The sequence below is a fragment of the Pongo pygmaeus genome, chromosome 11 (genome assembly GCF_028885625.2).
Source record: "Pongo pygmaeus isolate AG05252 chromosome 11, NHGRI_mPonPyg2-v2.0_pri, whole genome shotgun sequence".
In the NCBI taxonomy this organism is placed as follows: Eukaryota; Metazoa; Chordata; class Mammalia; order Primates; family Hominidae; genus Pongo; species Pongo pygmaeus.
In genome coordinates, this window is record NC_072384.2 from 111,288,251 (window position 1) to 111,432,429 (window position 144,179).

Below are 144,179 nucleotides of genomic sequence, written 5' to 3' on the forward strand. Positions count from 1 at the left end.
TAGGGTTTCTCCGGGGTCACCTTGGCCAAGAGGAGGTCTGTTTACCTGATGGGGGCTTAGGATTTTATTTTTAGTTTATAATAGAAAAGGCAACATTGATTCAAATGGTCAGTGCATCATTCATCTTTCAAATGAAAATTTCACAGTTATTCTTTCTGTTTAAAGTAGAGAACCTATGAGCACATATCTCTAGAGATACAAGAAGCAAGAATTAAAGCTAACCAACTTGGAGAGTTTAAATACAAATCTGCACAAGGCAGTGGGCTGAGTCCAATGAATTGTTGAGAACTCCCTCCACATTTCTTTACTCATTAACTCTAGAATGACATGGAGACTACTGGACTACTAAGGGTATAGTGATATGTACATTTTAATTACTTTAATAAACAGAAGAACTGAGTCAATTGATCTGTACATTCAATAGAAACCTTAAAGCATAGACTTTGACTGTTTAATGAACTTCAGTTGCTAAAAGTAAGTTATGTTTATTAAAACCTCAGAATCTATACTCAAACAACTAAGAGCCACTTGAGGTAATACTTCTTTGTGACTAATTTTTTATATGTGTTATGAGTAAAATATGGGAATGACTTGATTAAAATATTTTGGGGCATTACTTCTCAACAATAATTATTGGAACTTAAGTCCTCTTCCTTCATTAAAATAATTAGTGCCTCTCAGTTAATGTTAAAGTGCTTGGGTCTCCAACTATTTTGTTATGTAACAGGATTTCCCTGTCATATAATGAGGATCAGTTTTAGTCAAAGTTTTCCATAATGATTTGTGTAAATAAGAGATATAGTCTCTATTTAAATAATGTCTTTTCCTCCTAATATCATAGTATACAGCTTTATAAGTAATATATTTACAAATATTATTTCTTGTAGTTAGACATTACCTAGAATAGCCACAGATTTATAGAAACGATGATACCACTCCTTCGCTTCTCATGCACATTGGAAAAATAGAAGTGTCTTACATTGTTGTTATTAATGTTGTGAGCAGAATATTGGTTCAGAAATGATAAACATTGGTTTGTATTATTCTTTAGTGTTTTAGCATTAGAATTTTGATTCTCTAATTTCTTATATAAAATGTGCATTCCCAAAATAAATCTTTTGTATCAAGAAACTGTAACAATCAAGGATTTCAGTTCTGTTTTCAATGACTCATGTATGTGTATTATTTAAATGTAAACTACCATTTTTATGAATGAGTGGTCATCCTGTATGTTTGTAATTCAAGAAACAGATATTGATTGTTGTCCTTCATTCCTTGTGTTTCAGACTTCCACAGTGTTACTCTGGGTGAGTAAATCTCTACTCACTACACAGTTCTATCACTGCTCTGTGGTTCATTTTATATGACCAGGTTGTGTAGACTGAGCAAGTGTAGGACTGATAACACATGTACTTAGGTTTTTGTTTGTTTTCATTTGAACAAATGTCTTTATATTTTAAAAATAATTCCACTAAGTTTTTAGTATATAGTGTATATAGTGTGGTCAAGGATTTCAAATGCATTTGGTGTGGAAAATAAAACTGGACAACTTTAGTATGCATAAGCTGGCTGGCTCCAGGAGAAAGCAACCCTGAAATGTATTCCACACACTGAAAGGATTTTAAAGGACTTTGGCTTCTTTCAGCATCACAAAGCTTTTCTTCTTGTCTTGAGCAGTTTGACTTGAGTCTATAAGCTTTATGTCAAACAAACTGGAACAAAATTTTGTATATCTGAAGAAAAGCATCTTTTATTCCAAATGTTACATATAGTATTCCTAATTCTTCACCACTGCAGTCTCCTCCTTTATTCCCAATGCACCTGCCTTCTCTCTTTATAACTATGATAAGGTTTCCAGGTAGACCACTCACTGTTGCTTCTCCTCTCTTTCAGGAATTCTTTATGCTAGCCAAATTGAGAATAACTTGTTGGTCTCAGAAAATGCCAGATATTTTTCCCTTTCTGCATTCTGTTTTTCCTTCTTTGTCCTACCTGAAAATGCACAAATTCAAGAGAGAGAGAAAAAAAATGGCTATGTAGATTAGCAATGCAAACACAATTTCTCAGATAACTTCAACAAGCTCAATGTTTAATGTCAGTAATGTCAACAGAATAAACTTTTAAATGCCTTAAGTATTTCAGAAGTTTTCATTTTTAAATGAACAAATACTGGGTCTAAGTATAATGTACTAATCTGTATCCATTAAACCAAAACACCTGTAAAATAATGAAGGTTTATTTTTCTTCTCACAATGCCAGAGTAACAGTTCTACATTTAACAAACAACTGTTAAGTTCTAACATAATTTTAGTAATTTAAAAGTACTCAATGGCTAATCTGAATTTCACTTTACTATTAATATCAAGGTTCATTCAATTTTCTTTATTAGATAATAAGCTCTATGCAGGTAACTTTCCACAGAGTTTAACATAATTGACATACAAAAATTTAATTAATTTAGTTTAGTTGAAGGCAATTCCTTTTTGTTTTACATAGTATGAGATTGGTGCAAAAATAATTGCAGTTTTTGAAATAGCAAAAACTGCAATTACTTTTGCACCAACCTAATAGTATAGACAGGAAAAAAATAAGGTAAAAAAGAAAAATAAGCATGTTTTAAATCATTACAATAATCATTTTCCTTTTTTTTTTTTCTGAGAAGCATAAGAGCCTGGAATCTATTATCACCCAACCCAAAAATAGAAGTTTAAAGGTGAGAGTTGAGAGGAGTTAAGTTGCCCTGAAGCCTCACTCTGTGTTTAGCACAGGCTCCTGCTCTGATGGTTTGCTAGCATGCAGGCCCTAACTTATGCCTGTGGCTGCCTTGCTTGTAATATGCACATTCCGTTTCATAATCAGATGGATTTTTCAGGTCCTGCATGTGGAGAAAATGACTCCATTTCTCATGTGGTCTACATTTCTTGTGCCTTATAGTACTCACTTGAGGCATGCAATAATCATCCAGAGTGTGTAGCTGAATGAGGACATCAGCTGTGTTTTAGATCTATAAATACCAGAGAACAACCTCTCTCATACATTTGAAGCTCAGTGTGGCAAGTTGAATTCAGAATAGCCTCACAAATCATAGCATTTATTTCCAAAATGGAAGATGAAACGAATCCAATATTCATTCCCAAAGATTTGGTGATACTTATTCTGATTTTTCTTGAATGTATTTGGATATAACAACAAATAATTTTCTATGTGTTAGTTTATCTCTGAAAAGCTTTTAACATGACAAAGGTTAATTTTTTTGGGGCTACTTCTTGAAAAGTGTTGGTTATGGATATTTAAGATATTTATTTTTGGAGAAGACTCAATGTGATACACAGATGGGAACATTTAATAATCAATTTAGGTGTGTTACTAGAATTAATTGTAATACATCTTTATGTTAATGGTAATAATGGCATTTTACATGTAAAAGTATAACAATTGGTCCCAGAATCCCACTTTTATATTGTTGAATAAAATGTTCTAATATGTTCCTAATTTAGATACCACATCTGAATTTATTTCTCCCCTACATGTTCCTGAGATTTTTATAAAAATAAATCTCTTAGTTTTTTTTAGGCTTTGCATGTTTATTTTAATTACTTACTTTCTAATCTATTTGCTATACTTTTGTTCCTTTAACCATTAATTAAACATATCAACTCTTTTCAATTTCTAAAACACAGTACCTGATACATCCCCTTCTGTTTCACTAATCACACAGTAAAGGAATTCACCTGATTTTCTCTGCAAAACAATACCAAGAGCTGAGGCTTGATGTATTGTTTTGTTCTGCTCTGTTGTCTAATAATATGATAAACTTCTTTCAGTCTTGAGATAAGATGGAAGAAAAATGAAAGCTCTGGAAACACGGCAACACTGGGGAATATAAAAAGCAACATCAGAATTGGGATTTTGAGACACAACTGAGAAAGCTTGAATCTATTTACTATGAATTGCTCAAAGGAAATACAAAAACACTGTGGGAAATATGTATATCACTGTATATTGAACACATTTTCTAAGTTTGAAGAACTTGACAGGTTACGCCCATATTCTTTTCTTTTCAGGAGCAACAGGGTTTTCTATTGTTATTGTAACATAAACATCCTGTCTTTCTTTTCCTGATTTTTATCTCTTCAATTGGTGCAATCCAGATGAAATAATTAGAAATACTGAGGAAAGGGACTCTTTGCCCATCAATCAACACCTTTAGCGAACACCTTAAAACCTCACTGCCTTGTAGAGACAACATTCTCTACCTCAAGAAGGTGCCATCTAGTTATTTCACAGAAAACTTTAATCATGTTTGCATTTTCTACGTAGAATGATCAAAATTAGTGGACTGGGTTTGTGTATCAAAGTAATTAAATTTTCATTGTAATCTTTGTACTTTAAAAAATCTTATTTCCTTTCTTCCTTATAGCTTATCAAAATCTTACTTTTATTCCCCTTTATTCCATTTTCATTACTCCGGGACACCCACCATTTGAAGTCCATTTTTCGAACTCTGTGTTATCCACTTACAGATCTCTCTTCCTATCATCTGCTTCTTAAACATTCTTTCACTTTTCTCACAGCCAAAAATTTCTCAAGAAAATAATAAAATGAAGATGATTTTGCCACAACAAAATGAATATGGTTTGATATCAGGTAAGTCAATTTTGTTGCCCACATGATTATTTCAACTTTTTTCTACACTCCTAAAAATGTCTGTACAAAGATGAATAAGACATATTACCTTCACTCAAGGACCTCTTAATATGTTAGGTGAGATAGATGTATCTTTGTAGAATTATAATAGAGTCAAGTAAAGGTCAAAAGAGGAATCCATAATTAAGAAAAGAGAGACTATTCTGAGTATGTACTTATCTACTAGAGTTTTATAGGATAATTTGAGAAGAATGGGAAAAGGCCTTTGCACATAGGAAAGACTTTGGGCCCCTTTTCGCTCTCTTCTTCCTCTGCATTTTATCTTATACCTCTCTGACTTCTCTAAGACAAAGGGTGGTAAATTATACCCACAGGCTAAATCGGGCCTATCAACTTTTTTTTTCAAATGAAGCTTTATTGGAACACAGCTTTGCTTATGCTCTAGGAAAGTGTCAAAATAATGCTGCTCAACTTTTTCCCTTGTATCTTCAATCTGCATTGATTTAATGCCATATATAAATATTACTTTTGATGGACATTTAGTTTCCTGTCTTTTAACATTACAGTTAGTGTTTTCTCCATTCCAACAAAATTATCCTTGATCTTGATGTAATTGTAAAGCTGTGGTCTTTCCTCCACAGTATTAACAAGTATTAACAACTGAAATACTTCTGAAATTCCAACTGCTTTATAGGAGATCAATTGTGAAGAGATAACGAAATCAACAGAATCAAATCAAGAGATGATGCAGATATTGGAACTATCACAGTTTTGGACCCATATTCAATGAACAATTGGAAATGTAGGTAAGTTTAAAGAAAAACTATCACTTGCAATATTATAAAACACATGACAATTAAGAATAAATCTGACTAAACATGCAAGATGTTTAAGATAAAAAAGACAAAATATTGATGAGAGCAATTAAAGACAATTAACAATGGAAAGATATACTGTGCTAATGTATCTGAAAATTCAGTATTGTTAGGATGACATTTCTTCTTGAACTGCTTATAGATTCAATTTAATTTCTATCCAAACACTAGCATGCTTTTTAAATGAGTATTGGCAAATTAATTACAATATTAATATACAAATGCAGAAAACTTAAAATAGCAAAATGAACTATGAGAAAGGAAGTGAGAAGGCTTACAGTACTACTATAAATCTACAGTAATCATATTGGCATAAAGATAGACATATGGAACAACAGATAAGAATAAAGATGCCATATACAGAAACACACATACAAACACACACACACACACACACTCATCAGTCACTAGATTTTCAACAAATTTGCCATGATACTTCAGTGGAGAAATAATATTCTTTTCAACAAATGGTATTTGAACAATTGGACATTGCTGTACAAATAATATATTTTAAAAAACTCAATTTTTAATGTACTCAATTGTACATTATATACAAAAGTTAACCTGGATCCTATAACTAAATCTAAGAACTAAAATTATAAAATTTATCAAGGAGAAAATACAGGAGAAAATTGATAGGACCTTGGATTAGGCATAGATTTTATAAATAGGTCATATCAATGCAAATTATTTTCAAAAGTTTGATAAATCCAATTTTTTAGAGTTAAAAACCTCTATTCTTCAAAAACTTTGTTAAGAGTTGAAAACGCAAGCCATAACTGGGGAAATATTTGTAAAACATACACCTGGTAAAAATACTTATATCCATAATATATCATAGAACTCTTGCAACTCAATAACAAAAATGTATAAAATAATTAAAGACACTTAACCAAAGAACATATATGTATTAGTCCGTTCTCACATTCTATAAAGAACTACCTGAGACTGGGTAATTTCTAAAGAAAAGAGATTTAATTGGCTCATGGTTCCACAGGCTGTATAGGAAACATGGCTGGGGAGGCCTCAGGAAATTTACAATCATGGCAGAAAGCAAGGGGAAGCAGGCACATCCTACATGGCTGGAGCAGGAGTAAGAGAGCAAAGGGAGAGGTGCTACACACTTTTAAACAACCAGATCTTGTGGGAACTCACTATCACAAGAACAGCAAGGGGGAAATCTGTCCCTATGATCTAGTCACCTCCCACTAGACCCCTTCTCCAACAATGAGGATTACAATTCAACTTGAGATTTGAGCAGAGACACAAATCCAAACCATATCAATATACATTAAGCAAAAAAGCACATAAAAAGATAGAGTCAACATCATTTGTCATTAGGGAAGCGCAAATTAAAACCACAATGAAATACTACTACTTACCACTAGAATGGCTAAAATGTTAAAGTACAACACCAAGTACTGAGAGGGTGTAAAGTAACTTAACTCATATATTACTGGTGGGAATTCACAATGACATGAGTTCCCAGCTTTGGAAAAGAGTTTCGCAGTTTCTTAGAACATTACACTTACTTCCCGTATATCCCAGCAGTCCCACTCCTGTATATTTACCTAACAGAAATAAAAATGTATATCTATTCAAAGTTCTACACACTAATATTTGTAAACATTTTTATTGATAATAGCCTCAAACTGGAATCAACAAAATACCCATTAATAAGCTGGATACAGATATATCATTCAATTTTACTAAGCAATGAAAAATACGAATACATGTGACAACATGAATGAATTACAAGAGCATTTTACTGAGCGCAAGAATCCAGATGTAAAAAGATATATATTATTTGATTCGATTTGTATGACTTTATGACAAAGGCAAAATTCTAGCATCAAAAATTTGATTGGTGATTGATAGGAATTGGAATATCGGGAAAGAGATTGACTATTAGCGAGCATGAGGAAAATTTTTGAGATGATGAAACTTTTATATCTTGATGGTGGTGGTGGTGATGTGAATGTGTATACATTTTCCAAGATCATTAAACTGTATATTTAAAAGGGTGAACTTTATTCTACATAAATTATATCTTAATAATCCTGACTTAAAAACAAAATATTAATCTCTTTTTCATACATCAAAACTGTACTTCCAGTTGACTAAAGACCATATCCACCTGGATGTACTACCAGGTGGCACGCATTGCCATACTGAATGCCAAGCACATCTGTGTCTAGGTTTTGTCTTGATTTTTCTGATAAAATGAGTATTTTTACTCTCACCCAGACTAGAAACTTTTGAGTTAATTTTGATTCCTCTATTTTCTTCACATTCAGTAAACTTCCAATTATTTCAAGGCCTAATTCTTCTAAGTCTTTTGCATCCACTTCCACTTTCCATTTCTTTTTGCCTCATTTTCATCCTAGGCATCACTGAGTTTTCTCTTTCCTGTCAAAACTGCTTTTTATCTAATGTCTGAGTCTCCACCTGTCCCCATTCTAACCACACATTTTTGCTAGATTAATAATCTCAAGCAAACACTATAGGTAGTGTCATGGTTCTGCCATTTATTAGATATTTTATGTTGAGAAATTTAATTTCTTTTAGCTTTCACTTTCAAAAAAATGTGTTCATCTATTCAGTTAACAACTATTTATTAAACACCTACCGATTGCCAATCCCTGTTCTAGGTACTGCAGTAATGAGACTAAATCTCTGCTTTTGCAGAACTTATTTTCCAGTGGGCAAAGGCAAATATAAAACAAGTAGAAAATAAGCACAATAATTTTAGATGTTTATAAGTTCTCTGAAAACAACAGAGTATAAAGATATAACATGTTTAGGTAGTTTGGAAAATTATACTCGAGTCAATGACTTTAGATTCAGTGATCAAGGAGGGCCTTCTGACATTTTTAGTGGGATCCAAATAATGTGAAGAAGCTTATCCTGAGCAAATCTAGGGACAATAATTCAAGGAGAAAGAACAGTGAGTGCAAATGTCTTGAGGTTGGAAGATGTTTGATAAGAAGAAGAAAGGCCAGTGTGAATAGAGAGTAATGAGTGGAGCCAGACATGGGATGGTGGAAATGATCTCAGAGAATTATCTATCTGCAGGTCACCCATGGCCTTATGGAACATTACAAGGTGTTTGAAATTTCTACAGGCAGTAGAGAAAAAATGAAGGATTTTAAGCAAGGCACTCAATGAATCTGAGATATATATAATTTTTTTTTTTTTTTGAGATGGAGTCTTGCTCTGCACCCAGGCTGGAGTGCAGTGGCGAGATCTCGGCTCACTGGAAACTATGCCTCCCAGGTTCACGCCATTCTCCTGCCTCAGCCTCCAGAGTAGCTGGGACTATAGGTGCCCACCACCATGCGCAGCTAATTTTTTGTATTTTTGGTAGAGAAGGGTTTCACTGTGTTAGCCAGGATGGTCTCGATCTCCTGACCTCGTGGTCTGCCCACCTCGGCCTCCCAAAGTAGTGGGATTACAGGCATGAGCCACCGCACCTGGCCAAATCAGATTTATATTTATAAAAATAAGCCTTATGATAGAAAATAGATTAAAAGAAGGAAGGGAAAATGCCGAGATACTGGCTAGACATTATTCCAGTAGTCTACATAAAAAATAATGGGTAGGGCTAGAATGATAGTGGTGGGCATACTGGGATATGAATGGATTTTACTAGGTTTTGAGGTTGATCCATCAGGATTTGCTTACATACTATACAAAGGCAAGGGGAAAAAAAAAAGGAACCACATATTATTTCTAGGTTGTTGACCTAAACAGCTGGGTTGATAGTGACATAATTCACTTAACTGAAAAAAATCTCAAGAAAAATACATTTCAGGGGGAATTTAAGAGTGTTCTAAATATATTAATACTGAGGTGCCTATGGGATATTCAGATAGGTTCCTGATCAGGAATATATGCTAAGCATAAAGATTGACATAGAATTCTAGAGTTCAAGAGGGTGGTTAGGACTAGTGACATAAATTTGGAGTAATCAGAAAATATAATATACGGTATTAGAAATTTATGGGCATGGGAGATACTACATGGGCAGATAACAGAATGCTATGCAGAATTGAGCCCTTGGGCATTCAAAATGTAGATCTTGGGAAGGCAAGACAGCAAAAGGGATTGGGAGAATGGCGAGGGAACTTGAATATTACTAAAAGTGTGGTATTAGAGATGCCAAAAGAAGAGTTTTAAAAAGGAGGAGTAATCAACTTGGTTAAATATTACCAAGATAATAATTAAGATGAGGAAAAGAAAAGGCAATTGAGCTGGATGATTTTTATAATATGACAAAAGTAAGTTCGGTAGAAAGTGGTACAGAAGCTAAGTAATTTGCCTAGATATAATTAAAACGTTATTGGTACTATGAAAATCAAAAATAGATGGTGAAACCATCCTGAGAATGGCATCGTATAGGAAAATATTCTTTAAAATCCCAGTGGATTAGCTTTTGACTAATAGGTCTTCTAGGATAGTTTTAAGTAAAAGCAAGTATAACAAAGAGTTTTGGATATTATATTTGGGAGTCTTCTTTATCTGAACGGGAATTAAGAGCAGAATGATAAGAGTTTTAGAAAGAAACAGAGGGTGACAAAAGCAAAAGAGTTACACTGGCATTAGTGGCGAGGTTAATAAAAAAAATCCCAAATATGCCATATTAAGGCAGAAATTACATTACCATTGTCAAAAGAAAAATTATGACAAGTTTATTTATAGATCTCATCAACTTTTATTCACAATTCATGAATTGGAGCAGTCTCAATTCTCCGAAATAGAATGGGAGTTCCCACTGAGCAATAGCAGAACAGTGAGTTTTATAAAGTGTGGGCCAGAAAACAGAACAATAGAGAAAAAGAAGAAGCTGATTGATTTATATTTAGTAACTTCAGGTTACTTTTTTTTTTTGTAAGGGTTAAAGCAGAGGGAATGTCCTTATTGTGTTGATTTGGGTAGACTGAAATTTTTTGTTTTTAGGAAAAACTAGCCTTTTTCAGGATCTATCCACTTCTTTAAAGCTTCATTTTGATTGTATGACATTTAACATGAGTGACTCAGTTTTGGTTGGTCTGATCTATTGGGACCTAGTGCAAGAGGTCAGTCGAAAACAACGGTCTCACATAATGTTTGTTTAACACTATAAATCTGTGAATTATTTGTGCAGTTATGATAATACCATGCACAGAAATCATACAATTGCATTCCCTTTATTAATGGAGATACAGAGAGGAGTGAAAGCAGTTGGTATCCTAAAATACTGAGATTACGCTTAGAAATGATCCAAGTTTATAAGTACATTTCATGTTGAAGTAGGCAAATTACGTAGCTGAAAATTCTCATTAAAGGATTTCATGGGCCAGGTTAAAACCTGTACTATTTAAAACGGTATTGAAAGGAATTTCAACGCAAGACTCATCTATTTCTATTTGCTCTGTGCTAACTTTGAAATGACATTTATGTAATCTTTACTTGTATGCAAATTTATGTTAATGACATAACTGATGCTTGGAATCTAAATTGATGTGGAGTGAAAGCAAAGTACTGCAATTAAAGCTTTGTGAATATTGGCCTTTCTGAAAAGAATCTTGAAATATCAATGGAATTCAGTTGTACATACAACGTGTCGGGTCTGCGTGGATTGAGCATGTAGGGATTTCATTATATATTCCTTTGCCAGCATCAAGCTTGTAATAGATGTGAGAATAGAGGGGTTTCTCTACAAATAGACTTTAAAAAGAATAATGGGTAGACTGTCCATTACTAAGATTAAGTATTTGAAGTCTTCAAAACATTTCTACTATTTTCTTTTTAGGTAGGTGGCTAGAAAATAATATACTAATCTGGTTTTTTATTAACAGTACACTTACTTTGACTTCTAATAGCCTGTTCATAGAATTAACTTTAAGGCTAAAGGAAAATGAGCTTCAAGAACGTTTATTCTATAGAAACTGCAATTAATATTCTTTGTGCTTTATCCAGTATAATGAAATTGATAATTCCCTTTAGGGAGTCAGCCAGTTGGGAAATTGATGGAATTTTTAAGAATATATTAATTTAGAAGATCCTGTATTATAGCTGAATCTAGACTAATTGTATCCCTAAGTAAATGATAGGTTTGGTCCCTTACCTCTGTTTGTTTTCTTTGTGAATATTTTCCTTAATGTACTTACACTTTTCACAACCGCATGTCACAGCTAGTATCTACTTAATTAAACCTTTATATTTCATTGCAGTAGATGTATTGTACCTATAGTAATAGGTTTTCATCACATACAGGGTGACCTGCCTGCACAATTGAGTTGCTGTCAATTCCTAGCATGGTGAGCACGTGCCTATCTCTGCTCTATTCCTATGTGTAACAGGCTGCTTCCTCATTTTTTTAATTCCTAGGTTGCATAGATCTCTGCTCAGCAAACAAATACATATTCCATCATCTATATTCACTTATTGTCTGCTTTTCTAACATGAATCCCAAGTGGATGAATGTTTCTATATGCTTTTGTGTTGAAAAGTCAATTGTTAGTAGGGTCTTCTTTTGCCGTACTTGTTATCTTCAACTATCACTTATATGTAAGCTGTTTATTGTGGCAATCATTTCCACTGAAAAACTAACCTATTCTACTGATAATTCTATGAATGTGAATAGACAAACAGATGCTGGGTTACACATATTTGTACAGAACTTTCCTAATGCACTATCTTACTATTACCAGTATTTTATAAAACACATGCACACAAAGAACAACTACAAAACCGACTTTCAGGAAAGGTTGTATTAAACTAACTCTCCTATTCAAAAGCAATTATATACTCAACTATATATATATATCTGTATTATATATATGTAGTGTGCACATGCAAGCACACACACACACACACACACACAGAATTATTCGCAAGCACTGAAGAGTGACCAAAAGCAGGCAGAAACAGAGGGGGGATTCAGTCCTTGAAAAAAAAAATAACACTGAGTGAAAGCCACATGGATATGACATGCTCTAATTAGAATACAGAAAGCTGCTGTTTTATCACCTGAGGAGTCAGTGGTTGGAGCATGGGGTTGAAAAGCAGCTGAAGATTGAAAGGTGATGTCTTTGAAGTGAGGACGCTGCATAAAAGGGAGCCTTCAAATCTGCATGCGACACCCCTCAAATCTTTGGCCGACCTCTAATCTATGAATGAATGGGACACATTCCAAGTAGTCCAGGGGAAAACATTAGTTAATTGAACTAAAGTACTGAGCAGAAATTTAGCAGCTGCTTCCTGGAGGGGAAAGAAAGACTTATTCAGTTAGAGAGACTCTAGGACTAAGGAAAAAAATTAAAATAGATCAGTCTTTACAAACATAAAACCAAGCCTTCACATATTAAGAGATCCATTAGTAATGTAATTGGCTGACAGAATAAAACTCAATAAATTATTAGAGGGAAATGACAAATCCAGACTATCTACAAGATATTCAAGGTATTATGCCCAATTACAAGATTTGTTAATATACCCAAAAAAAGTGTTAGTAGAACAGAATGACAGATTATCTCAATATTAGAATTATCAGGCAAGGACATTAAAATAACTCCAATAAATATATAATAAAATATGTATGAAAAAGATGTTTTAAGAGATGGAGAATTGAAAGACATATATGAAAACTACTAAAAAGAACTATATGGGAAGTCAACAATTGGGAAAAATTAGTACATTTAATTTAAAAAATGATTGAAGCATATAATATTTTATAACAATACAAAGATCAACTCATTAGGAATAATTACCAAATATGTACATAGTTAATAACAACCTATCAAAATATATGAAACAAAACTTAACAGAATAAAGAGAACAATTTTTTTAAAGTGCAGGATTTTTGTACCTTTCTCTCTGTACTTGATGGAACAAGTAAGCAAATGCCAGGCAAACTATAACTATATAGGAGATTTAAATAGCAACATCAATTTGGCCAAATTGACATTAATAAATCACTAAAATATACCTCGTTTTTAAGTGTACGTAGAACAAACACCATAATAGACCATATATTGGGCTAAAAAATAAGTCAGATTTTAAAATAATAAAATCGTTTAGAGCATGTTCTCTAACACAATTAGAAACTAATATAATAACATTTATAACTAATGTTAAAAACTAATATAATAACATTTCTAGAATATCTTGCACAGTTTTAGAATTTATGCAACACAATTCTAAATAATGGATAAGTCAAAGAAAAAAAATCAAAAGAAAAATTAGAAAAAGGTTTTTACCTGAATGATAATAAAAATTTGTGCAGCATATCAAAATTTGTCTTGGAAACTTCTTAACCACAAACACCATAAACATTGTACAAGAAACTAGAAAACATTTCTAAGAAAAAATTTAGAAGACAGGTAGATTGAGAGATATACTGTCTTCAAGAATTGGAAGACTAGGCTGGGCATGGTGGCTCACATCCAGCACTTTGGGAGGCCGAGGCAGGCGGATTACCTGAGGTCAGGAGTTCAAGACCAGCCTGACCAACATGGCAAAACCCTGTCTCTACTAAAAAATACAAAAATTAGCCAGGTGTGGTGGCAGGCGCCTGTAATCCCAGCTACTCTGGAGGCTGAGGCAGGGAGAATTGCTTGAAGCCAGGAGGCAGAAGTTGCAGTGAGCTGAGATCACACCACTGCACTCCAGCCTAGGTGACACAGTCAGACTCTGTCTCAGAAAAAAAAAAAAAAAAGGAATTGGAAATTAAATATTGTTAAGATATAAATTTTTCCAAAATTGTTCTCAGATTCAATACCCTTCTAACAAAAATCTCAGTAAACTTTTTTGTAAAATTTGATGATCTCATTTAAAAATGTGCATGGAAATATAAATGACTTCTTAGAGTCAAAATAATTTTGAAAAACAACAAAGTTGGTGGACTTATACTCCCTGATTACTATGGCAATCCAGAAAGCAGTTTTTAGATAAGGATAGGCAAATAAATCAGTAGAACAGAAAAAAACCTACCTGATGGCCTAGCTATTTCATTCCTAGATATTTACCTAAGAGAAGAAAAACATATGTCCACCGAGAATTGTGTATTAGTTCATTTTCACACTGCTATAAAGAAATGCCTGAGACTGGGTAATTTATAAAGGAAAGAGGTTTAATTGACTCATAGTTCTGCAGGCTTAACAGGAAGCATGGCTAGGAGGCCTCAGGAAACTTACAATCGTGGCAGAAGGTAAAAGGGAAGCAGGCACCTTTTTCACAAGGCAGCAGGAGAGAGAGGAAGAGAGCACAAGGTGGGAAGAGCTCCACACTTACCAAACAACTAGATCTCATAAGACTTACTCACTATCATGAGAACAGCATGAGGGAAACCACCCCCATATTTTAATCACCTCCAACCAGGTCCCTCCCTTGACACATGAGGATTACAATTTGGATTACAATTCGAGATGAGACACAACCAAACCATATCAACTTGACAAAAATATTTGTAGCAGTTTTAATTCATAATAGCCAAAACCTCAAAATATCTCAAATGTGCATCAACAAGACAGTGGATAAACTAATGCTGGTATATTCACTCAATTGAATTCTCCCTAGCAAAAGAAAAGGCATAAAATACTGAGGCATGCAACAACGTGGATGGGTTTCAAAACACTGAACAAAAGAAGCCATAGGCAAAAGTACATACAATATAGATTCATTTATACCAAAGCCTAGAAGAGATAATATAAATGAGGACAATGAGTGCAAAGAAGGAATGTATTGACTAGCAAGTAGTGGTTGAAAAGTTTCTGAGGTAACAGAAATATTTCATGTCTTGATTTGAGTGGTGATATATAAATATATAAAATGTCCCAAACACACAAACTATGTACTAAAAATCTGTGCACTTTCAATCTTTCAAGATGTTAGGGAAACATAATTCTTGTGAATTAAAATAAAATTTATTGAGCTAAAGATTATTAATGTGAATACATAACTTTAGTCTCTAGTAGAAAGAAACTAAAAAAAATGTTATATTCTTATTTATTCTATATTGGAGAATTAATTTTGTGAATTTCACAATTTAAAGTTCAGTTAAATTACATCGGGCTATCTTCAGATGTGCTTTCTGTTTTTTCTTTTATTTTCTCAAGAATTGAAGAGTAGCAAAAATGGAGAAGAAAAATGAGGATATTTTTTATTCCCCTCAAACGAAAGATTTAATAGAAGTGTCAGTACTGTTTCTATATTCATTGGACTTTTTAGTGTATTCCAGCCACCTTTCCAATTCCCAAAATCAGAATACCTGAGTTCGATGACTATTTTTTCCAAAGAAACTGCAGAAAGTCATACTGCCCATGTGCACAGCAAGTTCGAAGTGCCAAAAAATCAACACCTTCTCCCAGAAATTCTATTCAAATAGCTTTTGAGAATTGGTAAATAAATATTGCAACTCCTTTGCCCGGTGAGTGTGAAGGGTCTGAGGCATGTGTTTTGCACCATTTCCCAGAATTTCCCTGTGGGATTAAGGTTAATTCATCCTGGGTGCTATCTGGCTTATTTATTGGCTGCTTCCACATTACACCTCATGTTGCATTTTCAGGGATCACCTTCAATAAACATTTTTGGTGGCTCCTACAGAGAATGTGCTCGCAGAATGAGGCAACCTTCCTCTGCTATCTTCGCATGTATTTTGGAAACAATTTTAAAACAACTGACAAGTTAAACCGAGATATACAACATATACAGGGAAATTGAATTTGAGTGATTCTTTGCAATGTTTTTGAATACAGGAGTTAATATCTGTACATGGTGTATTGTCATATTGGTATTATTATTGATCTTGAATAGTTTTCCACAATTCTGAGGTCATGCTTCTCAAGAAGCATTTGAGGCTAAGGAATTTACTATGATAATTATATGTCATTTACTGAATCTGAAGAACTGTTTATCAGAAAGCCCAACTCCAAGACTAGGATGGTTTGTATGCATTTGTGTCAATAATAGTGTCTCCTAAAGTAAGGTAAAAATAAAGTCAAAAGACTCTTCTCAGGGCTGAGTTTCTTAGAGATACACATACAAACCTTTTTCTCATTATCCCATTCTTGGCATGTCAACAGAAGCAGTGTTTTTTCATTTATCTTAGTAGTCATCAAGACACATAGTAATTTACTTGTGGTGGTATACTCTTTTCCCTGCTATTTGTTTTCATGGTGAAAATACATATGGTTTGGCTATGTACTTAATAGCACAAATGTTTATCAATATTGCAGAAAATCTGTCACACTAAATTTTCAGAAGGATTTATGTCAACATGAACATACACACTTATATGTACTAGCTTTTTAAAATTCTAAAACAGAAATAGGTTGATATGATTTTAACGTCAAATAAAATCTTAATTGTATGTAGACTAATCAAAAGTGTGAAAGTTACCTAAAGATCTTTTAGTTACAGGGCTATTCTAAAATCTGAAATCCTCTTTTTGGTAAAATTGTTGCACCAAATTATTTTTTCAAATTTTAAAAATATGAGATGCCAGTTTCTAGTATTATCTTTTCACAGTTGCTAACTGATACTTCAAGTTTATATCAATGTTTTTATTTGAGGGTACTCTATCTTCTCTTAACTTCTGGTTTAAGCTTTTTTGACTGTGGGGTTGTTCTGAGATCTTTATTGCTAAACTCATGTACTAACTAACCCACATGTAGATAAAATATGTTCATGTTTATAAGGTCAACTGTCTTAACTCCTTTATGAAAAGTGTTTGGAGTATATAACTACATTAAACTTATTTTAAAGAATAAAAATACTGAACAACTGTACACACTTTTAATGTTCATGATTTAAAATATTTTAATTAGATGTTATCTGTCTTTCTCACACCCACTCCCTGCCCCTACTGATGGTTAGTGTGTGTCTAATTTCTTTAAACAGTGTTTAATATTGAATGTGTTGTGTTTTTTAAGTCACTGCCAGATTTGGAACTACATCTGTGGCCTATTCCTTTCTAGTTCTGCCCAGCTTTGCCGCTGATATTATCAATAGTGTTGTATATAAAAGCTGAATGCCATTATGATTTAGAGACCAATCCTCTGGCATTGTGCCAAATAAGTCTAATTTGGGATCTGGGGAATGATAGACAAGAAAATTACAACTAGAAGAAATGTACATCGAATTCTAATTGAAAGCATGAGGCTTTGGGTGTTTTATTTTTTTATTTTGCATTTTGTTGTTGTTTGGGGAATTTTAAAAACCTGGAGTTCTGTTACAAAAAAGCCACAAAACAGGTGCAAAATGGTATATTTTATTCATTTTCAGGAATAACAGCATAAAATCTTTATTGATATAATTGTGAGACTTCACTGAAAATTATGATTTTTAATAACTACATCTGTTATCTTTAAGCAAACCAAATCTATTTGGCAATTATTGGTGGAGTAACTAAAAACATTAAGAAATAATTTGCTATTTCTCTTCTTGCAACTTCTCTCTAAGTTTGAATTCATTCGCTTTTAGAGATTCAATTCTTACCCCTCAGTGAAAACCTTAAAATAATTGGATATCTTGTGTTACTCAAATTTAACATGCCCAAGGTCAAGTTCAACAAAGAAAGTATTTCACTGGTAATACATTTAGTAAATGCTACATGTTTATCCCTCTTGATTCAGATTTACTGCCCCTTCTTTGTTTCGAATTTTGTGTTGATGGCTATTTTTTCCAGTTTTCATAGAAAAGTTTGGAGTTATCTCATTTCACATACACTTATAAGAAGCATGTTTATAATTTCTTACTCTCAGTTCCCGTATTTAGTATTTCTACAGGGTTTGTTGCTTGTTCTTGTGAAATGCACTAGGATTTACTCATCATCTTATCCCACGCTTCTGTTTGTAGCTAAATCTTATTCTAACTTCCATTTATTCTTGCTGAGTTACTGTCTTTCTGAACTGACTCCAATCTCTCTCCCTTTCTACTCACCCTGGACTCTGCTTATCTTTCTAGAACTGCCCCCAACTCTTCATCCCTCAGGAATTTGCAATGCCTCCTTTTCACTTGTCTCCTAAAACAAGTCTCCTTCAGTAAGTTTTCAAATCCCCTCATAACTATCCACAGACTACCTAACCCCAGTGCATATTTCAATGGAGACTTCATTGGTTTTCTTATCTCCCAACATCCAGGGCTATTCATAGTGACACACAGGCTTGACTCAGGCCTTAGTTTTTTGAAACAATGCAGTATTTAGGCATTTATTTTAAAAGACACTAGAGCAATTCATTAAGGTTCTAATTGCTAGGTGATCCCTAACCTTGTTTTCAGGATGATAATTTGATGACAACTTGTTGATAAAAATTGGTCCCCAACATGTGCCTCCACTTCATTAAACTTGTCTATGAAATTGTGAAGAATCAATGTTTTATATACAATATTATATACAGGTTTCATCTACTATATAGGATAGTGTCTACCTTCTATCTGCTTGTGAAACTTAGGCAGAGAAAGTGCAAGGGTAGCCTGTTGTCATTGCTACTATTGTTCAATATTTTTATATAACTAGAATGTTTCTGGTTTTATTTATAGCAGAATGTGCCCTACTGTACAATGCAATAATTTGTTATTGAGATAGAAATCTTGAGGTGTCTCTTAGAAGTACCACCTTCTGATTTGGTGCCAAAGTATGACAGACAACCAGTCCTATGCATTGTTTGAGAATGTAAGTGAGATCACACCAATTACCAAGATTATAACTGGTTTTCCTTGATATTCCTTGGGCTCTCCATTTGTTCAGCATGTCTTTCAGAGACACATACACCAAGTTTAAAAAATGTTGCCATAAATTATTCATTTCCTTAAGCAATAATATGTTTTATTCACTGTGTCAGATGTGTTGTGGAAGAATAATTACTCTATTTTGTGATTTTATAAAGCATATTTTCTATATTATTATTAAATATCTGATTACTTGAGATAAACCAGCCACCCTCTTTTTTTCAGTATTTGGCAAGAAAGGAAGAAGAATGAAATTATTTGTGTTATGGAGCACAGTTTATTAGATAATCCCTGCGATGTAAAATATTGTTTCCCAGATATCAACAAAATGGTATTCTTTTTCCTATTTGGCATTACCTTGAATAGTTAAATGTAAATAAATAAAGAAAAATTTAAAAATGTAAAATGTGCATATTTTATGCTATTTCCAACATTAACACTCAGAATTGCACATCTCATCTAATTATTCTAAATGCTTATGAAGAATTTTGAATTATTTTCTCTATATTATCTCTTATGAATCCTATAAGGAGGAAAGATGAGTTGTAAGATTATCAAGACATCAGCATAAACTATTAACGGACAATACAATGGTTAGTCACTTGATATATAATTTTACATAAAATTACATTTTATGGTTCTTTCAGACCATTTCTAATACTATATAAATATGCACACACTTGCAACATATACATTTTCTGTTAATTTATTTTGCCTTGAGAGTATTACCCATGTCTTTATGGGTATCCATTTAGAATAAGACTTAACTAATACTACCAGGGCCTTACAAAGTGAGGGATATAATTGGACATTTAGATGATAAACATCTAGAGACCAATTTTATATTAGTAACGCATAGCTTAGTTCAATATATTCATTCCTATATGTATGCTATTGATTTAGTATCCCTTTTTTTGGTTTACAATTTTCTGATCTCAACATATTTTCTTTTTTAAAACAAATAAGACCGAACCAAGCTAGCAGCTTGTATCATGTGAGTAATTTAAACACAGAGACCCAATAGCAACATTTAAAACCTGGGAACTCTAGTCCATGTTATAGCATTCTCAAATCTTTAATGGTTACAAATATGCCCAGAATAAAGATGGTGTATTTTCTGTACCATATTTGAATCAATTTTTCAATCTACAACTTAAAATAATAGCAATTTGTTTTAGAACTCTTGTGTGGACTAATGTGTGTAATGCTGAACTGAGAGTTCCCAAGAGGTCCTTGGGGAGAAAAACAAAGTTCTCCTTTTTAAAAACAGGCATTCAAAATTCTCCATATGCGTGTAATAATAGATAACATCTGGTATTCTGAATGTTAACGTTGGGAGCAACTTTCAAAATCTACAAATTTTATATTTTTTTCATTTTCTGCATTTCTTTATATTTATTCCTTTAGGATGAAGAGCCGTGCAAATGTCTGCTTCCCCCAGCTGAGTGGTTGTAGGGAGGTGACCGAAGTACACTGAATTAAGTATAAGGCTCATTTTGTTAATTCCATTCCTTTGTGAATTCATGGAGGATTGCCCTGACTCACTAGAGTGGGTCTTGTTTTGTGCCCAAAAAGCATTAACACCCTGTGCAGTCATAATTTTTCATTCATAGAGACCCAGTCATGCAAAATAATCATAATTTCTTTACAGCCTCCTCTTTGGGTATCTCTATTTATCTGGATTTCAGAAAGTAGGTTACCTTGTTAGGGAGTGGTTTTCCTGCCTGACTGAAGAAATCTATTTACCTGGCCTTGGCCCAGTGTCCCTCTGTTTCCATTGTCACATTTAATAGGCTCTTCTAGCAGGGCCTTACGATTTCACAATCTATAAGCCATTAGCTAAAGCTATACCAAACCTATGAGAATCAATTCCAGCATATGTGGGATTTCGGTTTTATTGCCCAAGAGTCAATAATAAATATTATCCCTCAACATGCCAGGAGTGCACAGGTGTCTAACTTCTTTGACTTTCCAGCTGGATTATTTTGAAGTATTTACTCTCTTCCTGCAAACCCCCAAGCTCTTACAAGGCAGCAGTAAACCATTTTTAAGACATGATCTTGTTGATTTGTTTAGAATGATTCAGCTGAATTTTCTGTTTGCTTTGGGCTTTGAATTAATTTTTTTTTCACTCTTGCTGAGGGAATGTGCTAATGTATCTTCCTTCTCACATTGGGAAAAACAATAGATATATAAAATAATGTTTGGTCTGCAGTAACTCTATTTTCCATTGTAGTTGAAAAGGTTAGTTCCAAAGTAGGAAAACAGGAAGATTCCTGGATATAGGAGCACCAGCAGAATTAGCATTATATAGGGCCACTGTAGCATGATCTTCATAATACTTCATTCCTGGCCAGTCTTTTCTATAGTAACCTAAACCCCAAAGAGAGAAAGGTTTCCCATTTGAGGTAACAGCCAGTTCTTGGGCTAAGCCAATTATTTTTATTTCCTTTATTGGTCTTGAAATATGTCAATTGCCCCAAATTCAAGTAATACCTAAATGTAAATGTATTTCTAAATAAATAGAAATGATTTTGGGTATATTATTTTGCCTATCCTATATGTGATCTCCCCTCTGGAACGGTGGAAAATAGTAATATGTTTTGCATTATTTTTAGAACTGAGTCAAAGACAGTGGCAGTTTCTAAAATTCCATCTTCATCCTGTTGTTTCCTAGACCTCTTGCAGTTTGGTAGGGCTATGTGTTTAGTCCTGAGCAGTGTCTTAGTGGCAGAAATGACATCTGTTGCATGGTGACCATATAGTTCTCTCTCTTCTCTTGTTCCTGAAAACAAGGAGACCGTGTGTTGGGATGGCGGAGCCACCAAATAACGCAATCTGAATTCCTGAATCACAGTGTGGAAGGTAGTTATGTCAGAAAGTAGCTCAGGTCTATAATGATCTTTGCATGTGTGAAAAGCAAACTTTTATAGTATTAAACCCTGATAGTGTGGTGTTTATTTGTTACCAACACATCGCATACCTATCGCCAATATGTATGAGCACTTGATAATTTGTCAAGACTGTTTGCAAACATTGTTTAATTCACTTCCTGAGAACCACTGAACTGATAAGGAATTTGAGGCTCAGGGAAGGGCTTACTTGTCCCAGATCAAACTCGTAGTAAATGATAGTGACAGGTGTTATAATGTAGATCTTCCTTCACATAGTTCATGATACAATATATTGTATCTATTACCTTTTTCTCAAAATGAAACCCGCCTTGGCCACATACAACATCTTGATCTAAAAAAAAATGACATTGAATCATCATAGAGTCTAATTTTCCTTCTTAAGAACGGTGACACTTAAGTTTCTGTAATCAGAAAAGAATTCCTTCTGTATATAAATTTATCTTTCAGTGTTTAGAATTTTAAGCATATGTAAACAAAACTTTGGTAGATATTACCACAGAGAATTATGCTTTGTCTTAAAGACATGAAAGCATCTGAAAGTATTATGAGAATTACAACATATTTTCAAAGCGAATTGTTTGTGTAGGAAGCAACATTGAGAAATCTATGAAAGCAAATATTTCAGTAGGTTATTTTCCCCAAAATTTCATTGCTTGTAGTAAAAACACCTACCTCATAACAAGTGATACTGTAATCAAGGTTCTCAGTTTTCTATACAGTATTTATTGAATTAAAATGAAGAGGGAATTGGTGAAAATTAATGCAGGGTAATGAGTCCCTACTTTTTTTTTTTTTTTTTTGAGACAGATCTTTGCTCCTGTTGCCCAGGCTGGAGTGCAATGGCACGATCTCAGCTCACTGCAACCTCCGCCTCCGGTGTTCAAGGGATTCTCCCATGTTAGCCTCCTGAGTAGCTGGGATTACAGGCACATGCCACCATGCCAGGCTAATTTTTGTATTTTTAGTAGAGACGGGGTTTCATCATATTGGTCAGGTTGGTCTCAAACTCTTGACTTCAGGTGATCCTCCCACCTCCGCCTCCCAAAGTGCTGGGATTACAGGCATGAGCCACTGTGCCCGGCTGAGTCCCTACCTTTTAAATGGTCTATATTTTTCTCATGTCTGCAATGTGTATTCTATGGTGTTTTTGTTTAACCAGGCTTTATTTCTGAACCTCATTGTTACTTTTGCTGTTACAACCTTCTCAATAGTTATTTATTTCATTTGTACCTGCTAACTAGCTTAAAACAGCATGCTAGAAAGACACCTGAAAACCACTCAGAAGCAGGATCCAAAGAAACAAGTAGATAGTTTATATTAAAGTTAAAATAGCCTCCTATTTCCTCAAATTTGTATCAAAAGCCTACATCTCATTATAAAAAAATTAAGGGGGAAGAAAAAAGTTGAAGAGGTTAATTTTTTTGCATGGCTAAAGAAAAATCTTTATCCTGTGCTCAAAAAATTAACAACTAATATAGTTACATAGGTTATGAATATATTCTTTTATTAAAACATAGTTAAAATATGCTTATGTTTATGTACAATAAAGTTCTATGAAAAATCCTAGTTATAGAAAATAGCTACAAATAAGGACTTAGTCCTATAAAAATAAAGCAAAACATGATAGGAATGCTAGAATCATAAATATTAAGAAGTGAGCCCTGAAGTTCTTATTTCAAGAAGAATGTGCTAGAAGAGATAGCTCTGTGATACATTTGTGGTTTTATTTTATAAAATTCGAAAATACTCTTGATACTCCGAAAGTGTACATATACATATATTTATATATTTCTTATAAATATCTTCTGTATGGGATGCTCAAGACTAAATAATTTTTAAAATTTTTTCTAGTTTGCAAATGTGCATGTGAGCACACCCATATAAATCCCCATGCTACTTTAACCTTACTTATTTTTTGGCACTTATACTTTAACTGTATATCAAAATCCTTATCTCAAAGAGACAAAAAAGCAACTTGAGTTTGGAATAACCTTTTCTGCATTAGAATTGCCTGCTCTCTTTGTAGCAGTGTGGAGGAGTTGCTTGGCTAAGCAGTAAAAGTAGTTCTGGGGTCAGCTACCATAAAAATCCAGAATGGTTTTTCTTGGCAAGGTATTTTCAAGGTATTTGTGTCATGCTCAGATTGATTATTCAAAGTTGGTTTGACTTGACATTCTTCAGGTATTAGAGAACCAAGATTGTTCCAACCAGCCTTTCTCTATTTCTTTACTTACTCATCTTTCTCTTTCTCTCTCTTTCATCTTCTTTTCAAAGAGAAAGATGCTATGTCATAGAATTTTGTCATGAACTCATCTTAAGCTGTTTGTTATTGACTCACTGTAGCCAAACACGACCTAAATAATTATGGATTAAGGTGTTCATAATATGATTTAAATTATGAGTGAAAAAAATGCATTATGCATATTTTGTCAATGAGCTTTTTCTATGTTCATTTATAAGATTATTTGCTTTGGTGTTCTGGACATCTCTCAATAAATGTCATGTATTACTGTGAATATTAAGTGGTTCCACCTCGCCTCACTGAAATACACCACATTGTACAAATTTATACTTGACCTTGAAACAATGAACTTTCTCTTTAGAAAATTTATTTAAGACAGTGGAAAACTACAACACTGGTAACAAAACATAAACTGAATAAGAATATTATCAGCACTGAATATTGTTAATAATGTCTAATTTTGAAAATAAAAAAACCTCTCACAGTTCAGTAAACTAAATTTAAGTAATCCACAAAGTAAATCACCACAAAGTAAAAACAAAAATAGAATAAACACCAAGTTTGTTTCCAAATGCATCATTATAACTTCCAACAAGGAAGGAAAGTAGACTGATGAATCACGTAGGTGTGCTAAAGAGCATTCAATGCCGTACATGTGGTCTAAATGTTTTGAAGTGGTCCCTTAGAAGAGTAGAATTTTAAAGCTTTTATTATGATGAAACACTTAATGCACATAAATCAGTATACATAACATGTGCAATTAGAAAAAAAAAAAACGTACTAAAATGAACACCTATGTGCCCACTGCCTGGTTTACAGAGTAGAATGGTATCACACGGTTATCTGTGTTCTACTTTTTGATTTCATTACTCTCCCTCCCAGGAGTTTCATATTTCCTATCTTTGTCTTTGTCATGATCTTCATTGTCATTACGGTTTTGCTAAAATTGTGTAGAATATTGACACTCTATCCTTTACTTTTACATTTTTAGTTTTGTATATAAATGGTACTATAATTTGTGTATTCTTTAACTTGTTTTCCTTACTCATTTTTATGTTTCTGACTTTCATCCAGGCTATTTCTTATAACAATAGTTTTGCTATTTTCATTGCATATGCCTCATTTTAGTTGTGTATTTATGCATGTATCTCATTTTATTATTTCATTCTTTTGCTAATTGATATTTGAATGGATATAAAAATGATGCCATGAACATGTGTGTGGTTTGCTGTCGGGGTCTTACTTTTGAGTGTAAACAAGAATCCTAGAGTATGTTCTATGTGATGCCAAAGTGCCTAATTGATGGTGTTAATTTATACTTTCATTGGCCATTTGTGAGAAATCTTGCTGTTCCATATTCTCTTCAATATTTAGGATTGTCAAACATTTTCATTCTTGTCTTTCTTGTGTATATAAAATAGCATCTGACTGTGGTTTTAGTCTGTTTGCATTTCTCTGGTTAGTTATGAGTTTGAGCACCTTGTATGTTATTAGTGATTTGAGCTTCTATGAAATATTTACTTATCTTTTTGTTCATTTTCTATAGAGCTATCATGGTTTTTACTGATTCAAGATGTGAAGGTTTTCTAGTTATACATGTTATAGATATTCATTCTCTCAGTTTGTGACTTGTGTTTGTACTCTCTTCATAGTAATTTTTAGTAAAGAGAAGAGGTTTCTTCTTTATGATTTGTGCTTTTTACATCATGCTTAAGAAAATCCCTCCTATATTTTTCTAAACATTCTTCCAAAGTTTTAAAAGACTTGTTTTTTACATTTAAGTATTTAATATACCTGGAATCAATGTTCATGCTTAGTGTGAAATATGGATGCATTTTTGCTTCCTAAGAGGGAAGCCAATATGCTTTAGTATCTTTTATTAGCTATCATTTCTTCTGTGACTGTTTCATTCATTATACTTGCTGTTTCTGAGTTCTCTGTTCTCTTCGAGAGTGTCCAGTTATCCAGGCCTGCACAAATATGACACCAACTTAATTATTTAGCTTTATGATAAGATTTGTTAGCTGTTTTAACCACACTCTTCACAGTACTTCTCTTCTTCAAACAGCTTTGTCTCTGTTTGGCCCTTTGATATTTTATATATTTAGAAGCAGCTTGCCAAAGTCCACAAAAACTCCTGTTGAAATTTTGATTGAAATTACAATGAATCTTTAGAAAAACCTGGAGAAAAATGACCTTTGAGTTTTTCTCTCAGGAACAAAGTGTGTCTATTTATTTATTCATGTCTTCTCTAAATCTTTCATAAAATTTATAATTCATATCAATAAAGATCTTTCCCATCTTTTGTAGATACATTTCAAAGTACCTAATATTTTGGTTGTTGTTGTAAATGGAATCTCCAATTATTGTTTGTTTACTTAACTTTTTACTATACTATCCAGGACATCTAGTTCAATATTAGAAAGAAACAGTGATAGTGACAGAATGGTTAGATATAATCTTATTGTTGACCAGGTATGGAGGAAAAGCCTTGCAAATCAATGGAAATGATAGTTATCTCAACAACTTCATCTAAAACAAAGGTACTCCTGGCAAATACGTTTTCCATTGGCTTTCCATCATATCTAAAATGTCATCATTTAGAGATCCTTTGAGGATCAGCTAAGATTAAATTGTACTAAGAAGTATGAGAAATGTAACTGTTTAAGCACCCTGCTGGTGATTTACACCTGAACAATGATTAGATAATATCAGACAATAAGAAAAGAGGGTTAATTTTGATGGAAAAAAAAGTAAATCTCCTTTCTGAGTCATACGGGAGAAAAACACCCAGGTAACAATTCCTCTTATGTTATCACCTGGGTGACTCAGGATGGAGAATTTTTTTCTTCTACAGATCTGGAAGATGTAACTAATAGATATTTGCAAGAACTGCATCTTCCAAGCTGCTTAGCCAATGGCACCGCACAATCTGTCTTTTAAGGAGGTTTTCTTTGAGCAATGGAAACAAATATTTGCCTGAATTTTGCTTTGAAAGATATGTCAACAAAACCTCTAGAATTACCAGAGAAATGTACAGGGTGAAATAATGTATGTATCTGAATACAAGAGGTAGTGGCGGCCTGGCAACTACAGATATGTACATATAACCTTTGGGTTTCCACTAAACATGCTGCTCCTTCTTCACCCATTAGCATTCTGTGCTATAGTTTATAATAATGACTTTTTCTTGTAATTTATTGATCAACTGGAATGCAATTTATTGATTGGGTGGAATATAAATGTGGGTGTGTGTGTGTATAAGACATCAATACTTTTAAATTGTGTCTTACATATATGTTGAATATCTATGCTTTTTATACAAATGTGAGCACCTAACAATAGTAAAGTTATCACTGCTAATTTTCAGGATAGGAATCTTGCAGCTAATGGCTTACTTTATCAGGTAAGATATATGAGTAAAAATAAGATGATAAATAGACTGAGGTTATGATGAGTGGAGGTTAGGGCACCCATATTTCAGTTTCATATTAGGAGTTATTGATAATAAAATTGGGAGTCAAGTTTGCAAATTATTTTTCTGTTAACACCCAATCCAACTACCACTAGAGGGGCAAAAGAGTCTCTTAATGAGAAAAATGATTGCCTAGGTAATACCAAGTATAAGTAATACGGATGCCCGTTTCACTGATAATTGTTATTTCACATTAGTTGTTCTAGTGTGGAAAGCACATAGTCTTACAGTACAAAACGGTTAAACAATGAACTTCTAAGATGACTTGTCAGACCATAGAAGACAGGAGAGTCCTCAGAGCTTTATGTCACCTAGGACATATTTGTGAATATGAAAATATTCTTCCACCTTCCCGCCAGCTCACCACAAAGCAAAATTTGCAAGAAAATCAGGTCGCTTCAGAAATCCACCACAAGCTGCCAAAGCTTACAATTTCTCTCTCTCCTAATGATTTCTGGAGGTAAGAGGCTAGAGAGATTAAGAGAGCAAATTATTTTCTAGTACTTGATTTTTTTTTCATTTTGTTATAATGACAGCAAATTGCATAACAGAACTTTTCAAATGAATAAAAAATATTTTGGGGGAAGAGCTCTGCCACAGAATAACTGAGTATTATGAACAGATTATTTCGCAATGCATTTGTTCTCTTCATGAATCATATTAATAGGCCAGGGTTTTCTGTGAACCTTGGGTGCATAAAACATCAGTAAAAAGAAAGCACATCACTAGTGCTGATCTGAGGAGATGATAGGAAGATGAGTGTGCTTGACTCCATACTGACTGGTTTTCTTTAAATCTTTCTGACTCTGCAATAATTTGGAATATGATGTTAAATGATGAAGAACAAATAACTGATATTATTGGAGTAGTTCGCACTGTACCAGGCGTATGTACATCATTTAACTAATTTGACCCTCTCACCCACCCTTTGAGGTAGGTGATATTTAATTTATTTCACAGGCGAAGACAGTTTGGTCCTCCTTAGATGGTAATTTGGTATAATGAGAATGGCAGAATTGAGAGAAAAACTTGAGTCTTCTGATTCCAAGATGACTGCTCTTTACATTGGGGGTTATTTATCTGGTTGACAATAAAATTTAAATTTTAGATCACAGAGAGAATATATATATATATATATACACACACACACACACGTGTGTGTGTGTGTGTGTGTGTGTGTGTGTGTGTGATTTCAGCCCCATATTAGGAATTATTGAGTCTGAAATTGAGAGGCAAGTTTACAAATTAGTTTTCTGTAATACCCAACCCATCCTATAGAGATAGTTGAATGATGACTTAAATATTTGGCCACATCTTGCACGCATAGCAAAAATCCTTCTAATTCTAACATTTCCTCTTCATATTTATTTAGGACACAAGCTGTTAGAGTATTAAAAAATAGTATGTCTTCCAGAGCATAAAGTACAGGGTCCAGGATGAAGAATTCCATTTCTGTCTTCCTGACAGAATGTTTGCTTAAGTGGGAACACGGGATACATCTATACTGCTAGACTCTTTGAGAGAAAATGTGGGCAATTTTGCAATCAAGGGCATTTTCCTGTCACTGCCCCATATAGTCTGTTGATGAATGGATTTCTAATCAACAGCATTGTTCCATTTGAGCACAAGTTAGTAAGTCTAGAAAATTCCATAAAACCAATTTTAACTGTGTTATGCTTAGCATCAAACATATCCGGTGGCCTGGAAGCAGGTTAAAAGTATGCTAAAGTTGTAATATGGCTGTTTTTAAATTTACTTGAGGGTAAGATTCTCTGATTACCCTTCAATAAGATCTCATATCTCTTGAACATTTTCAATGGCTTTGACAAATGAAATTTACACTAGAGTAGCTTTGGAGGATCCCATTTGCCACCAGAGGGAATTTTCAGAGGTTTGAAAAATTTGCTATGACCAATGAAACTATAAGCTTATTGACAGTCCTAATAAAATTGAGCAACTTTGTCGGATCTCCTTCCATGCCTTTCTGTATCTCAACAACTATTTATTGAGTGCCAACAATGTAGCAGTCACTGTTATAGATACTAGGGATAAAAATACCATTGAACAAAACAGATAAAGTTCATGCCTCAAGGTACTTCCAATTCATATGAGGCAAAAAGATGCTGACAAAATAAATACACACTGTTTATATTAAGTGATAAGTATTGTAAAGAATAAGGCAGGGAAAGGAATGGAAAGTCGTGGAGAGGACAGTGTTTTCTGTATGTAGGCAGAGATCTTTGCCCTGGTAAGGAAAAAGAGAAGGGACCTGAATAAATTAAGGAAGAAGCCATGAAGCAATAGTGGAATAAAGCATTCTGAGAAGAGGGAAGAACAGTGAAAATGCTATGTTTGTGAGTTGCTTTTTGTGTGTGTTTCTTAAGTGTGGCTGAGAACAGAGTGGGAATTGTTGGAAATGGGGTTAGAGAGGCAGGCAGCTCAGGGCCATGCAGGCTATGGAGGGACTTTGCAGATTCCCCTGAGTAAGATGAGAAGGAAGAGCCATTAAATGGATGACCTTAACTGCTTTGTGGGGCTTAGAATGCATAGAGCCAAGAGAAAAATCAGGCAGACCAGGCTAATGGGTAAATTCCAACTTGCCAATACCTGGGAGGTAGGTCTACCCTAAGTGGAGAGCAGGTGTTCAGCTTCCGGTTTCCTGCTGCCACTTCTGAGAAAAGCCAATTTCAAAACTCCTTCTCCTTTGTCTTCCCTTCCTGAACACCCATTTTAAGTGCAGGAGTGGCAGAGAGGGGATACTAAGGTCTGAGTATATCTATAGCTGGTGCTCAAACATCTCTGCTTGTTCTTTAGCAGGGGCAACCAAACATTTCTGTATCCTGAGCTCCACCTCTCTTCCTTAAAATTTGCTGTTTTGGGCACTGGCATAGAGGGTTATAGTATAAAGCCACAATGACAATGGAAGGTTACAGGACAAAGCCAGAATGACATATAGAATCATCCAGATGTAAGTCCAAGTAGAAGACTGAGAAATGCACTATTTGATAATCTGAAGGAACTGTCTATGGCTTTTTTTCCCCTTAAATCATGAAACTTCTATTAGTGCTTCAAAATCTTTACAAAATATTCAACTTAGTATCTCTTTGGGCTACCAACATTCTGACAAATTAGTAGAATATAGGCAAATTCACTCCATTGTCATCATATTCCCATTTATAGTGATTTTTAAAATGTTTTCCTTTCTGGGTGTAACCATAGAAAGACTTTCAGACACAGCTATTTTGAAACTGTAAATTACAGTATAATTTTAATTTCAAAACTATTTATCGAGTACCAGTGTACAGTACTGAGACCTTCTTTATAATGTTATTTTTAAAACCTACATATTTTAAAGGGGATGCTGTCTAACTTTAATCATTTCTCCATTTAATGTTTTTTGTTGTTGCTCAAAAGAGATATATGTATCTGTGATTTTTCTTGTGTATTAACAGTTTCAGTGAGGATCAAAGTGACCTAAGTACAGTCTACCATAAAGGAAGTTTTTGTCAGCAAGGACAAAATGTTTTAGTCACTGATACATAGCGACTTTTCAGCTTAAATACGATGCATATTGATTAATACTTTTGACATTTATTTTCATTGTTAAGGTGTTTGTTTTCAGAAAGCAGCATGTGTATTCACTAATGGTCATTTTGATAGCTAAGATATTATTTTGAAACTTTTATGATAATTTCATGTTTAACTTTGAATGTGGCTAACTACTTTATATGAGTTTTTTTAAAGCATAAAGAATACATTTAAAAATTATAGACCAGAATCACAGAGAGTATTTATCAGCAGACATTGAAGGCGAAATAGATTAAATAATATTACTAAAATATGAAAAACTAAGAACTTTTTTTTCATTTAAAATATGCATAATTAGAAAGTGGTAATAATCATACCTAAAAGGAATTCCATATCCAAAGTGGGGAATCTATAATTTTCTGTACATCAAAGAAGAGATGTGCCAGGTAAATGTGGTTCCACCAGAGTTTTATGCTGTCCAAAAATAGATTAAAATTGGTTTCATTTTATCTTCTCAAAGATTCAGAAAACCTTATGACTAAAATAGTATACAACATAAGAAGTTATTAACTTGGAATTAATATGAACTGAGAAATCTTTTCCAACTCCCACAAGTCTAGATTAGTTGTCTTTCCTTATCTTATCATAGCATGGAGAACTTAATAATTATTATAGCACTTATCCTATTGTATTATAATTTCTTTTTACTTGCCTGTCTTCCATGTTAGACTGTAAGCCACTCAATGACAGAAACTATATCCTGTTCAACTTTGTATTCCAACACTTATCACAATGCCTATTACATAATAGGTTAAATATTTATTGGTATGATTATTCTGTGTGTGACTTTAAATTGGGGGTACATAATCTTGGTCTACCATTTACTCCAGCCATGAATGAGCCAGCTAGCTTTGTGCAGCTGTGTCTCTGCAGAACCTTCTATCTCTTTATTTTTTATTTATTATTATTATTTTTTGAGACAAAGTTTCCCTCTGTCACCCAGGCTGGAGTGCAATGGCATGATCTCGGCTCACTGCAACCTCCACCTCGAGGGGTCAAGTGATTCTCCTGCCTCAGCCTCCTGAGTAGCTAGATTACCGGTGCCCACCACCACACCTGGCTAATTTTTGTCACTTTAGTAGAGACAGGGTTTCACCATGTTGGACAGGCTGGTCTTGAACTCCTGACTTCAGGTGATCTGCCCCCTTCAGCCTCCCAAAATGCTGGGATTACAGGTGTGAACCACTGCTCCCGGCCCCCTCTGTCTATCTGTCTTCCCCAGAGCTTTGCAGACATTGCAGTGGAGATGCCTGAGAGACTATGCCTAACAAACACCCATGTGCAGCCCAGAAATGTTAGGCATTACTTTCCCCTAAGGCAATCACTGACAATGAAACACTAGCATTAGTGGATAAACATTCCCCTCTTTGGTTCCTTAGGTGAACAAGTCTGCAGCACATTTAATACATTTCCATGAAGGGTCCTGGTGGGGTGGTCAAGTTACCCACAGTGGAGATCAGCTGGAGAATCCAGCTGTCCATTGCTTTGCCCTTCTTCTCTGTTTCATCTTACCAGTCTCCCACTTAACTGCTGCCTGAAATCATTTCTCAAATAAAATGTCTTTACATACACCTTGTTTTAGTTTCTTTTTTCAGAGAGCATCTAATGCTAAGACACCATCTAATGAAACTAATGAAAGTTATATAAGTCATCTGAATATCTGTTTTACTGTTATGCAAAATAACAGATGAAGAAAATAGACCTAACAGCAACAAAATAGCACCCACCATTTACCTGGGTAGGGACAATATTCTAAGCTTACAAGAGTGAAATTTTATGCCACATCAAAAGTCCTCTCTCAAGATTAACTTGGTACCTTTCTTTCTCTTTCTATATATTTATTCAGAGAAATAACTCCCAGACTGAACAGGTAGGAGGAAGAGGAGGAAAAAAAAGAGGGCATTTTCAATTATCTTCCCCTAAGACTAACATTTTCAACACAAGGTAGATCAGACAAATAGGACCACAGTATATGCCACAGGAGGCTTATCTTGCACATGCTACTCTGCTACCCTTTCTGAACAAATTTTGCAATCAGCATATGACTCTAGTTTATTTTATGGGTAACATAAGTCATCTTTGTAAATTGGCAGATAAACCTTTATTAGTGGTTTATTTCAATTTGCTTATATTTGGTATTTTTGCCCGTACATTTAGAGTAAATATTAAACCACAGTTTTCCCTTTGTTTTATTAGACTTTGGAAATATGATCATAGTAGATTTATAGAATACAAGTATAATTTTTTAACATATTTTTATTCAATGTTTTAGAGCAAATTATGTAATATTGGCCTAAGCGTGCATAAACAGTTAAAATATAGTTTACCAAACTAGAGCTATTTGGAGTTAATGCTATTAAAACTTTTAACTTTTTAAATAGTTATTAGTATATGCAAACCCTTGTCTTCATGCCTTACTACCCTGTAACATTGGGCAAGTTACTCTGTGCTTCAATATTTTCAACTATAAAATGAGGACGGATGATAGTTCTTACCATATAAGGCTGTTGTGATGATTCGGTGAGTTAAGATATGTAAATATTAAAATATAAGTACTTACAACAGTGCTGGGACATAGTAAGCACAAAATAAATTCTAGTTACAGACTTCAGAGAGAACATCACAATAGCTTAGGTACAGATAATCTTTGTATTGTTGGTAAATGAACTACTCAAAAAAGTTCACTGAAACACCCGATGCAAACTGCAAACCAGGAAAATCTGTCAGCTTGACACTGCCTGCCCTCACTCCATTGGAAGATGCTTCAGACTCGAATATAGAAATATTCCCCACTGGCTGCTTTTTAGACTAACAAAAACAAAAACAAACAAAAATAAACTGAATTTGTAGTTTGTTCTAACCATCAACATTTGTTTTCCTTTTGTTTTATAGAAATACCACTTATAAAGTAACTGGCTGATCACGCCATACAGAGGCCTAACAGGTGGAAGCCAACCTGCAACATCATTTCCTGAACTGAGACATAACATTTAACTGTTTAACTGGAATGATCTCTTCTGGGGTCTGAGAAACTGGTTGAATGGCTTATGGGACAATCCACCAACTCAGTTTGTGGACTATAAAATTTCTTAGGGAAGTTTCAGACAGGAGAATGTTGATGTTCAGGACACACCACTTCGAAATAGGGCACCTCAGCATTTGGAAAACCAGCAGAAACAGGAAAGTCTGACTTTCCCCCATCCTTATTCCCTCAAGCAGGCCATAAAAGAATTATCTGATCTTCCTGTAAAGTGAGTCATAAGATGCTCATTCCAGAGGGGTCCTTCCTATACCTAGAGGAAAGAAGTGTCACAAGGGAACACAAAGAGTCTGAACAAACAGATCTTATTTATGTCCTCCCAGTTTATTACCTTTATACTATATCCTTTTGTCCTCCAATAATACCCTGCAAGACTGTGCATAAAAATGCAGTGTGCCCTGTTTGGGGAGGTCATTATTTCTGAAAGCTTCTGTGTCTTGTGAAACTGATTTTAAATAAATGTGTACATTTTTGTTTTGTTAATCTGTCTATTGTTTTAGGGTCCCAGCCATGAACCCAGCAATGGATGAGGCAATATATCACTCTTCTCCCACACAGTATTATATTTTCAGACTTGTAATAAAATTTATAACCTAACTAAATAGAAAAATGGGTGAATAAGTTATGGCCAGCTGCATGACAAATTATCATATATTCATGGGCAACGTGTTTTCAAGGAATTTGTAATAGGATGTCCCTTAAAAACACCATGCAATCATTGTTTTCTTTTTTATTTTTATGGGCAGCAGAAATAATTAATCAACTATGGTTTTAAAACTTCTTCTTGAGCAATGGGTCTTATGTTTCTTTACCCCTTCCAATAAATATAGGATACATTGTGAAGATGACAGAGGAGAATTTGCAACTACTGTTTAATGTTCCTTTGTTTAGAAATCTGCCTTGCTTATTATTGCCATTTTTATGTCTTTATAAGTAAATTGAGTTAAAACTGGTTCCCTTGTAGATCAATAACTTAAAAAAATCATAGATGTCACATGATGCACAATTTCTTCTGTAAGGAGGGTAATAAAGCTTGACTATTGGCGAGGTTGTCTTTGAAGGATCTTGTCTGTGGGCTGAAGAGGTTGTCTTACAGTTCTAGTGTTTGAAGAATGTTTGGATTATCAAAGAATTTCATCTCTGACAGAGTATGTTATATGTAATCAAAAGATTCAGAGTGCTTCTTATGTAATTTTACTGGTCTGTGTCTTTTGGTCACCGGAAACTTTCCTCTCAGTTATATTTAAAAAAGAAAATAAAAATTAAGCCACAATTCACCCCTGAAAGGAAGTAACAGCTAAATTTGACAGTGCCTAAATCAGGCATTTAATAGAAATATTATTATAAAAATATTAAGTGAGAAATGTGAGCTATACAACTCTATAGTGATAATATTCCAACTGTATATGTGTCTGTGCTTGTGAGAAAAGAAAACAGAAATTATGCCAAAACATTAACAGTGGTTTTCTATGGATATTAAGATTATAAATATATTTCTCTTCTTTTCCATTATATATTTCCAATTGCTCCGCTATAAACATTAATCACTTTTATTTAAAAAATAATTTGGTTAATCAATTTTAATTGACAAGAAAAAATTGTTTATATTTATGATACACAACATGTTTTAATATATCTATGCATTGTAGAATGGCTAAATCAAGGAATCTAACATACACATTACCTCACATATCATTTTTTGGTTTGAGATCACTTTAAATCTGTTCTCTTAGCAATTTTCAAATATATAATACGTTGTTAGTAACTGTAGTTACCATGACATACAATAAGTCTTTTGAACTTATTTTTTCTCTCTACTATTTTATGTCCTTTGACTAACATTTGCCCAATCTTCCTACCCCAAGCCTATGATAACCACCAGTTTACTCTGTTTTTATGAGTTTCACATTTTTATACTTCACATATAAGTGAGATTATGTGGTAATCATCTTTCTGTGCCTGGCTTATTTCATTTAACACAACATCCTCCGGGTTCATCCATGTTGCTGGAAATGACAAAATTTCCTTCTTTTTAAATGCTGAATAGTATTTCATTGGGTATATATACCACATATATATAAAATGGCATATTAAAATCCCAATATTGGAAAATGTACTAGGGATATATAAAAAAAAATGAAATGAACAAGTTGAAGAGATACATGCACTCCCATGTTCACTGCAAGATTATTCATAGTAACCAAGACATGGAACTAAATGAATTACTCATCAATAGTGGAAAAATAAAATGTGTACTACTTTTATAATGAAAAAATGTATATATTGTTTAGAAATTTATTTAGAACTCCCCCTTCCCTTGCTAGACCCATGTCTTTTTCTCTGTTAGCCTTGAGAACATGATAACTGCTATTCTGGTAGCCAACCAAGAGATTATGCAAATCAGGGCTTCTGTTGTCATGCAGGAGACTACAGCAGAAATAGCTGAAAAGTGCACACCTGGCTGTTCTTCCCCTCATCAGTTCCCTCAAAAGAGCACACACTTACACACTTCCTATGACATTTTCTAATGGTATTTCTACTGATGGTAGCCATAGAAGAGGAAAAAAAATAGGGTAAAGGTAGGCAAAAAAAAGTTTAAGATAAAGTTTTAAAACAAACTAAAAATCAGCTAGATTAAAATACTTTTTCTAATATTCATAGGCATGGAAATTGAGTTATTTTCTGGTTTGCTATAGCATTTTCTTCTCACTTTAGAGGTATATCTTTATAATCTGGATCACTCTTTCTAAATGTGAAGTTTCTACTTTCAATTCTTTTCATCTTTGGTCTGGTGTTCCTGGTTCTTTTTTCTTGCATAAACTTCCTTTGTACCCCCTTGTACCCTGAGTCCCTTTTGTCCACCACAGAAAACAGGGTGGGGGCCATATAATGTTAATAATATTGTTGGATCATTTTGTTACAAAATATAATGGTGGAGAATGATGCATTTTAGAGAAGGCAAGATGAAAAAATAAGAAACAGATCTTTGAAATAATCATATTAAGAAAGAATGGGTCGCTTGTTAGAAACAGTCAAGGATACATACAAACAGTGGAATAAATTATTTTACTATGTTGCTTGCTAAATGAACATCAAATAATCCTTTCTGGTCTCTGTTTTTACAGTACAAGCCCTTTTGGTTTAATTCATAAACTCATTTTTTCATCGTCCTGCTCTTCCTTTCTACACAATATAAAGTAAGGGAGGTCTTTGTGATAGGAGATTAATATTGAAGTGATACTTCCCTGCTTTGGTTCTAAGTATTGTATTCTTGTATTATTTTTCAGTTAGTTTTATAACTTCTAATTTCATTCTTATTATAAATGCAATACATATTTGGTGTATGAAACACAAATAAGAGGCAAAAATATAAAAATCACTTTTAATTTTTTTACCCAGGGATGATCACTTTTTACATTTAGAGATACATATAATGGAGGGATAAATGGATGAATCACAGTTAAAATAAAACCAAGGGTATTCCTCAAAGGAGGTGTGTAGCTGTTTAACAGTTTGGGGAAACACATTTTATGAATGTTCAATGGGGGCATTCTACTATACGGGAAGTAGCCAAAGTTAATAATATTCTTCCAGCACAGAGTACCTTCGACAGTCCTGTATGGCTTGAAAAAAAATCTGATAGTAGATGATAGTAGACTACGAGGAATTAAAGAAGGTGGTATCTTCTACCATATGAAAGCTGTGTATTTATGGAACAGCTGGATTCTTCTTTGGGCGAGCCTCAAACCCTTCAGGGCCACTAAGACTGCTTGGTGAGACTATGTCCCTAATCTAATGCTTTCCTAAAAGTGGTGACGTTGTAAGCTAGGGAGCTGATTGAATTTTGAATTAGGTTAGTTGTTTCAATTCATTCATTTTTCATTCATTCACTTATTCCAAAAATAAGGATTACGTGCCTAGAATACTCCAGCATGATTTTACGTGCTGTCATAGGCAGTGAAGAAAAAAGACTAGTTTCCTGCCTCATGAAGTTTACATCCTAGTGAGGAGAGAAAAACAATGCACAAATAAATATGCATTTCAGTCAATAAGTGCCAAGGAAAAATAAAGCAGAATGAGGGAGATGGATACAGGATACATCTTATAAGAGTGAATTAGAGACCTCCATACTCTTGTGGTGACTTTTGAGCAAAAAATAAAATACAGGACCTAGCGGTGTGATTTTGTGGAAGTATCCTTGGTAGAATAATAATAAGTGCAAAAGCCTGAGGCATTCTCAGCTGGAACAATGAGTGAAGGGGGTGTGCTAGGAAAAGGGCCATGTTCTGTAGGGTGCTGCAGGCATTCTAAAGACTGGCATTTAATAAGAGTGATTTAGGAAGGCATTAGAAGGTTCTGAGCAGAGTAATGATATACTGATTATGTTTTAAAAACATCATTTTGACTATTTAGCATATATATACTTGGTCCTATCTCTGATGTTGCATTCTGTCTAATAGCTCTAATGCTTATTCCTTTACCTCACAGTTTAATAATCCATGATTTATATTTTATTTAGTAAGACAAATTTTTCTTCATTAGTCTTTTAAAAAATTGTATTGTCTGGTTTCACACATTTTTTTCCAAGTAATATTTGGAAATACTTTTATCTCAACACCATTATTAGGATTTTGTTTGGAATTAAATTATATCTATAGATAAATTTTAGGGGTCTCTTTATAACACTATTGATTCTCATACAGACTATGCTAGTTCTGTGTTCTTACTCAAGAGTTATTTTAGCTTTCTTGGAAGAATTTTATTGTTTTTTCTATATATTTTCTCTAAATTTATTATTAAATTTAATGTTTACATGTATATTACTTCTGTGGAATGGTATCTTTTTATTACATTTTCTTAATTCATTCCGGTATATAGAAAAGCTAATACACACATGTGTATGTGTGTAGACAGATAATCGTAACTGACCTCCACATAACTTACTTATATATTATAAAATGTTTAATTGGATTTTCTTCTATTTTTAGACAATTCTTTTTCTGAGAATATGTATTTTAATTTTTTCCCAATATTTATACTGCTTCTTTCTTATTTTCCTTGTATTGCATTACCTAAAGTGTCCTGAGAATATTAATTACTTGTGGTGATAATGGTTATCATTTTCTTGTGTCTCATCATTTATGTAAATCCGTCTGATATTGAGATTGCACATTGATTTAATAACTAACTTCAATCAAATAGCAGTGACTGGTTTTGTGAAGTTCTGCACTGAGAATACTAAGGTTCAGTACTATTAGTACCATGATCAATTAACATTTCATGACATGGACTTAGAAGCAGATGGATTGTTACTAACCTAGAATTTAATATAATGCTCAATACTAATTTGAGGTGGTTTTCATCATGGAATGGCCATACATATATAGAAGTGTTTTGTTGTTGTTGTTTTTTGTTTTTTGTTTTTGAGACGGAGTCTCACTCTGTTGCCCAGGCTGGAGTGCAGTGGCACGATCTCGGCTCACTGCAAGCTCTGCTTCCTAGGTTCATGCCATTCTCCCGCCTCAGCCTCCCGAGTAGCTGGGACTACAGGCGCCTGCCACCACGCCCACCTAATTTTTTGTGTTTTTAGTAAAGACAGGTTTCACTGTGTTAGCCAGGATGGTCTTGATCTCCTGACCCCGTGATCCGCCCATCTCGCCCTCCCAAAGTGCTGGGACTACAGGCGTGAGCCCACCGCACCCGGCCCATATAGAAGACTATAAGATAGTCTTAACACCCACATTTCCATTCAGGCTAACAAATAGTCTCACACCCATACTCTCATTCAGGCTGAAGTTCTCATTTGTTTGTTCATTTGTAGATTTACGGAAATATGACACTAAAGAAGTAGCACCCTTCTATAAAGAGCTCCCAATTTAACCTGGGAGAATAGATTCTTCAAAATACTATTGAGCAAAAGCACATTGCTTTAAAGTTCCTCCAAAAAAAAAAAAAAATCTGAGATCTAGATTTAATTCTTTATCTATATTAAACCCAACTATTCTGACTCACAGATTGCAGCATTACAAGGTAATAATTCTTGCCATAATTCTGAGGCTATGACCCTCAAAGAAAGGTGGGGACAACACAAAACAACACAAAACAACACACATTCTTATAATTAGGATAGTAGTGCAAAGAGAGACATTTGAAACCCATGTCCTGGAAGTTTGGGCTTCAAAAAGTTTGCAGAGCCTTTTAGACTAGGGAAAGGGCAAAGATCACCAGTGGTAGCTTTTTTTTTCTTCTTCTTCTTCCTTTTTTTAAATTTTTATTATACTTTAAGTTCTGGGATACATGTGCAGAACATGGAAGTTTGTTATGTAGGTATACATGCGCCTTGGTGGTTTTCTGCACCCATCAAACTGTCATCTACATTAGGTATTTCTTCTATCGCTCCCATAGCCCCCCAATCCCCAACAGGCCCTGGCGTGTGACGTTCCCCTCCCGGTGTCTACATGTTCTCATTGTTCAACTCCCACTTATGAGTGAGAACATGTGGTGTTTGGTTTTCTATTCTTGTGTTAGTGTGCTGAGAATGATGGTTTCCAGCTTCATCCACGTCCCTGCAAAGGACATGAACTCATCCTTTTTATGGCTGCATTGTATTCCATGGTATATATGTGCCACATTTTCTTTATCCAGTCTATCATTGATGGGCATTTGGGTTGGTTCCAAGTCTTTGCTATTGTGAACGGTGCCACAATAAACATATTTGTGCATGTGTCTTTATAGTAGAATGATTTATAATTCTTTGCATATACACCCAGTAATAGGATTACTGGGTCAAATGGTATTTCTAGTTCTAGATACCTGAGGAATAGCCATACTGTTTTCCACAAGGGTTTAACTAATTTTCACTCCCACCAATAGTGTAAAAGTGTTCCTATTTCCCCACATCCTCTCTAGCATCTGTTGTTTCCTGACTTTTTAATGATCATCATTCTAACTGGCATGAGATGGTATCTCAATGTGGTTTTGATTTACATTTCTCTAATGACCAGTGATGATGAGCATTTTTTAATAAGTTTGTTGGCTGCATAAATGTCTTCTTTTGAGAAGTGTCTGTTCGCACCCTTCACCCACATTTTTATGGGGTTGTTTGTTTGTTTTCTTGTAAATTTGTTAAGTTCTTTGTAGATTCTGGATATTAGCCCTTTGTCAGATGGACAGATTACAAAAATTTTCTCCCATTCTGTAGGTTGCCTGTTCACTCTGATGATAGTTTCTTTTGCTGTGCAGAAGCTCTTTAGTTTAATTAGATCCCATTTGTCAATTTTGGCTTTGTTGCCATTGCTTTTGGTGTTTTAGTCATGAAGTCTTTGCCCATGCCTGTGTCCTGAATGGTATAACCTAGGTTTTATTCTAGGGTTTTTATGGTTTTAGGTCTAACGTTTAAGTCTTTAATCCATCTTGAGTTAATTTTTGTATAAGGTATAAGGAAGGGGCCCAGTTTCTCTTTTCTGCATATTGCTAGCTACTTTTCCCAACACCATTTATTAAATAGGAAATCGTTTCCCCGTTGCTTGTTTTTGTCAGGTTTGTCAAAGATCAGATAGTTGTAGATGGGTGGTGTTATTTCTGAGGCCTCTGTTCCATTCCACTGGTCTATATATCTGTTTTGGTACCAGCACCATGCTGTTTCTGTTACTGTAGCCTTGTAATATGGCTGAAGTCAGGTAACATGATGCCTCCAGCTTTGTTCTTTTTGCTTAGAATTGTCTTGACTATGTGGACGCTTTTTTGGTTTCATATGAAATTTAAAGTAGTTTTTCCAATTCTGTGAAGAAAGTCAATGGTAGCTTGATGGGGATAGCATTGAATTAATAAATTACTTTGGGAAGTATGGCCATTTTCATGATATTGATTCTTCCTATCCATGAGCATGGAATGATTTTCCATTGGTTTGTGTCCTCTCTTATTTCCTTAAGCAGTGACTGGTAGTTCTCCTTGAAGAGGTCCTTCACATCCCTTATAAGCTGTATTTCTAGGTATTTTATTCTTGTTGTAGCAATAACGAATGGGAGTTCACTCATGATTTGGTTCTCTGTTTGTTTGTTATTTGTGTATAGAAATGCTTGTAATTTATGCACATTGATTTTGTGTCACGAGACTTTGCTGAAGTTGCTTATCAGCTTAAGGAGATTTGGGGCTCAGACAGTGGGGTTTTCTAAATATACAATCATGTCATCTGCAAACAGAGACCATTTGACTTCCTCTCTTCCCAGTTGAATACCCTTTATTTCTTTCTCTTGCCTGATTGCCCTGGTCAGAACTTCCAATACTATGTTGAACAGGAGTGGTTAGAGAGGGCATCCTTGTCTTGTGCCAGTTTTCAAAGGGAATGCTTCCAGTTTTTGCCCATTCACTATGATATTGGCTGTGGGTTTGTCATAAATAGCTCTTATGAGTTTGAGATACATTCCATCAATACCTGGTTTATTGAGAGTTTTTAACATGAAGGCTGTTGAATTTTGTCTAATGCTTTTTCTGCATCTGTTGAGATAATCATGTGGTTTTTGTCATTGGTTCTGTTTACGTGATGGATTACATTTATTGATTTGCATATATTGAACCAGCCTTGCATCCCGGGAATGAAGCCAACTTGATCATGGTGGATAAGCTTTTTGATGTGCTGCTGGATTCAGTTTGCCAGGATTTTTGCATCAATATTCATCAATGTTCATTAGGGATATTGGCCTAAAATTTTCTTTTTTTGTTGTTTCTCTGCCAGTTTTTGGTATCAGGATTATGATGAGCTCATAAAATGAGTTAGGGAGGATTCCCTCTTTTTCTATTGTTTGAAATAGTTTCAGAAGGAATGGTACCAGCTCCTCCTTGTACCTCTGGTAGAATTCGGCTGTGAATCTGTCTGGTCCTGGACTTTTTTTGGTTGGTAGGCTATTAATTACTGCTTCAATTTCAGAACTTGTTATTGGACTACTCAGGGATTTAACATCTTCCTGGTTTAGTCTTGGGAGGGTGTATGTGTCCAGGAATTTATCCATTTCTTCTAGATTTTCTAGTTTATCTGCATAGAGGTGTTTATTGTATTCTCTGATGGTAGTTTGTATTTCTTTAGGACCAGTGGTGATATCCCCCTTATCATTTATTATTGCACCTATTTGATTCTTCTTTTTTTTCTTCTTTATTAGTCTGGCTAGTGGTCTATCTGTTTTGTTGATCTTTTCAAAAACCAGCTCATGGATTCATTGAATTTTTTTGAAGGGTTTTTCATATCTCTCTCTCCTTCAGTTCCGCTCTGATCTTAGTTATTTCTTGTCTTCTGCTAGCTTTTGAATTTGTTTGCTGTTGTTTCTCTAGTTCTTTTAGTTGTGATGTTAGGGTGTCAATTTTAGATCTTTGCTACTTTCTCTTGTGGGCATTTAGTGCTACAAATTTCCCTGTTAACACTGCTTTAGCTGTGTCCCAGAGATTCTGGTACATCGTGTCTTTGTTCTCATTGGTTTCAAAGAACATCTTTATTTCTGTCTTCATTTCATTATTTACCCAGTAGTCCGTCAGGAGCAGGTTGTTCAGTTTCCATGTAGTTGTGCGTTTTTGAGTGAGTTTATTAATCCTGAGTTCTAATTTGATTGCACTGTGGTCTGAGAGAGTGTTTGTTATGATTTCTGTTCTGTTGCATTTGCTGAGGAGTGTTTTACTTCCAATTACATGGTCAATTTTAGAATAAATGCGATGTGGTGCTGAAAAGAATGTATATTCTGTTGATTTGGGGTGGAGAGTTCTGTAGATGTCTATTAGGGCCACTTGGTCCAGAGCTGAGTTCAAGTCCTAGATATTTTTGTTAATTTTCTCTCTCACTGATCTGTCTAGTGTTGACAGTGGGGTGTTAAAATCTCCCACTATTATTGTGTGGCAGTCTAAGTCTCTTTGTAGGTCTCTAAGAACTTGCTTTATTAATCTGGGTGCTCCTGTATTGGGTGCATATTTATTTAGGATAATTAGCACTTCCTGTTGCATTGATCCCTTTACCATTATGTAATCCCTTCTTTGTCTCTTTTGATCTTTCTTGGTTTAAAGTCTGTTTTATCAGAGACTAGGATTGCAACTCCTGCTTTTTTTTGCTTTCCATTTGCTTGATAAATATTCCTCTATCCCTTTATTTTGAACCTATATGGTCTTTGCCCATGAGATGGGTCTCCTGAATACAGCACACTGATGGGTCTTGACTCTTTATCCAACTTGCCAGTCTGTGTCTTTTAATTGGGGCATTTAGCCCATTTACATTTAAGGTTAATATTGTTATGTGTGAATTTGATCCTGTCATTATGATGCTAGCTGGCTATGTTGCCCATTAGTTGATGCAGTTTCTTCATAGCAGTGATGGTCTTTTCAATTTGGTATGTTTTTGCAGTGGCTGGTACTGGTTGTTCCTTTCCATGTCTAGTGCTTCCTTTAGGAGGTCTTGTAAGACAGGCCTGGAGGTCACAAAATCTCTCAGCATTTGCTTGTCTGTAAAGGATTTTATTTCTCCTTCACTTATGAAGCTTAGTTTGGCTGGATATGAAATTCTGGGTTGAAAATTCTTTTCCTTAAGAATGTTGAATATTGGCCCTCACTCTCTTCTGGTTTGTAGGGTTTCTGCAAAGAGATCCACTGTTAGTCTGATGGGCTTCCCTTTGTGGGTAACCAGACTTTTCTCTCTGGATGGCCTTAACATTTTTTTTTATTATACTTTAAGTTTTAGGGTACATGTGCACAACGTGCAGTTTTGTCACATATGTATACATGTGCCATGTTGGTGTGCTGCACCCATTAACTCGTCATTTAGCATTAGCTATATCTCTTAATGCTATCCCTCCCCCCTACCCCCACCCCACAACCATACCCGGTGTGTGATGTTCCCTTTCCTGTGTCCAAGTGTTCTCATTGTTCAATTCCCACCTATGAGTGAGAACATGCGGTGTGTGGTTTTTTGTCCTTGAGATAGTTTGCTGAGAATGATGGTTTCCAGCTTCATCCATGTCCCTACAAATGACATGAACTCATCATTTTTTATGGCTGCATAGTATTCCATGGTGTATATGTGCCACATTTTCTTAATCCAGTCTATCATTGTTGGACATTTGAGTTGGTTCCAAGTCTTTGCTATTGTGAATAGTGCCGCAATAAACATACGTGTTCAAGTGTCTTTTTTTTATTATTATTATTATACTTTAGGTTTTAGGGTACATGTGCGCAATATGCAGGTTAGTTACATATGTATACATGTGCCATGCTGGTGCACTGCACCCACTAACTCGTCATCTAGCATTAGGTATATCTCCCAATGCTATCCCTCCCCCCTCCCCCCACCCCACAACAGTCCGCAGAGTGTGATGATCCCCTTCCTGTGTCCATGTGTTCTCACTGTTCAATTCCCACCTATGAGTGAGAATATGCAGTGTTTGGTTTTTTGTTCTTGCAATAGTTTACTGAGAATGATGATTTCCAATTTCATCCATGTCCCTACAAAGGACATGAACTCATCATTTTTTATGGCTGCATAGTATTCCATGGTGTATATGTGCCACATTTTCTTAATCCAGTCTATCATTGTTGGACATTTGGGTTGGTTCCAAGTCTTTGCTATTGTGAATAGTGCCACAATAAACATACGTGTGCATGTGTCTTTATAGCAGCATGATTTATAATCTTTGGGTATACACCCAGTAATGGGATGGCTGGGTCAAATGGTATTTCTAGTTCTAGATCCCTGAGGAATCGCCACACTGACTTCCACAATGGTCAAACTAGTTTACAGTCCCACCAACAGTGTAAAAGTGTTCCTATTTCTCCACATCCTCTCCAGCACCTGTTGTTTCCTGACTTTTTAATGATAGCCATTCTAACTGATGTGAGATGGTATCTCATTGTGGTTTTGATTTGCATTTCTCTGATGGCCAGTGATGGTGAGCATTTTTTCATGTGTTTTTTGGCTGCATAAATGTCTTCTTTTGAGAAGTGTCTGTTCATGTCCTTCGCCCACTTTTTGATGGGGTTGTTTGTTTTTTTTCTTGTAAATTTGTTTGGGTTCATTGTAGATTCTGGATATTAGCCCTTTGTCAGATGAGTAGGTTGCAAAAATTTTCTCCCATTTTGTAGGTTGCCTGTTCACTCTGATGGTAGTTTCTTTTGCTGTGCAGAAGCTCTTTAGTTTAATTAGATCCCATTTGTCAATTTTGGCTTTTGTTGCCATTGCTTTTGGTGTTTTAGACATGAAGTCCTTGCCCATGCCTATGTCCTGAATGGTAATGCCTAGGTTTTCTTCTAGGGTTTTTATGGTTTTAGGTCTAACGTTTAAGTCTTTAATCCATCTTGAATTGATTTTTGTATAAGGTGTAAGGAAGGGATCCAGTTTCAGCTTTCTACTTATGGCTAGCCAGTTTTCCCAGCACCATTTATTAAATAGGGAATCCTTTCCCCATTGCTTGTTTTTGTCAGGTTTGTCAAAGATCAGATAGTTGTAGATATGTGGCGTTATTTCTGAGGGCTCTGTTCTGTTCCATTGATCTATATCTCTGTTTTGGTACCAGTACCATGCTGTTTTGGTTACTGTAGACTTGTAGTATAGTTTGAAGTCAGGTAGCGTGATGCCTCCAGCTTTGTTCTTTTGGCTTAGAATTGACTTGGCAACGCGGGCTCTTTTTTGGTTCCATATGAACTTTGAAGTAGTTTTTTCCAATTCTGTGAAGAAAGTCATTGGTAGCTTGATGGGGATGGCATTGAATCTGTAAATTACCTTGGGCAGTATGGCCATTTTCACGATATTGATTCTTCCTACCCGTGAGCATGGAATGTTCTTCCATTTGTTTGTATCCTCTTTTATTTCCTTGAGCAGTGGTTTGTAGTTCTCCTTGAAGAGGTCCTTCACATCCCTTGTAAGTTGGATTCCTAGGTGTTTTATTCTCTTGGAAGCAATTGTGAATGGGAGTTCACTCATGATTTGGCTCTCTGTTTGTCTGTTATTGATGTATAAGAATGCTTGTGATTTTTGCACATTGATTTTGTATCCTGAGACTTTGCTGAAGTTGCTTATCAGCTTAAGGAGATTTTGGGCTGAGACAATGGGGTTTTCTAGATATACAATCATGTCGTCTGCAAACAGGGACAATTTGACTTCCTTTTTTCCTAATTGAATACCCTTTATTTCCTTCTCCTGCCTAATTGCCCTGACTAGAACTTCCAACACTATGTTGAATAGGAGTGGTGAGAGAGGGCATCCCTGTCTTGTGCCAGTTTTCAAAGGGAATGCTTCCAGTTTTTGCCCATTCAGTATGTTATTGGCTGTGGGTTTGTCATAGATAGCTCTTATTATTTTGAGATACGTCCCATCAATACCTAATTTATTGAGAGTTTTTAGCATGAAGGGTTGTTGAATTTTGTCAAAGGCCTTTTCTGCACCTATTGAGATAATCATGTGGTTTTTGTCTTTGGTTCTGTTTATATGCTGGATTACATTTATTGATTTGCATATATTGAACCAGCCTTGCATCCCAGGGATGAAGCCCACTTGATCATGGTGGATAAGCTTTTTGATGTGCTGCTGGATTCGGTTTGCCAGTATTTTATTGAGGATTTTTGCATCAATGTTCATCAAGGATATTGGTCTAAAATTCTCTTTTTTGGTTGTGTCTCTGCCTGGCTTTGGTATCAGGATGATGCTGGCCTCATAAAATGAGTTAGGGAGGAATCCCTCTTTTTCTATTGATTGGAATAGTTTCAGAAGGAATGGTACCAGTTCCTCTTTGTACCTCTGGTAGAATTTGGCTGTGAATCCGTCTGGTCCTGGACTTTTTTTGGTTGGTAAGCTATTGATTATTGCCACAATTTCAGCTCCTGTTATTGGTCTATTCAGAGATTCAACTTCTTCCTGGTTTAGTCTTGGCAGAGTGTATGTGTCAAGGAATTTATCCATTTCTTCTAGATTTTCTAGTTTATTTGCGTAGAGGTGTTTGTAGTATTCTCTGATGGTAGTTTGTATTTCTGTGGGATCGGTGGTGATATCCCCTTTATCATTTTTTATTGCATCTATTTGATTCTTCTCTCTTTTTTTCTTTATTAATCTTGCTAGCGGTCTATCAATTTTGTTGATCCTTTCAAAAAACCAGCTCCTGGATTCATTAATTTTTTGAAGGGTTTTTTGTGTCTCTATTTCCTTCAGTTCTGCTCTGATTTTAGTTATTTCTTGCCTTCTACTAGCTTTTGAATGTGTTTGCTCTTGCTTTTCTAGTTCTTTTAATTGTGATGTTAGGGTGTCAATTTTGGATCTTTCCTACTTTCTCTTGTGGGCATTTAGTGTTATAAATTTCCCTTTACACACTGCTTTGAATGCATCCCAGAGATTCTGGTATGTTGTGTCTTGGTTCTCGTTGGTTTCAAAGAACATCTTTATTTCTGCCTTCATTTCGTTATGTACCCAGTAGTCATTCAGGAGCAGGTTGTTCAGTTTCCATGTAGTTGAGCGGTTTTGAGTGAGATTCTTAATCCTGAGTTCTAGCCTGATTGCACTGTGATCTGAGAGATAGTTTGTTATAATTTCTGTTCTTTTACACTTACTGAGGAGAGCTTTACTTCCAACTATGTGGTCAATTTTGGAATAGGTGTGGTGTGGTGGGGAAAAGAATGTATATTCTGTTGATTTGGGGTGGAGAGTTCTGTAGATGGCTATTAGGTCCACTTGGTGCAGAGCTGAGTTGAATTCCTGGGTATCCTTGTTGACTTTCTGTCTCCTTGATCTGTCTAATGTTGACAATGGGGTGTTAAAGTCTCCCATTATTAATGTGTGGGAGTCTAAGTCTCTTTGTAGGTCACTCAGGACTTGCTTTATGAATCTGGGTGCTCCTGTATTGGGTGCATATATATTTAGGATTGTTAGCTCTTCTTGTTGAATTGATCCCTTTACCATTATGTAATGTCCTTCTTTGTCTCTTTTGATCTTTGTTGGTTTAAAATCTGTTTTATCAGAGACTAGGATTGCAACCCCTGCCTTTTTTTGTTTTCCATTTGCTTGGTAGATCTTCCTCCATCCTTTTATTTTGAGCCTATGTGTGTCTCTGCACGTGAGATGGGTTTCCTGAATACAGCACACTGATGGGTCTTGAGTCTTTATCCAATTTGCCAGTCTGTGTCTTTTAATTGGAGCATTTAGTCCATTTACATTTAAAGTTAATATTGTTATGTGTGAATTTGATCTTGTCATTATGATGTTAGCTGGTTATTTTGCTCGTTAGTTGATGCAGTCTCTTCCGAGTCTCGATGGTCTTTACATTTTGGCATGATTTTGCAGTGGCTGGTACCGGTTGTGCCTTTCCATGTTTAGCGCTTCCTTCAGGAGCTCTTTTAGGGCAGGCCTGGTGGTGACAAAATCTCTCAGCATTTGCTTGTCTGTAAAGTATTTTATTTCTCCTTCACTTATGAAGCTTAGTTTGGCTGGATATGAAATTCTGGGTTGAAAATTCTTTGCTTTAAGAATGTTGAATATTGGCCCCCACTCTCTTCTGGCTTGTAGAGTTTCTGCTGAGAGATCCGCTGTTAGTCTGATGGGCTTCCCTTTGAGGGTAACCCGACCTTTCTCTCTGGCTGCCCTTAACATTTTTTCCTTCATTTCAACTTTGGTGAATCTGACAATTATGTGTCTTGGAGTTGCTCTTCTTGAGGAGTATCTTTGTGGCATTCTCTGTACTTCCTGAATCTGAATGTTGGCCTGCCTTGCTAGATTGGGGAAGTTCTCCTGGATAATATCCTGCAGAATGTTTTCCAACTTGGTTCCATTCTCCCCGTCACTTTCAGGTACACCAATCAGACGTAGATTTGGTCTTTTCACATAGTCCCATATTTCTTGAAGGCTTTGCTCATTTCCTTTTATTCTTTTTTCTCTAAACTTCCCTTCTCGCTTCATTTCATTCATTTCCTCTTCCATCGCTGATACCCTTTCTTCCATTTGATCTCATTGGCTCCTGAGGCTTCTGCATTCTTCACGTAGTTCTCGAGCCTTGGTTTTCAGCTCCATCAGCTCCTTTAAGCACTTCTCTGTATTGGTTATTCTAGTTATACATTCTTCTAAATTTTTTTCAAAGTTTTCAACTTCTTTGCCTTTGGTTTGAATATCCTCTCATGGCTCGGAGTAATTTGATTGTCTGAAGCCTTCTTCTCTCAGCTCGTCAAAGTCGTTCTCCATCCAGCTTTGACCCGTTGCTGGTGAGGAACTGCGTTTCTTTGGAGGAGGAGAGGTGCTCTGCTTTTTAGAGTTTCCAGTTTTTCTGCTCTGTTTTTTCCCCATCTTTGTGGTTTTATCTACTTTTGGTCTTTGATGATGGTGATGTACAGATGGGTTTTTGGTGTGGATGTCCTTTCTGTTTGTTAGTTTTCCTTCTAACAGACAGGACCCTCAGCTGCAGGTCTGTTGGAGTACCCGGCCAGCCATGTGAGGAGTCAGTCTGCCCCTGCTGGGGTGTGCCTCCCAGTTAGGCTGCTCGTGGGTCAGGGGTCAGGGACCCACTTGAGGAGGCAGTCTGCCTGTTCTCAGATCTCCAGCTGCATGCTGGGAGAACCACTGCTCTCTTCAAAGCTGTCAGACAGGGACATTTAAGTCTGCAGAGGTTACTGCTGTCTTTTTGTTTGTCTGTGCCCTGCCCCCAGAGGTGGAGCCTACAGAGGCAGGCAGGCCTCCTTGAGCTGTGGTGGGCTCCACCCAGTTCGAGCTTCAGGGCTGCTTTGTTTACCTAAGCGAGCCTGGGAAATGGCGGGCGCCCCTCCCCCAGCCTCGCTGCCGCCTTGCAGTTTGATCTCAGACTGCTGTGCTAGCAATCAGCGAGACTCCGTGGGCATAGGACCCTCTGAGCCAGGTGTGGGATACAATCTCCTGGTGTGCTGTTTTTTAAGCCCGTCAGAAAATCGCAGTATTCGGGGGGAATTGACTCGATTTTCCAGGTGCCATCTGTCACCCCTTTCTTTGACTAGGAAAAGGAACTCCCTGACCCCTTGCACTTCCCGAGTGAGACAATGCCTCGCCCTTCTTCGGCTCCCGCACGGTGTGCGCACCCATTGACCTGCGCCCACTGTCTGGTACTCCCTAGTGAGATGAACCCGGTATTTCAGATGGAAATGCAGAAATCACCCCTCTTCTGCGTTGCTCACGCTGGAAGCTGTAGACCGGAGCTGTTCCTATTTGGCCATCTTGGCTCCTCCTCTCATGCATGTGTCTTTATAGCAGCATGATTTATAATCCTTTGGGTATATACCCAGTAATGGGATGGCTGGGTCAAATGGTATTTCTAGTTCTAGATCCCTGAGGAATCGCCACACCGACTTTCACAAGGGTTGAACTAGTTTACAGTCCCACCAACAGTGTAAAAGTGTTCCTATTTCTCCACATCCTCTCCAGCATCTGTTGTTTCCTGACTTTTTAATGATTGCCATTCTAACTGATGTGAGATGGTATCTCATTGTGGTTTTGATTTACTTTTCTCTGATGGCCAGTGATGATGAACAATTTTTCATGTGTTTTTTGGCTGCATAAATGTCTTCTTTTGAGAAGTGTCTGTTCATATCCTTCACTCACTTTTTGATGGGGTTATTTTTTTCTTGTAAATTTGGTTGAGTTCATTGTAGATTCTGGATATTAGCCCTTTTTCAGATGAGTAGGTTGCAAAAATTTTCTCCCATTCTGTAGGTTGCCTGTTCACTCTGATGGTAGTTTCTTTTGCTGTGCAGAAGCTGTTTAGTTTAATTAGATCCCATTTGTCAATTTTGGCTTTTGTTGCCATTGCTTTTGGTGTTTTAGACATGAAGTCCTTGCCCATGCCTGTGTCCTGAATGGTATTGCCTAGGTTTTCTTCTAGAGTTTTTATGGTTTTAGGTCTAATGTTTAAGTCCTTAATCCATCTTGAATTAATTTTTGTATTAGGTGTAAGGAAGGGATCCAGTTTCAGCTTTCTACGTATGGCTAGCCAGTTTTCCCAGCACCATTTATTAAATAGGGAATCCTTTCCCCATTGCTTGGTTTTCTCAGGTTTGTCAAAGTTCAGATAGTTGTAGATATGCAGCATTATTTCTGAGGGCTCTTTTCTGTTCCATTGGTCTATATCTCTGTTTTGGTACCAGTACCTTGCTGTTTTGGTTACTGTAGCCTTGTGTTATAGTTTGAAGTCAGGTAGCGTGATGCCTCCAGCTTTGTTGTTTTGGCTTAGGATTGACTTGGCGATGCGGGCTCTTTTTTGGTTCCATATGAACTTTAAAGTAGTTTTTTCCAATTCTGTGAAGAAAGTCATTGGTAGCTTGATGGGGATGGCATTGAATCTATAAATTACCTTGGGCAGTATGGCCATTTTCACGATACTGATTCTTCCTACCTATGAGCACAGAATGTTCTTCTATTTGTTTGTATCCTCTTTTATTTCATTGAGCAGTGGCTTGTAGTTCTCCTTGAAGAGGTCCTTCACATCCCTTGTAAGTTGGATTCCGAGGTATTTTATTCTCTTGGAAGCAATTGTGAATGGGAGTTCACTCATGATTTGGGTCTCTGTTTGTCTGTTATTGGTGTATAAGAATGCTTGTGATTTTTGCACATTGATTTTGTATCCTGAGACTTTGCTGAAGTTGCTTATCAGCTTAAGGAGATTTTGGGCTCAGTCGATGGGGTTTTCTAGGTACACTATCATATCATCTGCAAACAGAGACAATTTGGCTTCCTCTTTTCGTAATTGAATACCCTTTATTTCCTTCTCCTGCCTAATTGCCCTGGCCAGAACTTCCAACACTGTGTTGAATAGGAGTGGTGAGAGAGGGTATCCCTGTCTTGTGCCAGTTTTCAAAGGGAATGCTTGCAGTTTTTGTCCATTCAGTATGATATTGGCTGTGGGTTTGTCATAGATAGCTCTTATTATTTTGAGATACGTCCCATCGATACCTAATTTATTGAGAGTTTTTAGCATGAAGGGTTGTTGAATTTTGTCAAAGGCCTTTTCTGCATCTATTGAGATAATCATGTGTTTTTTTGTCTTTGGTTCTGTTTATATGCTGGATTACGTTTATTGATTTTCGTATGTTGAACCCTTGCATTCCAGGGATGAAGCCCACTTGATCATGGTGGATAAGCTTTTTGATGTGTTGCTGGATTCGTTTTACCAGTATTTTACTGAGGATTTTTGCATCAATGTTCATCAAGGATATTGGTCTAACCTTGGTGAATCTGACAATTATGTGTCTTGGGGTTGCTCTTCTCAAGGAATATCTTTGCGGTGTTCTCTGTATTTCCTGAATTTGAATGTTGGCCTGTCTTGCCAGGTTAGGGAAGTTCTCCTGGATAATATCCTGAAGTGTGTTTTCCAACTTGGTTCCATTCTCCCCATCACTTTCAGTTACACCAATCAAATGCAGGTTTGGACTTTTCACATACCCATATTTCCTGGAGGCTTTGTTCATTCCTTTTCACTCTTTTTCTCTAATCTTGTCTTCTCACTTTATTTCATTGAGTTGCTCTTCAATCTCTTATATCCTTTCTTCTGCTTGATCTGTTTGACTATTGATACTTGTGCATGTTTCACGAAATTCTCCTGCTGTGTTTTTCAGCTCCATGAGTTCATTAGTGCTCTTCTCTAAACTGGTTATTCTGGTTAGCAATTCATCTAACCTTTATTCAAGGTTCTTATCTTCCTTGCTTTGGATTAGAACATTCTCCTTTAGCTTGGAGGAGTGTGTTATTACCCACCTTCTGAAGCCTACTTCTGTCATTTCATGAAACTCATTCTCCGTCTAGTTTTGTTTCCTTGCTGGCAAGGAGTTGTGATCCTTTGGAGGAGAAGAGGTGTTCTGGTTTTCGGAGTTTTCAGCCTTTGTGCACTGGTTTTTCCCCATCTTCATGTATTTATCTACCTTTGGTCTTTGATGTCGGTGATCTTTGAATGGGGTCTCTGAGTGGACATGCTTTTTGTCGATGTTGCTACTATTCCTTTCTGTTTGTTAGTTTTCCTTCTAACAGGCAGGCCCGTCTTCTGCAGGTCTGCTGGAGTTTGCTAGAGGTCCACTCCAGACCCTCTTTGCCTTGGTATCACCAGCGAAAGCTCCAGGACAGCAAAGATTGCTGCCTGTTCTTTCCTCTGGAAGCTTCATCCCAGAGGGGCACCTGCCAGATGCCAGTGAGAGCTCTCCTGTATGAGGAGTCTGTAGGCCCCTACTGGGAGGTTTCTTCCAGTCAGGATACAGGGGGTCAGGGACCCACTTGAGGAGGCAGCCTGTCCCTTATCAGAGCTCAAACACTGTGCCAGGAGAACTGCTGCTCTCTTAAGAGCTGTAAGGCAGGGATGTGTAAGTCTGCTGAAGCTGCGCCCATAGCCACCCCTTCCCCCAGGTGCTCTGTCCCAGGGAGATGGGGGTTTTATCTGTAAGTCCCTGACTGGGGCTGCTGCCTGTTTTTCAGAGATGCCGTGCCTAAAGAGGCAGTCTGGCTGCAGGGGCCTTGCTGAGCTGTGGTGGGCTCTGCCCAGTTTGAACTTCCTGGCAGCTTTGTTTACACTGAGAGTAAAATCACCTACTCAAGCCTCAGCAATGGCAGATGCCCCTTCCCTCACCAAACCTGAGCATCCCACATCGACCTCTGACTGCTATGCTAGCAGTGAGAATTTCAAGCCAGTGGATCTTAGCTTGCTGGGCTCCTTGGGGATGGGACCCAATGAGCCAGGCACCAGAGGGAATCTCCTGGTTGGCTGGTTGCAACAACCATGGGAAAAGCACAGTATCCAGGCTGGAGTGCACCATTCCTCCCATTACAGTCTCTCATGGCTTCCCTTGGTTAGGAACAGGAAATCCCCAGACCCCTTGCACTTCCCGAGTGAGGCGACACCCCACCCTGCTTTGGCTCACCCTCTGTGGGTTGTACCCTCTGTCCAACGAGTCCCAATGAGATGAACTGGGTACCTTAGTTGGAAACGCAGAAATCACCCACCTTCTGTGTCAATCTCCCTGGGAGCTGCAGACCGGAGCTGTTCCTATTCAGCCATCTTGCCAGCAACGTTTTACCACCAGTGGTAGCTTTTTAGGCAAAATAACATTGTTATTAGATGCCTGCTTGAATATTGAACAATAGCTGCTCCATATCTACCAAATCAGTGGAGCAAATTTTAAAGGAGTATTTCATTACAATTTGACTTATTTATGGCAGATGAATCACTTAGGATCTAAAGAGGGAGTAAATTAATTTTACATTTTAAAATTTTATTTCCTACAACCAGTTAAATAAATAAAATATATCATTTCTATTTGGAAAAAAATGCAACAGTAATTATGAAAATTATTAGCCCTAGATGCACATTGGAATAATTTAAAAATACTGGTATCTGGACAGCCCTGGAAAGTCTGGTTCAATTGGTAAGGGGTGAGGCCTTGGAATTCATATATTCTTAAAGCATCCTAGATGATTCTAACTGGAAATGGGTTAGGAGCTACATGATCATTGTTCCCTCACAAAAGATACCACTGCTACAAAGTGATTACATTTGCCAGTATGTAAATTAAATAATCATTTAGGAGTTAACAATATACTAAAATGAACTCCCAAGAAATTAACCACCGGAGAAATATTACAAATTTTTTTTCTGTGATGTTTGGACTTAAAACAACAAAAAACAAAGGATTCTTCAGTGCTAATCCAGCACGTATGTGTGAGATCGTGTAAGTGGTATATAAGGGTTTTAATTTATCAGACATTATTCTTTAAATTTTATGGTCTTAAATGAATAAACCTGTAAGAATATTGTACATAAGTATGGATTACTGTCAGTTAAAATTTTAAAATGAAAAATTACTTATAAAAGTCAGAAAATATATCAACAAATATTTATTGTGTTCCCACCATGCCATAGAATCTTTTTGGCACCAAGACTATGACAATTAGAAAAACACAAATAAAAAATCTTTTTTGTAATAGTGTCTGCATTTGAGTGGAAGAGATGAACAATAAAAATCAACCAAAATGAAATAGTCTCATTTTAAAATTATGACCTCTGTCAAGAGATTCTTAATGCTATCTCATAGTCATGCTATATTTGCCCTTTGAATTTACTCTCCTATTCTCCTAAACTATTTGGTATGGTTTGGATCTGTGTCCGTGTCAAAATCTCCTGTCAAATTGTAATCCTCAATATTGAAGGTAGGGCCTGGTGGGAGGTGATTGGATCATGAGGTGGTTTCTAATGATTTAATACCATCCCCCAGGGTGCTCTTCTTGTGATATGGAGTGAGTTCTCGTGATATCTTGTTGTTTAAAAGTACGTAGCACCTCACTCCTCTCTTCCTCCTGCTCTGGCCATGTAGCACATGCCTGATTCTCCTTTGTCTTCTGCCATGATTAAAAATTCCTGGAGGCCTCTCCAGAAGTCATCGTGCTTTTTGTAAAGCCTGTAGAACCATGAGCCAATTAAACCTTTCTTCTTTATAAATTACCCAGTCTCAGGTATTTCTTTATAGCAGTGCAAGAATGAACGAATAACTAATACAGAAAATTGGTACTGGGGACTGGTGTATTACTACAAAGATACCTGAAAATGCATAAGTGGCTTTGAAACTGGGTAACGGGCAGAGTTGGAAGAGTGTGGAGGGTTCAGAAGAAGACAAGAAGATGAGGAAAGTTTGGAACTTCCTAGAGACTTGTTAAATTGTTTTGACCAAAATGCTGATGGTGATATGGACAATAAAGTCCAGGCTGATGAGGTCACAGATGAAGATGAGGAGCTTATTGGTAACTGAGCAAAGGTTGCTTTTGCTATGCATTACCAAAGAAGCTGAAGGCCACTGTGCCCCTGCCCTGGAGATCTGCAGAACTTTGAACTTGAGAGTGATGATTTAGGGTATCTGCATGAAGAAATTTCTAAGCAGCAAAGCATTCAAAATGGGACCTGACTGCTTCTAACAACTATCATATACATGAGCAAAGAAATGTCCTGAAACTGGAAATTATATTTAAAATGGAAGTAGAATGTAAATGTTTGAAAAATTTGCAGCATGGCCATGTGGTAGAAAAGCCCATTTTCAGGGGAGGAATTCAAGAAGGCTGCATAAATTTGCATAACTAAAAGCAAGGCAAATGCTGATAGCCAAGAAAATGGGAAAAAGGCCTCAAAGGCATTTCAGAGACCTTCATGGCAGCCCCTCCCATCTCAGGCCTGGAGTCCTAGGAGGGAAGACTGGTTTCATGGGCCAGAACCAGGGCCCCACTGCTCTGTGCAGCCTTTGGACACTGCTACACCTATCCTGGCTGCTCCAGCCCCAGCCATGGCTCAAAAACCAAAACTTGGGGCTTGCCTCTCTGAAGCAGTGGCCCAGGTATTACTAGTTACTAAAGATAGTTTAGTTTTATTTTAGTTCTTCTTATTAATTCAGTTATACAGTTACTAGTTACTAGTAGTTACTAAAGATCATTTAGTTTTATTTTAGTTCTTATTTTAGAACTAAAAATAAGCGTTTTAGTTCATTTGAAATTATCACACATGAGTAATGTAGTTTATAGTTATAGTTATATGGAGTCTTGCTCTGTCACCCAGGTTGGAGTGCAATGGCCCAATCTTGGCTTACTGCAACCTCCAGCAACCAGAGTTCAACTGATTCTCCTGTCTCAGCTTCTTGAGTAGCTGGGATTACAAATTAACTGCCACCATGCCCAGTTAATTTTTGTATTTTTTCAGTAGAGACAGGGTTTCACCATGTTGGCCAGGCTGGTCTCAGACTCCTGACTTCAAGTGATTTGCCCACCTCAGCCTCCCAAAGCACTAGGATTACAGGCATAAGCCACCATGCCTGGCCAGTAATGTCATTTTAAATATTTCAAAAAATATTCCCTTAGAAAATATGTGAAGCTGGCCGGGTGCGGTGGCTCACGCCTGTAATCCCAGCACTTTGGGAGGCTGAGGTGGGTGGATGACGAGGTCAGGAGATTGAGACCATCCTGGCTAACACAGTGAAACCCCGTCTCTACTTAAAAATACAAAAAATTAGCTGGGCGTGGTGGCGGGCGCCTGTAAGTCCCAGCTACTCGGGAGGTTGAGGAAGGAGAATGGTGTGAACCCAGGAGGCGGAGCTTGAGGTGAGCTGAGATTGTGCCACTGCACTCCAGCCTGGGCGACAGAGCGAGACTCCGTCTCCAAAAAAAAAAAAAAAAAAAAAGAGAAAATGTGAAGCCCTATACTGGATATTTGAAGGACCCAATGATTACTTTAAATATATCCCCAAAATCATGTAATAGAAAAAATACATGGATGCATGCTTAAGGTCTGAATTGAGGTGAATGATAAACCAATCAACATATTATTTTCTGTTTTAAGTTAACTATAAGAGTATAGCAATAACACCAATTATAACTTAGTTGTCATTGGTGTTTATATTTTAAACCCTTTTATGAAATCACTTTGAGAGAAACTAGCATTTCAATCACAGCAGCTACTGTCATAAAAACTTCAACAGGTGAGACGTCTTATCCAGCTGGGATAGTACTTTTCCTCAACTACCTGCAATTATATTGCTATAAAAATCAAGCAAATGATGTAGATTTGTTCGTTCAACATCCGTTTTTTCTCCCTTCTTGCTTGCTTTTCTCTACTTGAAAACTGATAAGCTAAGCAAAACAAAATAGAAACTAAATATCTCAGTCTCCATTGCAGCTGGGTGTGGTCATAGCTGTATTACTTATTTTTGGCCCATAAGATGGAACTACTTTGTGCTGTTTCTAAAGCTTACTCCTTCTTCCCTAAAACAAATGCAATTCTTAGACATCCAGGTGTTGGTGCTAAGGATGGAGAGTAGCAAGCTAGAAGCAGCTTGTTTTCTCAATGGCACCGTTGAGCATTACTGTCTGCCAATCCACAGGAATCTTGCTTCCTGAGATAAAAAATAGTTATTTGCTTACAACCCATACATTTCTATTTGGTGCTGCCAAACAGAAATGCTTTTAGATATTATAATAATATTTTTATATCAAATATGATTGTAGTAAAATAAATTACTTGTACATATATTCAGAATGGAACAGAGTTCTAACAAGAGTTCATTCCTGAGTTGTTTATATTAAAGATAAGATCTCTATAATACACACATACACTCACCAGAGGCAATTTAAAAAAAAAGAGATATAATGAAACAAGAAATCTTGGAAATTAGTTAATTTGACACAGAAAAGTGTGGAATGTTGCCCAAAGAAAATTTCTATTTAAATTATCTGCAAACTTTCATGGAATCTGAAGTTGTACTAAACTTTTAGGTGAATAAATTAGGTGATATTTTAGGAAGTTAATAGAAATGTTTAGAGTAGAAGTCATACAATGAATAATGTGTAAGTAATAAGAAACAATATAGTAGAACCTTAAGAATCTTATAATGTCATTTTTATAAATTAATTGTTTATAATTTACTTTAAGTGATGATTAATTTTTAGTCTGGATGTGATAGGAAAAATATGTAAGTTATTCATTAGTCAGGATCATTTTATTTGCAATCATTTATAGCCTTGTGTGTCCTCAGTCATGCTAACTTGCCTTTGTCTTAAACATTTGTATTTTTAATGCTCAATGCACATGGATTAGGTGTCCTCTTAAAAAGGCAGTACAGTCTAATGGTTAAGAGCCATGCCTGTAGAGCCAAACAGACTGCTATTTGCTGTGCAGCTATCGGCAAGTAGCTTAATCTCACAAAGCCTAATATGTTTTTACAAGCAAAATTAGAATAATAACTTCCTCAATGGGTTATTGTTTGAAGATTAAATAAAATATTACATGTAAAGTGGTTGACCTATTTCCTGGAATGTAGTAAGTACTTAGTCAAAACAAGTGTTATTGTTACATTAGTGATTCAAGGGAATGATTTTGCCATTCTTCCTTAGATTCCATTACTTTTTTTCTCTCATCCACAAACTTTATATTTAAAATTTCAACATGTTAGAGAAATGCATTTTTAAAAGTCATAAAAATAGTTGTTTGACTTTTATTAAGAACAGAAAATATGTTTATAATATCTCAGATGAAAAAATAATTCTATAGTGTCAAAGTATCAATTAACATGGGTATAGAACCTTATATGTATTTGTCACTATCTGAAAACAGAGATTCTTTCCAGAATGTCAAAGTGTGGGACAATTTGATCCAGAACAGGCAAGGATAGTTATCTTTTTGAAGTCTTTGGCAGTAGTTACTGGCTGAAACAAGGCACCAGCAGAGATTAGTCTAGTCTGGCATTGGAGCTTATGCAGTACTGGATCCATGAAAAAATTGTAAGTTTATATACAATGTTCTGGTTCACTCTGTACAGATATTTATCAATGAGTAGGATTGCAGAAGAGGCACTGAGTCAGGAAAACAAATGTCCTTTCTCTCAGCAACTATATGTCACAACTCATTGCTGTTGTTTAAAAATGTAAGAGAAGAAGAAAGAAAGAAGAAAAAATACTTGGCTGCTTTCTTTCATCTCTTCACAGAAACAAAACCCACAGAATTGCTTCCCATCTTCTTTTTTTCCTCTAAATTTTCCTTTCTGACTAGCAACTGAAACTGAATTGCAAAATCAGATTTATATGATGTTACTACTAAGAAAATTTTGTATACGTGAGAATCCATAGCAACATTCCTCTCTCATTCCTGTGATTAGTAATTTGTGTCTTCTTTCCTTTTTTCTGGATTAGTCTGGCTAGAGGTAATGTACTTTGCCCTGAAACCTATTTTGTGTGATATTAATATAGTCATTTCAGTCATCTTTTTAAATAAAGTCCCAGCATAGTATATCTTGTTGCTTCCTTTTACATTAAACATATTTGTGCCTTCATTTTTACATCCCAAAGACCCAGTTTTGGGGTTAATTGATATTCCCAATTATTTTTCTGTTTCGTTGATTTCTACTCTAATATTTATTATTCTCTTTCTTTTGCTTACTTGGACTTTAATTTGCTTTTCCTTTTCTAGTTTCCTAGGATTGGAGCTTAGATAATTTAAATTAGAACTTTTTTCTTTTCTAATAGGTGTTTAATTCTATACATGTCCTGCTTCGGTTCTACACAAATTTTGGTATGTTGCATTTTTATTTTCATTCATTAATAAAAAAACTTTCTACTTTCTCTTGTGATAATTTATCTGTCCCATGGGTTACTCTGACATCTGAGAAGTGTGTTTAGTTTTCAAATACTTGAGGATTTCTAGATGACATTCTGTTGCTGATTTTTCAGTGTTATTCTCTGTGGTGACAGATCATATGTTGTATAGTTTTAATCCCTTTAAGTTTATGAAAATATATATTATGCCCTAGAATATGATCGATAAAAATAAATATTATGGGTGCACTTGAAAAGAATGTACTTTCTACTGTTTGTGGGAAAAGTATTCTGTAAATGTCAGTAATGTAAAGTTTACTGATAAAGTTGTTTAAGACTTTTATCTAATTAATGAATTTTTCTCAACTTGCTTCATCAATTATTGAGAGAGACTGAAAAATAAAGGAAGAGGCAAATCCACAATTATAGTATATCTTGTTCCATCTTTTAACTTTAAACATACTTTAAATTATACTTGTGGATTTATCTTTTTCTCCTTTTAGTTCTATCAGATTTGCTTTATTTGTTTGGAAACTTTATTATCAGAAACATAACCATTTGAAATTATATGTCTTTTTGGTAAGTTTACCTCTGTCATTATAATGTTGTTATAACATTACCCTGTTTATACCTGCTAATGTTCTTTGGTCTGAAGACTATTTTCTGTGAGATTAATATAGTCAATCCAGTTTTTTTTAATTAGAGCTAGCATAGTATTTTCTTATTACTCCCTTTTACTTTAAATGTATTTGTGCCTTCATAGTTAAGGTTGGATTCTGTAGACAGTATGTATTTGGATCTTCTTTTTGTTTTCCTAATCTGATGATCTCTGCTTTTTAATTAGGGTGTTTAGGCCATTTATATTTAATGTGATTATTGACATAGGTTTGAATCCATCATATTTCTATTTGTCTTCTCTGTTCCTTTTCCTCTTTTTCTGCCTACTTTTGGATTATTTTTATAATTTCATTTTGTCTCATGTATTTTTCTTATTGCTCTATATTTTTTGTTCTTGTTGCTAGTTTTGTTTTCTGGTTATTATTATAATTTTGAGTTTATAGTATACACATTTAAAGTCTCCCTTCAAATAATATGCAACTTTACATATAGTATGAAAATTTTACAATATACTTCCATTTTTCCCTACTTAAAACTTTCTCCTATTGACATGCATTTTACTTCTGTCTGTTATAAATGTCACAATATATTATTATTATTGCATTAAACTGTCAATTGTTTTTTAAAGGCACTTTTCAAATAAGAAAAATATCTTATGTATTTGTCTCTATATAAACGATTTCTGGTACTCTTTATTTTTTTATTGCATCCAGATATTACTCTGGCATCATTTTCCTTCTGTTTGAAGAAATTTCTTTAGTATTTCTTATGGTTTTGTTCTACTAGTGCTGAAAATATTAGCCTTTATGTCTGAACGATATTTTCATTAGTTATAAAATTCTAGATTGATTTTTTTTTCATTCAGGCTTTTTAAAATGCTGTTACACTGCCTTCTGGTTTCATTGTTTCCTATGAGAAGTCTGTGGTCATCTCTCTCATTATGCCTTTCTAGGTAATGTATCTTTTCCTTTGCTGCTTTTAATATTTTCTCTATTATTGGATTTTGTCATTTGATTATGCTGTGCATTGTTGTCTCTGCTTGAAGTTCATTCTGCTTATTTTTAGTGTGGGTATAGTGTTCATCAAATTTTAAAACTTTCCATAATTATTTCATAATTTATCTTTTGTTTACCACTCTCTACTCTTTCTGTAACTTCAATTATATATATCTGAGGCCACATAAAGTTTTCTTACACTCATCAGTTCACATAGTTGAGTTGTTTTTTCCCTGTGTTTTCTTTCACATAGTGACCATAGTTCTCTTTAAACTCAATAATCTTTTTTCTGTACAATCTCAGATACTGTTAATCCTATCCAGTGTATTTTTACTTTAGACATTGAATGTCTTTATATCCAGAAGTTTAATTTTTGACTTTTTTATGTCTCCCATGTATCTTTAATGAGCTCATGTTTTTATCTACATTATTGAAAGAAATAAATATACACACATATATATATAAATTAAACAATGGCTGTCTTAATATCTTTTTCTAATAGTTGTATTGTCTCTGACATTTCTGGGTCTTTCTTTCATTAATTTTGTCTCCTCAGTGTCAGTCATATTTTACTATTTATTGCATACCTACTAATTTTTGAATGATATTAGACATTATAAATTTTATATAGTTGGACTGGAATTTTATATTTATTTGGATGTTTTCACCTTTGATCTCAGACACAGTAAAATTATTTGAAGACAGCTTTAACTTTTCAGGCTTGCTTTTAGTTTTTGTTATGTTGAACAAGAACAGCCTTTATTCTAGTATAAATTTAGTCTTATCACCATAGCAGCACCCTTATTACTCAATCAAATGCCCTCTTATGAATCTTTTCCTCTCTGACCATTAAAGCATAAAATATTCCTATCCCTGTGTTAGAACTAGTAATTGTTTTGCATGGTACTTTGTTTATTGTTACCTGGCCTCAGGCTTTTTTTATGCATGCACTAATCAATACAGCTAGATAGAAGAAATAAGTTCTAATGTTTGATAGCAGAGTAGGGTGACTATAGTTAAAAACAATGTATTGTATATTTCAAAATAACTGTAAGTAGGGATTTGAAATGTTCCCAACACATAGAAATAATAAGTGCTTGAAGTGATAGATATCTTTAAATACCCTGACTTGATCATTACACATTCTATGGCTATAGCAAAATATCACAAATACCCCATAAAATGTACAAATATTATGTATTGATAAAAAATGTTAAAAAGAGATTCAGTGAAGTCTAAAGTGGGACCCTCTGAAGATGTCCAGAGCCCTCTATTTGTGAAACTCTTTACTCCAGTGCCCTGTGTTGTGAATGCTACCTCTCTTGACTTCTTCAAATGCTCAGCATTAACTGCTGGGATCTGTTTGGGTTTCTTCTCCTACTTTGTGTCTTGGAAAATATCTGTATACCATAAATTGGTTCAACTATATGACTCACTTTATTTTCTCTGGAGACGTTGCCCTATGTTGCCTGTTGTACAATGCCTGAAGGTCATTATTTTATTAGTTTTATCTAGTTTTTCTTAGTTATTTAAGACTGAGGGTAAATACATTCCCTGTTTCTTCATTGTGTTCAAAGATAAATTCATATATAAGTTTGAATCAAGAATTTATTTAATGTAATAAGCCTATTTTTTATGTATTTATGTTCAAAACATCTCTGATCATGGGTGTTTTCTCCCAGATTCATTTTTACAAATTATCTATTTACCTGTTTCTATAGATACAGATTATCTATTTATCTGTATCTGATTTAGCTAATAAATTACCAAAAATTAAAAGCAAAATTATTAAAGCTAAAATTTATTGGCTTTTTCTCTAAATACAATAATACATGCATTATGGTTATCTAGTAACTAATGTAATTCATTCATTATTAATTATTCCTGTTTCTTCTGCTGCTGCTATTTTTTCCATTGTTAATTAAATGCCCCTTTAACCAACAGGTTCATTAACAACCAAGGAGTTTCTATATATATATATTTTTATTAAAGTTATCATTAAATCACTTCTATATGTTAAGGATTTTATAATAAAGGAACATATAACATTTTTAAATGTTTGTTTACACATATATTGTCCTTTAACATTATAAAAGTATTTCATATATGTACTATTAGATTCCATAGAACAGTAATTGGTGACAATAAGAAATACAGTATCCCTAACTTAGTGTTTACTTTGGCCCACTATAGTAATGTTTGTGCTTTTATAGACTAAGATTATGAAATTTTTGATGTCAAAATCCATCACTCTCTTTTCTTTGTGCAAATGGGAAAAATGTATAGTTCTAGGGTCATCATATATACCTAATAAATGCTAGTTGAATTATTTATAGATAAATGAGTAAATACAGCAGATGTTTTGTTTCTTCTGAAGTCCTCCAGATAGCAAACTATGTCTCTGGTTTACCTTACCAAAACAAACATTTCCCAATTATAAGTAATGCAATCATTCTTAAATCAACAACCAAAAAGGAAATCCCATGTGAGGAAGCTATTTTAGAACCATAGATATGAAAAGAATTGTTTCAGACTGTGTCTTTATGTACTATATGTCTATGTAAGTGTGTGTGAACAGGAGTGTATGAGAGAGAGCAAGGGAGAAAAGAAAACAAGGAGGAATGGGGAAGTAGAAGGGAGCAAAAGATGGGAAAATGAACTGAACAAAAGGCTTTTTTTTTTTTTTTACTAAGAATGTAAGAAAGAATATGTGAAAGCAGTTTGTGTATTAATTTCATGCAAATCCAAGATGTTATTATTTCACCTATAGTTACCCACATTTTAAATATAATTGAAATTGTAGTACAGCGACCATTGAATCCCAATTGAATGGTTAAAATACTGGGGGATAATCCTACAAGGATGTGATTAGTTCGTTGATTTCAAACTTGATGCTTTTTTATCACAGTGCATATTATATACCGACTATAACAGTCTGATTTTTAATCCTAAATGGCTAAATCCTATGATAAAGATTTCTGAAACTTTCCCCATGAAAAGATTATTTTGATACCATTGCTCTCTTTTGTGACATTGGTCTCTCTGCTTCCCATATCTTTTCCATTATAAGTCCAATATTTGAACCTGAGTTAATATTTTATAAGGTAAAATATCCATCTAGAAAATTAGGTTACTTTAATGCTTGTTCCATTATTAAAAAAAACATTTTGTGTCAGTGAAATACAGTGTCCATCTAGGATTCAAGTTTTGGCTTTGCTTCACACATTAAGGTATACTAGGAAATGCGCAGGGCAGAAATTAAGGGGTCAGTCATTTGTCATGAATGTCTGGAATTATTTGCATTTAAAAATTGTGTAGTATTTGTCATATGCTTGTTTTGATCATAATCATACCCTGCCTTATGGCAAGATGTACACATATTCTAAAATTACTTTTAACACCAACATTATTATAGAACTTTCCATATATTTCTGCCTACGTCAGCTAGATTTTGAGTTCTTATTGGAGAAACTGTATCTTATACATTTTGTTAGCTCCTCTAAAAGTAATTAAATATGCATTTATAGTAGCTCTCATTATATAGATATATATGGTATTTTTAAAGTGTATCTTTTGGTACTACCATATGCCAAACCTTATTGTAGTTGTTTTCATGCATACAGTTTATCTCTTGTTCTACCAATTACTTTACTTACTTTCTTCCTTGTATCTTTTTAATATCTTGTATCTGTCTGCCTTTCTTCTTCCCTCTTTTTTAAAAATAGACTTTACAGTTAGAGCAATTTTACACTCACAGCAAAAGTGAGCAGAAAATACAGTTCCCATATACCCCCTGCCCTGTCACATGCACAGCCTCTCATACTATTAACATAATGCATCAGAGTGGTATGTTCTGATGAACCTACATTGACACACAATCACCCCAAGTCCACAGTTTACATTAGGGTTAGCTCTTGGTGTTACACAGTCTATAGGTCTGGCAAACTTATAATGCTATATATTAACCGTTATAGTATCATACAGAATAGTTTAACTGCCCTAAAAAATTCTCGTTTCACCTATTCATCCCCCCACCCAGCAAACCCCTGTCAATTGTTGATCTTTTCACTACTTCCATAGTTTTGGTTTCTTTAGAATGTCGTATAGTTGGAATCACACAGCATGCACCTTTGTAGATTGGCTTTTTTCACTTAGTAATATTCATTTAAGATTCCTCCATGTCTTTTTATGGCTTAACAGCTCATTTATTTTTATTTATCAGTAATTCAGTTGTCTGAATGTACCACAGTTTATCCATTCATCTGATGAAAGACATCTCTGTTGCTTCTAAGTTTTGGCAATTGTGAATAAAGCTGCTATAATAGTCTGAATTCAGGTTTTTGTGTGGATATAAATTTTTGATTCATTTGGACAAATACCAAGAAGTCTAATAGTTGAGTTGTATGTTTGCATTGTTAGTTTTGAAAGAAATTGCTGAACTGTCTTCCAAAGTGACCATTTTGCAATCTCACCAACAATAATCGTGATTTATTATTATGATACATCCTCAATAGCATTCGATGTTGTCAGAGTTTAGGATTTTGGCCATTCTAAGAGATGTGCAGTAGTAACTCAGTGTTTTATTTGCAATTCCCTAATGACATATGATGTTAAGTATCTTCTAATATGCTCATTTGTCACCTGCACATCTTCTTTGGTGAGGTGTCTGTCCAGGTCTTTTGCCCATTTTTTAAATCTGGTTGCTTTTTTTTTAGTGTTGAGTTTTAAGAGTTATTTGTATATTTTGGATAACAGTACCGTGTTAAATGTGTCTTCTGAAAATATATTTCCCAGTCAGTGGCTTATCTCATTCTCTTCAGCAGTGTCTTTTGAGTCAAAAGTTTTTAATATTAGTGAAGTCCAACTTATCAATTAATTTTTACATACATTGTCCCTTTGATAGCTAAGAAATCAACACCAAATATGAAGTGACCTAGATTTTCTCCTATGTTATTCTAGGAGTTTTATAGTTTTGCATCTAACATTTAGGTCTATGAATCATTTTGAGTTAATTTTTGTGGCAAAGGTAAGATCAGTGTTTAAGATTTATTTATTTGTTGCATGTGGATGTCCAATTGTTCCTGCATCATTTGTTGAAAATTAGTTTTTTTAATATGTAAAAATGCACTCAGGTCTACCTTAGTGCATCAAAACACTTTGATTTGACCTGATGCTTTCTAAATCTTCAGCCAAAAGTATTTAAAAAGAAATCTCTGCTATCGGCCTCCACTTCTATACACCCTCTTATTAACCCCTAAAATCTGGCTCACAATCTTTTCATTCTATTAAAACCGATACTGGAAGACAAAAGCTGTTTCACTTGTTCTTATAATTACATTCAGGTATTCTGAGACATGGAGTTTTACTTTCTATGTGAGCTGTGTTCTTCGTCTCCTTTTCTGGTTCTTTTTCTATCTTCTACCCTAATAATGGAAGTGCCAAAAATTTCTGCTTTGTTTCCATTCACTTCCTTCTCTATACTACATATGTATTTAATTGGATTTTAATGCCTTCATAACTCATTCCAATAATCATGGCCTTTCTTTTTGTCCTTTTTCACAATTCTAGCTGCGGTAGAACATATATCTCTGAATAAAATAATAAAAATGTTATATTTAACATATGTAGGGGAAAACTCATGATTTTCTTCTCTATATAGTATCTTCCTTTTGATTTCTCTTTCCCCAGGCTTGAAACTCCACTTTTGAATTTACCTTTTTCCCCAGTTTGTTGCCAAACCCAGCAAGTTGCATGGATTTTATTTCTCCAAGTTTCCTGTTTCTACCACTTTGTCCCATTTATAGACTTATTATTATAATCCACGTATCTCTTAAATTTCATCTGGATATTTGTAACAACTTCTCAGCTGTTTTCCCACCATTGGTCTAAACTCACTTCCATTTATTCTACACTATGGTCAAACCAATTGTCCGTAAAGTATAGTTCAGATCATGCCGCGTTTCTACTAAAAATGCTGTTATTTGTGCTTTTGCCATTGCCCCAGTCTGCCTTTAAGCTCCTTCTTGAGGCATTTTACTGGACATTTTAGAAAATTTAGTATAAAGTTATTTTAAAGACAGGTAGCAGATCTCAAATGCAGAACTTATTCAAGATTTGTAATGTGAAAGTTTCTTCTAGGATGGATATATCAACCCAGTAAAACAAACAAAGCTCTGTTCTTTAAAAATAAAAGTTGTTTGTTCCTCTCTTCATTCCCAATTAGTTATCCAAAATAGAAACAAGTAAATTATTTAAACTATTGTAGTATATTTGCTTTCATTTACATTACTGTATTGTCTTATAATTTATTTTTCAAAAATGTTTGACCATTGCCTTGTAAACGTGACTATGAACACTACTCTGAAATATAATTGAGGCTATATTTCTGTGTTGATGTTTATATCTGATTTCATTACATGATCACATGTGCCTATAAGGTTTTTTGGGACTTTCACAACAAACCCAAAATATATTATCCACTAGTTTGTCATCACTCATTCTGAGTTAGAAGTTCTAAACTTTAGAGAAATTCTTCTGATTTGATACTAAGATGGAGCTATTGTTTCCTGAAGGGGGTTTTAAAATATTTAATATCTTACATTAAAATATTTTAAAGAAGATATTTCTTAAAATTTTGAATTTTTGAGAATGTGTCTGTCAGTGTCCTTTTACAATAACATCAGGAAAATGTTTTCAAAAAAATATTATTAGAATAATTTCATTCCTTTATCACACCTCATTATGACAGTATTCGAGTCACTATCAGAACTGCAGATCAGAATATTAAAAGGGTTATCGGACTGAATAATCATCATTAAACCAAATATACATGGCTTGTAAGAGATCCATCCTGATCTAAAAGAAACAAAGTAGTTTAAATAGAAGGAGTGAAAAAATATATATCATGCAAAAGCCACCCTAAAGAAAGCTGATGTCACTATATTAGTGTCAAACAAGGTAAGTATTAATATAATAAGAATTACTTGAAATAAAGTTAGAGTAGGACACTTTATAACAATAAAAATGTCAATTTACCAGTAAGATAAAAAAATTCTAAATATGGATGCACTTAATACTATAGCCTCAATAGAATAAAGAAAAAATTAACACAACTGAAAGGAAATATACACAAATATACAAATGTTGAAACACATTAAGATATCTTTGTCATTGATCAGTGTAGAAGTAGAACAAATAGAAAATAAAGTCAGTAAGGATATAGAAGTTTTAAATGAAATTTTGTCTTAATTGGCATTAAAAAGAACACTACCTCCAACCACTGTAGAATATGCATTCTTTTAAAATACTCATAGAACATTTATTACCATTGACTCTATGCTAGGCCATAAAGCAAAAATAAACTACTTTCAAAGGATTTAAGTCACATAAAATGTGGTCACTGATCATAGTGGAATTAAACCAGAAATTGACAATAAGAAAGGTAAAGATAAAATATCCAAAATAAATATTTTTTAAAATTAAATATTTTGAAGTTAAAAAATAGATTTTTAAATGCCATATTTTCAAAGAAGAAAATACAATGGAAATTAGAAAATATTTTGAATGAAATGATAAAAATAGGATATATTAAACTTGTGGAATACAAAAAGAGTAATATTTAAAGGAAATTATAGATATATGGCTTTTTATATTTTAAACATATATATATTTAAAAGGCTAAAAATACCTAAGTGTCTGCCTTAACAATCTAGAAATGGTATAGCCAATTAAACCTTACAAATGTAGACAAAAATAATAAAGAACAGGGAATAATGCTTGAAGATTGCTAAGAGAGTAGATCTACAATCTTCTCACCACAAAAAAGATAAGTATTTGAGATGAAAGACATGTTAATTAGCTTGATTTAACCATTTCACAATGAATACATATTATAGAATATCACATTGTATACCACAAACATATACAATTTTATCAATTATAAATTAATTTTAAAAGAACAGACAACAAAAAAAGTAGAAAACAAACACACAATAAAAAATAATCTGTGAAGCCAGAAGTTGGTTTTTGAAAATGTTAATTAGCTTGATTTAACCATTTCACAATGAATACATATTATAGACTATCACATTGTATACCACAAACATATACAATTTTATTTATCAATTATAAATTAATTTTAAAAGAACAGAAAACAAAAAAAGTAGAAAACAAACACACAATAAAAAATAATCTGTGAAGCCAAAAGTTGTTTTTTGAAAATGCTAATAAAATTGATAACACTATGGTAAGATTGATGTCATGGATCCTGTTGGTGTCCCACTCAGATCTCCTCAAATACACCTTTGTACCTGTTCCTCAGTTGCTGTACATATTGGTTCCTAATGCTCACAACTGCTCTCTTAGATGAAGGATTTTCCTTAGGTGTGCCAGAGGCCCTTAGCTGGGACAGCCTACAACCAATAAATGGTTGACACCTTGTTTCAAGATAAGGCTAATACTATGGAACAATTTGTGCTCCGAAGTTCTGCATGATATCAAGGTAAAATTAGTCTCTAGCTTCTAAAGATTAATTTTTTATATAAGTTTGAACATATGTCTACATTAGTGAAACCATTACCACAATCAAGATTGTGAACATATTTGTCATTCCCCTGAAGTGTACTTGTACCTCATGATAATTCCTTTCTCCTATTTAAAACAAAATCAAACAAAACAACAAGGAAAACTGTGCTTTTGACTATAAAATTATCAAATTAGCAAGTATTTATTATTTTTATGGCAAATTAGTCATTGGACATTGATAGTAGACATAAGATTTCTCTATATCAAGGAGACAAAAGAGAAGCCTATAATGGGAGACAATAATAATAATAGAAGTCAAATAAGAAGAATATTTGTTAGACTATTATACTAGTAGCCATGGATTATTGTAGAATAGCATGAAAAATTGGGTTGGTGTAATCAATTCTGTAAAATAGACATAAAATGGGGAAAGGAGGCCATTACCTATTATTGAATATCAAAGACAAACTCTTCATTTTCCTAAAACTGGTTCTGATTTTATCATCCATGCATTGTTGTGGTCAAAATTAGATATGTGTCTTTAGGTCATTACAGCTGGCAGTTATCATTATTGACAAACGTCTATCCTGATTTATTTTTTGCATGATTCTTTTGCTGTGTTTCAAAGCTGCTAATGAGGATGAAAATAATCAATTCATAGACAAGTTCTCCTGCCCTCCTAACTTTTTGTGTTCTCCTTGAATCAGCCACAACATAGTTAATTCCCATTAGGGATTCCCCATCAACAATGCAAGAATTTCATGGACACATGCCAGATAAAGCTTTAAGAGTTTATAATATTGAATACATTATGATGGCCATTTTATATTCACATAGCATAGCACTGAAATGGTAGTAAAAGGGAGTTCCATTTAATTTTTCATTATTTCAAGGAAAAGACAACCAACAAAATCCTTTGTATCTTGGCTGTGAAATCCTTTTGAGTACTTTGAAGCAGCAGCAGCTTGTTGCTATAAGTTACTTTAAAGAATGTTGTACCTCAGTGTGAATAGGTGACGTAGGATTTGTTGTGTTCAGTGTCCTCAAGTGGTCACACTATTAGACCTTAATCATCTGTGTTTACCATGCCTTGTTATATCGTTAGGATACTTTTATATTTGTGCCCTTGGGAATGTAATTTAAAATGTTATTGCAACATAAGAAAGAAAACAAAAATCATAAAAGCCCCTCACCTTTTATTTTATTTAGTTTCAATTTTCAGACCTGGATTTTTATGTATTGTTTGTTATTAAATTTTAATCCTTGATCTTCTTCTTATACTCTTAGAGGGAAAGATAAGAAACAAATGTTGTAGATAGATTTGACTTTAATTATTTCAATAACAATGAGTTTATGTCTATCTAAAATAGGTGCATTATTTAAAAATATTTAAGATGCGTTGAATGGTGTCACCCAGAAGCTATATCCACCCAGAGTCTCAGAATACGACCTCATTTGGGATAATAGCCCTTGCAGACAAAAGTAAAGTAAGAATTTCAAGATGAAGTCATTCTGGATGAGGGTGTGACCTAAATACAATCCAGGATGTCTTTGTAACACAATGAAAAGGACAATACAGAGACACAGGCAAGACTGCCATATGACAATAGAGGCAGAGATTGGCATTATGCTACCACAAGCTAAACAACACCTAGAGCAACCAGCAGTGGAAGACACAAAGAAGGAGGCTTCTTTAAAATTTCAGATACTGTGGTGCTGCCAATACCTCGATTTCAGACTTTTGGCTCCAGAATGATAAGATAAATTTTAGTTGTTTCCTGCCATCATGTTTTAGTTATTTGCTATGGCAGACACAGGAAATTCATACAAATTTTGATACTGAACATTGAGGTGCTGCTGTAAGAAATATCTAAATGTGGAAATGGCTTGGAATTGCATGATGGGTAGATGCTGATGCTGGAAGAACTTTGAGGCATGTGATAGAAAAAGTCTGGATTGCCATGAAGTGACTTTTGGTAGAAATGTAGAAATTAAAGTTTATTCTGGTGTAGGTTTACAAGGAAATAACATGACAGAAAAAACATCTATCATTTTAAAGAATATATATATATATATAATCATGAGTAGAATATTCATAGAAATATAAACATTAAAGGTGTTTCTGGTGAGATCTCAGAAGGAAATGAGGAACATGTTATAGGAAACTGGAGGAAAGACAACCTTTGTTATATAGTGGCAGAAAACTTAGCTAAATCACATTCTACTATTGGGTAAAAAGTTGAATGTGTAAGTGATAAACGTGGATATTTAGCTGAGGGTCTTTACAAGCAAAGTGTTGAAGATACAGCCAGCTTTCTCCTTGCTGCTTATAGTAAGATGAGAGAGGAAGGAAACAAATTGAAGAAGTAACTATTAAGCAAAAAAGAACCAGCACTTGATGGTTTGGAAGCTTCTCAGCCTATCTTGGTTTCTAAGAATGCTAAAATGAAGATACTATCTGTTGGGAAAGTGTACCCTAGAGAGGGGTCCTAGGTTGTGACCGGACAATATGTTGCTGTGGAGATGAGGTATGAGACTCATATATCCATTCAACCGTCGCAGCTGAAGCCATAAATAGAGATGAGATTATCCAGGAAAAATCTGTGGTGAAGCCTCTTGTCTAACGATGGAGATACTTATGACATACATGGGAACCCCACAAGGTTTTTGTGAAATGTTATACCAGCAAAAATGCTGTCAGATTAGCTGAAAGGGACTAAGACTGAATGAAATGAGACAAAGTTATCAGATTCCCAAAATTCTACATGCAGGAAAAAGGCTGATAGAGTTATTCAGTTGCAAACATCTGTTATCTTTAAAGAAAAAAGAGAAATTACTCTGAGGGCAGACCCTTGGGTGCAGAGACCAGGACCATGGGCCCAGAGGCAGAGGATTGAGCTGAATTAGAGACATCCTTTATACTAAAAGACAATAAATACTTTTCTTGAGTAAACTAGGGGTGGGGGCCATGAGAAGAGCACTACTCTGCAGTAGGACACTTGCCTGTTTTATTACAGAAGTAAAAGAGAATTTAAAAATTATAAAGTTGTGAGGACACTTGCCTGTTTTATTACAGAAGTAAAAGAGAATTTAAAAATTATAAAGTTGTGAGGACACTTGCCTATTTTATTACAGAAGTAAAAGAGAATTTAAAACGTATAAAGAAGGAACAAGAAACATAAAAAAAGACAAATACATAGATTTAAAAGGAAACAGATTCTCAGAAATAAAAATAAAAAAATAAGTGAACACGTTGAAAATAGCTGAATAGAGCATTAAGAGTAATAGTGAACTCAGAGAAAGATTTAATGAGGTTGCACAGACATACAAGAATAAAGTATATATTAAATATGGGTAAATAAACTTCAGAGATTGAGTAGGAAATGTAAAACATGAAATTAATTGGTGTCTTGGGTGAGAATAAAGAGAAAGAAAGACAATATCTAGAATAATAACTCAGAATTTTCCAAAGCAAGAGAAAGACATGAATCTTCACATTCAAGAGGCACAATGAAAGCCAACCATAAAAACATTAAAAAGAAACTTATACTTAGATTCATCAAGTAAAAAATTTAAGAACAAAATAATTAAAAGAATTTTCAGAAAAAAATTGGAGAGAGAAGAAAAAGAGAGAAAGATGCATTTTTAAAATTAACAAAAATAAGTTCATATATAAGTAAGCAGTAGCAGTATAAATCATCAGCTATTATGTCTAATTAAGGTTAAAAATGTTAAATGTATAATCTTGGCCTAAACTGCAGATATAGCAAGAGATGGTAATAAGAGCTCAAGTGTTTCATGATTCTTTGGCATTAATTTTAGACTTTGTGTAGTTAAGTAGGGTAAATTAAAATTTTATAATATCTACAAAGAGTAAAACTTCTAATTTAATGAGAGGTGGAAAAGGGGGAATAAGAGTGCTTATATGATACTTACTATGTGCAATATACTGTTCTAAATGCTTTCTGTGTTTTATTTAGTCCTCACAACAACCTTAGGGAGAGAGTATTGCTGTCATCCCTGTTATCAAATTAAATAATGAGACACAGAAAGACTAAGAAAGTTGCACAGAATCATAGGACTTTGAGTATCAAAGGTGAAATTTGAAGCCATGCAGTCAGGCTCCAGAACATAAGCTCTTAACTACCAAATACCATTCTCTCTGCATAAAAAAAGACAGGGCAAAAATAAATCCAAAGGAACCATAACCATTCACGCATTCATTCAGCAAATAGGTATCAAACCTGTACTCACTGCAAGGTAGCATTCTAGGCACTAGAAAGACCCTAATATAGTTTTTAAATAGATCAAGTAAAATTGAAGAATTTAAAAGAAGAAACTGCAAAAAAAATGATTTTTAATACATTTCTCTTATTGATAAATCAAGCAGACAAAATAAATCAATGATAAATAGAAGATTTGAACAATGCATATAACAAGCTTATTCAAATAAGATATCTAACATTACCACCCAACAGCTTTTCAAGCACTTATGGAACATTTCAAAAATTGATCATATTCTAGCCATAAATCACGTTTCAAAAATTTTTCATGACCCCGTATGATATGGACACATTCTCTGAGCACGATGCTATTCATTTAGAAATCAATACCAGAAAGGGTATTTTTAAAACTATATACCTCATACTAAAAAGAAAAACAAAAAATCCTCTAAATACCTAATAGGCTGAAGAAAAAATTCTCAATGGTAATTACCCTTAGAATTGAATGATAATGAAAATACCTTTCAGCAAAATTATGGAATATAACAAAGTAGCTCTTAGAAAGAATTTATAGCCCTATTCATGAATTGGAAAAGAAGAAAAGATTAAAGTAGGTGAGCTAAGCATCCATATAAGAAGTTAGGAAATAATAATTTATAGAATCAAATAAAGTAAGGTAAAGAAAGTTACATTAATAGGCAAAAACTAATAAAGAGGATTAAAACAAAGTTATTTTTTCTTTGAAAACACTAATAATGTTAACAAACCTCTAGAAAGAGACACAAAGTCTCTTAAAGGAGAAGCATCTCTGGTACATGCAAAGAACAACTGAACAACTGAATACTGTGTGTTTGGAGCAGAGCAAGTGAGTGGAAAAGAGCAGGAAACAATCAGAGAGGTGACCTAGGGCTAGACATAGGCTAGCCCTATGAAATGGGCTTTATAGCCCATTGTAAGGAATTTATTCTACTAAAATTGGGACCTATTGGAGTATCTTAAGGTGAAAAGAGATTTTATTAAAAAGTGATCCTCAGTTGGTGTGTTAAGAAGATTTTTAGGAGAAAAATGATGGAAGTGGTAGACCAGGAAGAAGGCCCTTTCAGTAGCCTGGGCTTGGCAAAAGATTAGGGACTTGGATATCCTATGTTGGAGGTGAATTTGATACAATCTGGAGGTAGAGCCAACAGAACTTCTGGTTTTTTTGGTTGTTGAGAAGGAGATTATAGAAGACTTAGCTACAGTGGTAGTGATGAAGATGGTGAGTAAGTTACATATAATTGATGTTCTGAATGGGATAGGAACTGCATACTAGCCTTGGATTTTATATTGGCTCTGAAGTCATCACATAAAGTAGAAATTATATTGTTACAAGTATTTGTGAAAATTCCTTAGAAAGGGAACATATTGGAGACTGATGTTTTGTACTTACTTGATTAAATGTAAGGGCTGTCTTTGTTAACAAACTTTCAAGGTCAGTGTTTACAGTGATTAGATTACTGTTCAGCAACTAATGACTTTCTCCTTCAATCTCCAAGGGAGAAGTATTCATTAGGACTCCATGAATGCTGTGTTTGCCATGTGACTTTCTCTGGCGAAGTGTATGTTGGTGTACCAGTTCTTAGGAGTTAAAAGATGTCACATTTTTCTAATGGCCCATTGTAGAGCTTCTGTCGTCCACTATAAGAAAAAAAAATACCCCATTAGTTGATGCCCCTCAAAACATCATCTCAGAATATGAGACACAGAACACTCCTGAGCATAATCCGCAGCTGAAAGACTACCCAAGAGGACCTGCAGACTGAGAAATGTACACTTATTATAGAAAGCCATTGAGATTTTTGCATTGTTTCCTAAAATGCATCATTGCAATAGACATCTGACTAATGCAGTTATTTTCATTTTGCAAGTCAAAAAAGTCAGATGTGCAGAAAATAAGTCATTTGGGTAAGGTAGATCTGGAGACTCAGACTCAAAACTCTGTCATCTTTTTGCTGTTCACCCTGGCCTCTCAAATATTTATTGCTAAACTTTCCATGGCCTCCAGATGAGTTTTTCTTATCTGTGGAAATTTCAGACTAATATTTATAGTTATATTCTTTTTCTCACTTTTATTTATTAAACACTTATTGATTACTACTATGTCCCATATATAATGATGAAGCTACTTGTTTGCCATTTAATGAGATTTTTTTTCACTACTGTTTTGCTCTGCTGATGGGTCTCTGTCCAGGTTTTGATTCCTTTCCATGTCCTATCTGCCTTATGCTGCTACAAGGGTACCATATTGCCTGACGCATGAGTCTTAAATTATGACAGAGATAAATTTGTCACTTTCAGTGAAGACAAGGTCACTTGACAATCTGGTGCAGACAGAGTTGGATTGGATTTTAATTCATAGGCAGAGCTTTATGAATAGGTAATTGTCATGATCGAAAAACACTAATGTTAGAAGGAGAGAAAAAAATAGTTTAGGAAAATAATGCTAGCATAGTTATTGTGAAAAAATGAACAATATATGAATGTTAACAAAAGAGATTCTTGTTTCCTAGGTCTCCAGCATCTATGGTGAAATATGTAATTACCAATTTACATCTGCTTTTCCTCATTCTCTAAGCAGTCCTGGTCCTACGCATTTGGTGATCAGAATTAAAAGAATGGGCAGAGAGAAAAAGAACTAGAGAGAGAGAAAGAACTATAGAGACAAAAAGAAAAGGAAAAACTGTCTTTGCTGACTCAATCCTCTTTTGTGATATTTTCTAGCAATGGAAGATATGGGAGGCAGATTTTTGGTCCTCATGACCTTTGCATTCTGTTACACATGCATGGTTATATAAGGTTGCATACAAAAGGGACTTTGCAGGTGTAATTGCAGGTGTTAGTAATCAGGTGCTCTCAATATAGGAAGACTATCATGGATTACCAGCGTGGGCCCAATGTAATTACATGAGCCTTTAAAAGCCTGATAAATCTGCCATGTGGATGAAGCAGAAGAATTCAGAATTCAAAACATGAAAATGATTCAGGGAGCTTACATTTTCCTTCCCTTGTTCCATAAGCAAGAGTCTATCTTTGTTGGCTTTGATGATAAAGGGGCCACAATCCAAAGAATGCTAATAGCCTCTAAAACTGAGAATGATCCCTGGTTCACAGCCACCAAGAAAACGAGAGAATTCAGTCTTACAACAGCAAGAAATGGGATTTAACCAGCCAGCTAAGTAAGTTTGGAGGTGGATTTTCTTCCAGAGCATACCTGTAAGTTCCCATCTGGCTGACACCTTCATTTCATCTTTCTAAAACCCCAAGCAAAGGACCCATTGAGCTCAGCATGGACATCTGACTGACAGAACTGAAAGATAATAAATGCATGTTATTATAAGCCAAGAAGTTTTTGTTAATTTGTTTTGGTAGCAATAGAAAACTCCTACAGCAGAAGAGAAAGGGAACTTAAATAGATGTTGGAGATATAAACATAATAAAGATTTCAGAGAGACAGGGTAATGTAGCTGTATGCTGAAAAGAAATTGGAGGAAGAGTTTTGGGATGCAAGATTTTGGAAAAGAGAGAAAAGGAGTACATACTCAACTGAAATGATTGTTAAAGTGATTTCTGCTATGAGCCGTGCTTCTTCAGATGTGAATGACTTTATTCAGAGAGATCAAGAGGGAGCCTGGAAAATATTTAGTTTATATAGATAAACTGGAGTTGGAGAAAGAATAAACATAATAAAAATAAACAGAAGACATTTTGATAATCCAGAAATAAACGATTTACTCTTGAACTGACATGGTAAGAATGGCAATAAAGAGATTAGGCCCGGTTATAGATAAATCAAATACTGAGTGTGGAAGATTGCCAACTTTGCATACTTAGGAAATTTACATTAGTGATATCATCTGGCTCTGTGTCTCCACCCGAGTCTCCTCTTGAATTGTAATCCCCACGTGCTGGGGGAGGAACCTCTTGGGAGGTGATTGGATCATGGGGGTGGTTCCCCATGCTCTTCTTGTGCTAGTGAGTGAGTTCTCACGAGATCTGATAGTTTTATAAGGGGCTCTTCCCCCTTTGCTTTGCGCTTCTTTCTCTTGCCTCCTTGTGAAGAGAGATGTGTTTCCTCCCGTTTCCACTATGATTTAAAGTTTCCTGAGGCCTCCCCAACTGTCTCAACAGAACTGTAAGTGAATTAAGCCTCTTTCCTTTATAAATCACCCAGTCTCAGGTATTTCTTTATAGCAGTGTGAAAATGGACTAATATAGTTAGTGTATTGCTAAATAACCCGATTTTAAGAACAGGATAGTCAGAAGTAGCTTTAGGGAACAGAAGTGTGTGAGCTAATTCCATTTAGTTTATTAAAGCATGGTTATTGGTCATTAGTGATCTTTGCAATCAATTTATCTATTGTTAGGGGCTTTGTATAGTTTTGCAAGATAAAAAATAGACTTATTGTGTAACAAAAGCAAAATATTGTAAAATTCAAAGGTGAACTCATTTATTTGTATATTTCTCTTTGAAACAAGTACCTAATCTGCAAGCTTTGCTTTCCTTCTAGAATTACCTGTCTTTAGTATCTCTTCTATCCACTGAGTAACTACTGAAATCTCAGGTAATCGAGTAAAACATGAATTAACTAGACTGCTTGTGGAACAGGTGCTCTGATTAAGCTTATTTTCTAGTTAAATCAGAATAAATCAGAAAGCTCTTTTATTTTATTCCTTATTGTTGACAATCTTCACAAAATTCATACATCTACTTTCTTGTCTTAGTGAATAGAGCAGAATGAACATAATTTCTCTTTTCATTTTGATGTGATAAGGTACACATGTGGGGCAGGGATTTGCATGGGATATGAATTCAACCTAGATTGTCATTCAGATTGAATACATCTGATAACCTTAATTCAGGGGATCTTTCCAAAAAACAGCAGGGTCAATATTAAAAAAATCAATATGCTTAGTTGTGTTGTGGCCATTATTTGTGTTTATGTCATATAAATGATAAATTTATATAAAGCTCTGGAACACATAAAACAAGAGTTCTTCATGCAAAACAAGATGACATTTTCTAAACCAAATTTGACTGGCTTATTTTTCAAAATATTCATAAATGATGCCAGTATTTTAAGAGTAAGCAATATCTTTCTCTTCCCTAGAAATTTCTTCTGTTTTCTCTAATTTTCTATGAATTTCATTATATTGTTAATATCTCATTATGAATCTTGTTATTGAGATTTTAATGAACCTCCTTATCTCAATATCATTGTATTCACTCTGGTTCTAAAATTCTATGCTTCTACATTTCTAGACAAGTTAGTAAGGGCTCAACTTTAGGCTAGCATTAAAGGTAATATGGACGGTGCTGAAGCAACTTCAAGCAGGTGATTACCATTGCTCTTGGTCCCGAATGCTGTGGCGAACCTTTTGCACAATTGCTTTCAACTGATCTGTTTTCCCCGCGATAGATTTTCCCATTTCTCATCCCTACCCCGACACTCATTCACAAGGCAAATAATTTCCTCCTAAAAAATCCAGGACCAGTATCTGAAACACAACAGGAAATACTAAAATGTATAACGCTTTATTTTTTTCCAATCATCCCCTATAATCTGTAAATGCAAAAAAAACCAAAAGTTAGTTTTAATGCGATTTTAGAGGACCTCACAGAGGAGACACCTAGATAGGAGAGAGTTGAAACCAGTTGAGCCTATTGAAACAAAGTAAAAGGTAAGAGCTTTTAAATGACCAAGTGGTGACACCAAAGGAGATTAAAACTGTAAATGGATGTGGACCCTTAAGGTCTAGATGAAAAACTGAAAAGGTTTGTGATTTACTGCTTTGAGGACAATGAGGCCAGGAGATGATTTATTCTCAATTTTTATTTGTATCTTGAAGAAAGACTCATTAGGTAAATATAAGTTTAAGTACAATTTGTATTAAAGAGTAATAAAATTTGAATGTACCTATTAAACATCAAACGGAAGGGAAATTCTGCAAGTCATACAGTGCTCAAAGTTTGCTGGCTGACACTGTGTGACTGACACTTTCCTGAAAGCTCACACAGTTTAATGAGTGTGTCTTCCTACATTCCACGTGGAAAGGAAAACAATAAACACTGAGTCCATTGTACCAAAAGTGTGTACTGGGAGCTGACCTATGCTCTTTTGTAAAATCAATTTGGCGCTCACCCTGTGTTCTCCTCCAACTGGACTTGTCTTATTAAATTGCATTTTATTTCCTTCCACCTCTACGGCTTCCCTATTGTTCTCTCTACTGTGTCTGCCAATTACATGTGACCTTGCTGTTTTCACGAAGAAATCCTGCAGCCCTTTAACCTTTCAAAACTCAGATATTCTCCTACACACGCTAAGGCAATAGAAACATGTTTTGGAATAATATGCCAGATAGAGTGATAAGTCTCAAGAGTGAGAAGTTATATTTGACCGTGATAAGTATTACGTTTTAACGTTAACTAGACCCATGCAATACCTGTGTATAAATATTGAAAGTGATGTTTATAAATGAGTTCCCATCATAGTATTGCCTAAAAATTGGATCCTTTAAAAAAATTTTTCTTCAGAACATATTTATTTGCACCTCTGTCACAAAAATAAAATTGAATTCACTATCTCCTCCTTGTTACCAAGGGCTCTGGGTTAGTTATACAGCATGATTGATATGGATCCTGGGGGAGTAAAACTGCTCTTGTTTATAGAGTGAAAGAGAAGTTTTTTTTTTTTTTATCTATAACTATCAGTTTTTAAAGGTGAACAAACCCAGGTATTCAGATTCACATTGTATTTTTTCTCTATTATGCCTTCTCAGTAGAAATATGTAGTGAAATCCTGGTCTGAGTAAGGTCCTGTTATGGCACTTGCCACTTCAGTGCACTCTGGTACTTCACCATTTACTCTTAAAAATGAAGATGGGATTTTGCTTATATTACTACCACAATTATTAAAACAACAACAAAAAATGGTTTTGCTGAAGGCTTGGGCAGTTTGGAATGTGTTTAACCATTATTTAAAAGCTGTACTGATGCTGTAAAAATCCTGGGTCATAGGGTAAAGCTATTAATGTTAGAGAAGAGACAAAGGAGAGTGTGCATTTAAAAATAGAATGTTGAGGCAAATTAATTTACTTATATACCATATGCAAATGTTTTGGATATTTTTCATAAGTGTCCATCTGGGAAATCCTTTGTGTTGCTGATAATTTAACATGTTACTATCTCTGCTTTGACTTTTTGAAAATACACTGGTTAAGAGGGACTAATGCTTTAATATTATTTTATTACTATATATTAATGTTTCAAGTTTGTGTTATAGATTACTTTAAAATGGACCATTTTTGGTCAGTTAATCTTAAGTTATGAGTATTGGGGACTTCGAAGAACAAAATGAGAATGTATGAATTTCTTATACATGAAGGATATGGGAAATGACTAACAAGGCGAGATTTTACAGTGTCTTCTTTTTGGTTCTTGCTATAGACCAAATGTTTGCTTCCCCCGCCCCACCTCTTCAAATTTATATGTTAAAACGGAATCCTCAATATAAGGGTATTTACAGGTGGGGCCTTTGAGAGGTTATCGGGTCATGAAGGCAGAGCCCTCATGAATGGGATTAGTGCCCTTTTTTAAAAAAAGCCCCAGAGAAAATATGCTTTGATTTGGTGCTTTGATCAAGAACTTTCCAGCCTTTCGAACTATGAAAAATAAATTTCTATTGTTTATAAGCTACTTAGTTTATGATATTCGGTTCTAGCAGCCTGAGCTAAGACAATTTTGTTCAGTCAAAAACAAAAGAAAATTAAGAGCAGACTATGGGAATGAGAATGGTAAAAATAAATCAGAAAGGCAAACCCTTCGGAGCAAAATGATTCAGAAAGCTTTTCTCTGAAGCCCCAGAGAATGAATCAGTATGAGCTTTCCAGTATTTCTATCAACAGCTCATATGCTGCTTAACTTCAAGTTCTCCTATACTGAGAATTCTAGAGACACACAGCAGCGTTTTCTGCACCGTGCAACCTAGTATATTTCTGGTGAAAGTGATCACTAACTTACATCTTGATAATGCATGTGATTCTATGAAGCCTTGGTTTCTTTCTCCACAAACACACAGAAATAACTCAGCCAACTCAACATCCTCTGCTTTTTTTTTTTTAAGTTCTTTTCTACTCCTCTTGAAGATATACTATGTTGTTTCTTTCTGAAAATCTCACTGCCTTTGGAGACTGATTCTTCTGAATTACCTCCATGGGCTCCTCTTCATCTTAACATTTCCAAATTGTAGGTCCATGGGCCTACTCTCTTTTCTTTTTGTAGTCTTGTTCTTCAGATCTCTCTCTCTTTTCTCTTCTCTCCTACCCCTGCCTCTTTTCCTTTCTCTACCTCTGGCTCTTTTCTCTCTCCCTGCTTCTTTATTTTAACCACCTCTCTGTATTTTTAATCCCCCCTTACAAGATCTAGGTCTTTTGTTTCTCAAGTATTTTTAAATGTCAAATGGGTACTTCCAAAGCAAAATATCCTCACTAAACTAATGTTTTTCCTTTTAAAACTAGCTTATCTTCCTTATAGTTCTATTAAAAACAGATACTATTTGAATGTCTCATGCCCAAGATATCAGCCCCTCAACCCCCAAACAATACATACCTGCTGTATTGGATTAGGCTTCTGAGAAGCAAAGGCTGAGCCAGGAATTTGATATTGTGACTTACTGGAGGAGAGCTTGTCAGGAAATACCTGTAAAGACGTAAGAGAAAGGAAAGGAGTCTAGTAAGAATGTGATACTAGGTAAAGAGGAGGAAGGAATATGGTTTTGGAGCATAAACTAAACCATAGAATTGTTTTCCCTTTAACACAAGACTGTTAAAGTTAAAGTCATTTGTGCCTTATTAACTATTAACTGACTATAGGCACCTTTAAAGATGGGGTGGGTAACTTCCCATGCTAGTTCACTCAATTCAGTGGAAGGCAAATTTCCTGTGACATGAGGCAGCTTTGAGCCTTTAGGAGATAATGCTCATGGTAGCTGACGGGTGTGTGTACTGGTCACATAAATGTAATATGGATGAGCACCACAATGTCTGCTGCAACCACATATACACTTATCCTTTCTCAATTGTCTACTTCCATGATAGACATGAAATGTATCATTCTCACTGCTACCACCATAGTAATGACTTTTATTATATGTCACGTGGGCTTGTATTTTACCACACTAATTGCTCTCTACACTGAATCTTCTAAATCCATTTCTGTTTTTTAACTTTTAAGTTCATGGGTATATGTGCAAGTTTGTTATATAGGTAAACTTAGGACATGGGGGTTTGTTGCACAGATTATTTCATCACTTGGGTATTAAGCCTAGTACCCACTAGTTATTTTTCCTTATCTTGTCCCTTGTCCTTTCCTCCACCCTACGATAGGCCCAGGTGTGTGTTGTTTCCCTCCATGTGTCCATGTGTTCTCATCATTTAGCTCCCATTTAAAAGAGAGAACATGTCATATTTGTTTTAGTGTTCTAGCCTTAGTTTGCTGAAGATAATGGTTTTCACCTTTGTCCACGTTCCTGCAAAGGACATGATCTCATTTACTTTTATAGCTGCGTGGTATTCCATTGTGTATATGTACTACATTTTCTTTATGTAATCTATCACTGGTGGGCATTTAGGTTGATTCCATGTCTTTCCTATTGTGAACAGTGCTGCAATGAACATATACATGCATGCATCTTTATAATGCAACAATTTGTATTCCTTTGAGTAATGGATTCCTGGATGGAATGGTATTTCTGCTTTTAGGTCTTTGAGGAATTGCCACCCTGTCTTCCATGATGGTTGAGATAATTTACACTCCCATCAACATTGTACAAGAGTTCCTTTGTCTCTCCAACCTTGCCAGCATGTTATTTTTTGACATTTTGATAATAGCCATTATGATTGGTGTGAGATGGTATCTCATTGTGATTTTGATCTGCATTTCTCTAACGACCAGTGATGTTGAGCTTGTTTTCATGTTTGCTGGCTGCATGTAGGTCTTTTGAGAAGTGTCTTTTCATATTCTTGGCCCACTTTTTAATGGCGTTATTTGTTTTTATCTTGTAAATTTAAGTTAAATATAGATGCTAGATATTGAACCCTTATCAGATGCATAGTTTGCAAAAACTTTTCCCATTCTGTAGGTTCTGTTCACTCTGTTGATAGGCCTTTGCTTTGCAGAAACTCTTTAGTTCAATTAGATCCCATTTGTCTATTTTTGCTTTTGTTGCAACCGCTTTGGTGTCTTCATCGTGAAATTTTTGCCCATTCTTATGTCCTGAATGCTACTGCCTAGAACATCTTCCAGGGTTTTTATAGTTTTGGGTTTTATATTAAAGCCTTGATCCATCTTGAGTTGATTTTTGTATGTGGTGCAACAAAGGGATCCAGTTTCAATCTTCTACATATGGGTAGCCAGTTATCCCAGCACCATTTATCGAATAGAGAATCCTTTCCCCATTGCTTGTTTTTTGTCAGGTATGTCCAAGATCAGATGGTTGTAGGTGTGCAGCCTTATTTCTGGATTCTCTATTCTTTTCCATTCGTCTATGTGTCTGTTTTTATACTAGTACAATGCTGTTTTGGTTACTGTGCCCTATAGTATAGTTTTTGTTGTTGTTGTTGTTTTGATTTTTTATTTTCATAGGTTTGGGGGGAACAGGAAGTGTTTGGTTACATGAATAATTTCTTTAGTGGTGATTTCTGAGATTTTGGTGTACCCATCAACCAAGGAGTATACAGTACAACCAATTTGTAGTCTTTCATCCCAAGTCCCCAAAGTTCATTGTATCATTCTTATGCCTTTGTGTCCTCATAGCTTAGCTCCCACTTATGAGTGAGAATATACAATGTTTGGTTTTCCATTCTTGAGTTACTTCACTTAGAATAATGGTCTCCAATTCATACCAGGTCACTGCAAATGCCATTATTTTGTTCCTTTTTATGGCTGAGTAGCATTCCATGGTGTGTGTGTGTGTGTGTGTATATATATATACACATATAAATTTGTTTATCCACTCATTGATTTATGGGCATTTGGGCTAGTTCCATTATTTTGCAATTGCAAATTGTGCCACCATAAACGTGTGTGCAAGTATCTTTTTGTGTAATGGCTTCTTTTCCTTTGGGTAGAAACCCAGTAGTGGGATTGCTGATTCAAATGGTAGTTCTACATTTAGTTCTTTAAGGAATCTCCACACTGTTTACCATAGTGGTTGTACTAGTTTACATTCCCACCAGCAGTGTAAAAGTGCTCCCTTTTCTCCACACCCCCATCAACATCTATGTTTTTTAAATTTTTTTGATTATGGCCATTCTTGCAGGAATAAGGTGGTATCACATTATTGTTTTGATTTGCATTTCCTAGTGATGTTGAGCATTTTTCATATGTTTGTTTGCCATTTGCATATCTTCCTTTGAGAATAGTCTATTTAGCCCACTTTTTGATGAGTTTTTTTTTCTTGCTTATTTATTTGAGTTCCTTGTAGATTCTGGACATTAGTCATTTGTCAGATGTATAGATTGTAAGGATTTTCTCCCACTCTGTAGATTGTTTGTTTACTCTGCTGATTGTTTCTTTTACTATGTAGAAGCTTTTTAGTTTAAGTCCCATGTATTTATTTTTGTTTTTGTTACATTTGCTTTTGGGTTCTTGGTCATGAAGTCTTGGCCTAAGCCAATGACTAAAAGGATTTCTCTGATGTTGTCTTCTAGAATGTCTATTGTTTCAGGTCTTAGATTTAAGTCCTTGATCAATTGTGAGTTGATTTTTGTATGAGGTAAGAGGTGAGAATCTGGTTTCATTCTTCTACATGTGGCTTGCCAGTTATCCCAGCACTATTTGTTGAACAGGGTGTCCTTTCCTCACTTTGTTTTTGTTTGCTTTGTCAAAGATCAGTTGGCTGTAAGTATTTGGCTTTATTTCTGGGTTCTCTATTCTGTTCCATTGGTATATGTGCCTAGTTTTATACCAGTACCATGCTGTTTTGGTGACTATGGCCTTATAGTACAGTTTCAAGTCAGGTAATGTGGTGCCTTTAGATTTGTTCTTTTTGCTTTGTCTTACTTTGGCTATTCGGGCCCTTTTTTAGTTCCATGTGGGTTTTAGGATTGTTTTTTCTAGTTCTGTGAAGAATGATGGTGGTATTTTGATGGATATTGCATGGAATTTGTAGATTGCTTTTGGCAGTATCGTCATTGTCACAATACTGATTCTACCCCTCCATGAGCATGGAATGTATTTCCATTTGTTTGTGTCATCTATAGTTTCTTTCAGCCATGTTTTGTAGTTTTCCTTGTAGAAGTCTTTCACCTCTTTTGTTAAGTATATTCCTAAGTATTTTACTTTTTTGCAGCTATTATAAGGGGTTGGTTCTTGATTTGATTCTCATCTTTGTTGCTGTTTGGTGTATAGCAGAGCTACTGATTTCTGTACATTAATTTTGTATCCTGAAAGTCTGGTGAATTATCAGTCCTTGGAGCTTTTTGGATGAGTGTTTTCTAGGTTTTCTAGATATATAATCATATCAATAGCAAACAGTGACAGTTTGACGTTCTTGTTACCAAATTGGATGCCCTTTATTTCTTTCTCTTGTCTGATGGCTCTGCCTAGGACTTTTAGTACTATGTTGAATAGAAGTGGTGAGAATGGGCATCCTTGTCTTGTTCAAGTTCTCAGGGTGAATGCTTTCAACTTTTCCCCATTCAATATTATGTTGGCTGTGGTTTTGTCATAGATGGCTTTTATTACATTAAGGTATGTCCCTTAATGCCAAGTTGACTAAGGGTTTTAATCATAAAGGGATGCTGGATTTTATCAAATGCTTTTCCTGCATCTATTGAGATGATCGCATGATTTTTGTTCTGTTTCATTTTGTTTTATTTGAGATGGAGTCTTGCTCTGTCACCAGGCTGGAGTGCAGTGGTGTCATCTCGGCTAACTGCAACATCCACCTCCCGGGTTCAAGTGATTATTCTGCCTCAGCCTCCTGAGTAACTGGGACTACAGGTGTGTGCCACCATGCCCAGCTAAATTTTGTATTTTTAGTTGAGACGAGGTTTCACCATGTTGGCCAGGATGGTCTCATTCTTTTGACCTTGTGATCTGCCTGCCTCAGCCTCCCAAACTGTTGGGATTACAGGCATTCAGCTACCATGCCTGGCCATGATTTTTGTTTTTACTTCTGTTTGACTTACAGATGTTAAACCATCCCTGAATCCCTGGTATGAAACTGACTTAATCATAATGGAATATCTTTTTGATATGCTGTTGGATTTAATTAGCTAGTATTTTGTTGAGAATTTTTGCATCTATATTTATCAGGGATATTGGTCTGTAGTGGTTTTTTTGTTTGGTGGTTTTGTTGTTGTTTTGTTTGTTTGTTGTTGTTGTTGTTATGTCCTTTCCTGGTTTGTGTATTAGGGTAATACTGGCTTCATAGACTAATTTAGAGGGGATGTCTTCTTTATTTGTCTTCTGGAATAGTGTCAATAGGATTAGTACCAATTCTTCTTTGAATGTCTGATAGAATTTAGCTGTGAATCCATTTGGTCCTGGACTTTTTTTTGTTGGCATTTTTTAAATTGCCATTTCAGTCTCACTGCTTGTTATTGGAGGATTGTATATTTCCAGGAATTTATCCATCTCCTCTAGGTTTTCTAGTTTATGTGTGTAAAGGTGTTCATAGTAGCATTGAATGATCTTTTGTATTTCTATGGTATCCATTGTAATATCTCCCATTTTGTTTCTAATTGAGATTATTTGAATATTCTCTCTTCTCGGTTAATCTTGCTTATGGTTTATCAATTTTATCTATCTTTTCAAAAAGTCACCGTTTTATTTATATTCTGTATTTTTTGTTTGTTTCAATTTCACTTAGTTCTATTCTGATCTTTGTTATTTATTTTCTTCTGCTGGGTTTGGGTTTGATTTGTTTCTCTAGTTCCCTGAGGTGTGACCTTAGATTGTCTATTTGTTCTCTTTCAAACTTTTTGATGTAGACATTCAAGGCTATGAACTTTCCTCTTAGCACTGCATTTGATGTATCCCAGAGGTTTTGATTGGTTGTGTCAGTATTATCATTCAGTTCAAAGTTTTTTTAAATTTCCATCTTGATTTCATTGTTGACCCAGTGATAATTCAGGAGCAGGTTATTTAATTTTCATGGTTTTGAGGGTTGCTTTTGGAGTTTCTTTCCAATTTTATTCCACTGATAATACTTGATATGATTTCAGTTTTTAAAAATGTATTGAGACTTGTTGTGTGGCCTATTATATGGTCTACCTGGGAGAATGTTCCATGTGCTGATGAACAGAATGTATATTCTGCAGTTGTTGGGTAGAATGTTCTGTAAATATCTGTTAAGTCCATTTGTTCTAGGGTATAGTTTATTTGTTGACTTTCTGTCTTGATTAGCTGTCTAGTGCTGTCAGTGGAGTATTGTAGTCCTTCACTATTATTGTGTTACTGTCCATCTCATTTCTTAGTTCTAATATTAATTGTTTATAAATTTGGGAGCTTCATTGTTAGGTGCATATATATTTAGGATTGTGATATTTTCCTGTTGGACAATCCTTTTATCATAATATAATATTCCTCTTTGTCTTGAAGTGCTGTTGCTTTAAAGTTTGTTTTGTCTGATATAAGAATAGCCAATGCTGCTCAGTTTTGGTGTCCATTTTCATGAAATGTATTTTTCCACCCCTTTACCTTAAGTTTTTGTGATTCCTTATATGTTAGGTGAGTCTCTTGAAGACAGCAGATACTTGGTTAATGAATTCTTATCCATTCTACTATTCTGTATCTTTTAAGTGGAGTACTTAGGCCATTTACATTCAATGTTACTATTGGAATATGATGTACTACTATTCTATTCTTCGTGCTATTTGTTGCCTGACTACCTTATTTTAAAAAATTATTTATTGTGTTTTTGTTTTATAGGTCCTGTGAATTTATGCTCTAAGGAGGTTCTATTTTGGTGTGTTTTGAGGATTTGTTTCAAGATTTAGAGCCACTTTTAGCAGTTCTTGTAGTGCTAGCTTGTTAGTGGCAAATTATTTCGCCATTTGTTTATCTGTAAAAGACTATCTTCCTTTTATTTATGAAGCTTAGTTTTGCTGGAAACAAAATTCTTGGCTGCTAATTGTTTTCTTTAAAGAGGCTGAAGATAAGGCCCCAATCCCATCTAGCTTGCAGTGTTTCTGCTGAGAAATCTCCTGTTTAATTTGATGGGTTTTCCTTTATAGGTTACCTGGTGCTGTTGCCTCACAGTTCTTAAGATTATTTCCTTCGTCTTGACTTTAGATAACCTGATGACTGTGTGCCTAGGCAACGATCTTTTTATAATGAACTTCCCCGGTGTTCTTTGAGCTTCTTATATTTGGATGTCTAGATCGCTAGCAAGGCCAGGGAAGTTTTCCTCAATTATTCCCTCAAGTATGTCTTCCAAACTTTAGATTTATTTTCTTCCTCAGGTACACCAATTATTCTTAGGTATGGTTGTTTAACATAACCCCAAACTTCTTGGAGCCTTTGTTAATTTTTTTTAATTATTTTTATTTTTCTTTTTGGATTGGGTTAATTTGAAAGCTTTGTCTTCAAGCTCTGCAATTATTTCTTCTACTTATTTGATTCTATTGCTGAGACTTTCAAGTGCATTTTACATTTCTCTAAGTAAGTTCTTCCTTTCCAGAAGTTGTGGTTGTCTTTTATTTATGCTATTTCATTGAAGATTTTTCTCTCATATTTTGTATCATTTTTGTTTTTTATTTCATTAAGTTGGACTTCACCTTTCTCTGGTGCCTCCTTGATTAACTTGATAATTAAACTTTTGAATTCTTTTTCCAGCAATTCAGGATTTCTTCTTTGTTTGGATCCATTGCTGGTGAGCTAGCGTGATCATTTGGTGGTGTTAAAGAAACTTGTTTTGTCATATTGCTAGAATTGTTTTTCTGAATCCTTCTCATTTGTGTAGTCTTTGTCAGAGGGAAGATCTGGGGCTCAAGAGCTGCTATTAGAACCTTCTGCCCCATGGGGTGTTCCCTTGATGTAGTGCTCTCTCCCTTTTCCTAGTTACATGACTTTTGAGAGCTGAGCTGCAGTAATTGTTATTTCTCATATGGATCTAGCCACCCAGAGGAGCTACTGTGCTCCAGGCTGGTACTGGAAGGTATCTGCACAGAGTCCTGTGACATGAAATGTCTTCAGGTCTCTCAGCTGTGGATACTAGCACCTGCTCTGGTGGAAGTGGCAGGGGAGTGGAATGGACTCTGTGAGTATATTGGGGGAACCCACCCCCAATAATTCAACGTTATTTCATGTAGGTTCTTTTCTATTTCCCTAAGTGTTGGCCAGTCTGAGAAATAAAGGGAAAGAGTACAAAAGAGAGAAATTTTAAAGCTGGGTATCCAGGGAAGACATCACATGTCGGCAGGTTCTGTGATGCCCCCCAAGCTGCAAAATCAGCAAGTTTTTATTAGTGATTTTCAAAGCAGAGGGAGTGTACAAATAGGGTGTGGTCACAGAGATCACATGCTTCACAAGGTAATGAAATATTACAAGGCAAATGGAGGCAGGGTGAGATCACGGGACTGGGGTGAAATTAAAATTGCTAATGAAGTTTTGGGCACGCATTGTCATTGATAACATCTTACCAGGAGACAGGGTTTGAGAGCAGACAACCAGTCTGACTAAAATTTACTAGGAGGGAATTTCTTTGTCCTAGTAGGCCTGGGAGCGCTACGGGAGACCGGGGCTTATTTCATCCCTTATCTACAACTGTAAAAGACGGACATTCCTAGAGCGGCCATTTTAGAGATCTCTCCCTAGGAATGCATTGTCTTTCTCAGGGCTGTTCCTTGCTAAGGAAAAGAATTCAGCGATATTTCTCCTATTTGCTTTTGAAAGAAGAGAAATATGGCTCCATTCTGCCCGACTCTCAGGCAGCCAGACCTAATGGTTATCTCTCTTGTTCCCTGAACATCGCTGTCATCCTGTTCTTTTTTCAAGCTGCCCAGATTTCATATTGTTTAAACACACATGCTTTACAAACAATTTGTGCAGTTAACCCAATCATCACAGGGTCCTGAGGCAACATACATCCTCAGCTTATGAAGATGATGGGATTAAGAGATTAAAGACAGGCATAGGAAATCACAAGAGTATTGATTGGGGAAGTGATAAATGTCCATGAAATCTTCACAATTTATGTTCAGAGATTGCAGTAAAGACAGGCATAACAAATTATAAAAGTATTAATTTGGGGAACTAATAAATGTCCAAGAGATCTTCACAATTTTATGTTCTTCTGCCGTGGCTTCAGCCAGTCCCTCTGTTTGGTCCCTGACTTCCCATGAGTATCCTTAGTTGTAATTTTGTTTATTGGTTTAGTTTTGTGCTGGTTGGCCTCCTGCCAGGAGGTGGCACTTTCAAAAGAGCATCATCTGTGGTAGTATCAGTGGGCAGGGCCCTAGAGCTCCCAGGAGAATGTGTCCTTTGTCTTTAGCTACCAGGGTGGGTACAGAAAGACCATCAGGTGAGGGCAGGGTTGGGTGTGTCTTAGCTCAGACTGTCCTTGAGTGGGGCTTGCTGTGGCTGCTGTGGGGGTTAGGGGTGTGGTTCTCAGGCCAATGAAGTTATATTCCTGGGGGATTATGGGCTACAGCATCCTCTGCTATGTCATGTGGGTCACCAGTGAAGTGGGGGAAAGCTGGCAGGTACAGGCCTCACCGAGCTCCCATGCAGCCCAAAAGTCTGGTCTCACTCCCACTGTGCCCACCCTCCCCAACAGCACTAAAGTTGTTTCCAGGCAGCAGGTAAGCAGGGCTGAGAACTTGCCCCAGGCTACCAGCTTCCCAGCTGTGAAAGCAAGCAGGACTTTCAGGTTTTGTGCCTCCCTACCTGCTGTGGGGCTTCTGTGCTGTGTCTGCACTCTGGATTCACCTCCCTTCCCTGAGTTTTGTCCAGGAAACTTCGTGTTAGGTGGAAATTGTTACAAAGTTCAGCTGGAAGTTTCCTTCTCCCTGTGGTCTTTTCCAAGTTCCTCTGGCAGCCCTCCTCAAGGACCCCTGTGAGACAAAGTCAGAAATGCCTTCCCTGGGGACTGAGAGAGCCTACAGGACTCTTCCCACTGCTTCGTCTACCCCTGTATTTTTCTTGGCTATCTAAATTTGTCTCAGCTCCAGCTAAGATCAGATCCTTCTCCTGTGATCTGGACCTTCAGGTCCCCCAGTGAAGGTGTGTGTTTGGGGACGGAGAATCCCCGTTTCACACTTTCACACTTTCACACTTTCACACCTTTGGCACTCACAGTTTTGGGGCTGTCTCCTGGGGCCTGCAGGAGCAATCTGCTTCCTTCAAAGGGTCTGTGGATTCTCTTGACTTTCCTGGTATGTTCCTGCAGTAGTTCTTGGAGCAAAGGCTTATAATGTGAGTCTCCACACACTGCTCTGTCCAACTGAATGGGAGCTGTAATTTAGTCCTGCCTCCTATCTGCCATTTTTCTCTATCCACCTGCCCATTCCTATCTCTAATTACAACACTTATCATAGTTCTGGTCTGTCCAAATGCTTTCAATGATTTTCCATTACTTGATTTAAAAAAGTATAGATTTCTACTTGTAGTAGTCAAAGTTCTCTACCTATCTCTATCCAACTTATCTTTCCAGATTTATTATTAAACATGTAACTTATGTGCTTCTCAAACAGGATTACCTCTTTCCTAAATATTTTCAAGACTTTAAAAAAAAAATCTATATTCTACATAATTACTCATTTATTTTTCCTGCTTTTGCATTTTATTATATTGAAAATAATTTCTGGTCGGGCATGGTGAGTGGCTCATGCCTGTAATCCCAACACTTTGGAAGGCTGATGATGGGGGATTGCTTGAGCCCAGGCGTTTGAGACCAGCCTCAGCAACAACCTTGTTATCAAATAGTCTTGTGGGTTTTGATGTATTTATTTTCTGATCTTCTCCAGTTCTAACTCCTTGAGGTCAGGGATTATTTCATTCACATCTTTGAGTCTCTACAATTTTTTTTTTTTTTTAAATTATCTAGGCATGATGCCATGTGCCTGGGGTCCCAGCTACTCAGGAAGCTGAGGCAGGAGGATTTCTTGACCCCAGGAGGTCAAGATTGCAGTGAACCTTGTTGGTGCCACTGCACTCCAGCATGGGCAACAGAAAAAAAAAAATAGAAAATACCTTCTTCCTACACTCCATATTTTAATGACTTAATTTGTTCTAACCTGATTACATATGTTTTTTATTATCTATAATAATATATTATCTATATATTATCTATGTAATCTGTATATTATCTATAGTTTGTCTGGATACTTCCTGAGGTACTGGATGCTTATATGAGGCAGAATAGATGTGCATTAACCTGATTGGCTCCCTACTAAATCGTAACTTGTTCAAGGTGTCTTTTACTTGGTAGTATTTCCCACAGATAAATATTTGTGTAATTGAATTGAGCTACATAAAATGGTCTAATTTTGACTACTTTGTCTCATTGTTAGAATGTGTCTTAAGGTCACAACTGTAGATTATTTAATGTAAAGAATATTTAAAGAGTATTTTTATAGTAGTTTTAGGTTCAAAGCAAAATGGAGAGAAAGGTACAATGATTTCCCATATACCCACTACTCCAACACATGCATAACCTTCCCCATTAACAACATCCTCCACCAGAGGGGTACATTTGTTACGATTGATGAATCTATGTTATCACATCGTAACTGCCCAAAGTCCATAGTTTATGTTAGAGTTCACTCTTGGTGTTGTACATTGTATGGGTTTAGGCAAATGTATAGTGGCATGTAACCACCTTTACAGCACCATAGGGAATATGTTCACTGCCCTAAAAATCCTTTGTGCTCTTCCTATTCCTCCATCTCCCAATCCCCCACCCCTGTCAATCACTTATTCTTTTATTGTCTCCACAGTTTTGCCCTTTCCAGAATGTCATATAGTTAAACGATATGTAGCCTTTTCGGATTGACTTCTTTCACTTAGTAATATGTATTTAAGATTCCTCTTTGTCTTTTCATGGCTTGATAGTTCATTTCTTTTTTAGCATTGAATAGTATTTTATTGTCTGGATATTTCACAGCTTATCCATTCGGCTACTGAAGAACATCTTGATTGCTTCCAAGTTTTGGTAATTATGAATAAAGCCACTGTAAACATACATGTGCAGATTTTTTGTGGAAATAAGTTTTTAAAAATGTCTGGAAATCAGAAACAATCTTCAACAATTCATCCTTGGAAATCACCTTAATATGTATTTGGTGACTCAGGCCTGTAATCCCAGCACTTTGGAAGGCTGAGCCGGGTGGATCACGAGGTCAGGAATTTGAGACCAGCCTGACCAACATGGCAAAACCCCATCTCTACCTAAAAATACAGAAATTAGCCAGGCGTGGTAGCACGTGCCTGTAATCCCAGCTACTCAGGAGGCTGAGACAGGAAAATCGCTTGAACCTGGGAGGCGGAGGTTGCAGTGAGCCGAGATAGCGCCACTGTACTACTCCAGCCTGGGCGACAGAGTGAGACTCCATTTCAAAAAAAGAAGAAGAAGGTAAAAAAATATATTGGGCAGAAATCAGGTCGAGGCCATTTTAACCAAGTGATGAGAGTTATTAATATTCAGACAAATTCATAGAATCTGCCTCCTGATACAATGAACCAAAATGGATACAGCATCACTTCTATGACATGCCTGCCAATCACTGAGATAATTACACTGCACCCCTAAAAAAAACCATGTCCAGAAAGACAAAGACTGGGGAAATGTTCCATATTAAAGAACTAATGAAACATGACAAATAAATGCAAATAAATCTGAAGTGGATCCTTGACCAGCAAACAAAATAGTATAGGACATTATTGGAATAATTTAAAAACAAATATGGAGTATGGATTAGATATTATATCAATCATAAATATTCTGATTTTGATCATTGTACTATGGTTAATTAAGAAAATGTCTAGTTTTGAAAAATATATATGGAAGTTCTTAGGAATTAAGAGCCACAATATTTCCAACTTTCCTAAATGGATTTAAAAAAAGCTATGTCCGTGTGTGTGTATCCTTTCATCCATCTAGCTATCTAAAGAGGGAAGGTGTATAGGTTTATGCATCTGTCGGAGAGAGAGAACACAAATAGGAGAACATTTAAACAATTAGTGAATGTGGGTGAAGTGTATATGGAAGTTCCTTATATTCTTGAAATTTTTCTATGAATTTGAAATTACATTAAAATAAAAATTTATGAAAAATGATTTGTGGTATACAGTGATGTGATTAAATTATATCCCATCTAACCAAAGCTCTCTTGACCCCTAAAGACTTTTGCATATTCCATATTAAGACTAGATGGAATTTATTTTTATTTTTCTCTTTTGGGAATTTACATTGACTTGACTTCCTGAGTACAGAACTGACAGAATTGTGCTTGTCATCTATTAAATGGGATTGTATAGAAAATTGCTAAAAGTGAAATAATAACCAGTTTTAGAGACATGACTTATCTGATATTTTCTCAATTTTAATCTTAAAATTCAATTCAAAACATTCTCCTGTGCAAAGTTATTAAAAATTAAGCTTAATTGAAAAAGAAAAACTCAACTAATACTCATTTTCATGTAAATCATTTGTTAAGATTTTACATTTATTTCTTAAAAGGCCTTACCTTGGTTAGTTTCTCATTTCCTCTACCATTCTTTTATTTTTTCCAACATCAAAAACTAATCTGAATGCATGGTGCTTATCAGTAAGCAGTTGAAGGAGTGATTTGCTCTTTTTGAGGAGTAACATAACAGAATTTATTATTTTATCTCAAATTGTTACTCAGTTCACATTTTATCTCATATTACTGTTACTCGAATGTATGCTTTATCTTTACTTATTCATATTTTCATTTTCTAATGTCTTGCACATATACAGGTCTTAGTGCTTCCCAAACTGAAGCATGCATGAGTAAATAAATGAATAAACAATTTGCATTTTTTCCTATGTCAGCTTAAATCATCACAATTCAAAGTTAAATTCAAAACAAGGTGTAATTATATTTGAATTTGTTAAAATGATTATTTATTTCTGAATATCCTACAGTGCCTTAAAATGGATTTAAAGTGACTATGAGAATTAGCTATATGGACATGTTATATAGGAAAATGTAAAATGCTATGTAGTGACTCTCAGCACAGACAGAGCTAAATGCAGTTTTAGTGTTGAGCCAAACAAGTAAAATAGAAAGGTGGAAATTGGTTATGAAATCTAGGAATCCCATGTAGCTTGGGATTTATGATAACTTATGGAAATTAGTTAAGAGGAAAAATAAAATGTTTGAAACTAGAGGAGCCTGAAGGTACTCTTGGTGTATACTGTGGCAGTTGAACCATGGCTCTACCTTTAATGGTAGGTGCTTGGATGAAAAAAATCTTTTTTTCTGTTTTTAAAAAATATGCTTTTTATCTATCAATTTTATATATCATTATTCAATAATTTTGTGATATTATGCTATTTCCAACATTTATTTGAAAATACCCTGTTAAATCTTACAATGTGTGTTAACTGTACACTCTTTTAAAACTGATTTAACTCAAATTAAATATACAATGATGACCTCACTCCTAGGAATGATGTGACCCTGGGTGGTAGTCTGTTTGTCAGGTATTTCTAATGAAAAAATGGTTTTGCTTTTTGAAATATTGCTTCAGGACACAAAGATAGTGGAGAGAGCTCTGGCTGGCTGAGGACTGAGCTCACTGCCACCTTCACCATTTCATGGAAACCTGCTTTCCCTTCCTCTGCCCGCTAATCACTGGCACCACCATCCACTCATCCACCAAAGGCAGGACTCCTAAGTCAGCTTGCATTTCTCCTTTGTACTCACATCTATCACCCTATTGATCCCTACACACTGCTTTATTATACGTTCTCTACATATCTGGGAGTGCTGCTCTCCTTGTCTCAACCTCGACTGCTGATTTTTATTGTGGCTTCCTCATATTTCAACTAAATTATAGCAATAGCTCCCTAAAGAAGTCCCTGCTTCAAGTTCTAATGAGTCCATCCTCTATGACACTGTGGGAAAAAGAGAGATTTTTCTAAATTGCAGTCTGCACCTGTCACTCAATTCTTAAATTCCCTTAGTTGGTTCTACATCAATTTGACAATTAAAGCCACACAACTGATATGACATACAAGACCTTAGTCATTTTGGTATGACTTTACTAAAAACTATATTTTATTTTATTTTTTTCTGTTCCAGCATTACTTTTCATTCTTCATTCTATCTCTCTCAGATATGCATCCTTCATAATTGCAATAATATTGATGTTGCTGTCAATCACAATGTTCTTTTCTTAGCCAAGCCATGAACACATGACATAAGATAGATCAACCAGAGACTTCCCTAGAATCCGAATTTTAGGTGGCTATGTTAAACAATTAGCATGTCTGTGCATTAATCATGTCTCTTTGCATTGAGCATGTTTTTATTCTTAATGAAATCTCTCATCTCCGCACTTCAATGCAAATATTACCTTTTGGGAAGCTTTTTAAACTCCACCATTCTGACATAGAGACGTTTCATCTTTACTTTTATGCACTTAAATCTCTGCATTACATTTTTGCCGATATGCACATATTCTCCTGTAAAAATGTTAGCTGCTTGAAAGCAGGTGGTAATAGAAATACAAAGGAATTGAAGAAAGAACATGAACTCAGTGGCAAATTAGATACATTAGAAGAAAACAAAGAAAAGGATGTAGAAAAATACAGCGTGCTAAAGGATTCTAGTAAGTGCAGCAAACCATAGCCATTGTCCCCCACGATAGGGAGGTACTTTTGGAGAAAGCATGTCTGGTAGTCATTAATATTGTTTATCATCTATCTCTAGGTTGTTTCCCGCCAGGCATGTGAAAGGACTGTATTTCCTAGGCATCAAGTAATTTTGGCCAAAGAGTTTTGAACTGAACTTTTTTATGATGCTTCTAGGTCAGAGCATGTAATTGCCAGAATGGGATTCTTCATGGATTTCTTTTATCCTGGCATTGGCAATGATAGAGGAGGAGGCCCCTCCTTCTACCTGGGTAACTGTGATTAACAGACACAAAATGGACATGTGCTGAGAAAGAAATCATTGCTATTTTAAGGTGAGATTTTGGAGTTCTTTGTTAGCACAGCATACTCTATCCTATCCTGGTTTCTCCTGACTAAAACCAAGTGAATAGAAACAGGATAGCCAATTTGAACATGCCTTTACTCTTAATGAAATAATCGCTCATCTCTGCACTTCGATACAAATATTACCTTTTTGGAACCTTTCTAAATTCTTCCATTCTGAGACAGAGACATTCCATTTGTACTTTCATACACTTAAATCTCTGTATTATATCTTTGATTATATGCCTGTATTCTCCTGTTTGCAATTATATTATTCAAACCACTAGCACTAAAGTGCTTGATTGGAAATACAGAAGAACGAAGAAGAATAAATAAAATCACCGACTTTAAGCTAGAAATCTTTATTAGTAGTAAAAATCAATAAATCTGATATTAATTGTATCTGTGTTTGATATATTCCAAGCATCGTTAGTTATTCTATGCCCCATTAAGATGCTGCTTCTTTAGCCTCTGGCTGCAGAAAACTTCACAGACATTCACAGCCCTTAGGCTGTCCTGTCTATTGTAAAGAGGACTCATTTCATGCACAGATTGTGTGTACAAAGGGAATCATACATCGTTTTGAGGGACAAGGCAAAAGGAGGATGAGAGCAAAAGAACATGAGAAAAAGAAAATGTGTGATTTTGTTCACATTCTTCCTAGCCATATGCATATATATATATAGATATATACCCACCAAAATGTTGGGGGTAAATCAGGGAAATTAATCTACAATGTGGCATTTCACTCATCAACAAAACAGTAAGAAAGGTGTTTTTTGACAGGAGCTTGTAAAATACAGTTTTGATCCATCCTCTAATGATATCACATGAGAAGCTTCACAAAGCTCTCATAAGAGGCCTTCCTTATTAAAGGGGGGTGGCAAAGTGCTACTAATTATATGTGTGGTACACAAAGCAATGTAGACATTGAATTAATGCTTGAACAAACGCAATGTCTGAAAAATAAATCAATGCCTCAAAGCAGAATTGTCCGGCATTAAGTAGTTCAGAATACAACAGATAAATGTAGATAAATGCTGCAATTATGTAATGTACTGATTTTCTCAAATTCTTTGTATTTCTAGATAAGCACAACAAAGCCACCTGATTACAGTGAACAGATTACTAGGAAGTCGAAGACTCTTTCTGCATCTGGGGACTGTAATTAGATCTTCTGGTTTATTTCCAACCAAGCAATTTTATGCTAGTGGTTTGAATAATACAATTGCAAAATTAAAGTATCACTAAAAGAAAATGAAATATTTTAATATTGATATACGTTCATTTTAATAAACACTGTGATAGAAACATTATACATCATCAATATTGCTGATTGATTTAGAACCTTAATCCCATCCTAGTCAGCTGTAATATCTACCACCAGAGGGCAGAGAGTGAATGCTAATGATGTAATGTGTGTTATCCTATCCAGGGTAATCCTATTCTAGTGTCATTCTCTGAGTAAATCTCAGAGTAATATCATTAAGAGGGTTCTCTTATCACAGACACAACCACCACAATCTCATTTTCTCTCCTAAACTCGGCTCAGATAGCTTAATTTTTCCACCCATGTCCTTTCAAGATAATAGAAATACTTCTGGATTAATCCTTGTCCTTAGTCTTTCAGTCAAGAACAGTGAAGATAAAAAATATACACAAATAAAATACTATTTGTTGCTTCTGTATATAGGAAGAATGAAAGAGGGAATATTTTTATAATTGCAATATGCTCTATTGAATTTGGAGTATAGATTAATAGATTTTTCAGTAAATTTATTGTTATAACCAGTAAGCATTTTCATTCTATTTGGAGAAAAACAAATGTCACCCAAAATTTTTGAATCCAGGTTCCAATCAGTTCTAAACGCATGTTTGATGGCATGAAGTTTCAATTTATTATATGACAAAACAAAAATATGTATATGCATCTTGTAAATGAGTTACATATATAAAAACTCCATCAATGACTCTTCCATTTTAAAATAGGAATTATGTGTCTTAGTGCTAAAAACTTAAATAAGTTTTCTCAAACTATTTGATTTGTTATTGACTATGATCATCATATAGAATATCAGTGTAAATTGGATACTTCATAAATAGTGATTTACAGTTCATTGTATGCTGGAACTCAAGAACATTTTTCATGAGTTGGCTTTATTGTTTTCTGGACAAGGATTGTTCTGCTTAGCATGACCTTGGTTCAGTTGATGAATTCTATTATAGAGCCAAAGAAGTTTGTTTTTTATCTCCTTTTCATCATTCTTTGGCTCTACAAAGATTAGATAATGCATGCTCTCTGGAAGATGTTGAATGCATATGATATCATTGTGTGAACACACTGCCAGTCTTAAAGCTGAAAATTATTTTGAATAGTGGATTTCAGAGCTGATCAACTTGGCTTGGTCTCCTTTTTCAACCTTAAAAGTTAGCATTTAGTGAATGAATGTCACTAACTAATGTAAAGGTAAATGCCAACCAGATTGTGTTGTCTCTCAAGGATGGCTCATCTCATATATCCTCACATATAGAACACTAGTGCAGTGTTAGGGAATAATTCAATTTTTCTGTGCTGCTATTTTACAGAATTTATTTTATTAGAGATCCAGTCCACTATTCATCCTGCAAATTTTCCTATAAAGTCTGATGAGATCACCTAACTAAAAATTATTAGAAGCACTAAATTTGCTTTGAAAATAATGAGTACTCAATCACAGGGAATTATTACTCTACTTAATCTTTGAATATAATGCTCTTATGCTTTTGTATTCTAATAAACTTGGAAAATGATTATTTTTACAAGTAACAAAATACTTAAAAGCTTACTAAGCATCTACAACATTCTAAGAACTATGTCAAGCCATTCAGTTTTATTTTATTATTTGTCCTATGTTACTGATGGGGAAATTGAGAACTAGAAAAATACCTTTGCCTTCTGCCAGATCTTCTGATTGGAAGTGTTAAGTGCCCATGCCAGTTTCATTTTGTCAGATAAAGCAGATCTCATGGCCCAACCTGTCATCACTAGAATAGGAAGTCTTTCCAGAACCATCTCATCAGGGAGATGCAACAAATGTTTTGATATAAAAACATCTATGGTGTATGACCAATACAATGATATTATCAGCAAATGCAATTAGAGATGACAGGAAAGGGCACACTATACTGCCTCCTGGTGGTTGTGAAACTTTCAGAGAGAAAGCTATGTGCATAAATTAAAAAGGACCTTTCAGGAAATGTAAACAGATAAAGACATGATATGAAAATTCCAGCTGTATTTGGGGAAGAATAAGCAGATCAGTTTGAGCATAGACTTGTCTCTAAGGTAGTAATAGGAAATGTGGCGAAAAGTACATTTTGTGCCATGCTAAGAAGTTTTTACTCCATCCTTTAGGCAGTGTGTGTGTATGTGTGTGTCAGCAGGGGAGGTAAAAGAATCAGGAGTTTTAAAACTCCACAGCAATGAGAAGGTTTGAACTGGGTTCAAGATTGGCCAAGTGCAGTGGCTAATGCCTGTAATCCCAGCACTTTGGGAGGCTGAGGCAGTTGGATTATTTGAGATCAGGAGTTTGAGACCAGCCTGGCCAAAATGGTGAAACCCCATCTCCACTAAAAATACAAAATTAGCCAGGTAATTGGTAATTTTGGTAGCGGGCCTGTAATCCCAGCTATTCGGTAGGGTGAGGCAGGAGAATCACTTGAACCTGGGAGACAAAGGTTGCAGTGAGCCAAGATGGTGCCAATGCACTTCATCCTGGGCAACAGCAAAACTCCATCTCAAAAAAAAAAAAGATCTGGCAGCAGTGGGTGGGGGTGAGGGAGGGCTTGGGGGTAAGGCTGGAAAGAGAAGGGAGTAGGCAACATCCATGGCAATCAATCCTCTTGGTGTCCATTGCACAGTCCAGGCAATGGCTTTACCAAGATGTGGAGGGTAGAGGGATAGAGAATACTCAAGGGAGTTTTAGGATCAAATAAGTACATGTTAATATGGTAATTTTTCCTTCAAATAGAAATACTTTAAATACAAACTGAAGTTTTGCAAAGCAAAATGAAGATGTTTTTTAAACAGTGTGCTTATTTAAAGTACAAACTTGGGCATAGTATTTTTCTTCTGACATGCATTACAAAAGGGACTCACACAGGTCGATTTTATAGGCAAAAGCTGGACAATGAAATACTGACTTGGCTTATGTAAGTAGTTTGAACTGAACTTAACCTTATGAGAAGAACAGGGGCAAAAATTATAGGTGATTATAAGTTTTGTAAGTAGTTAAAATGAAAAGATTTTTTAAGGCTTTTTGTTCAACTAAGGAAATTGTACAGGATAAAACAAGAAGAAACAAAATCCCATTTCCTCAGAAATACGCTAATTATTTTAGTATGCAATATCTGAAAGAAAAATACAAGCTTTGGTACTTTTCTCTCAAGGTTGTCTTGTTTGTGGGTAATTTTTTTCTTTTCCTGTGAAAATCTGGAGACCCAAGTTGTTTGTACTACTCACATACAAAAAACCTTCCACTTATATCTTTAAGGACTAAATGTGTTTTATCCTTTCTTTTCTTGTCCCTATGGTATATTTCCAATATTCTTTATTTTTAAGAAATGCTTGAAGTGCTTCATCTGGTACTTGATTTAGTTTCTGGTGAACTTGCATAGAGTATTATGATCTATTCAAGTGTATATTATCTATTCAATGTGCACAATGGAATTGGAATAACTCAGTAGTCACTTGCAAGTACATATTTAACTAGAAGTTCCAAATTTCCTATATTTAAATCTTAGGAGAATCATTTTGTATGATTAAAATACATTGTTCAAAAGCATCTTTTAAAATCTCAAAATGACTCAGCTCCAAATTCTCTAACTTGTACCTTTTTATTTGAAGCTACATTTTTAGATTTAGGATCTCATGCTGTTTCCAAATCAATACAAGTTTCTGGCAAAAGTACACTCTGCCATCAAAATAAGAAGTATATGTTTTACTTTTTCTTTGTAAAATTTGGTATAATATCAGTAGCATGTTATAGAAGTGAGTAAGGTTTACTTGATATGACTAGTTATTGAATTTAAGATGTTTACATTGGTATAAAATTTGAGTATTTGAAAACTTTATAAAAATTAAACAATTTTGACTCAAAGATAAATGACTGAAAGCTCAAAATTTTGTTTATACCTTATTTATGTGTATTTTAGTTATTGTATTAATAGAATGGTTTAGCTTATTTTTTCTGGAGACTAATACTGGGAGGCTATGGCCAAATTTGTGATAAGAGAGATGATTTGGAAGATGTATAATCAACAGTGATAAGAACATGTGCTATCTGTTAGGGGTGTCATCTATGTCAGGCACTATAGGAGGCATGTGTGGTTTTGTTTTATTTAATACTCTCAACAGCCTGGCAAAGTAGACATTGTCATCCCCATTTTATTGATGTGTAAACTGAAATTGTAAAGGAGTCACAAATATTTTCAAGTTCACTCAGCTAGTAAATAACAGAACAAGGAATCAAACCCAGATATTACTCTTTTCAATATGAAAGGTAGTATGAAAAAGCTACCTATTCTGCTACGGGCTGAAAGGAGGCATTAGAGGATCGGGCTTATACACACTGTGGAAATGGGGTGTCCATATAAAGCTGCAGTTTTCTTCAGAGAAGTTGCCCACCACCCTTTTTCTGGGTGGAGACTCTATATAAGGGTAGTGAAGCTGGAAACTGAGGAAAGAGGCCACAGCAAAGGGGAATCTCTGATCAAATGCTTCCTTATTAAACATATAGTCCCACTTAAAAGAACTACCATAGCCCAATCAATACTTAAACTGCAAGGATTCCCTTACAAATATTTTGGCATATCTAGAAAATGTACCCACAAATGATGGGAAATAACAAGATTAACAGTTTAAAACTGAGGAATAATCCCTAGACTCTGGTAAAATGATGAATTAGATGAATTTTTTTTTTAAAGAGGCCCTTATAAGAGGCCCATGGTACTGGTACCAAAACAGATATATAGACCAATGGAACAGAATAGAGCCTCAGAAATAACACCACACATCTACAACCATCTGATCTTTGATAAACCTGACAAAAACAAGAAATAGGGAAAGGATTCTCTATTTAATAGGAAAAACCTAGGCAATACCATTCAGGACATAGGTATGGGCAAAGACTTTATGACTAAAACAGCAAAAGCAATGGCAACAAAATCCAAAATAGACAAATGGGATCCAATTAAACTAAAGAGTTTCTGCATGGCAAAAGAAACTACCATCAGAATGAACAGGCAACCTGCAGAATGGGAGAAAATTTTTGCAATCTACCCATCTGGCAAAGGGCTAATATCCAGAATCTACAAAGAACTTAAATTTACAAGAAAAAAACAACCCCATCAAAAAGTGGGCAAAGGATATGAATGGACACTTCTCAAAAGAAGACATTTATGAAGCCAACAGACACATGAAAAAATGCTCATCATCACTGGCCATCACAGAAATGCAAATCAAAACCACAATGAGATACCATCTCATGCCAGTTAGAATGGCGATCATTAAAAAGCCAGGAAAAAACAGATGCTGGAGAGGATGTGGAGAAATAGGAACACTTTTACACTGTCGATGGGAGTGTAAATTAGTTCAATCATTGTGGAAGACAGTGTGGCAAATCCTCAAGGATCTAGAACTAGAAATGCTATTTGACCCAGCCATCCCATTACTGGGTATATACCCAAAGGATTATAAATCATGCTACTATAAAGACACATGCACACGTATGTTTATTGTGGCACTATTCACAATAGCAAAGACTTGGAACCAACCCAAATGTCCGTCAATGATAGACTAGATTAAGAAAGTGGCATATGTACACCATGGAATACTATGCAGGGACATGGATGAAGCTGGAAATCATTCTCAGCAAAGTATCATAAGGACGGAAAACCAAACATTGTATGTTCTCACTCATAGATGGGAATTGAACAATGAGAACACTTGGACACAGGGCAAGGGAACATCACACACCAGGGCCTGTCAGGTGGGGGGGCGGGGGCAGGAATAGCATTGGAGAAATATCTAATGTAAATGATGAGTTGATGGGTACAGCAAACCAACATGGCACACGTATACCTATGTAACAAACCTACACGTTGTGCACATGTACCCTAGAACTTAAAGTAGATATATATATATATGTTTTTTTTTAAAAAGAGGTCCTTATGGTAGCTGTCCCAAGAATGCCTATTTTGTATAAAACAACTAACTTTAACCACTTATTACATAAGCATTTGCTTCATTTTTCAAGGCCATTCTTGTAAAAGTCAATAGATTTTAATAAGGTATTTGTTAGTGTGAGTTTTTTAAATAAAAGGAAGACATTTAGATAAGAATGTAAAATAATTAATATATTTAAATTTTATTATTATTCAAGCATAGCCTAGAAAAAATTGAAACACAAATGCACATGGAACTTTTTCTACTAGACATTGAAATGTATTATAGGTAGGATTTTAAATCTGTAGGAAAAGATGTAGTGGTCAGTAAATTTTGATGGAACAAATGTCTATATGTTCAAAAAAAACTAGAACACTGTCTTACTCTTTATGCCAAAAACAATTATATATTTGTGTCTGTTTGCAAACAAAATTTAATTTACTCAGAAATAATATAGGAGAACATCATTTGTAATTCTCTTCTAACTAAGCTTGACAAGAAGCTATAAAGAAAAAGATGTAAATACAAATTCAAGTAATTAACACTGTAAAAAATAAAGTTAAAAAACATAAACATTGCTCACATTAGTAAAAATTAAATAGCTTTCTGTCAATAAAAAAGCTCTTATCAACTTCATAAAAGCAGCCAAAGAGGTCAATAGGTAATTCACAGATTAAGAAGTAGATATATCCAAACATAAGAAATGTGTTGAATTTTACAAGTGATTAGACAAATACATTTAAAACAACAAATGGAATGAATTTTTGTCTGTCAGAGGCATATGAATGAAAGCAAATTAAAAAGAGATACATGCAGTATTAGAAAGCCTGTAGGAAGTAGCTTAATCTCACGTACTGTTGGAACTTGGTACCATCTTCTGAAGGGCAGAACTATTAAAATTTAAAAGTTGCCTGCTGTTTAACCTAGCAGTTGTGCTTCTGGGAACCTCTTTTAGGAATACTATTATAACAGCAGAATACTAGAATACTATGATATTAGTATAAAAATGAGGATAGTCACTGCAACGTATTTTTTTAGCGGAAGGACAAAACCTGAAGATAAATTTACATATTCAGGATTAGCGGAATATTTGGGGAAGATTTCCTTCATCCATACTGTTTAATTAAAATTGAATTTAACTATAAGGAAGCACATACACACAAATTACATAATACAAAAATAGAAGAATATTTCTCTCTCATGTGAATGTGAGTGTCGGTATGCCATCTCTATTTCACGAAGCCCTCAGGGACCCAGACTGTCCGTTTCACCGCCCACCATCTATATGGTATGGCTCCTCATTTTCAAGGTCCAGCTGGGAAGTAACCACATTCAAGATGCAGAATGGAACAATGTACGAAGCAGAAAAAGGGGCAAGGGGGTCTTAGTATTTCTTAAAAAAAGATCTAGAGCAAGCTTGTCCAGCTCATGGGGGTGGGCTGCATGTGGTCCAGGACAGCTTTGAGTGTGGCCCAACACAATTTGTAAACTTTGTTAAAACATTATGAGATTTTCTTTTTTGCTATTTTTTATCTCATCAGCTATCATTAGTGTTAGATCATTTAATGTGTGGCCTACCCAAGACAATTCTTCTTCTGATGTGTCCCACAGAAGCCAAAAGATTGTACAACCCTGATCTAAAGGCTGCAGAAAAAATGTCTGTTTACATGGTATTTGTCACAATGTAGTCACATGGCCAAGCTTAACAGCAAGGATGTAGTCTTTATTCTAGATGGTCATTTGACCAACTAAAAATTGTATTGCTTTAGACAAAGTGATAACAGATACTGGTAAGAAGCTGATGGTCTCTGCTGAACATACTGTAAATAAAGTAGCCATTAGTGTATTACTTGAAAGAATGATTTTAAAATATAAAGAACAATTTTCAGAAGCTTATTTATATATCATGACCTCTCTTTGACTCAGTTTGGCATCAATAAAGTAATAACAGTAAATATTTCACAGAATTGTCATAAAGATTATATATTTTATATTAAGTGCAAAGAATAGTGCTTGGCACATAGAAAATGATTGATATGTGTTCATTATTATGATTGTCTAAAAATACTATTGTATAAGTGGATAAGTATATGTGTGTGGAATTACATTTCACTCTTTGTTCATTTTTGTATTTAAAATATTTTTCAAGATGTACTACTTTTATTTATTTGTAACCTAGTAAAATATCCAGCTGAATGAGAGACAGAAGGAACATGCTTACATTTTTTCTATAGATGTATCCTTTTAAGATTTAAAATAACTTTTCCAAAAAGAGTAATAATCAAAAGAAATTAGAATATGTTATATAGTGGTTGTAACTTTTGAATTATCTCAGGATTAAAAGTTTTAGGCATTTTGGGCATGGTGGTATAAGCAGTAGATTGATCAGATACGCATTTATCTCAGTGAGCAGAGGGGTAACTTTGAATAGAATGGGAAGCAGGTTGGCCCTAAGCAGTCCCAGCTTGACTTTTCTCTTTAGCTTAGTGATTTGGGGACCCCAAGATTTATTTTCTTTTCACAGTGGAGTTTGCATGTTCTCCCCGTGTTTGCATAGGTTTTCTCTAGTACTTGGGTTTCCTCCCACATCTTAAAGCTGTGCACGTTGGCTTAATTGGTATGTCTAGGTGTTCCCGCTCTGCATGTGCATGGGTGTGTATGTGTGAGTGCACCCTGTGATGGGATGACATCCCGTCCCAGGGCTGGTTCCCGCCTTGTGCCCTGAGCTGCCAGAATGGGCCCAGTCATCCTTGACCCTGAACTGGAATAAGCAGGTTATAAAATGAATGAATAAATGAATACAAATTATTGTAAAATAAAAATTTATAAAGTGTATGAAGAAAGTAAATCATGTAAATGCAAGACAATAAACAATGCTGTACAAAAGTGAAAAAAAAAAAACTATTCAAAGTTTAAAAAAAAAAAATGTTACCTCTTGTTCTAACTAGTTGGAATATTTGAAGACAATTCATCTCTCTAAGTAAAAGATATTTTTCTATAACAAAAGATGATGTCAAAAATGGTTTAATGTTAGAACCTTGCTGAAATTCTTTCGTTTAGTAGTTTGTCAAGTTTTATGACTTTAAAGAGGTTCCAGAAACACTATGAGCCTCAGCCTCCTCATCTGAAAAGTCATGACTTCTATAGGACAAATGTCTATTGTCTTGTACAAATTAGATATTTCATAAATCATACTTTATTTCTCACTTGTCTCTCTGGTCTTCAATTTCTTCATAGTAAATTAGAACTACAAAATGGGTATCTTATTCTAGATGATGTTCTAGGTTTTAACCAGTCAGAATATCTTGTTTTTTAAAATAAAGCACAGTTTAGTAAATACACATATTACTAATCAAGAAGTGGTAGAGTAAAATCAATAAGAAAGCTCAAATGAATGGAAACACAAACCTACTGCATTTTGAGGACTTACAGTAATAGCTTGCTTTTGAGGAAAAGATATCTCAATAGCAGAAAAATGTAGTGCTTTTTAAAATCCTCAAGTGGACATTCACAGCCTTCCCCTATGTTCCTTAGATATGACTTTGGATTCTGCTTTTGATGTAATGGCTCTGGGCAAGAAAAATCCATCTCTGATCGTTGGAGCACCTGGTACATCTATCTGCCCCAGAGGAGGAGGGATCAGAGCTAAGCATGACTCACAAAGGGCAACAACTGAATGGTAGGGTTGAGACCGCTCTTGTAAAGCACTGGATCAAGAGAAGAGGACCTAGAATATATGAGAAATCAGTGAGGCTACTTCTTACTCACTGACAGGCAAAACTGTAGGAGATAATTGGCAGTTCCTGGAAAGATCTAAGAAAATACACTTGGAAGTAGTAGGAAGAAAGGCGGGGAAGAAAGCAGACAGGTAGAAGGACAATTTGACAGTCTTTAGCATACAGTGGTGATGGTTTATTAATCTTTGTAAAACTTAATAAATTCCTGGCTCATAGGAACCATTCTTTATCTGATGGTTGAATTTGGAAAATCTTAGAGGGAAATCTGAGGAAGTTACATAGAGTTAGAGGAAAGCCATGATAATCGCATGTATTGAGCAATAGTTAGAGACCAGGAACTAACTGTGCTGGGTGGTTTGCAATATCTGTTCATTTTTCACCACACACAAACACACAAACACACATACACACACACACACACACATCCTCTGAGGAAGCAGCATTATCCTCTTTTTAAAGTTGAAGACATCGAGCCTTGTAGAAGTTATTTACCTATGATTATTCAGAACATCATTTGAAGTGAGCATTCATGTTCAAATTGTATGGCCTTCGGTTTTTTATTGTTGTTATTGTCTTTTGTTTTTACCAAACTATCCCTTTATACCTTGACAATTCCTCCTCTTCCCCTAAGGTAGTCACTAACTAAATACTTAGGAAAAGTGCTATTTAAAATGCAAGGTGCTAGGGGTGTTCGTAAAAACTAGGAAGAAGCTTGTGATATAAAGCCCAATCTTGAATAATCTTGATAAAATATAATGAAACTTCAAAATATAAATTTATCTTACCCAAATTCTTCTAATTATGATTTTATTGACTTGATATATAAACAATTTTAGAATTTATGAAATTCTTGCCCCAACTTTTTATGAAAGCTGCTAATGACAATGAAATTTCAAGCCCTCTTCTTATCACTAATTTATTTATGTTGGAGAGCTTCATCAAGTAATAGTTAAAGAAATCCCAAAATATATAGAAAAGTATGACAATAAATATACATAAGACAGAAAACTGAAGAAGAGAAGAATATTGAATATTCCAAACAATGGTAAGGTTTGGGTTGTATTTTAATAAGATTTCAATTCTTAAGTATAAACAAGTATAATTATAACTTTCTGTGAAGGGTTTTTAGAAAGTTTATTGCAAGAGCTTCTTGTAAACTTCATCCATTGGTCCAAAAATAACATGATATCATTTAATCATTCAGTAATTGATGTTTTAATTTATTTACACAAATGGTATTTTACTTTTATGCTGTTATCTCTTTTCTCTGGCATTTTTCATTATTGTTTTGATCGGATAATTAATGGCATAGGTGTTTATTTAGAAGTGTTTTCTGTTTCAGGGTACTCTGAAAAAAGCCCACTTTTATTGCAGAAAAGTGTCCTTCAACAATTAACTGTTAAGTGCTAGTGCAAATTAAGGCTCCACACAGGTAGATAAATGAATCTGTCACACATATAATTGCCAGGCAAAGTGGTTACACTTTTAGCCATTTTCATTGGTTTGCTAATGCAGCTTTCCATTCTAAAATGATAAATCATCATTTGTTAAACAGGCATTTCCTCTCTAGCTAAAGAATACATTTCCCACTGTTAATATAGATTGTTTTAGGGTTTTAAGGAAAGAAAAGGAGTGAGGGGAGTCAATGGTGTAAAATGTCTTTTTTTTCCCCTTTATGATGCAGGCTCATGATAGATGATTTATAGTTTTTCATGAACCAAAATAAATTTAAGGAAAAGAATGTATATGCTCCAGATGACACATAGACACAGCTGAATACTATAACCACAGAAAAAGTAACTCCTGAGGTCGCAGAACTTGAAATCCGTATGAAATGTGCAAAAAATGTTTTAAGAACAGCTCACCTTTACATTGCAGCCTGCTGCTTTTTATACTGTGTCTACAGAGAGCTGCTGATTTTAATGTTTGAAAGATCTTTCTTCTTTTTTTCTTTTTCTTTTTCTTTTCCTTTTCCCTGTTTTGTTGTTGTTGTTGTTCTGGCAACATGATAGTGACAAAATTGTTTTCATGGACAAACTAATATAGTTTCTGATAAACCCGTGATACAACCTGAAAAAAAATGATTTAGCAGTCTACCTTTCAGTTTGCTGCAATAAATTGAAGAGCCTGAGGCTGGGTAAACTTTGGTACTTAAATGTCAGCACTTGGTTCAGGAGTTCTATTTACATAATCTGTTTACTAATTGCTGACTCAGTGCATTTTTATAATGTTGAGCTTTGAACAGTCTGATTTTTAAATCAGCTTTCATTCTAGCTTGTGAGCCTAAAAGAAGGAAAGTGGCAACCATTTAATGAGGAGACAAAATGGTGACGGTCATTGATTTGGTTATGAGTGAAAATAGCTGTATTGAAGGTATCACCACATCCCCTCAAATCACTGTCTCCACCATTTTCTGGACTTGCAACAGAGTTTGGATGTGTGAGACATTCACATAAATCACTCTAATCACACATTATCTGTGAACTTTGGAGTAGTAGTTTGCACCATTGGTAAATTTGCTTTGTAGGCAGAAGTTTCGATAGGAGATTTCAGTTTACAGTTGTCCTGTTCAGAAAGGGCAATTCTCAGAAAGTCCATGAGTGACTATAACTGAAGAATAATTCAGGGAAATGAGGTAGAAAAACCCCCAAATTCATCACGGCTAACTGTATTTAAATTAAAAATGTTTTTGATATTTACTTAAGGAAAAGCACTTGGTAGAGAGAAGTCCTTGACCACTTGGTAAGATAGGTCAGGTATTACACAGGCAACATGACAACCATGATGAAAAATGTATAGAAATGCATTTCATGGAAACTAACTCAAGGAATTCTTGTATATGTAAGAGAGAGTTGTTCTTTCTCTCCTAAATATATATGTTGATATATGTATGTATATACACACACACATATATATATAAAGTCTTTTATAAAAGAGCTAATTATATCACAATACTTTGGCAAAAGATCTGTGTTTGGCATCTTCAGTCATATTTTATGTCTTCCTGAAAATATCCTCTTAATTTTATCTATGCTCCTCTACTCTTTTAATGGAAAAAGAGAATGGATAAAATACAAACTAGCTAATGTATAGGATTTTTATAAAACTGTGAGAAGAAGTAAAAGAAATTTTTCTGATAAAATTTCACATTATGACACTCAATTCTTATGGAATATTATTGAAGGCCATAATAAGTGACCCAGAATTGATCTCAATTAGATATATACATCCATCTGGATAATTTCAGAGGCTTACAGTGCTATAGGAAATGGTCCAATGGTAGACAAACATATAGGCAATAAACAGAAGCAAGAAGAGAAGATATTTTCTAATGTGGTTGTTAAGCATTAAAGATGCAAGCAAATTCTGTGTGGGTTATTCTACTAACAAAAGGTTAGATCTAGAAGAGAAGAGAAAATATTTGAAAATAAAACCATGAAGTATTTTATAAATGAGCTAATTACATCATAACAAGTTTGGTAAAAAACTTGTGATTTGCATCTTCACTCATATTTAATGTCCTTCCTGAAAATGTCCTCTTAATTTTTTGTCAGTGTTTCTCTATTCTTCAATTATCTAGCTCAAAATCTCATTCTTGCCAGAAAGATTTGCACATTTAAAATCATATTAAGAAAATGATTTCTAATGTTCTCAGTATTTAAACAGCCAGTTGGCCTATATTGTATTAACTAATATAGCTAAGAAAATAGGGCTAGACAAAAATTGGAGAGCCCAAAGAATGAAGGAAGGAATTGATAAGCTTCTTCAACATCAACATTAGAATAAAAATGAATCATCAATTCACTTCTGCAACCATCATAATATGGAACTTGAATGACTCTAAAAAAATGGAATGAGATGCCTGGTTAAATCGTGATGGGAGCATGGGGACACTTTTCTGCTTCAGGGACTTTCTCTTGACAAGTGCCATTATACCACCATCACATTCTTTCTTTCAATATACCATGCTCCCAAAAGCATATCACATAGTCTACTTACCCATTTTTTACTTCCCATTCACACCTTTTCCACTTATGTTCAACACACACACACACACAACCCCCAGGAGATTTGGACACATTTGAAGTTACATTCACTATAAATGCCATTTTAAAGTGGAAACATTCCTTGTTTTAATACCTCCTAAGTAGTCATCTTTATTATATTTTTATGTATAACCTATTCAAAATTCTGGACTGCACAAATATTTGGTGTGTGTGTAATCTCTGATTACTGCTGGCTCCAATAACTAATTGTTTCAAATAGGTTTCAGCAAAGTAATTTAATTAGAATTTGAATGAATGCTTATTTGAAGCCAACATTCAGGCTTTATTTCTGAAAATAGTGCCATCCTTAATGATGAAGGGAAATACATAATAAATGAGTATTGTAATGATTCAAAATGAATTTGATATTTTAAGACATTCTAGAGGTAGAGAGTGTTTAGAGATGAAAAAAGAGAGAGAAGGAAAGAACAGTGACATTTACAGCAATGTGATGTTAGCCAATGTTTCAGGATGCATTTGGGGAGCTCAATGTGTTACCCTATTTTATTGGAAAACACTCTTCTTCATAACCAAGGCTCACAGCAGAAGAATTTAATAATTCCTTAGTGACATTCCACACTCTGACTCAAAAGGGCTTCTTTAAATGCTAATTCACCTTCCTTACAACGGTTTCCTGGAGCAAATTCCCTGAGTGGAATTCAGGTTGCTTCCTTAGAAGATGATTTCGTGGTCTTCATTCAGAGAAGTTTCATTTCTAGCAGGAGTCTCAGGTGAGACTCTCATTTTACAATTTCCTTTTATTTCCTTACTTAGAAGTAGATCACATGATAGGACTTTTCCCAAGTCTTTTTATCAATGATGTGAGAAAGAACTCTAATGCTGCTTAGAATTGAATTACTCTCTAGAATAGATGTAAAGAAAATAATGGCTTCTGCAAAGCTAAATAGCCTTGTTTTGGTCAGTTTCAGTTCTAGTTTTGTTACTAAAAATATGCTTGTTGTTGCTTGGCATTCTGTCTTTAGGTATGCAATGCAGTTTGTTTTTCCGACACATCCAAAACTGCTGATACCCACTGGAGTAATCTTAGTTTCTTCAGGCTCTTGAGTTGAAGATGACAAAGTCATTAAAATATGGCTCTGCCAAAAATGGACATGGTTGGGATGCCAGTTATATACAAGAGAAACTTCTAATCACATTTTTCTTATTTTTTGATGGAGATGGTAACACAATTTTTAACAAAGAAAAGAAAATCAATGTTTTCACAGAAATAATTTCTCTTGGGACTTCTTGACATAGTCGTGACATGCAAAATGATGGATGCCTATTCTAAAATATTTCTACAACCAGACCTTTTATTTTCAATTAGATACTGTATTTTGTTTGTTTGTTTTTGGTAAATCAAAGACTGGACTGCAAATCAGGACCTCTGGGATTTGCTCTTGGCTTCACTGCAATTTTATGCATTTTGGCAATTTATTATATTCAATTTAACACTTTGGGGTACACTTTATATTTATCTCTAAATATGCAGGAATTTTACTTCCCAACAATGTTGAGAACTCAGTGGAAATAAATTGGGTCTTGTAATGCATTCATATTTCAGGATGAATTTCCACAGATGTGGCACAGAGAAGATAGTTGGTAATGTTTATTGAAAGAATAAATCAGAGGATGAACAATTTTATTAAATTGATATCTTTATATACAAATATCTACCATACATAATCTTGTATGTTATGGTAGCTGCAATTAATGTGATGTCAAATTCTTGCTACCTCTCTCCTTTTGAAACTTTGTACCATGAGTGATTTACTGGACCAATTGGATACTGAAGTGATATTCTTGGATTTCTCAAGCTAGGTCATAAGAAGCCTTGAATATCCTACCTGGCTCTCTTAAAGCCCAGCCGCCGTGCCATGGAAAGCTCCAACCACATGGATAAACCACGTACTGGCTCTCTTTTTGGCCCTAGCTTAGCCGCCAGCTGAAAGCCAGCATCAATTTCTGGACATGTGTATCAGGATGAGTTCAATCAGGAAAGAGAAATCCTGCAATTATTTGAACCTGGAAAGTTTCACAGTATTGAAGTAGTAAGGGATTGACTAGTATGAAACAAAATATAAAGATATAGGAATAGCGATACAATATAAAATACAATAGCACATATTATATAGTATAATCTAGAACAATCATTACTACTGGTATTGAGATAGAGTGTCAAAAATAGAGCTGGATCTCCGCTTCCACACCCCCAACAAGCCCCCCCAAGACCTCCTGCCCCCTGAACCTGGGCTGGTCTGAGATCCAGTCCTTGTTGAATAAAGCATAGCTACTGAATGACAGAAAATGTCTGTAAATTGTCAGAAATCTGATACTAAGGAGTCAGGGAAAGCTGTTCACAGGGAGATGTCTCACCAGAGGTGCTGTACTACAAAGCTGCCCAAGAAGTGTGCTGGCCAAAGCTGCTGCTGCTGGGTGCTGCAGATCAGCATGCACTGCAGGAATCAGGTGCTGGAGAAGCTGCACTGATGTAGAAAACTACTGAGTGAGCAACACTGCAACTAGAAAGCAAAACCCTTTTCTCCTGTAATAGCTCTCCAATGACTTCTATTGACCAAACTCCAATGCCATCTGGCAAACAGAAAAAACACTTTAAAAACCTAAATGCATTTCACAAGCAGGCAAAAAGAGAGAATTTGGAGCTTAGTCAATACATTGATAACTGGTACACTATGTGAATTAACTATCCCGGACTGACTGCTCAGTCAAGCTCTCAGTTAGCTCCAGACCTGGGTGCTATCCGGTAGCTACTGCATCAGAAACCAAAAGTGAGAACCACTTCAGTCAACCCTCAGAACAATGAGAGATAATAGTGTATTATCACTTTAATTCACTATGTTCTGTGGTGGTTTTGTTACACAGCAATAGACAACTGGAACATATGTTATCCAGTGTCATCACTTGTTATATCTTCCTTTTCCTTTCTACCTTAAGGCAACCAGGAGACATTTGACAATTTCGAAATTCTACTTTTCTAAGTCCCTAGTTATGTTTTAGAGATTTGCTTTTCACAAATCGAAGCAACAGCCTAAAAAAGACAATGCTGTTTATAACAAAGAGTTGTACCCCATATTCAACATTGCAATTTGGAGATCTTTTGGATTATGTTAAGTGTTGAGAGAAAGTTTTGTAGATAGCATTTCCTGTGGAGTGGCCCGATAGTATATCCCCAAAATCACATTATTTGTAATGAGCTGAAAAGGCTTTACTCAGTATACTGTGTCACTTCATATTACAAAAATTAAAGCAGCATCTATTGAGAAAATTATATTTCTATAACATATGCAAGGAATTCTTGCCAAGAGGGTAAAATAAATACAAGTACCTGCTATGCTGTCTATACCTCAATAGAGATATATTAAAAGAGCTCATGTGGGTTTAAATATATGCCCTAATGGTAGATTCAAGGACATATGATGACTTAATAGTAAAAACCACTGTGATGAATTCATATGCTGGTAAAACTTATTCAAACTCCGGGGTAGAGATTTGATCAGCACTTTACTCCTGGGAGACTACAGTACAACAGAATCATTGGGGTACCTATTTTCCTAGAAGCATTTGGCTTTTCCTGCCACACTGTGCTGAAGCTTCATCACGGCCAGAGAATACAGACAATTATCATTTTCCTCTGGTCACCACAACCACTGAATTTAGTAGACTATGTTTTCCATGCTTACACTGGTTTTCAAACTGAACCCATAGAGTCCATGGGATTCCATAGGGTGGGATGTTGTGAAGAGATCTTAGTCATGGAATTTTAAATTTGGCTTTTGTTATATGTCTTATGATTGAGACATTCTCATCTTCCCACCATGAAAACGATGTTCTTACCTGCTTCTGCACCCATTTTCTCCTTTTTCCCTCCTGTATACTAGAGAAACTGATCTCTCCAGGTGTATGTGAGAATAGGGGAGAGGTAATTAATAATAACAATTCAGTATGTGGAAACTGAGACTATTAAAGGGAAAATAGAAAGTATGGTCATCCTATTTAATATGATTCCTTCTTAACTACTAACAGACTTTACTTCCCCAGATAGCCTCATTCTTTCCTCCAACATCAATCCCTACCCCTCCTCCCTATATCATTCCTATCATCATAAACACATACAATAATACATTTCCTGGTTTAAAAAAAATCCTCCTATGCCTTTTCCACCCTGCCAGGTACAATCTAATCCCATTTCTAGATTTTCTTTGAAATTGTGTACATATATATATATATATATATATATATGTATACACACACACACTATTATATATATCATGGAGCATATGTTATGCAAGTGTCCTAAATTGATATGCATATATATCTTTTCCTTTCTACTAATTCTCCTTTCTAATAATTTATGTATCTAATATAATTTATATAATATATGCTATATAATATATAGATATATATTATGTATAATTATATAAATCATTAGATAAATATATAAATTATGTCTATATATTTATACTATATAATATATAGTATATATATCATATATATTCTATATAATATAATCTATAGAGTATATATTCTATATACTATATAGTATATATGGTATATATACTATATAGTATATATATTATAGTATATACTATATAGTATATATAATATAGTATATACTATATAGTATATATAATATAGTATATACTATATAATATATTGTATAATATAATATATAATATATAATATATAATACATTATATAGTATAATATATAATATATAATACATTATATAATATACTATATATTATATAATATACTATATAATATATAGTCTATTATATATTATATATAATATATAGTATAAATATATATAGTATATATGTATAATTTTATACATATATAGTATATGTATATGTATAATTATATACATATATAGTATATGTATATGTATAATTATATACATATATAGTATATGTATATGTATAATTATATACATATATAGTGTATATGTATAATTTTAAAGAAAATCTAGAAATGGGATTAATTATATACTATATAATCTATACATTACTTTATATAGTATATTACACTATATTACACTATATAACATTACACAATATATTACAGTATATAACATTACAGTATATATTACACTATGTATTACACTATATAACATTCTATAGTGTATATTATATATTCTATAGTATATTTATATATTAATGTTTATAAATACAAATATATAAATATTGATATATAGCATATAATGTATACTTAATATATAATATATACATATAAGTAATATATATTGTATGTATAATTTAATACTATAGTATATATAACATATATAATATATAAAATGTATTTATAACATTTTATATATTGTAGATAAACTATAATGAATAATATATTGTGCATATATAATTTTAAAGAAAATCTAGAAATGGAATTACATAAATTATGTACATACTATATAAAATTATATATAAAGTATATCTATATTTTATATATAATTACATATAATTATATATTTGTATATATAAATATATACACACATAATTTTAAACACCCACACATAAAGTATGCATACTACACACACACACACACACAATTTCTACTCAGTTTCCCAATTTATCTCAACCTACTGCAAAATTGGTTTCCAAACCACATCTCAACTAAAATCTTTGTTAATCAATTGCCTACTTGTGGACAAATATGATGGATGTTTTTCTGATATTCCCTTACTGGGTTTTCAACTATGACTCACACAGATGGCCATTTTCTCCTTGAAACACTTTCCTCTCTCTGCTTCAGGAACAGCATGCTCTTCTTTACTTACCACTTTATTTCTTTGTATTTTCCTTTGCTATATTCTTATCTTCATAACTATTCATGTTAAAGTTCTTCTAAGCTCAGTCCTGGGCTGACTTTTCTTTACTTACTCTACCTCTGCCTAGTGATCTCATTCATTTCTATGACTTTCAAAGTCTCATTTATATTATAGTGACTCACAGATTTATATTTCTCACTCAGACTTCTTTTCGGAGCTCTAAATTTATATGTCCAACTTTCCTATTTGAATGTTTCAGATGAATTTCCAAATTTGCATGTTGAAAACAAAACCCATCCATTCCATTCACACTCTACACAATGTATTCCCAATGTTTCTATATTTCAAATAAATGGCACCATCACCACCCATTACGAAGGTTAGAAGTTTAGGATTAATTCTCGACCTTTCTCTTTCCCTAGCCCTTCGTATTTCATGTATTTATGCCAGCTACAGCTTCAAAAAATAAATGTGCAATCTGTTCATGTCTTTCTTGGCACTACCTGACCACATGAGTCCAAGCCTTTATCTATTGCTTAGACAATAAGAGCTTCTTTTTCCCTTTTTTACTTTTGCCTGTCCCCAAGTCCACTGTCCATACTTGAACCATATCTATGTTTTAACAAATTTGTAGGAGATGGTGTTCATGATGTGCTTAAGATTTGTTTATGGGCCCCCATTGCCCTTTGAATAATACCTAAATGGGTTCCCACCGTCTCCAAGGCCTTCTGTGTTCTGTCCCCATCTCCTCTTACACCCCTCTGTCCATCACATTTTATTCTGCAGCCCCACTGGCCTTCTGTTGCTCCTAGAGTGCTCTACACACTTCCCCAGTGCAAGATACTCTAATGTGTTGCATTTATGTTTCGTTCTACCTGGAATGCTGTTTCTCAGATCTTTCTTACGTGACAAATTGAAAACAATCTAAATAAGCACCAAAAAGGAAAAGTTTGAATAAATTGTAGCCAAGTCATACTATGACTTCATTTTATGAATACTAACCAGTGTTGAGCTGTTACAAGGACATGATGGAATCTTACATATTTTTATGAAAAAATGTCCAATCATACTAAGTTTAAAAGCAAGTTATTTGCAACTTCCTGACTCTATGATTATTTCAAAATAGGTTAAAATATGTTGCAGAAAATATGTAAAACGTGTAGTTTATATAAAATGTATAAAAATATGTATTAAACATGTATAAAAACAAAAAGCATATGTCTCTATATGTGTTTTTAAAGGCACAATAATAGTAGGAAATGTTCCATACCAAACTGCTAACAGGAATTACTGCCTCAGTGGCTGTGGGACTGTGTAATTGAAGGAAAGCTTATATTTCTTATGCTATATACATTTGTTATTTTTTTAACCACAATATTCTTGTATTTATACATGCACACATAACATATGTAGTTTTACCAAATGCATCGATTTTTTTTACAAGACAAAATAAGTGTCCTTTCTATCACTCATAGATTTTTTAACTAAAAATTCTGTCAAATTCTGGGAACTCCCTGAAGCCAGTGGTCTGACAGAAACAAGAGTTATTATTATAAGACTTACAATTCATTTAATTTTTGTCAGTTGTGAGAGCCATAGCCATGGGTCCTTAAATTCCTTTTCCTTTGTATGTATTCTATATGCCTTTCTTACTCTAAAGAATCTGTTATTAACCCGTATTAACCTGTGATTTTTATACTGTGATATTTGAGGCTGGTGAAACAACTTGTATGTGCTGTCTCAGATATCAGCTATAAACTGCATAATTTAAAGACAACTGAACAGGTTTATGTTTTTATAAAGCTCTTGAAAAGAAATTCACTTTAAAAAAATGCATTATGCTTGTATAAATTTCTATGCCCCTATATCTGTTAAATGCAATCAGATCAATCTTGTTTCTTTGTCTCCAGCACAGTGCACAAAACTGAGTATTCTGACTTTTAGAAAATTTGCCAAGTCCAAATATTTTTATATATAATTAAAATTAGTTAACTGCTGAGGTTATATTTTTTAAAAGTCTAGTATTTTATCGAGATACTTCCAATTCAGTGCCTGTAATAATTTATTACCAAAGCAACCCAGGAAATAAATGTTCTCATAAAATTAATAATTATGATTTTACATTCATTATAGTGAATAATGATATCTCTTCACTTTTTCTTTTGAGCATAGTTGTTAATTTCCCCACAAATTTCCACTTATTTTGTATTATTTCATATTTACCTATAAGAAATGGAATGGTCAGAGTATGGGTAGTGAAATTGAAGCCAAAATTACATTCTATAGTTCTGTTTGGTGAGTGGTGGGTTGGTGAGAGGGAGGAGGAAGGGGAGGGGCAGTGATACTCTGTTTCAGTTATTTATCTTAAAGCTATTTCTGTATATTTAACTTTATGGTCAAATGATCTATTACATTTTATCTGTACAAAATATTGGAACTTTTTAAATTTTAAAAGTACTAGAGAGATATTTCACAATAGAATACCAAGTTTCTATGAAATAAAAGTTTAAAGTTTCATACGTCAGGAAGCAGGAGACATAATTGTATCTATCAGAAGATTATCTTTGCTAATCTTTTTTTTTTTTTTTGTCATGGGCTGAGCATTTTTCCCTTAAACAGGACTGGAGTACGGTATTTGAACTAAGTATCTTCTCATATGCAGTAAACATCCAGGTAATAGCATCAGTCTAAATAAGATAGATTATGGGGCAGTAATAAAGTATCATGAAATCTCAGTAACATTACGTTTCACTTCTTACTCATACTTCATGTCCACTGCAGCCCTGCAGAGGGACCCCACACATCATAGCGCCTCTGGGATCCAGAGAAATAGAGCATCCACCATCTTGAACATTGTCAGATGAATAGGAATCTCTGGAGAGTACCATCCTAAAAATTACATGCACTAACGTAGAAATAAAACATGCCATTATGTTTACAACTCATTGGCCAGAAGTAGTCACATGAGGGGTGCTTTGCTTACCCCTAATCACATGGGGACAGGTAAATACAATCCCAACATGAAATGATGTGGTGAAGAGCCAGAAATACGCAGTGGAGCACAAAATGACTGTCTTGGTTTTCATGACCAAGAACTCTAAGGAGCAGAAAAATGTTATATTTCTTTTTCATATGTGTCTCTTTCCTTCTGTACCCTGAAACAGCAGACACTGATAGCTGGTGGGAGAACAGGCATGGGAGTATAGGACTCTCTGCAGCTTGCCTTAGGGTTTATTTAGTCATGCCAGCATTGAAGCATGCAGATAATACACCAGAATGAATATGATACATGAACAGTTTCCTTTAGTCTCTTATTATTGGTTACCAAGAGCTTCATGTCCCTTCATTGCCCTTTCCCCCATTTCTAGTCACAGCACAGCCTTTCAGTTGTGCAGTGGTATTAGATATTACAGAATGTTAAGGAAAATGACAGTATTACAATATTCAAGGGAATCGTTTTACATTTATCTATTAAATATGACTTTTCTCAGCCTAGTCCAAGTGAAAAGTACCCATTAAACAGTGTTATAATAGTAAGCGTTTAACAAATAGGTTTCCAAATAAACCCAGATTTGTAAGGGTTGGTATGAGTACTCTTACCATGACCAATTTTATTCTGCTGATGTGCTATCACTAGATACAGAATTGGGAAAAGATGTGCACAATGGGCTTTTTGGCCAGCTAATAGGAGTCGGCTCTAGCATGACACTGAGAGAAATAACTTTCATCATCTTTCTTAGTACATAGCTCAGTTTCCAAAATTACTCTCCATTTTTCATCTCTATCTGCACACCCACAAACACATGCATACACATAAACACACACCTCACTAGGGCAAAATCCAATTCTTAAACACAGCATGGAAACTTTCAATAAAAAACAGAAACCTTATCTTAATTGTTTCATTATGCTTAAAGCTATCTCTTAAACAATTTATGTTAGTATTTTACATCATTATAGCAGGAACAGTTACTTTCCCATGATCACTCTCAACTTACCTCCCCCCTTCAGATCTCTTCGGAAAAAGAAAAATATTTGACTCCAAACCATATGTGTCTTTATGGCTGCTCTTTTTGCTACATACATATCCAGCTAAAGCTTTGATGGCAGTTTTTGTAAATATACGTGTAAAGTAGGTGTTGAGATGGGGGATGGGCGTGTTTAATATTTCCATTTGCATCATGTTGCCCCCTGTGAAGCTCATGGACCACAGCAATGATTCCCTACCTCGTATTCTGACCCTGTGGTCTGACCCACCTTGGTAAACCACTACTCCAGCAGCTAGTCCAGACTCCTTGCTCTTTCCCAGACAATCACAATCACTCAGATCCTTGTACTTTGCTCATGGAATTATCCTAGTTCTAACATACCCACTTTCATCTGCTTTTCCAACACTTAACAAAACAGAGCCTTATGTACAGTGTTGTCATTGTTACGACACCTCACTTCTGTGATTGTACCTAACTCCCTTTGCAACTGCTTTACATCACCCATCTTAAATTTTGCCAAAACTTGCTTTATATCATCTTTATCAATGTGTTCTATTTGTTTTCTATGCAACGACTTTATGAAAATCTTGCTTCTCCAAAAATTGATGCACTCTTGATATCAAGCACTGTAATTCTCTTCTATCCCAATAACATTTAGGAAGGAGTTAGGTTGATATCCAATCCTTAAAAAAAAAAATCAATAAAGTCCATACCAAAAGTATTACTTACTGTATTTCTTATGTCTTAAAAAATGATAAACTTGAATTCAGGGTTGCTAACCATTAGAGTGGCAAAATACACTTGAGTACAAGTTCGAATTTAATAACTGTTTAGTAACTGTTAATTTTATTTCTATAATTTATTCAATACTTAACTTAAAAATTGATAACTTTAGAAATTTAATTGATGGATTATTCAATACTCTTACTTTATAGGCTTTTTTTAAATCTTCATGCCAAGGCAACTTGCTGCCTGACTGGATAGAGGACCACTCTGAAACTAATTTTGTCTTTGTGTCAGTAACCTTTTTTCTACTTACCAGTAATTATTTCTCTGCCTCTTTGAAAAGAAAAGTATTTAATTATATGGGGAAGCAAGTTTAGCATTCCTAATGGAGAATCTCATGAAGTAAAAACATGGGTTCTACTATTCTACTGCAAGTTAAAATTGCTTGATCTAAATTTTAATCAACAAACATTTATGGGATGTCTTCAGGAAAGAGGGGGAATGGGAAATAAGGTTCAAAAGAGATGTCATATATGATTTTCATTTTTAGAAACTTACTTTTTATCAAACATGCAAAACTATTTATGATGAGAACAAGTACACAAGAGCTAAAAATTTATAAAGGTAAATGATATATGGCACATCAAGAAAGCTTACATGTAGAGGCAGTTTTGAACCTAGTTATGAAGGAGGTATAATAGATTTAAAAGAAGTATGTCAAAATTTGAAAATAAACATGGCAGAGGAAGAAACAAAACTATTTTTAGAGATAAAAAATAATTGACTTAGCTATTTATAAGATATTTAATGGTGATATTAAATATTGAGTATCATTTATAATACAATTTTAAAAATTCAGACATATTCACTGAAGTATAGAGATCAGATTGAAGAGTAAAAGAGATGTGTATGGCTAAATTTGGGAATCCAGTACAAGTAAAATTTTCAAGTTCTTATCTGAGAAGATTAAATCAATAACAATCAATATGGGATTTTTAAGAGAAAGATATGACAAAAAATAACATCTAAATATTATACTATTTATCATCTTATGTAGGATAATTTTACTAAAGATTGAATTAGGAAGCTCCATATAAGATTTGTCCATATATTAAACTTCTATTTGATATACATATCAAATATATAGAATATATATAGAATATATATTTATCATTTATCATATATATATATCCCTCTCTTGTTGACACACTTACTCAACACTTACATAATGCCAAGGAAAAACAAAAAAATTTCTTTGTTGAACTGGCGTCTACATTTTCGTTGTCTTCCTACCTTCACTTTCAGAGAATGCAGAGCTAAATTTAGTGTTTAATCATAGTAATTATTTAAGTCAGAATTTCTGTTGTGACTGTTTCTGCATTTTATATATATATATATATATAGTTTTTCTTACTGACATAGGAACTATCTCAAATACATAGTTATTTACATTTTTATGTATAATCTTTAAGGAAGATAACATTATAAAGAGTGAATCTTCACTCACCTCCCCCACAAATACATACTCTTTGTGAGAAAATAGAGACATTTTGGAAGTCATTCAGTCTTTCAATGCCCTCATCAGCTCCATCCCAGGCACCCAAATTAATTTTAAAAAGTTAATTGTCAGGTTCATTTTGAATAATTACAAGATTTAAAGGCAAAGAGAATATTCTTTTGTTTACTATATCTCCCTTTAAATTGTTCTACCTTAAACATAAAATTCATGTAATAGGAAGCAAAACATACTTAAAGTTATCTGTTAAAATGATAGTCCATATATTCCAGATAATCTGACACAATAGCATCATTTAAAAAAATCTAAATAAAATATGGCTTAATTTTTATTCCTTCCCTTTAGAGGGTAGCCCAACATCATTTGGCAGGCCTCCCCTCAAATTCTTGGGGAAGCAAACTGAAAGCATATGTAGTTGAAGAAAGTGAGCAGGTCTTCCAGTCTTCTGTTATTAGGCAACTTCTTTATATTCTCTCACTTGGTTCATACTTGCATGTTCCATTTGAAAACAGGTATCTCCCAGACAGTGCTAGCTACCTCTGTGCTAAACTCAAGGGAGCCCTACAGCTCCAGATCCCCAGAATTAGTTTAGAGTCTCCATACACTCATTTCTATGCCTGCAGTTCTTTTCACTAATTCATAATTGGAGCATACCTCAATGTGTGTCATTCTAGAAAAGCTGCCCCTGACTTTCAGTTTCCTGGGATCCAGTCATATTCTCTCAAACCAAACAACCTGCACCATCTTCAACTCTTCTCTTCCAGGAAGCCAGATTAATATTTTGGTAGGGTTAACCTTTCAAAGCAAAGTTTTTGGCATTGGTGGCATAGGAATGTGGGGAGAAGTACTACCTCACCAGCAACTAGAATGCACATTCCATTAGACAGTTTTTATTTTCTCCATTTTTTTTGTTCACTCTTGTGTCTGCAGTATCAAGGACAGTGACTTCACATATAAGCTACTCAGTAAATATCTGAAGGAAGGGAGGAATGGAAAGAAGGCCAAAACTCAGACACACAAAGTCATGGTAGTCTGAAGCATTCATAGCAATGTACAAATTTAATATCTCAACAGATGATCTGATTACAATCAAATTGGAAACCAAAAAGGTCTTTCAATGTTAGTAGTATAGTGGTTCTTAAGCATAAGAGAAGTGCTCAAGCAGGGCACACTTGGAAATGAGTATTGTCAGTTTTGCTCAAGCACAATGACTGAAGGATACTACTAGCATTTAATGCCCTAGGAGCTAAGCGTGCTAAATATGTTGCAATGTGTAACAAAGTCCTGTACAATGAAGACTTCTTGCACAAATCCAATAACACTCCAGTTGAAAAATGCTTAGGTATTCCTAACCCATCCTTATACTTAAGTTCTCTATATTGAAGTGCCATAGAGTGGCCTTCTAGGTTGTAGACCTAGGCCTAAGCACTCCTTCTGATGGAGGGCGTGCTAATTCCAAGCTCGTTCCTTCCTTTGAGAGCTCTGATGATCAGAGTGAGGTACAACTGCAGGGTGGAAAGCACAGAGTCAGATGCACATGAGTTTAATAAACTCCAGCATTTTTCTTTCCCACCTGCATTAACTACAAATCTTTGTCTACATGGCTTCCTAATTGCGCATTAATTCTACATGACATCTCATCATCATACAAAGATAGCTTGTATATTCCTATGTAAATCATCTTTATTCCCAACTAAACAATCATTATTTTTCATAATTGTATTTGGCTCCTGTCATTCTACTTTGCCTCTTCCTAAGACTTACCGATTTATGTAAATGCTACTTAAAGCGTAGTGCCCTGAATTAAACCAAATATTCCAGGTGAATCTGAAATTACGTAGAAAAGAGTAAAATTCTCACTTGGATCATTCTAGTTATCTGACTACCTTTAATGCTTCTTTTAATTATTTTATCCATTTTTATATTCCTCCCACCTTATTCTTTATTTATGATGTGCTTAATATAGACAAAGATCCTTGAGTTGCTCTTTTTCCCACATGTCCTACTACTAAGCCACACTTCTACAGTCTCATGTTTGTAGAGTTCAGTTTTTGGACCTAATTTTATTCTTTTTAATAGATTTTTATTTAACAAATAAAATGTGTATATTTGTTGTTTTGAAATATGTATACATTGTGGACTGGCCTCAATTTTATTCTTTTTATTCTCATTTGATTGAAATCCTTTAATTAGTTCAGTCTGAAAAAAATGTTTCCTTCAACTAATTTTCTAACCATCTCAGCATTATCTATAAATGTTATGTATATACAAATCATAAGTTGCTTCAATGAAAACCCAAATAATTTTTATTACAGCAATGCCCATTGAGAGCCATATGACTGACAAGCCATAGGACACTATTTCAAATGACATACAATTATTATCTCACAGAGGTATTTATCTAATGATTTTTTCCCTCAAACAGCCTCTATCACTCCATCTTGGCTGAAATGACATTACATATTTTATCAAGTATCTAGCTGAGTTCCAAATATACCTTCCCCCACCATATTGTTCTAGGCCTAACAATTTGTGTGTTTTAAAACGAGAGGGAAGTTTGATGTGAATTTGACCCCTGCTATATCCTGGTAATTACTGATTTTTCTCTCTTTGCTGTTCACAAACCATGTTTTTATTAGTGTTTGAGAATCTTGCCTACGATGAAAGTCCAGTTCACTAGGCTATAGGTTGTAAAAAAAAAAAAAAAAAAAAAAAAAAAACAGAACAAAAAAACTTTCAGCACTTTTTAAAAATTAAAGGGTATTTGTCTATCTCCAGTCTTTTTTTAGGCTTCTCTCTCATTATCCTAGATTTTCCATTATTATAAAAGGCAGTTCAGTAATCATGGCTGGAATTCTAAATTTGGTTTCCTAAAAACGTAAATAGTCTGGACCTAGGAGAACAAGCCCATTTCAAGAAATACTGCTCTCTGGGGATTTATTCTCTGGTTTTGCACTTTAATTCTTTAGTACTAATATAGTTCTGACCTTTATGCTCTGAAGAGATCTCTTTTTAACTGAAAATGCAGCAGCTAAACCGACAACAAGCAGTCTTGCTTTCTCTGGGTCATCTAGTGTAACACAGTGACTAAAAGGCTTTGAAATCAAGACACTAGGTTTCCATCAAACTATACCATACCCCACCATTTGCTAGCAGTGTAATCTTGGGCAATTGAGTTACCTTCACTGAATTACCTTTTTCTCATCTGCAAAGTACAGATAATCGTCCTATCACATATGGTTATGGTTAAGTATGCAGTATTATGGACACCAAGTTCATAACACAGTGGCTGTCACTTAGACATTGCTCTTTTTGTCAGTGTTAAATGAAACATCCATTTATTCTAATTCTTGATTATCTCTTTGCTTTGCTCACACAACTAAATATTAAAATTTTGAATACATTTGACTACATTTTAATCAAAAGAAGATGACATATTTTATATACTTCTCTGTATTAATGGTAGAGAAAATGTTAGCTCACTAGGACGTAATTAGGAATATTTGATGGGAATTCCAAAGAATAGAAGAAGACAGCTGAATTCACATCTTGTGGAAACAAAGATGAACTTTGCTTACTTTTCAATTTTGGCCACATGTTCTTGCTCCTTCATTTGTGCAAGAACAAGATGCTTTGTGCATTGATGATTTGAGTAATAAAAAAAAAAACTGTGAATGGTTATAAATTTTGTGGAGAGAAAAACGACTTCAAGAGCCAATATATTAATTTTTAAATCTTGGCACAGGGCTTTATTGTGAGGACTGAAATAAACTGAATATTTCCACCTGGAGAGTAATAAGTCAAAATATTTCTAATTCTGCCCTGACCAATATCTTTTCTCTCCTTATTTCAAGGGGAAAAGTAAAATTTTCTGAAAAAAAATTTGAATAAAATATTTAGGGTCTCTAGAAGTAGAAGAGTGGGACAACAGGCCAAGATGCAGGAACAGAGGATTCCTTGAAATCTCTTTTGTGACACAATCAAAGAACACTGTTGACTTTGAAAAAGCGATGAAGATTTCAGATCAAATAAGATGGACTGGGTCGTACTACCTGTGTTGAAAAAGTTCTTTTTGAATGATCCAAAAGAAGTTTAAAGTCTTAATTTTTTTCATTTGAAAATTGAAACAACACCCCTGAGTTTCTCTATCATCTTTTCTCAGTGGCCATACTGTAAAGGACTGTATTAAAAATGAAGTCCTGTTGTCCTGCTCTAAGTCTTATGGCATGGAGTTTCCTTAAAGTTGAATTCTAAAAGATCTGTTAGTCATATCTACATCTATCTACCTACCTATTTCAATCTAGTTTTTCTATTAGTAAAAATATAAACATATATACACTTAAATCCCCAGATAATTTTTATGAGTATCTCTTTTTTTCCTTTTTTGGCCAGGATTCTTAGACTATGATAAAAATGATATAAAATCACTATTAGGATAAAAGAGCTATAGATTCTGATTATTTTTATTTAAGAAACAGGCATAATTGTGATTTTTCAGTCAGTATCTTTTGAACGATGAAGGTTTAATGGAAGAATAAATAATCTACTTGAACAAAGAAAATGGCCCCTGAATGTTAATATTGTGCTTTTTGTCTTGGCTTTTGTGTGATGAGCCATTTGTAATTTTTAGAAAGCTACTTGGGAGGACAAATGTAATAATGTCTTGAATCCCTAGGCAGAAAAGCACTATATAATTACATCTTTAAAATATTATTACCATAGTTTTGTCCTAAAATTTTTGTTACTGACAGGGAAATCTTTTAATAGGTGAATCCCCCTGGTTACACTGCTTCTTCCCTTTCTGTCCAGAAGTGTTTTAAATGAGCCGAAAATGGTCTCTCAGTAAAGCAGAGTATCTCCCATTAGGAAGCAGCTGGATTAGGAGCACTTGACCTTTCTGAGTTGGGTATGCAGAAATTGCCAATAAAGATTTTACAGGAAAAGAAGGTGAGCTGACTGAAAATTCTGTCTCTTAACGCTTTAGATACTTTTGTTTGCTTTATTTGCTCCAATTAACAACGTTAAACTCTGGAATCTATAACGAAGACAATGCCCTTTTGAAATGGGTATATTTAGGAATAGGAGTTAGATGATAGTGGTTTGTAAGAGATAAGATTGCTTCTTTCTGAAATTATTCATTTCAATAAGTATTAACTGAATATACTTTGTGCTAATTACTGACAATGATGGCAAACAATACTTGAAGGTTATGGTCTAGCAGCAAGACAGATTCTAATCAGAGGTAGTATTGTAATCATTTCAACTACCATGAAGGAGAAGTACAGCATTATGAGAACATACAGCAGGTGTCCTGATCTCATAGGAGGGATGGCAGTGGTTAGGGAAGATTTTCCTAAAGAATATACATCTGAGTAAGTGAATATTATCTTATTATCTCACCAGTTTTAGCATGAGGCATTTTGCATCTAATCATGTTTTTCTTTGTTCCCCAAATACCTCCTGAGATAGGTTTGATAACAAGTGCTTAATTATAAGACAAGAACAAGAGAAATGATGTTACATTGGAATTTTCCAACCCCCTCTCTAGATTGCTGAGGCATTAAATATGTTTTGGTTTGGCATTATAAAATATGATCGGCTCAATGGTGAGCAATTAAATTTTACTCCTTAAGAATGCTATTGGAATTAGTTAGACTGAGTCCTGCCATATTCTTTTTGTTCTCATGTTGTAAATACTAGAAACACCAGCTTTGATATTATTTTCATCTACTGGTTAAAGATAAGAAAGACAGTAAGACAGAGTTTTATAAACAATTCTATGGAATTTTTCCCACATAAAAATAAAACCGAAGTGGTCTCAGTATTCTTATTAGCAGTTTCAGAATGTAGCCAAAAGCTCTATTTATAGAGACACAGGTCCTTCAATGCCTGCAAATGCCTCTAGAGTAGACTGTGTTTCACTTGTTCTTGTGGGAAAAGTTTCCATTGCCATTGGACTGGATTATGTCTGTTCTGAAAATAGTGATGTTCATTTCCGTTTCTGTCATTCAGATATCTTTCATGAGTTTTCTTTTCCATTTTTAAAACACAAGGCACATGAAAGATGCTATATAAAATCAAATTCATTTTTATAATCTCTGATGGCATCTTCATCCTGTAACTGCTATTCTGGGATTTTGTAGCCATAACACAAAGAACAGCAATCAACAGCAGTGTGCAAGATGAGATTAGAATTGCTGTGCCTGATCACGCAATCAGACACTGCAGCTTCAGTTGAACACATGCTTTGCCTATAACTGTCCCTTTGCAGAAAGTACGAATAACCTTTTAATGCCCATCTGTAATCAGTGTAACTTAATTTTGCTTTTTTCACTCCAGAGTTCAATCAGAATCCCAAAAAAGGTCAGTATTTTTGAGTTGAAATGAGACCACTCTGCACCAATTTAGGAATGTTAGAATCCTTAAAGTTTCTGTGGAGGAAAATTTCAAAAATGGTAAAACCAATTCTGTTGAGACTGTTTCACATTCCTATTAGCTTTATAAAGAAAGTCCATATTTACAACTAAAAATGATAATGAATAAATACAACTAGTCATGATTAAATTTTTTATCGAAGGTTCTTAAACTCTGACATTATTATTATTATTATTGCAAAGACTTGTGGTCTAAAGTTACCCAAATTTTTAACCTGCCTGTAAATTCTATGTACTTTTCCCAATGCAGAAACCAGGATTAAGTGATTTGCACAAGGTCACAAAGCAATGTAGCAGCATGTTGAAGACTGTAATTCAGCACTCCTCATTTGTACAGTTTGATCAGCATAATCAGCTCTACTACCTCCCTGAATTAGATAAGGTTATCTCTTGCTGTAAAAATGCTATAGTCAGAGACCACTTTGATTCCCTTTCCAAGGTCAAAAATAATCCCATTAGGATAGGTTAGGAATATTAAGATAATCCTTTTGATCTCAATTTGTAGTGTTATATAGTGTAATTCTCTCTCCAACTCATCCATTACTTTATTCAATGAATATTTAAATACTGCACTTGGCTCTAGTTAGGTTTGTAGATCTATAGTTTAAAAACTATTAGAAAGTTAAATCACTTATATATGAAGTTTTTAATTGAACATACTACAAAAAGGAAAAAATCACATTTTTGCCTTACAGTCTTCAAGTCAGTTTTTGGGTTTTTTTGGTTTGGTTTTGTTATGTTTTTGTTTTTGTTTTTGTTTTTGTTGGCTTAAGAATTGAGGGATTTTAGGATTCCCTCTCCTACTTTATTGTCTTTGTGTATGTAATGGCTCTTTCAGTTCCTAAAACTTCTTATCCTACAGCTGAGGGCTATCATTGGACACTACAAATTCACTATGACGCTTTGTGCTTTTGCTCTGAATAAGATGGTATTATGACTTGTGACACCAAAGCAGGTGGAAAAGGGAATAAGAAGGCAAGTCTGGAAGTGCTGGTAAACCATTCTTCTTTTTTTTTTCTTTTTCTTTTTTTTTTTTTTTTTTTTGAGGTGGCGTTTCACTCTCATTTCCCAGGCTGGAGTGCAATGGCATGATCTTGGCTCACTGCAACCTCTGCCTCCTGGGTTCAAGAAATTCTCCTCCCTCAGCCTCCCGACTAGCTGAGATTATAGGCACCTGCCACCACCCCTGGCTAATTTTTGTATTTTAGTAGAGATGGGGTTTCACCCCATGTTGGCCAGGCTGGTCTCGAACTCCTGATCTCAGGGGATCCACCCACCTCGGCCTCCCAAAGTGCTGGCATTACAGGCGTGAGCCACCACACCCGGCCTGGTAAACCATTCTTAACATTTAAAACTTGACAAAATAATTCAACTTATTCTTTCCCAGACTCCTCTGCACCCCATAAAAAACTGGTAACAACCCAATTATGACACAACCCGATTTTGTGTTTTGAAGAGATTAGACAAATTTTAATGTCAGTGGGGAGTTCATCATTGACCTTTTCCAATAGCCCTCTAACAGCCCAGGAGGTAGAGGCTTCATTGAGCTGTGATCACACCACCTGGGCGACAGAGTGAGACCTGTCTCAAAAGAGAAAAAAAAGGTCCTCAGAGTTAATCACTCACACTCTGTGCTTTTGTCTTTGTTAATGAGTTTGTTACTCTACGCATGGTCCTATTGCTGCATTTATAAAGGAGTCATAAAAATTTACTGTGAGATGTATGTGATGTTTATGTGTATTTCTTTGCTAGACTACTTTGGGTTTTGAAAACAATAATTTTATTCATGTCTGTATTTCTAAGCCCTAGTACAATGCCTGCCACATGATAATAACCAATAAATAATTGTGAATGGAATAAAACGAGTTAAATTGATTTGAACTCTAACATTTTCCTCTGAGGTAAATAAACTTACAAGATAAACAGTAACTTGCTAGGCAAGTTGTGGCAGTATGTCACTGGATGCCAGTACAGAAGACTTAGAAACTAATACTACTTATACTGTACTTTCGATCCTCATACTACTAGTACTTCCTGTGACCAGCTTCTCTTCATCCAACAGATCCTTGGGAAGAATTGTATAATGCCTAGCTGACTTAGTTGTGAGATAACTTGAAAGCTGAAAGACTGCTGTTACTATAACTGAGGAAATGTACAGATCTTTGGGGATCCTGTCACAAAGATTAGAATCTTTCCCTGAGATCGGGAGTTGGAGATCAGCCTGGCCAACGTGGCAAAACTCCTTCTCCACTGAAACTATAAAAATTAGCTGGGCGTGGTGGTGGGCGCCTGTAGTCCCAGCTACTCGAGGGGCTGAAACAGGAGGATCACTTGAACCCAGGTAGTGGAGATGGCAGTGAGCAGAGATTGCACCACTACACTCCAGCCTGGACGACAGAGTGAGATTCTGTCTCATAAAAAAAAGATTAGAATATTTAAGGACTGCCGAATTAAGTCTTATTTTCTGCTTCATTTTTGCCACAGATCTGGACTCTGTTCATATTATAAGAAGGCTTTCAAGTAATAAAACTCTGAATATCTTAAAAGCTTATGAATCAGCCTTGTCTTTTACTGTCATTGTGGCATTTGTTGTACTTTTAGTACTCTGAGTTTTGGAGTTTTCATTGTTCTCCTATGACTAAGCCCCTGTTTTCTTCCCTGTATCCCTGTCAATGGAGTTTCAATCTATATTCATGTGCCCAATTCCCTGATTTGATTCCGTATTAACTGCCTCAGCTCCTCTAGTTTCAGGGTCTTTCTTATACTCTGAAAAAATTGGGTGTCCTTATTGGAATCTCATTTTTCACTGATGCCAGCTCTTCTGCTTTGACCTAAAACTCACAATCCTGCACTCTGCTCATTTAACATTGTTCTGCCATTATCTGCGAGTCATCACACACACACACACACACACACACACACAAACACAACTTCCTTTCTTTATGACTTGCCGTCTTGATACCCTCCTAATACCTGATCCTTCAGACAAGTTCCTTCAGCTGTCTTCTTTCTGGATCCCAGCCATTCTTGGAAAGAGAGTTTAGTCCTGTTACTGACTATACTTAATTAGCATAGCATGGTCTGGAATAAGACAGCAGGGATGGGGGCTGCCCTGAGGAGTTTCTGGATACACGGTCTCACCAGAGTTGTCTTGCACACAACCTGTAGGTAAATATATGAACACTGAAGTGTAAAACTTTTGATAGGAACTACTCAAGTGTTCTTTTTCTTTGGAGTTATATGAATAATGAGAAAGCATAGTGTTTTGGAATTTAAAAATGCTCAATTCAGAGTTGAACAGTCTATTTCTTCTATCTCTGAAAATTATTTATCTAAGATTTCTTTGAGAAAATCATTTGGTATTAGCTGTTCTTATGTTTCCATGCAGTCTGCCAAATAATTTGTTGCTTTTGTATTTATGCCTGGTGAGTATTCATAGTTGCTTAATGTAAACCTTTATTTGGTTGCTATTTAGCCAAGTGATTTATTTTTTTCACACAAAAATCCTTAATTATTTTTGTTCAGCTCTAAAATTCTTTCTTATTTATTCTTTATTTTCCTTGGAATGAATACAGTTTCCTGAAATGAGTTTATCAGAATCATAGGGATTAGGGAGAAATTCTCTCTTAACCAATTTATTTCAACTGTTATTTACCCACTTGCTTACTGGAGATCATATATGTTTTATTTGTCTTGAAATCCATAAACAGAGCTTATTAAAGTAGTGAATCATATCTCCCACTGACATTAATGTCCTTCCCTGCAAGCTTGTGAAGCCATTTTGAACATATGCATAAATTCAGATGTTGTGATATAATAGCTTAGGGAATTAGGCTGCCTTTTTCATTCTGTTCTGTAAATAACAAGAAAAAGATAAAATGATTTTATCATTAAAGAAACACTCTCTGGTCCAAATCTCTTAGAAGAATAGTCAATTTTTCTAAGTTATAAAATGTTCTATTGATTTCTTTTACAGAACATTTGTTTCTTATTGAAATTTAGCATTTCAATATGAATCTACTTTTTGAAATGTGCAATCATGTAAACTGAGGCCTAGAATATATTCTGATTTAGTAAATTCTGCGCACACCAAGCAGAGTGAACTTTCTCAGGTATTTGACTTTTTCATTGAAATCGAATAAGGTTAAATAAGAAGTGAATTAGTTTATAAAAACACACCCGGGCCGGGGGCAGTGGCTCAGGCTGGTAATCCCAACACTTTGGGAGGCTGAGGCAGGCAGATCACGAGGACAAGAGATCGAGGACCTAGGCATGGGCAAGGACTTCATGTCTAAAACACCAAAAGCAATGGCAACAAAAGCCAAAATTGACAAATGGGATCTAATTAAACTAAAGAGCTTCTGCACAGCAAAAGAAACTATCATCAGAGTGAACAGGCAACCTACAGAATGGGAGAAAATTTTTGCAACCTACTCATCTGACAAAGGGCTAATATCCAGAATCTACAATGAACTCAAACAAATTTACAAGAAAAAAAACAACCCCATCAACAACTGGGCGAAGGATATGAACAGACACTTCTCAAAAGAAGACATTTATGCAGCCAAAAGACACATGAAAAAATGCTCATCATCACTGGCCATCAGAGAAATGCAAATCAAAACCAGAATGAGATACCATCTCACACCAGTTAGAATGGCAATCATTAAAAAGTCAGGAAACAACAGGTGCTGGAGAGGATGTGGAGAAATAGGAACACTTTTACACTGTTGGTGGAACTGTAAACTAGTTCAACCATTGTGGAAGTCAGTGTGGCGATTCCTCAGGGATCTAGAACTAGAAATACCATTTGACCCAGCCATCCCATTACCCAAAGATTATAAATCATGCTGCTATAAAGACACATGCACACGTATGTTTATAGTGGCACTATTCACAATAGCAAAGACTTGGAACCAACCTAACATCCAACAACGATAGACTGGATTAAGAAAATGTGGCACATATACACCATGGAATACTATGCAGCCATAAAAAAGGATGAGTTCATGTCCTTTGTAGGGACATGGATGAAACTGGAAACCATCATTCTCAGCAAACTATCGCAAGGACAAAAAACCAAACACCGCATATTCTCACTCATAGGTGGGAATTGAACAATGAGAACACATGGACACAGGAAGGGGAACATCACACTCTGGGGCCTGTTGTGGGGTAGGGGGAGCGGGGAGGGACAGCATTAGGAGATATACCTAATGCTAAATGACGAGTTAATGGGTGCAGCACACCAACATGGCACATGTATACATATGTAACAAACCTGCACATTGTGCACATGTACCCTAAAACTTAAACTATAATAATAATAAAATTTAAAAAAAGCTTCATTATATATGTTCTCATTTGTATATATACACAATTGTATATATTTGTACATATTTGTATATATTTGTAATATATATTTGTATACCATCATTTGTATATGTACTCATTATATATATACATATATATGTACTCATTTGTAGACCTTTTTTCCACTTAACATTGTATTGAAAAGACTTTCTCATGATGCAAAAAATTTCTTTACATTATTTTTACAGATGTGCAGCATTCTATTGTATAAAGTACTATAATTTGATTAATCTCCTTTTGTGGTTTCTGTTAGTTTCAGTTACTGTAAAATTGCCACAATAAACATATAATACTCATTTAAAAAAAAAGAGATCGAGACCATCTTGGCCAACATGGTGAAACCCTGTCTCTATTAAAAATACAAAAATTAACTGGGCATGGTAGCACGCGCCTGTAGTCCCAGGTACTTGGGAGGCTGAGGCAGGGGAATCGCTTGAATCTGGGAGGCAGAGGTTATAGTGAGCTGAGATCGTTCCCCTGCATTCCAGCCTGGCAAGAGAGGGAGACTCCATCTCAAAAACAAACAAACAAAAAAACACCACTTTGAATCCAAGGACTATCTCTGTATGTTTTTTCAATTGAGATGAAAATGAGAATTATTTTTGTATGCCAAGCAAGATTTAATGTGTTTGAATGCGAAGGAAGGAAGAGAAAAGAACTATTTACACAGTATTTCATAAAACCAAATATGTTCAATTATAGGACTATCATTTATTTTGTAATTATTGGGTTAAAATTACTTTTATTAAATAACGGTTAACATTATATGGTAGTTTTAAAAGAAAATATCCTTATTTACTGATGTGTGAAATTCCAAAGTTTAGGAACTACTGTTTTAGAGAACTATACAAAAAGTGAGAAGACCATCACAGACTCATATAAAAATGTTAGAAGCTAAGCTTACAGTTATTTACAGTGTTCTTATTTCTCACAAGGAAAACTTCAGCAAAATAAAGGTATTCTCAGTAAAACATCATCCTTACAGACTACATTTGCATTTGAATGGTTTTATTCCCTTTATACTCTCAAAAAGTATTACATTAAATATTAATGCAACATTTTGCTCCTGTTATTGTTCACTTTCACTTCTGCTAAACGTTAACTTCTCAGCCTGTACAAGAAGATGTAGATGAGAAATGGTATTTAGCGATACAATTTAGCCAATCTCAAGTTATTTTAGTTCCCACATGGTTTATTGTGTGATGCTGGCAACTCAAAAGACTGTCACTATTCACATGAAGTTATCACCAATATGCTTCTTTGCTTACCATAACCTGCTTCTTTTGTAATATTTCTTTCAAAAATGCAATTGCTGGAATAGATAGTAATTATAATACAAAATAGAAAATATCAGTATAGAAGCACTTTTTCTTTCTTTTTCTGGGGCTGACAGAAAGTATAATAGAAATAAGCTTTCTAACCAAGATTAGCCTTCCCTGTGGAAGAGGACATTAGTTATGTGAGCCTTTTTAATAATAATAAAAAAAAAACTGGAAGCACAAAAGCTTCACAAAATAGCAACAAATATTATTATGACAATCAGGAGTTTTAAAAACTAAATTGTCACTTGCTAACCACTTTTCCACACAATATTTCATTTGAACCTATTGGCTAAAAAATTAATGCATTTCACCAACTTCACCAAATTTGGGCAGCTGAGTTCTACGGAGGTCTATTTTTTTTTTTTTTTTTTAACAAACTATCTGATCACTTGGTTCTCATGTCTATCCTTCACTAACAGTGTTACCCATAACATGTTTTTTTTTTGTTTACTTCTTTAAGCCTCAGTTTCTATATCTGTTGTAGAGCTCTATAATGGAATCAACATGTAGATGCAAAGTGATAAAGTTAACACTGCCTATTTCCCAGCCCGGCATACAATGGGCTTTCAACTAATGGAAACTAGACACTAATCAATTCATTTTTTGCCCCAACCCTCTATTTGGGAGCACACTTTTCATCCAGGAATGAGGTTGTGCAGAATCTGCCATTTTCCTATTCCATAGCAAATGTCTTCTATGTGACAGCTAGTGGTTTCATTACTGCTAAGACAAAAATACATTTTAAGAAACAGCCCTGAAGTCTAAGGAATTTTCATTCCAGTGGATAAGAGTTCTATAAATGTAATTTTAGTATGATAAGATACATAATTGGAATTATTCATTGAATACTATATGAACACAAAGGAGAGCGTTTCAATTCATACTGAGAATTAGGAAAAGCTCACTGGAGAACATAGCACCTATGCTTAATGCTGAAAAAAGAATATAATTTCTCCAGGCAAATAAAGGTAAGAAGACAATTTCCTCTGCCTCAGGTCTAAGATACAGTCTGAAAGAAGAAGAGTAAATAAAATGGACCAATCCTGATCAGTGCAGTACTATAAATTGCATTATTTTTGGCCAGAAATCTGTGTAGCTAATATTGCAATTAGGAAAAATATTTTCCTTCCTCAGTATGGATTTAGACTTTACTGTTTCTATGAATATGTGACGGTATCATGGATCCACTAATTATAACTCAGAAGTCCAGGAAAAATGAACAGAAACTTTTTCACCTCAAACTTGGCAAGGAAGCTTTACACAAGATGGGACCTTGGAGTGCCTGAGCCTGATCAGGATTGCATGTCTAAAGATCCCTGTCTCTTACTTTTCATACTTTCTTCTACGCACATAAACACACAACTGTATGTGTCATTTTAAACAACTTGATCCTTAGAAAATGTACTGTTATGGGTTATTGGAGCTGAAGGATTGGATTGGTGCAAAAGGTTCATTGTGAATTTTGTGATGTTCCCTTCACATCCCTAATTGATGAAAGTCTTCTTTCTCCAGCTGCTGCGAATGTTGTCAGCAGACAGCCCCTTCAAGGATTGCCTCAAGTTCAGAAAGCCTGCTTGCTCATGATTATGTCCCTTCCCTGGGAGGTACATCTCCAGTGACTGATTGGTGTGGGAGTGTAAGTATGGTGTCATGTTATAAAGGAGTTTTCTTGGTCAAACTTGGCTCTACACTGTAGAATTGGGCAAGACTGCATACATGACCCCTAAAGTTTACAAGCATTTTGGTATTCTTTTTTTTTTTTTTTTTTTGAGACGGAGTCTCGCTCTGTCGCCCAGGCTGGAGTGCAGTGGCATGATCTCGGCTCACTGCAAGCTCCGCCTCCTGGGTTCACGCCATTCTCCTGCCTCAGCCTCCCGAATAGCTGGGACTACAGGCGCCCGCCACCACACCCGGCTAATTTTTGTATTTTTAGTAGAGACGGGGTTTCACCTTGTTAGCCAGGATGGTCTTGATCTCCTGACCTCGTGATCTGCCCGCCTCGGTCTCCCAAAGTGCTGGGATTACAGGCGTAAGCCACCATGCCCGGCCCATTTTGGTATTATTTCTACACAAAGTGGTAATCGGTATTTAGTATGACATAATACGAGGGTATGTTTCCTTATTCCCTTTGCCACACCACATTCACAAACATACCCATACACACTCACGTATACTATATAATATTAGCCTAAAAGTTATTGTTAATGTAGTGTATTAAAATATGTATTATTTATTTTTATTTTTTATTTTTTGAGGTAGAGTCTCGCTGTCACCCAGGCTGAAGTGCAGTGGTGCAATCTCAGCTCACTGCAACCTCTGCCTCCTGGGTTCAAGCAGTTCTTGTACCTCAGCCTCCCAAGTAGCTAGGATTACAGGTGTGCACTACCACGCCTAGCAAATTTGTGTATTTTTTGTGGGGACAGGGTTTTGTCCTGTTGGCCAGGCTGGTCTTGAACTCCTGGGGTCAAGTGATCTACCCACCTCAGCCTCCTAAAGTGCTGGGATTACAGGCATGAGCCGCTGTGCCCAGCCTTATGATATTATTTATATATATATTTAAGCTGAGTTTACAAAAATATATTTTATTTTTAAATGCTTTTTTATTAAAAAGCAATATGTTCTATGGTTGAAAAAAGCAAAAAAAGTAAAATATAAAAAGGAAGCAGAGATAATTGCTATTATCATATAATCATTTTTATATTGCCAAAAATCTATAGTATAAAATTAACATAATTAATAAATAGTGTGCATTGTATATAATCTGTTTTGAATCAGCCTATGGACTACGTGACCACCATTTAATCATTAGTGCTGTCTTTGTGATATATATGTGATATATGATGTCAATAATATATATATGTGATATATGATATCAATAATATATATATAATTTTGCTTATATCCTAAAATAAAACAGGACTTAGATATAGAATTACACAAATATATGTAGGTAAATATAGGCATATGTATAAACAAATATATACACACATATATAAATACATGTATATATATGCCAGTCTTAATTTGTGACTATAAAATTGTAAAAGAAAATGTCACTCTAACAGAGATTTTGAGACTCATGATAATAGTATTGGATTACAATGTTTTCAAGTATTCAAAATTTGAGAATGATAATCCATGTGCATTTAGTCATCTACAAGCTTCCAGCTAGTCATTCTTGTTTCTAGAACTTTTGAAGTATGTCATAGGACTTAACCGTCCCATTTTTAGTCACCGCTGTCCTTAACTTTGTTATTATTAGTAGTATGGCTTGGATTATATTATCTGGAACTCTCTTAAATACAATAGTTTTTACAGTTTGTGTCTTTCATATATAACAGATTAGAAAATGATCTTATGGAAAAAAAATGGGAACCCAATTCTTATGCATATATTTGGCCCAAACAGGAGCAAATCTCATTAGAACTCTAGTTTTTATTTCTGCAAATGAGAATTTTACCTCTGTTGTCCAAAGTAGACTAGTCTAGAAATGTTTTTTACTTGCCGCTTTTCTTCAACCATTGCTGTTATTTATGACAGAAGATTAACATTTTTAGGGAGAAAGCGAAATGTTGTATATCTTGGTTAAGTTACAGGAAATATGGTGTACTTTCAGAGAAGGAGAATTTATGATTGTTCATTTGATCATTCAACCAATGTTTGTTGAAAATCTGCTAAGTGCTGCCAGTCTCTGCTCTCATGTTAGGAATATAGCAATGGAGTTATTAGAAACAAAACTAAACAAAAAGAAAAAATAATTCTGAACTTTATTATTGATTCTCATTTTATTTCAAGTCTAAACCCAGTGGTAAAATTCAGTTCACACATACACTTAAATGGTTTTATTGCATCTTTTTCGTATCCAGAAAGAAAATCTGCTGATCTGTACATTTATTGATATGTTTATTTCACTCTGACAG